This window comes from Chelmon rostratus, chromosome 22 (genome assembly GCF_017976325.1).
Source record: "Chelmon rostratus isolate fCheRos1 chromosome 22, fCheRos1.pri, whole genome shotgun sequence".
Lineage (NCBI taxonomy): Eukaryota > Metazoa > Chordata > Actinopteri > Chaetodontiformes > Chaetodontidae > Chelmon > Chelmon rostratus.
The window spans coordinates 3077887-3222065 of record NC_055679.1 but is presented as its reverse complement, the minus strand read 5'-3'; the positions used below and the strand labels follow the sequence as shown (position 1 = coordinate 3222065).

Genomic DNA, 144179 nt, shown 5'->3' with positions numbered 1-144179 from the left:
TCTTACTTCGGCTGCGTAATCCCTCTGCAGACACTCCGATAGAGCAAATGTCTGGTAGCTTGGCGAAGGCTGCTGTGGGTGTAACTTTGTCACACTGTGGATGCGTATTAATCCCTGCAGATTACAGGCTTTGTGTTCAGTCGCTGCCTGGACTGCTTTATTTTGACATTTTACTGAGTTGAGACTCTGAATAATAAGAAACTGCTGTTTAAACATCATGCATGTCGCTAAGAAATTGCATATTTAAGACCCTTCCACATGGTTCTCAGCTGCAGGCAGCATTCAAACAACTCCCGCTAGGTGTTAACATGTACACATGGGTTTCTTTTATCGAGTTACAATCTGATTAACACAGGTAGGCACATGTATCAAACGCAATAGACACCAAATTTGTTGAGAATGTAAACACTCAACCGGGATTTTAATGAGGTTTGAGGAGGACGGGAACAGTGGAGCTGTGGTGGCAGTGTGCCTGCAGGGCAAACCCAGGCACTGACTGCGTAATGTGCTGCTACTTCATAAATCAACCAGTAATTACAAGCAGATTTTGAGTGCAAATTGATGAAAGACCCAGCACACATTTCCCCTGCGCTCTCTGCACCGCTGCCCTAAACCTCGCTGAGTCTAATCGAAGCTTTCCAAAAGCACACTCCGCACCATTAAATGTGCTTCACCTGTCGCGGTTTTCTTTTGAGGATTATTTGACAGACATCATGTATTAACCGCTGTGGTGACAATTTATCCCAGAAGTTTTCCAACACGTGGACAAACAGGATGCTGAAAGCACAGGTTCTGCCGGTGCTGAATGCAACACTGCTTTTCAAACCTCAGCTCCTGGCCCAAACTCCTCACCCCCTGCAGTTTTTGGAGGCACGCCTGATCAGCTGGTCAGCAACTCAGAACAGTGCTATGATCACTGTCACAGCGCTTTGCTCTCTAAACCAGAAACAGATCAAGTCACCTCTTCATATTAGCTTTAAGCGTGGTGATAAGTTACCTCCTCACTGCATTATGATTGCTACAAAAGAATTGATGTGGGTGGTTATCAAGCTATTAAAGCTGCATTGATAGATTTGTGAGGGTGGTGCAAATAGCTGTAAACACAGCTCTCACATACTATCTCCTAATAAAGTTTACATGCAGTATATGTAGGCAAACAGCTGCCTATTTCCACATCCCAGCAGACATTCATATGATGTTTCTGGCCACCTGATTTGCTTTTACCTTTGTTTTGGTCTCCACCGAGTCCTGAGAAAAATATCTGGCTCTTAACTGCTACTACTACTACTGCTCTTTGCAGCTAAATGCTCACCACCAAATATTCACCTGCTAGTCTCAAACTGTGTCTTTGTGCTGATTGGTGCTGAGCAGGTGGTGTACAGTGGGTGTATCTGAGTTGAGAACAGTGCTGGAAATGACATGTCACAGTGATTTGGAATCTTTGAACTCAAATGAACCGAACCGTTCAAATTAGCCGAGTGATTTGCAATTTCCACCTTTTTTTTTTGGTAGCCTGCTAACTCCTCTCTGTCATGGTGAACAAGATGGAGATCAATAAAGGTCATGAATTCCTTAGTTCCTCTTGTGTTTGTGTATGTTGACACTGAACTCCTCCCGCCTGTCACTTTACATCAAACGCCTGCGAGGGCCCTTCGCCTTTCTTCCTGGCCTCACCCCTCCCACTCTGTCTGATCTGCTGTTTCCACAGTTCAGTCTCTCCCTGCTCCACTGCGTCCATACCTTAAAGATGGAAAACAGCTGCCTGCCTCCTGGATTTCCCAGTATCCCGTTACCTTTGGAAGACTTGCTGGTCTGACGGGCCTCACCTGCAGCTTTACACACTCCGCCGTCTGGACGGAAACAATGACAAAACACAGACAGATCCGCTGCTGTCCAGAGCCTTTGATCCAGAATTTAGCACCTAATGCCTGACACATGCACAAGGTGTGTTCAGTGCACACACAAACACACACACACACACAGAAGCCTACTTTCCAAGTCTCATTAGTTACATGGAGAGCCTCTCTGGAGAATTACGTAGGTCCAGTGATTCATGCGGTCTGGTCTTGTCCCTCTCAGATGATTTACCAACATCACTGTTCAACCTGATAGGCCGGCTGGTTTGAAACCAACCATCAGTGTCGTTTATCTTCTTTATGTAATCCGGAATCATCATCATTACGCAAGATCTGCCGCGTTTAGCCTGACATTCACTGTTTGTCAAGAGGAAAAAAAATTGACGTTTTTCCAGCACCGCCATTTTCTTCATGAATTGTTGCATAATTTGACAAACACATACTCACACACACTCCTCAGTACGGTACTTTTAATGACTTTATTAATTTCCAAACTGATGAGGTCAGGAGAAGGTCACAAACAAACAAAAGGACCATTTACTCTATATTTATATGTTTAATTATAATCAGGATTATGTTTAATTTCATGGCAGTTTGTGGTTGATGATATGTTGGTCCAGGGTCCAGCTGACCATCAGCTGGTGGAGGGAAATGTCTGAATGGTTCCCATGAGTTCAGAAGTACATGAACAACAAGTCAGAAAAAAAAAACATTTTCGTGCACAAACACACGTACCACACCTCATTTTCTCTCCTTTCCTGTTTAAACGTTTTCTTCCACTCACACACACACACACACGTCTTTTCAGCCAGCCTCTGTCCAACATCTGCTTTGGCGAGACATTTAATTTCGCTTGTTACGTCAGCCACACGCTCTGACTTCCAGGAGAAGCCATTAGAAACATGAGGCTGGACGAGCTCTGAGGCTGCGAGACAAAGGAGGCTTTTCACTGCAGCATCAGGGCCCTCCACACCGCCACACCGCCTCCGACTGGAGGCAAACACCGTGTCACTGGTGCAGAAAACACACAGAAATGTACGACTCTGTCAGGACAGTTTAATATAACATAGAAGAGGTGCATATGAAAGCATAGTTTGGGCCAAAAGGTGTTTTTATCCCAGTGAATATGAGATTTTTGACTGTCTGGACTATTTGCATTGTTCTTGTATTGCTCAAATGCTATAAAGGGAGGCTTTTCATTCTGTAACTGTGCTATATTTATTTTCATTGCTGTTCTCCACCCCACTGGCATAATGTATTCCCGAAGGCTGAATATGAGACTAAGTTACTTCTAGTAATTAATGCAACGTTCAAGCACACATGTTCCACCTAAACTGGGAACTTCCCGAGCGGCTGTTAACACAAACTGGCACCGGGCGACACGGCGGAGAAAGACTACGCCGCCTCGGGATGTTGGTAAACACAGACGTGAGAACGGCGGCTTCGTGTTTCCATGCAGAAAGGTGGGCCTGGAGGGACTGACTCACACTGTCAGACAGAGGTAGAGTACAGGTGAATACAGGCAAACAGCAGCGGACGAGTCAGAGAGAGGTTTAGGTCACTGAGATGTGGATTGTGCATCCAATGTTAGCAACGTCTGTTAAAACAGTTTATTATGTGTGCAATCAATAATTCATTTTCTGAGGGAAGACCAAGGATTTTTTTCTTAAAGCTGCAGCAGCCGACATTTCAAAGTACACACTGCAAAACCTTCACGCTCTGCTTTATTCCTCTATGGGTGAATTTCTGCTTTTTTGCTGCTGTTCTATTTTCCTTCTTCACTTTTGCTTTCCCATGCTGTCAAAGTCCCCACAGTCACATTTCTGACATCTCCACACCGGATCAACGATCTGCCCTCCTCTACCCTATCAGCCCATTGCAACCCTCCTCCTCCCCATCACCACCTTGACCTCCAGGATGTCCAGGCAGAGTGAGCTGATTTCAGTTAATAACCTGCCGGCTTTACTCCACCATCACCAGCATTTAGACTCCAGGAGGATCCTGTCCTCCTCCAGCACTGTCACACTTCTATTGATAGCCTTTAACCTTCATCACAACCACCTGCAATCTCTTCCATCAGTGAAAATTTCAGTTGACCCTGTAAACTTTCCGGTCCCACAGAGGAGTGCTTTTACGACTGGGTCCTTGTTTCATGTGTGTTTTGCACACCAGACACATGCAGCATGACCATGTGCAAGTAAATGTGGCAAAGTGCCGACAAAGATTGTGACGATTCAGTCAATGTGAACCTGCAGCAAAATAAAAACGGTGGATATCAGCCTTCCCAGGTATTTGAAATCAGCTCATTTTCTCATTCCACAGGGCCATAAAATGGTAATCCATGATGCATTAGAACAATAACTAGCGGGTCATTTCCCAAACGAATAAAATCACAGCCCAGCCTGTCTGCAGTGGGAGCAGCTGGAGAACATGTCTGGCTTTTGGCTCCAAATCTGTAGCTAAATTCATCTCTAAATTAGAAATGTGCTGTGGAGGATATTTTCTAATGTCATCATAAGATATGAGACACTCCCAGTTTGCTCAAATCATCCAGTTTATGTAGATAATGAAAAGCCTGAACCGAACCCCTGCACACAAACTCCCTCACAAAGGCTGCAGCAGAGGTCAGCTTTCATTATAAGCCTCACAGCATGTTTTTACTGCTGCGTCAGGAGAGAGGCTGCTCCAGGTCGAACTTAATTTACACTGTGTACATCTACAGCGGCAACACCTCTGTGTACAATCCCTCCATCAATTTGTCTGAGTGTATCAACAGCAAGATAAACACAGGCCATAATATTCGCTCTGTCTTACAGTTGTTTGACAGTGTTTTCATTACCGGCAACGGGCAGAAATAAAGAGTCCATCCTGCAGGTTTTATGTGGAGTGATCACAGAGGGCGTTTTGGGAAAGGAGGAGGGGGATCGAACTGGAAGCTGAGGCTGGAAAAAGAGATGGTTGTCGAACAGAGGAGAAAGCGGCGGCTGTGGTGTGGCACGTAACCACCGTACAAGACGAAATGACGTGCGTGTGTGTGTGTGTGTGTGTGTGAGTGTTTGATTTGCCAGATCTGTGGGTCTATTAGCTGCTCTCAGAGGAGCAGGAAACCGAATCTTTTCATGGCTGCTGTAAGTCATTTTACCATGTGGAGCTGCCAGGGCCTTTAAACCTGTCTGCTGCATGCATTAGAAACCAGGTCAAATAAATAACCCCTGAACCAGCGCTGAGTGTGTGTGTGCACGCATGGTTCCCCTGCATAGGAAATGAAAGCCCAATTAAACTGGGCTGTGTCAGGATTATTAGCGCAAACTGTGTTTACACAGGGAGTGCCGGAGAGAAAGGAAAACAGAGAGGAGTGTGAAAAGGAGCTTAGATCAGCAGCGGGGACGCGGTTCAACGAAAACTCCAAGATGTCGTTCATTAGAGGAAGTCCAGAGGAAGCGTCCATGTTTACCAGCACTGGGATGCTCACGATTGCAGAACAGTGTGATAAATCATAGCAGGAAGCTCAGCTACTTTGCTGAGTACAATGTTATCATAATGGATAGAAATTATATATAGAGCTATGACAGTAAGACCCAATAAGACAGTCAAGATAACCTCCCAAAACCTGACACGTGCATGGCAGCTCAGGAGTAGCTTGTTGAGAAGATGAATGAGAGTAGATGTAAATATGTGAGCTGTGAATAACTAACAAGAACAAGACGAGGGGAATAAACCTGCCCGCTGACAGCGAGTGAGAAATAAATCTAACAATCCCGGGCGATGTGTTTGACGGAGTCCAGCATGTAGTTTGGCTCGCGTGCAGGCCCAGTGCTGGCCGCCCGCCCTCCGCCCCCGGCCACCAGGGATCATTTCAACCAACTGTCAGCTGGAGAGCTCAGGCTGCCGCTCCAACCAGCTACTGTCAGACGGCGGCAGGATTCCAGCCAAAAGCGGTCATCGTTCGCGGTGGCGTTGGATCGCCAGGCCGCGCCGACCTCTAACAGCACTTAGAGAGACCTTTGGGGACGGAGTAAAAACACCCCCACACATGCGAGCACACGAGCAGTTACAGTAGCTTGTGCTTCTGCACACATTCAAAAAAAAAAAAAAAAAAAGCCTGTCGGGATTACTCCATCCCGTGATTACAGCTCCGCAGTCTGCCAGAGCGTGTCGGACGCCAGCCATTGTTCAGTGTGGCATGAGCTCCGTCTGTCAGAGCGCCAAACCGCACTAACTTAGGACCTGAGGGAGGACGAGGAGCCGGGGGTGGGGTGGGGTGGGGGCGTTAAACTGTGCTCCATGAAGGAGGATGCAGAGAACAGTGATTGTTAAAGCCAGCCGACTGGGGTTTGGGAGGATTCCTAGACGTTCATCCTGCAGAGCCACATGTGTTTAAGATGACCAGAGAAGAAGAAGAAGAACAGACTGACGAGGTCTGGATCGCAGTTCAGACTGAAGAATAAAAGCAGCTTTCCGACTGCATGTGCTTCCAAATCGCCATGGGATGCTGTTTTTTTTCAGACACGGAAGGGTTTTTTAGAAAAATGTATTCTGGGGTACTTCAGAGCTGCCAACCTCCTCAAAAGAGAGTCTTTTATTTGAACCGAACACATCAAACCCTGCATTAGCGAGACATGTATCGGTTTTGACGTTCTGGGTTTTGATCGTTTACAACAGAGGGAGGGAGGAATGATCGGAAGAAGCAGGGCGATGTCATGTGGGGATAAGTCGAAAAACGAAAAGCGGCTCAAGGCTAGTCTGCTTCTTTAATGACACACGTGTACCATCTTTACGTGTGCGGGGGGGGGTTCTGGGTAGCTGTGGTTCAGAGAGGCCGACGCTCTCACCTCAAAAATCTCAACTGACGCAAGAGCTCACATAGCGAAAACCCAGAGACAATTTGTGTGCTCGTTTGAGTCGAGAGCAAGATTCTGTTTCTGTGTATTATCGTCAGTTCTCCTTCATTTCGTTTCTTTTATGCCCGTTGGAACACATTAACTGACAGCTGAGCAGACACACACAGTTAACAGCATCCAGCAGCTACAGAGTGGGTGGAGACCAAAACAGGGCTACAAGGAGACTGAAGTCCATCATGTGACCAGAAACACGACTTCCTTTGTTTCAAATCATGCTTGCTAATCATTTTGCTGGCTATTTTTATGTATGAAGGCTGTAATATTTTAAAGTATGGATGCACTGACAAATCATTTTTTTTAGTGAAAAAAATGTATCTTGATACACACCATGTGTTTTGTTCTACCTGTTGCATTTTTTAAAATTGTTTTATTATTCTAAGGCAGGCATGTCAAACTCATTCCATAAAGGGCTGCAGGTTTTCGTTCCAACCAAGGAGGAACACAGCTGGCTGGAATCAGTTAATCAGCTGATCTCAGTCTTCAGCTGATAACTAAGTGATCCCTTGATTTTGATTGGTTGGCCTGGTGTGCTCCTCCTTGGTTGGAACAAAAACCTGCAGCCACACGGCCCTTTATGGAATCAGTTTGACATGCCTGTTCTAAGGGAACGAATGAACCAATGAATGCTTGAAATGCAGGACAGAATACATACAAATCTATAACAAAGTGCTTAGTTCTAAGGTAAATTATAGGTGGTTTGTTGTGAATTGGACGAAATCTGCAAACCACTGGTGGCCTATGGGCCTTGACTTGATCATTTTGGTGATCTGCAACATTTCATATTTGCTGAAGAGAAATTATTGTGGTGCACAACCCAGAGAAACCCAAAAAGAGTTGTAATTTTATAAAACTGCAGGTTACTTGAAGGCTATTACAGCCAAAACATGCTAGTTTCTAACATTACAGCGTTGTCTGAAGATCAGCTCCCTGTGCTGTAACCTGCCTCTCCGCTCTGATTTCCATGAGAGAGGCCATTGTTGCCCAGGTATTTTGGCAGGTCACAATCTGTGCAACGACGGACAAATGCTACCCCTGGCTCACCTGCTTCAGCTGCTCACAAAGGGAGGATTTTGTGCGAGGAGCTGAGCTGCCTGCTCGGTTTACAGCCTCCAATGGGAATCAGGAGAGTGAAGCAAGCGAGGGAGCGACCGGGGAGCCGGCATGGAGTCGTGCACCTTATCAGATAAAGCTGTGCTTTCTGCCTGCCAGCTCGTTACACAACTTGCATGAACAGATGCACAAAAACTTGCGCACGCTGATTCCCGCTAGTTTATTCTAAGATGCATCTGGAAACAAGGTGCTGATGTCAAGTATTTTTAAACATCAACACATGTTTATGAGTTGGAATTTTAAATTATCCCCTCTTTTTGTGGGAGGAAATGAACTATAATGATGCTGCAGGTAGTGTGCATATTCTTCCATGTTTCAAGAGCATAAAACCATTTTTTAATTTCGCATCGTTTAAGTTCTCTGTATCTTCTGCAACATTCAGAGGACATGCAGTTATGCTTGAATCCTACTTGGAAACTACTGAGCTCAGCTGATAGCTTCAACTTGGTGGGAGTGGAAGCCAGTTAGCCTAGCTTCCTAGCAATGCTTCCTAGTCTTCGTGCATGTTGTTCTGCTCCTGCACGCTAAACGTCAGCATACAGGAGGAGTCTAGCTTTGAATTAGCTGTTTGTCCTTCATGAGTTTAGAGGCCATGATGGAACACAATGTGAAAACTCAGCAGCAGTTGTCCTGTAACATCACTCTGTGCATCGTCACAATGTACAGATTATAATAAGAAGTCATCGATTAGTATATGGGATGCTCAAATTACAGGTGGGACTAAGCAACAGCTAACAAGTTTGCCCCCTACAGCTGGTTAACTGCATATATCCTGCAGAAAATTATGTTCAAGTAAGTAAAACAAGTTTAAAGTCAGAATGAAACAGAAGTAACCATCTTGAAATGACAACATGAGGTTTGTAGAGTGGAGATGTGTTTGAGAGTTCTTCTTGTCTTCCCAATAGCTGTAAGAAACTGCGCTGTAACCCGAAAAGATCAAAACAAACTTTCAATAATCCGAGAACCAACAGTCAAGAGATAATGCTTTGACTTTTCCCAAACACCTTGACAACACATGCTCAAATGGCCCTGACAGGTAATTATAATCTTTACACTGGAGCACTAGTAAAATAAAAGTACATTGAGCCTTGCTTCTGCTGTATCCTGCTATTATCCCCTCAGTCTTGTTTGGCAGGTGTTACTGTTTCGTGTTAAGGCTAAATCAGAGGTAATTGCCCTTCATTATGTCCCTGTGAATCATGGGAGCCTGGGTGAAGTGATGTGAAGTGTGCGAGCAGAGGGTGGGAGGGTTAAATTTGGGACAACAACCTGTAATGCACCCCTGCAGACTAAATGGAGGCAGCAGTGCCTAGAATACTCGCTCACCCCCACAAATGAGGGGTCATGATCCCTGATGAGTGAACAAAGGCACCGTGTGTGTGTGTGTGTGTATGGACGGGAAGGGGTGAGGGAGTCCATGTGTGCAGTTGGCAGGTTGGCAGGTCAGAGTGTGGAAGGCAGGGGTCACCCGGACCTGCAGAGGAGGCAACTGATCTACTTACAGCGAGGACACACACACACAAACACTTCCTGCAGACAAGAGGAGAAAAAATAGACTGCTGCTTGCAAGGGCACGTGAGAGAGCAAGAATCCCAACAAACACACAATTCAGTGCCGAGCTCGGCCAGATGAGAGGTGCCAAACACATGACATGCTGCAACAAAGGAGGGAGGCAGAGAGAGCAAAACATCACAGAGTGCGAGGATCTGGAAAGACTCAGCGCAGACAGGGCAGCAACACGGCGCTCCGCGAGGAGCCAGGCCCGAGTGTGTAAACATGCCACGGCCCTCTGCGAAGATCGATGCGAACACAAAGCACTGAGAACCCGGCGCTTGTGTGACTCGGTGTTCGGTGAATAAATCAGTTGTGATGCATTTGAATGCCTCTGCCGAAAGAGATTATCTCCCGTTCCATTTTCCAGTTCTCAAGAAGGATCGGAAATGAAATCTTTTAAACCTGTCTGCTTGTGTTAGGCAAGTTCTTCATCCGCAGGGCACCATGTCTAATTACTTCTGCATTCTTCACAGGGAAAAGAACTGTACCATGAGGAAACCTTAAAGACTTCACGCTGTCTAATGGTCTCTAGCAATGCATAGTCGGCTAATAAGGCTAATAAGGTCTATGTTGTTTGTAAAGTTCAGTGACACCTTTCACCTTATACTGCAAATATCCCACATGACGTTCATGTGGCATATGTATTAAACGTTGATTGCTTAATTGTTGAACACAAATTAAAACAAACAGATATAATGAAGGTCCTAAAACTTAGATTCAAGGACCCCTTCCAGACAGGGTCCCAAGATTAGAGAATTAAGCAGAACTCCTCCTCCAGAAGGCCTTTGTTGTGCCAGTTGATGTTATGCTTTAGCAGCATGTTCCCAAACACGTCCAGTTAACTTAGCACAAGCCAGCTGGGACACATTAAGCGTGGAGCTCTTGGGTTCCCTGGAATTCTGGGACCCTCTGCCCACTCGGTAATTAAGCCATGCTTGGCAAAGCTGCCATTTGGCCACGATAGAGGCCTTAAACTAACTATAACCAAAATGAATAGCTAACCATGTAGAAAATGACAACAGATGTGATCAATTTGCGTTGAAAAGAACATCAATTTGCAGTTGCAGTCTTGGGATCGCAACATTGGTCCGATGATCAGTCCGTCCAGCACGCTGGTCCAGAGCCAGCAGCTTCTGTCCAGAGTCCAGAAATCACCTCCTGACCCGTCCTGTTACAGCGGTTACAACTGCAGACTATATGGATAGTTGCAAAAACCCTTTATTATCAATATATTAACACCTGTGACTGAAGACTTGATGAAAGTGAGCGACTTCACTGTCAGTTAGTCACCAGGGAGAGAGATTTTTCACAACCTGGCAACCCAGCGTGATTCTTATTAAGAGCTGTTAAGCAATACTAACAGGTTGCCTGATTTTGACATTAATACTGAACAAATGTCGTGTTCACAGAATAAAGGCTATCGATCATCACCTCATTTTCCCGAGGGAGAGCAGACAAGAGAAAAAATACAAACCAAAGCGATTCAAAGATCAGAGGTCAGTGAGCTAGTTTTCATCACAGCACCTCAATCTGTAGCATTGTAAATAGCATGGCTGACATACCACTCAGATATGATGACAAATGTAGGCCACTAGTGCATTTTTGGGCCTTAAACCTGTTTTTTAGTTTAGCAGCCTCTGGCAGGGCCTCAGCCTTTCACTTTCAGACAGCATTAAGGAAGGAAGGGAGTATTGTGTAGCATGAAACTCGTCTGATTTCTCTGCTAAAAATGTCTGCACTCGTGAAGAATGCCAGACGTTACAGTCGGAGTGAGGGAAAACGAGAGGGCAGTCAGCACAGTCATCGTCTGAGACGTATGAGCGGAGCTTCAACATATGGGCTTTTTGGCAGGGAGGGCAGACAAAGGCTCAGCACATCGCTCAGCCAAATGTGGGCTATTTTCAGGACGGCGTGCAGGAAATTAGGGCGCAAGCTCGAGTGAAGCTGGAGGAGACGCAGACCGGCCAACAGGGCCGTCTGCAGCCTCGGAACCCAAGAAGAAGAGGAAGAAAAGGCAGAAGAAGAAGTAAAAATCGGGCCAAGACCACCGCTGTGCGGAGTCGACTCACTTCAGCTTTTCCTCAGGAAACACAGGAAGGGAGGGAGCGCGCGACGACCCCGAGCTCCGGCCTTTAGATGAAGTGCTAATTGAGACCCCGTGGTGGATGACTGTCAAAAATAGGCCTTCCCTTGTTCCAAACCCCCGCTCAAAGGCTTCCTCATCACATGGTTCAACACAGAGAGTGTGTGTGTGTGTGTGTGTGTGTTCTGTTCAGTGTAAAGGTTATACAACAGCTCTGTAGGTGCAGGAGCCAGGGAGGTTTTTAGAGAGGCTTAGTGAAAAACGCTGAGAGAGCTTTTCCTAAAGCTCTGCGCTGAACTACTTTCAGATTTGGCACTCTTCTCTCGTGTCAGCGTTCTCAGCGCAGGCACGAACCCGGTCACACGCAGCTGAAAACCACTTACGAATGATAACACTCGGGCCCACAGCGCGCAAGAGTTAACATCACAGAAGACGCAAGTACCCACTGGATGGTTTTAGTTTTAGATTTCAGGGGCGTTTGGGCCCAGGGCGGCAAAGTTTTCGAACAAAGTCAGTGTGGCAGAATCTCTGACGACAAAGAAAATCAGTTCCAGTTCCAATCCGCTTTTATACAACCCTCTGTTGGAGTTTAAGCTGCACCATAAGAGGAATGTAACATTGTTGCATACTCAACATCACTAAAAACTGATTGATCAATAGTATATTAATTTCAAAACAGAAAAGTTACACTTCCTAATGCACACATTTTTTGAATTCACTAACATGCTGTGGATCAGATAGGAAGCTTTGTTAACGAGTTAATGATGTGGGCTGGGCTCGGGTTGACTTGCCGTCCGGAGAGGCCCCGTGTTGGAGCATGCCTGGTAGGACGGTCTGTTTCTTCCTGCGCCCTGAGATGCCGAGAAACATCTCGCCGTGCGGTGCGGGTCACTGCAGAGCAGCGCATCAGTTAAAGTGCAGGCCTGTGTTTGACAGCGAGCCTCATTTACAGTTTACAGTGTTTTCACGTGAGCTCCTTGTGTTACAGACTTTGAGGGATTTGAAAGAGCTCATCCTCTCTCCCCTGGCTCTGTTTACAGGAGTGTCATCTGTTTGCAGATGGATCAAACTGAACTCCGGGCTTTAAAAAGCTGCGTGGGTGCTGCTTGGGTGGCTCGTCTACACGGCTGTTTGTGCCTCACGACATGAGAGGCCCACTCTGGGATGAGCTGCAGAGGGGGGGGGGGGGGGGGGGGGGGGAATCACATTTCAGCAATAAAACCTCAGCCACCCCTCACTTTTCCTATTCTTGTCTCATTCTCCATTAGCCCACCCTCCTCTCCCCTTCCTCCTCGTCCTCGGCCTGTGCTCCGTCTTTTGACCCACTTTGACAGAAAATCAAAGGCAGGCTTTGCTGTGTCAACATCACAGGCAGCAGGAGTATCGCTGTTAGGCCGGCTGGGATGGAAAGAATGAGCCAAAACAGATAAAAGCGGGGATCCTGTGTCAGAGCCATTAGGACGACTCTTTGACCAAAGTCTGAATCATGGTTCGCTGAACTCTTGGCCTTGAACACAAAACTGTGAGCAATTTGTAGAGTGATTTGAAGTTTGGATTCTTAACTGGTTCCTCTTTATTGGTCTAGACAGGGGACTATCTCTACAGACGGCTAACACAGAGGCACACAAGTGCTTGAAGGAGGTTAATGGTAAGCCTGCTATAGCTAACGTTCGGTGTTACAGACCAACACATCCACCAAACAGCAGCGGTACTGACCAACTGAACGGATTGCCCCAGAATTAAGGTCTGTGAGTTGGTGCTTTCATCCCGAAGTACATGAACAGTGCGTCACTGTCACAAGTTGGGCTGTTTGTAAAAGATGTTTTCCTCCCATAATGGCTGCATTGTCGTTGCAGTGGGAAATCTCAACACTAATTCCAGTGATTTCCATTTTTAACTGTAAATAAAAGGTCACACGCTCCTCGAAAAACAAGCCAATCCTGTGTTCCCTGAGCCCTTCACAGCTCCGCTGGATGAACTGAAGCACTGAGGCCGGTCAAGATAACAGCAGGAGTGTTTTTCTTAGCTCCTCACACATTTCTGGATACGTGACATCAACAACATGCACTGTGTATAAACATAAAGCAAATGAATTATTCTTCAACTCAGGTTTTCCCCCCCTTGCTGCAGCCCTCCACGTCTGTTTTCCTGCAATGCTCGGGGAGATTGGGGGGGCCTTGCCGTGCAGATCTCCTCTGGATTAGTCAGGAATGCAGCTTCATAAGGGGGCTTCAAAAGCACTTTTTATTTCCAAAGTGCTCGGCCTCTATCAATAGCAGCCCGCTGTGAACCCAGTGCTTAAAAACAAACTGGGCCGCTTTGACTGGGGCTTATCACAGCAGTGGCCCGCTACTGTATGTACAACCCCCCACTGACATCATTTCTTTAAACGCCTCGGGCTAAAACACACACATATTTCCTGCACACACACACACAGACACACACACACACACAAAGAACCATGAATCACATGACATATTCTTGAAATGCTCTTACATTCAGTATTTATTTAGTATTCATTAGTATTTGTTTAAAGCTGGACTGGATTAAATTGTTTTTTAGGTCTGTTACTGTACACACGTGCTCTGTAGATCACTTGCCCTTTAAGAAAATGTACATTCTACAGTTTCATAATGAGGCCTCCTACATTCGCATTCATTTGGCAGAATGGAGGGATGCTTTGATCCAGCCAATCAAATTAGCTTTCCACCGATTAGCTTAGCAACCCACATTAGCTTTCCTGCTAAACTCTCCTTCTTATCTAACTTACACGCATGAACACTAATGTCAGTTTCAGGCGAGGTAGCTAATTAAGCTGTAGCTCATTAAACAGCATGTACTTGTGCGCCTTTCTCTTATTATTTAAAATAATGCACATTAAAATCCACAATCAGAACTGCTTTTACTGTGACAGTGTAATGAGCAGAAGTGTGTCAGTGTTTCACAATTTCCCACTCGTCTCACGTCTTTTAGCATATCTACAGATCTCTAATCCATGGCCTTTATCTGGCCACGCCCACGCTCAGTGATGTCACTGCAGGTGTTCCCCCGTAGTCCAAACACAAAACACCTGTTGTGACCGAAGCGCTGCGCTTCTGAGTCAGCGTGACTCTAGCTGGACCACACGCAATGTGTAGTCAGACGTCGTGAACCGCAGTGAACCAGATAGAAACAAGCTTCAAAACAAGCTTTTACACCGTGGTTCAGACCAAAGAAAACGCCCTGCGATCAGGTCCAACCTGTAGTTCGACACAGTGAGTCATAACGTTGCTCTGGTTTGATCCCCAGAGGAGGGTTGTCTGGGGTATTGCTGTGCAGCACGTGCATTTTTGGAAAATATCAAGGTGAGTCATCTCGTTGGATTTGGGTACAACAACTGGCAAAGAAAAAGTCTGTGTTTTCTTTCCATGAGAACAATGAGCAGCTGTTTGATGGATGAAGTGCTGTTGTTGGTATGAACAGGTTCAGGGCCTGGCTACACAAACATTAAATCTTCAAACAATGAGATGTTGAATCAAAATCAGTTCATTTCAATCAAATCACCACAACCAATGGGCTTCGCTTGCAGAGGTTTTGCATAGAGTTCCATTTTGGTGACATTTGATTTGCAAATTGCAGCCACTTACAGTGTGTTTTGTATGTATGTCCCAAACAGCCTATGTGCCACATACAGGCATTAGCTGCAAGGTAGCTAGCGACACATGCCAACCATGTGTGTGTCTGTGACTGAACTCAACGAAAATGTCTCAGATCACACCTCTCCGTTGACTTTGTATCCGATCGTGCCACCTCTACAATTCAGTCTGAACACGCAGTTATATTGTTTAATGTCAAAAAGAATCGGTTTGCAAGCTTTTCCTGTTTTCAGGTGTTGTTGGTAGCCCATGAAGCCAGGTGTGGAGGTAATAATCCATGCTGGGTTGGAGGGAGAGCAAAGATTTGAACTGAGACAGCCAATCAGAAGGGGCCGTTAGAGGGAAATAAAGATATAAGACGTGGATGTTTCTTAATAAGCTAAATGCCAGCTTTGTATGACGCTTGGATTATGTCCACAGCTCACCCGGGTAGCCTTTCACATCTTGTTGGTCAAAGTAGAGCCAAAGGTTACGGGCTTATGAAACATTGTTACAAGAACAAATGGGTCAGTCGTAACAATCAAGCAAACATTTCACCACATTGTCCTCGATACAGTAGGTCAATAGTAAGCGCTGCTCCCAGGGTTTGACTGCCGTGTTTACCACATTATCTGTGGTGAGACTGTTACATCAGCGGCCCAGGTGCTGCAACTCTCTAATAGCATGCTGACTAGTCGTTAAATGCAATCCCAGACAGCATCTGTCAGTCAAACATAGTGGGCGGGACTGTGACGGTCAGTAGTTTTTTATATTTTTGTAGTTTTTGTGCATGGTGCTCTTTTCCAGAGCTATTCAGCCATGCACTACTCATACTAACCTTTTGTTTTTACTCTGGGAAAACTGGAGATTTCAAACAAAAAACATCCTGTGTTTGAAAAATTAATGTATAAGAAAAATTCAGCGCTTAGAAATGCGACTTATCTACTGATTTCTTAGCAAGTAAACACTCTGTGCGGCGTGTCTCACGGCTCAGCCCTCTGTTGGCTCTGCTGCTGTGAAACCTGTTAGCCTACAGCCCGGTGAGATAAGAGCAGTCAGGTCAGTTTCTGCTTTAGCACCGAAACCTTTTCCTCCTCCTCTCGAGGTAAAAAAAAAAAAACAATCCTGAAAAGCTGCTTCCACCAGCGGCGGACTTTAACATCTCAAGCACAGGCTGTGCACTTGGTTGAACACAGGGCAGAGGCACAGCGGCCTCCAAAGTGACATCTAGTTTCACTGAGAAACAGAGACTTTTTTTTAACTTGCACATAGAAAAGATGTGAGGAAATAACAATATTCAATTGAACTTTCTGAAAATTGCAAATTGAGCTTTTGTAATTGATTGATGCAGTTGGGTTAAATGCAATGAGCAGCAGCAGTGATGCTGAATTGAGTGAAAAGAGCTGAAAAACACTTGCTAGATGCTTCAGACTCGCTTAATAAAAATGAGTTCACTTGCACTGAATATAAGCCTCTGGTCCTGGTTATACAGCCATCAGCTGGAACATTAAAATATGAAAAAGCTGAATTTCTTTATTCTCATCTTCAGTGGAAAAGCATGACGTTGGGCCAACTTGTGCCCACATGAAAGAGCTCTGACAGAGTTTCCAAAACTTGGGAATCCATTACTGAAACTCTTCCTCTAGATGTGACATGAAGGAACTTTTCAAATTCAGGGATCCTGCTTTTTCACTCAAACCCACTGATGGAAACGTGCTTAATTCTCAGTTTAGTGTTTGCAACATTTCACAAGGTACCAGAAAATGTACCTGACAGCTGAAGAGGAGAAACAGGCCAGACGTGGCTTCAAAGAGCTCCTCTGTGCAAATGTAGTTTGCTTTGTGGAGCTTTGGATGCTGGCTTTGCTCAGCGTCACACCCCTCAGTACCCACACACACACACACACAAACACACCCTCCCCAGATTCACTGTAAGAGCTCTGGCAGATCCCCACATGGGAGTGTGGTCCTCCCCTATTGCTGTTTGGATTAGGCCCCCATTACTCTGCAGCTAAGGCTAATATACAGAGCGAGATGGAGCTGCAGTTTACACGAGCTCATGCCTTTCGGCTGATCTAAACCTCGGCCTGCTGGCTCACATGTGAGCGGCACATGAGGTCAAGCAGCTGAAACGCGGCACCCGCAGACGGGCAGCAGGACACCCAAAGGGTCTCGACGTCATCAATGTCCGGATACTCACTGACTCTGCACTTTTTTATCACCTGGTGCTCAACTTACAGAAGGTCAATGAGACTGATCTCTGTCTGTTTTCTGACATATGAGTGGCATGTGGGCCTAAATATGCTTTATAAAACAGGTTGATATAAACGGATGCACAGGTTCATATGGTGTAAAGTTATTAGCTGCTTCCACTATCCAAAAAGCCAAGTTGCAAAATCTTTATCCCTCAGTGTCTCATTGTTGTTGATAGATGCAAACCTACAGATGCTGCCCTTATTTCTGGAGTTGGATCAGTTCTTTATATAAATGGAGTCCACATCCTGACTTGGATATTTTTTGACCGTTTACAGAAGTCTTTCCTTTCATATACAGACTAGACCGATGATGGACGTGGTGTATTAAGCAAAAGCAGCCTCTTCAAGATTGGATGACAACGACTGCTTCCGAGAAGCATTGCATAAGGTGGTTTCTGTAATCCACATGGAGACTCTGCACAGCAAAATGTATCTGCTGCTCTTTGACTAATATTTGTTTGTCACGGCTTGCTGGCAAAGTCGTCAATCACAGGGCCAGCTGGTGAGCTACTGTAGCCGGTCAGCTAGCTGCTAACTTGAGTTATCATCAATAAAAGTGGTTTTGTAACGTTTTGTAACGTTTTATTGACGATAACTTGAGTTATCGTCAATAAAAGTGGTTTTGTAATGTAATGCTGTGCATCACATTACAAAACCTGTAAATATGATCAAATAAGTAAATGAGACGGAACCCATCAGAAAAATGAACACCTGAACGTACATCAGGATGATACGAACTTCAGAAAAAACGTAGACATGCACGTTGATGTTGTACTTTGGCTCATGTCCCATCCGCTAACATGGAGGGGGCGGGATTTATGGCCTCTTCTGCAGTCCGCCACCAGGGGGCGATCAAGATGCTTTGGTTTCACTTTTGAGGAGCTGTCATGTCATCTTGATATACAGTACTGATCTTTATACTGTACTTTGCAATAAATATATATTCAAGACATTCAAAACCTGTGATAAACACATTATTTCACTTACTGGCACCTTTGAGAACTTTAAATAATAATAAATAATAAATTCAATGTCAGGACAACAATTATATATATATATATATATATACACTCACCAGCCACAATATGTATATTGGTGCTATATTGAGTAAGACAATCCAAAACTGTAAATGAAGAATATCAAAACAGAGGTTATAACATCAACATACAGTATGCTCTCATGACTACGCTCATCCACCACTGAAACACAGGCTGCAACCAAACACAATGACCTAACGAGATGTCGGTATTGGACGCTCAGGGTTTGGCAGAGATGACATTTCAAACAGCTTGTGTCTCTGCCAGCTTTCTACCCAGAAGGTGGACGTGTCTGTCTGCGTGTGCTCTACGTGCAGGCAAACACTCCAACTGCACGTAATAGCAGGCTAATCTCTGCCATATCTCCGCACCTGTTGTGTTATACAGCGATATCGCAGGTTGATAGGCCAGGTGAGACTTTTTTTTATTTATTTTTTTTTTTACGGCACCTCGTGGGCAGCTCAGGAGCAGCTGCCAAGATGATTATTTCCTTTCTGTTCCCGCACATAACATCAACAACAGATAAAATCAGGACAGAGAACAGTATGGCGCTATGGGTCTATTAATCTATAGAAAGGTCACGCTCACAGCACCTGTATTGAATATAATGTGGCCAGTTTAACCTTTGAGGGTCCACTGGTTCTCATATTAACTCCCAGTCCCAGCTTTCTGTCCATTGTGTGGTAGTTTATTTAGGAATACGCACCATGTGAGCACAAAGCTGAAATAATGTCATCCAAACTACAATTTGATACAGGGACCCTCCTCAAGATCAGGTAATAAAGCAGGGTCTGCCTTAAGGCTCTCACAATGTCAGTTTATGTCGTGTTTAATGGTGTTTACTCCCAAGCAAATTTTCAGTTAATCACATTAACACAAACCAGTGGATACTCACTGAACCAGCTCTGCCAGTTTAGTAACGTGGCCTTGGAAAGACCAAATTTGGTAATTATGTAGTATTGTAAAGCTAGCAAATAACAAACATCACCTCCAGCACCAAACTGGTCAACCACAGGTAAGGGTCTCAAATTAATGGACAGAAGGCTGGAAACTTCAATTAAATTAGCCAATTTATTGACACATTCAATATTACATAAAACAGATTATAACTACAGGGCAATTTATCGAGCTGGACTGCACTGTCATACACCATCACTCATAGCATGGGATGCAAGGAGATACAATACATTAGGCTAAGATGCAGGACAAGAAGCTCATGGCTGCCAAGCAATTACTTGGTAACAACCTCAGAGACAGGTAATTAGTGGCTCAAAAAAATCAAGATAACAAACCCACAGCAAACAATAATAATCATATGATCACATAAAAAGAATGAATGCCACTGCAAGCTCACACAAGGGACCTTTAAACAGGCTGTCTCTTAGTAGAGGAAAAGGATTGCACATGCCCATAAATGTATTGCACTTCACCTGTAAAACTTATTGCACATTGCCCATGACAGAATCGCACTTAATCACAGATTAATTACCAAAAAATAACATGAACTCAAAGAAGGATAAAAGAAAACAACTGAAAAATGGCCCGTTGATTCAAAAAAAACTCTTAAGGTGGGAAAAGAAAACAGTGACAGACAGTGTTGCGCAGGATGACAGTTCTTTAAGAAAGCATACTAGCAGCCAAACCAGCGGTGTGCGTGATGCTGCAGTGGTCACGAATAAAATCACTCCAGGTTCACTCTGAGTTCTCCCTGAGCTGCTAGAATTTAACGGAAACAATTTAATTTTAGCACGCTTACACGGCATCCAATGTTTAAAGAAAGCTGTGCTCTACAGCGTAGCGTCCGGTCTCGTCCGGGAAGTGTTTGGTCTTCCTCCACGTGTAACCACCACGCTTCCTCCTACAGCAGCCAGGTCACAATCACAGAAAAGGGGGAGCACTCACTTCTGTTGCTCCATAAATAGCCTTCCCCCAATCATGCCATTTTCCCCATTACAATTAGAGCAGCATTTTTTTGACACTTGGCGGCAGCAGAATAAGCAGAAAACACACACACACACCAAAGGAAGAAGAGTTGTTACAGAGCAACATTAGCATTTATTTGGTGGTTCATGTTTCTCGTCACCTGATAAATACAAATCCAAATGTTTGCTCTTCTTTTGGCTCCGTTTTGGTCTCCACCAGCAAAGGAAATATGTACTTGTTTAACTGCTAAATGCTTCATTATGATCACTGGCTAGATGCTAACTTTGCCTGTTTGGTGCTGAGCAATTAGTTTATCAGCCGAGCCATAAAGGTGCTAAACAGCCGTGTAGAGCTTAAGGGAAGTGCGGAGTTGATGGTAATTCTCTGTGGGTTTTTCTCCACAAGTGACACCTTTCAAGCACTTCAACAATCATTAACTTTATCATCATCATCATCATCACAGCCCATTTGGTTAAATGATTGTCCTGTTTGGTCATTATGAGTCACCGTACCTGCTCGGATCCGTTCACGTGGTTTTTCTTCTTATCAAACGTTATTTTACTGACTCACACATGCAGGAATCAGTTTCTGCAATCGCTAATTGTTAATCAGAAACAGGCGTATATAGTTGCAAAATGCATTTACTCAGATCTCTGCTTTGTACACACTCCCCAACTGTTCACATTTCATAGTCCGTTAGAGGGGCGCTGCAGTTTTCAGGCAGCCAGATGTCTCATTTAGACATCAGAATTCTTCAAATGTCTGCAAGGAAACCTGCCGACCTCCTCCTGACCCGGCCCGATTCGTCTCGTTAACTCGCCTTACAAAGCGAGAGGTGACTTTGTGACAGCACAGCAGCTCTTTCTGTTCCCCGGGTTTGACGAATGAGACGGCAAGCGGATGATAAATGCCCCGCTTCCCCCACGCAGAGAGGAGCCACATGTGCATTCAATTCAATCTGCTCACGTGAGCCTCACACAGGAAGAAAAGTGAGCATGTGTGTGTTTGCATAGGCACAAAAGAGCCTTTGTCACCCCGCGGCACCACAGGTGAGTGACATCACCCGTCCCACTGTGGGACTGCAGAGAGTTGGGATTAGAAGTGTGTGTGTGTTGTTTTGTGTGTGTGTGAGCGTCATTCGCTATCATTTTTCCCATGAGAAAAGGGCAAAGACACACTTCCTACATATCTGATACGCTCCCTGGCTATAATCATACCCATTCAGGTCGTGGACGCATGTAAACAAAAGTGACTTCATACATGTTGCAGCCGCAGGTCGGGTTACACACTGCAACTCGAGCTCAAAACACACAGGCACCATTCCAGCAAATACAAGAAGAGAAAAAAAGAAGAATCACACACAGTATGTTTATTGTTGTGAGTTTGAGGTATAATAATGTGACCTGATTCATTTAGCAGCCAGAGTTCAATGCATGTTTTGTGTTGCTTAAATTCAAACTGCTTGCTGGCTTTGGAGCATTTTGCTGATCTGGATGGAAGCAGAAGAATTGTTGTTATTGTTTACTGAGAAAAAAGAAAATCAGTGACAGTGGGACATAAAAACCCACGTGTGAATAATGTACTTCCTCACAATCCGTCCGAATGACACAGAAGTAATCACACACCCCACAGCGGGGTTGCTGGTGTCAGTGTTTGCTCAGTTAAACCCGGGCTTCTGTCCTTCCCGTACATGTGACACCGCGACACGTGTGACTTCACCTATTCAGGTATTGTAACAGGCATGCACCCTCGACGATATTCAGAACGAGGCCGTGTGGACCAATGAGGTAGAGCCGTTTACGCGTTGCTGATCCCCAACAATGGAGATGTTTGCTTTCCCTGGTTGACTTCAGCATGCGTCACTGGTGTGTGTTAGGTGTGTGTTGTGTTCATGTTACCTGTGAACATGAATCTGCATCTCTGGCCTGCAGGTTTGCAAGATCTAGGGTGTTTGCTGAAAGGATTGTTGATGTTTTAAAGGAGAATGGCACCATTTTTTTTTTCAGAATACTGCCGAGGTGACCATGAAAAGCCTGAAATCATCACTGTTGTATGCTGGTGTTTAAAGACCTCCATGACTGCCCCACTGTACTGTGTGTACTGTGTGCACAGTGAGAAGCAGTGATGGACTACTTGCAATGCAATATGAAGCCGTTCGCATAAAATGTTAAGATGATTTCTGGACCGAGTTAACAGAATTTTTAAATGACGTTATTACAAATTCACTTTTGCTTGATCAAAGCTCGCATTCATTCATTTTTCTGTTCCGGCATGTTTAGTGCACCCAACCTTTTTCTCCACCCTTAGCCTAAACTCCCTGTGCTCCTCAACTTGACCTTCATCCCTCAGTGGCATGGTCCTTGTGAGTGTTTGGTAAGCAGACCTGGTGATCCACAGGAAAACCATGATAAGATTTACAGAATAAAAGAATCACAATTATGACATTAAAGAAAGCTTACATGCAAGGTTTCTTCCTTTTTGGAAGCTGTTATTTCGCTGTTCACCACTACTAACCACACTGCTGCTAGTGTAAGGCATGAAAACACCATTTTGCCCATTCCCTGTGGTTTCAAACTATCAACATGAAACACCAAAAGAAACAAGACTAAGGTTTATATGATGATGATGATGATGCTGACGTTTTCATTGCTGCACCTTGCAGTCATGCATGTGAGTCCTCGTGTGCATGCGTGACAGACACACTCATAGAAAAACTGCTTCAGAGCACCACTGCTTGTGCATAGATAACTAATGATATATGTAACTGTAACCTCAGTCAAAGTAAAGACTACTTCAATAGTCCACCTTGCTTTCTTTTCCACGCTGATGAGATAGCATTAGCAAATTTAATGCATATTATTAATGACAATTGTTTTTCTGGCCATTTAGGCAGCAACTGTAAACAGGACGTTGGCTTCTCATAACCTTATAAAGTCATCATGGCAAACACGTTAGCAAACAGTTCTCTGTTTACACATCCAGAACACACAGAGCGACAGCCACTTTTTCTTTAGCTCTGTCTTTGGCCTCCACCAACTCCGGATGAGAAATGAACCAAACCCAGGGTTTGTCGCTACAAACACGTCACATTAAACATAATCTTTAGAGTCACAGTTAATAAAAAACATTAACGACTGCAACTAGTCCAACCTTTGAGCATCACCAGTGTTTGGAATATTTTATTTCAATTGAACCATTTAGTTGGAAACGTGTACCACACTTGGCTTCGCTCCAACAGTACGAAAGACTAATGAGTTTTCCAGCTTGGTCGCTATAATCTGGTGCTGTTTGCCTTGTCAGAGATAACCCGGTGAAAGTATTTACATGACAGTTGTAATGACTGGAATCTTGCCTTCATCGGGTTCCAGTGTAAACGCCGGCATGCACGTGAACAAACTGCACAGCTCCTGTACAGTTCCTCAAAGCTCCTGATGACAGCAGCAGCTGCAGCTCTCCTCCACGACTCCCTGCCGCCCGTAACCCAGCAGGAGTCCCACTGATCCCACATCAAAGGCCATCCAGACTCCCACACTTTAATCCACTGTATGGGATTCTTCGGTGTGACCTCTGCTCGGCCTGCTTTTAAAACCTGCTGTATACATTAAGCCTTTTCAGACATTGTAATGGCTCTAATCGTCGCTTAAGTCCAGACACAAGTGAACATGGAGGCCTGGATCTGCAACAGTAAGTAGGCCACGTCCCATTAGCGCAGACAGATTTCAAGTGCCTCGCCCCAGTTCCCATCTTATTTTTAGATGCTCCTGCGCCTGGTTAGTGGATCGTGTCTTCCATTTTGAGGATAGAACATGCATTAGCAACTTAAATGTTTAGTCGAACACCTCAGCGCAAATCACTCAATGTGACAAAATGTTGAAGAAGTGAGATAACAACTCAAGAGGGTTCAAGCAGAGTGGGTGAGAAATTAGCTTGTAATTGAAGGTTGAACCTACAAAAGCAGATGAATGGAAGGAAAAGCCACTCACCTCTGGTCTGGACCTGCTGGGATGGTTTTATTGATGCCTTCCAGACCTGAAATTCTTGGTTGGCAGCTGTGTACAATCCTCAGCACATTCAGTTCCCAAATGGGTGAGGACAGACCCTTCTCTTCAGGTAATACTGACATGCTTTCTGTATCTATGCAACGGTCGCTCGCTATGTGTGCTGTACTGTGCACACACTGCCAGGTGTCCAGGTTAACAGGCCCTTTAAACTAGTTTTCATGTGGCTTTAGTGCAAGCAAGAGATTTGCATTTGCCCACATGGAGCAATCTGAGGCAAGCAAGGACTGATTTATGTCTCCTCCGTAACAAACAAATGATCAGAATCAGTGCAGCAGACTGAGATCGGCTTGGCGGTCCATGCTGAGATCATCCTAATGACATCGCCAGGGTTATTTTTTCAGATTTGACAAATCTCCTCTAAGGTCAGTGATGACATCATACAACAGTGTTTATAAGCTGCGTAGCACTCTCCATGATGAGTAAACTAAACTTCATGTGTAAAATTGGCGGCCCTTTAAGTTTACATGAAAACAACAGATTTACTGACATCATTTTCCTCGGACGACTGCGAACATGATGTTATCTCAGTTTCACTCAGGTCAACATGCAGCAGTTTATCAGAGGCAAAATGTTGTTGAACTGAGCCAGACAACAATAAACCAGATCACATGTGTCCCTCATCGTGCCGCCTGTGTGTGTGGGCTGTTTTTGTCTTGACAGACGATCGCAGGTGACAAAGACTCCTTCCTTCGTTTCACCCTCATCTCCTTGAAGACTGTACCTATTGTACTTCGTGTGCGCCCAGAGGTCAGAGGGGCTGATGGGTACCTGCAGCGACGTTTGCAGGGACAAAACAGCAGCGGGCCGTTTGTAATGTGGCAGACAGCAGAACGATGGAGGGAGGATAAGAGGCAGGTGCCAGGGAGGGCAGGCACATCCTGCCTGGCGACAGAGCAGCGACACAGCACAACTTGTCCATTTATAAACAATGAACTCATGTAGATTGCCAGCGCGTGGTCATGTGCGTCTTAGGCACCTGTCCTTCGGGACTGCATTGTTCAAAAACATGGTGCTAATAATACAAGCAGACGGCTCTATTGAAAGAACACGTTCTCTGTGTGATGTAACCTGATTTTAAAACAGAGTGCCGCCATTGGTGATGCTAAAATCAGCAGGTGAGGTGTGTGTGCTTTATTTGGAGGAGGTGTATTTCTGCTCCTGTCATGCTGTGCTGAGGGAATGACTCCAAAATAACGTGTTTATGATTGATTATTGGTGCTGACGATAGGAAGCTGCAAATAGATTTGAACTGCAAAACATCAACACCATTTTGTACGACGCAGATGGGGGAAAAAAATGCAAATTTCCCGTATAAAGTCAGTATATTTCTAGAAGAAAAAAAACTCACAATATACTGTGGAAAATATTGCAATATTTTGAGAAAAAAAGTCATGTGATGAAGTCACTGTATTGCAAGAACAAGGCTGCTGGGAGCATAATTTGGCCTATAGATTAGGTAGAGTACATATAAATGTAGTATTCATGCATTACCTGAGAGTTCAGGACTGTCCAGTTAAACAGAAGTTAAATTATCTGTCTCTTCAGCTGCTGAATGCTCCACTGCGTTCCCAGCTAGCTGTTTTCTCTGTCAGCCGGTGATTTACGTTGTGTTTGTCTGAGCTTCTCTGCCGATGAGAGTGGTGAGAGTACATCAAAGTACTGGTGTTGTGAGCTCGAAAACCAAAATCATGAGCTCAAAGACATTAAAGTGCTGTGCAGAAGCCAGGGGAGCTGCAGAGTTGGTGTATTTGATTATTTGCTGCAGGTGTGTCTCTACGAGCACATAAAAATATTGACTGGTGCAGCTTTAAAGAAAGTAAAACTGAAGTTAGCCGTGAGTTCAATCCCCAGCAGCAGAGACGACAATAAAACTAATACTAACGTGAGCAGAGTTCAGTACACAGCGGGCTAAGCACATATTCATCCTCAACTCTTCCTCCTGCTTTGATGAGAGAGCTTGTAATGTGACAGGGTTAGAGCACGATATTGGTTTCCAGGTAATACTCTGAGCTGAAGTTGAATGTTGGGTAACAGTCACTCGCCGTCATCTGCTGCTGATATGATGGAGGCTTCGCCGCCAAAGCAGGCTGTAAACCCTGCGATGAAATTTCATTTTCTCGGGCAACCTGTTCAATTTCGCCACAGCGCGGCAGGTCACCCTGCTTTAAGGAGAGGCCGACCCTGAAGCGGTTTCATCAGTCGGGATTTCAGAGGAGTTCCTCTGACCCAGCGAGGAATAAAGGCCATTTCAGAAGCTTTTCAGCCCTGATCGGAATGAAAAAACAGAAATCCTTTGAAGAAATGCCGAGTTTTAGGAGGGCAAATCACAGGGAAAATGTACAAGGAAAATCTGAGTCATCAGCCAAAAAACGTAATAATCTTACATAGACCTATTTGTGTCAAGGTTTGCCCATACATTACAGATAATACAGAACACCAGTATGTGTGTAATGAGTAACAGATCTTACTGTGTAGCCAAATTCATATCGCAAAATTGCACAACATGACAAAAACGAAGACGACGTGATTTAAAATGCAGCCGTGGTGAGAATGAGAACGTTCCTGCCAGCCGACGGGTGAATGCGTGTTTTCATCCTGCATTGAGGCAGAAAGAGCATAAACAGCGGCTCTACCTGGCAGCCCGGCACGTTGATGTCAGTGTGGTCAAAGAACGGTATGCACGCTGCTCTCTGCCAGAGCTAATCACCAAAAACCACAGCCACCGCTCCGGCAGCGAAACCAGTAAATAACACCAGTATGACGATATGGAACGCTTTCGGTGCTCTCTTCGGTCTCAACCTCAAGTAAAGCCAGTGTTTGGCTTGGTGGTGTTCTGGCTTTCGCTCGCTGCATTTAAGCCTCCCCGGTGTTACAAAAGCCGACTGTGGAGTGACTCATGAGTGGAGGTAAGGAGGGATAAAAACAACACAGCTGCAGAGAGCTCCTGCTTCACCTTGTGACCTCTCAGGCATACAGATGCACTCTAACACACCTGTTCGGACAGGTCGTGGTGCTTAAGAAGCGGCGCTCGGAGCTTGCTTGCTCAGTGGTAACACAGTCTCCTGGTGTGAAGACACTCGGCCTCAGATTCTACTGATGATCTTCTCACGAGTTACATAACTAAACCTAAGACTGATGAAAAGCATGGAAATTAGCGTGATATAAAACCCCAGCTGGATTAAAATGGTGCAGCGGGTTTAAACCAAACAGACAGATGTTATATAAATGTTCAGAACCTTTACATAATGAGGATCATAATGGAAATCACTTTCTTTGTTGACACTCAAGATGCTGGGGTCATTTGCTGAGGAAAAGATGAGCGGTGGAATGCAACTAAGTACACATACTTAAGTAAATATTGTATTTTTTCTGCACTTTAGCTGACAGCTATAGTTGCCTTGGAGTCTTTGTTATTGGCAAAATATTCCTTTACCACGCAGAATTCAAACTGAGCACCCACACAGGGAATTTACAAGAATGGTCATTGGTCAATGGACTGGATTTAAGTATTTTGTCATTTGATTCTTGCTCCCACAGTCCCACACACACACATGCACCCACACAAACCAATGGCAGCGAGTATAGTTTAGGTACCGTCTTAACCGCTGAGAGCTGCCGGGGCTCAGCATCTTGCTCAAGGACACCTCAGTAGGAGGAGCCATTGGTCGAACTGCCAGCCCTGCGATTAATGATGACAGCAGATTAAGAAATGATTGCATGCACTCATTATACAAAACGCAGAAGGCAACAGGCAGTGCCACGAATTTCACTCACGACTTCAGCGATTAATGTCCAGAAACGTTGCTGCTGAGGTAGGTGTGTTCAGCTGTGCCGTAAACACATCACGTTTTATGTTTCTGTTGCTCTTGTAATATATTTCTGTCTTTAATTTTCAGTAAACAGTCGATATCTAACAGGAAATTAGAGGAAAGACAGAGAGGGAGAGAGTTGCATGCAACAGCTCACCTGCCAGACTCAAACCGGGGGCGCCCCAATCACAAGGTCAAGGTCTTAAAACACTGAAGAGAGAACATTCCTGAAGGCGTATCTGCTGAAAGGCATGTTTGCTGCCTTACATATAGGGCCTGTGTTGGTAAAAGGAACCTGGTGTGACCACAGGTATGAACTTGTAAGTCCACAGTTCTCAAAACCAACCAAGTGTCTATATCTTTTGTGATTGTCCACACTCTTGATTTGAAGGGGGGAGACATGTGATCAGTTGTTCAAACAAAGGTAACAGGACAAGCTTTCAGACTGCCTCTGTCCGAAGGCCAAAGAGAGGAAAAGGTTGGAAGTTGTTGTGTGAAGGACAAAACGAAGAGGAAGTTCAAGCATACTTTCACAGCTCTGCACACCACTTTGAATCATTGCATACAGGGATACAGGATTACAGCACCGAGCCAGGAGAGCAGACAGGCGGTCCTGGGCCCCAGACAGCGAGGGGCCCAAAGAGCCCCAGGATCACTGCCTGTCAGTGGCTTTTAGGTGATTTGATTACTTACAAAGCGACTTACATCGCGAATGTACAACTATCCGCCGGACCCTGCACTGTTATGTAATTTTGTGCCCCTGTCTTGTTGAGGGGCACTCTGCGAAACCTCCCTTCAGTGTTCCTCATCCAGGTTAGGAAACACTTTCATTACCTCGTGAAACTGACACAGAACCAGACAGGGGCATATGTCACCTCTGCAGGCCGGTGGGTCCGCCAGCGGCCCAGACGAAGCTTCCTGCCGCCGCAGACCGTCGGAGGGAGCGGCCTCCGCTGACTCAGAGCGCCAGGGGGAAACGAAGCCAGACTTGTGACAGCGGCCCTCTTTCCACCCATCGCACTCCTCCACAAACTTTAATTAAACCCGTCAGAGGAGATAAACTCGCCTGTTGCACAACAGTTACATAAGGTGCACTTTATAGGCAACAAGGGGCAGCAGGAGGTTTAAATTCAAACACGACTCTCATGAGGACTAAAAAAACATGTCTGCGTTAGTTATACTGCTGCTCTGAACTGTACCATAAACTGTCTGCACATGTGTTAATAACCTGGGAATGTGATGTTACTGCACAGGTTCGATTTCCAGCCATTACATTTAACTGCTGCAGTTTGTCTTTTAGTTCAAGGCCAGGCTGGTGGTTTCTCTCCGTTTCCAGTCTTTATGCTACGCTAGGCTAGTCATACTGTGACTCCAGCTCAGCACGTCTTGTTCAACCCTCTGTGGTCCCTGATTCGCCGACCTCCTCCTTCTCCGGTTTCAGCAGCAGACCTCACCGGGTGAAGTCGAGGCGACCTCCACCCAGAGCAGCGTGGGTAAAATAATACCCGAGCCGCCTCGCAGCCCCTTGATCCCGCGGGCCGGTCAGACAGGAAGCGCTTTAATCAAGGCTTCCTGTGCTGCCTTGTTTTGTCTGAGGAGAGGAGGAGAGAGGGAAGAGTAATGCGTCCAGCAGCTGCTGCAGGAGGTTCAGGGTCTTGGCTGAGCGAGAGCTTCAGCAGCTCGTGCGAGAAGCAGATTTAATGAGGTGTGATGGAGTTTTCTACTTTCGCTGCTTAAAACCGGATTAAGATTTTCCTTTTGGTGTTAGTCTGTGGTCATACCACAAAGTGCACAAAGAAATTCATTCCTACATCATCCTGAAATAGATGGTGCTGATTATGAAATGATAGTTGAATGATAATTAACCAGTAACACGTTTATTTATACAGCCCAATGTCCCTAATTATAAATGTGCCTCAAGGGGTTTTAAAATCTGGACAGTATATGACCCTCAATTCAGAAAAACTCCCCAAAAAAGCCTTTAACAGGGAAAAATGAAATTAACACAATAAACCAACATCATAAAATTACAGTTTGGACAATCAGGATGACAGAATTATAGATAAACCCATATGAAGAATATTGATCTGGGAGGATGCTGAGCTGTTGCAGACCTGAGCCACACAGTCTCCTCTCCAGCACGAAGACCTGGAAGCACGTCATTCACACAGATGTGAGACGGGAAACAAAGTCAGAGAGACAGACAGGAGGAGAGGCCGAAACTCCTGCAGGACGATCCAGATCCGAAGCATCTGGAACGAGGCACCGGCAGCCAGCAGAGGCAGAGAGGTCTCTGTTTGGCGTGACCTGGACGTGAGGCAGGTAATGTGACGGAGGACGTTAACCTGCACCGGCCACACTGTGCTCTGCTGCTACGGTTGCAAAGTGAAGGGTCAAATTTATAACATCAAAACTATGGTGTGTTTTGAAAAATAAGCATTAATAAAATGCTTGATGTCCACATACAGTGGAACAGAAAGAGCAAGCCTGCACAAACTGTGTATTCAGCCTCACATCATTTCATTAAAATGAAATTATAATCCCAGTTATATCATGTATTAGGATAGGTCTATATATATTTATGTTTTATTTTAGATTAATCGTTATTTTTTCTTGCTACTTTTTAATATTTCATCTATATGTATTTAAGGCGTCCTGCAAGGTGTGAAGCAACAATGAACAAGGTGAAATTTAGGATGAGAAAAGGAGTTTTAAACTGGGATTTAAAGGCCTCAGCAGAGTCAGACTGGCAGGGGGCATGATGGGAAAAGACCCTTTTTTTTCAGCTCTGCAGACAGACAGGACGCCTGTATTTACAAGACCCTATGTACACCTGTGAAACAGCTAATATGATATGCAAGCTCAGCACTAAGACAGTTAGCGATTGGTCGTCATGAGTATGCATCTGTGTGGCGAACTTCACGAAAACGTAACAAAAGTTGTGGTGACGCTATTCAAATGAAGTGATCTGGGTCTTGGAGAGCGCTGTGACCGGGCCCTGAAGCCTCTGTATAAAACTAATGGGAGGAGAATAACTACGTCATGGATTTCCCCCCATTCGTTCAGTGTTGAGCTGGATCAGAAGAAGTGATGCACACACGCTGAGATCCGGTCGAACGCCCCTAATGACTCTGCATGTGGGCTTTTGGCGTCCATGTTGTGACTGTTCTTTTGGCTTATCTGCAGTTTTGTCTTCAACATCTAACCGCAGTTTAACAACAAGCCCATTATCAGTAATAAATATCTGAACTTGTGGCAAGACGAAGCAGACAATAGACACATTATTGAGTGAGACGTGAGCTCACTGACAGGCACGTTTATCTCCATGAACCGGTTCTCTGACACATGACACTCTGCTTCCTCGGGAGCGTTACAGGGACACTTCAGGTATGCAGAGAGCCGCCGATTCACAGCGTCCTCACAGAAAACACTTGAAACTGGAAGGCTGACGACACATCCACCTCCCTACGTCCACGCAGAGCCCACTTTCAGACAGACAGCAGATATAATTAATAATTCAAACCATTCTAAACAGCTAAATGTCAAAGCTATTCACCAAACACTCAGCTCTCATTTTCAAACCCTGTGTGCCTTCAGTTTATCCTCCACCATGTACATGTGCAACCACTGCATGTGTAATCAACATCAATCAATCTTTGCTCAGCCCAATTAATCTCAGTCAGAGTCAGAATCACACACAACCTCGGTAAGTCGTCATCTTCCACTTTCTCATACAGATCAGGTTCTGTGGCGCGGCCCGGCATGGACGGCTAATGGCTTTTCCATGTTGCATGTTTATGCGAGCCTGGGTGGAGGAGTCCGCCCGCGTTCACACAATGAAGTGTCTCAGTAGCTCTTTCGCTTCCGTGCGCTTCCAGAGAATCACCGTGCTGGGATGCGCAGTTTCAATCAGTTTGATTGACGGATCACGCTATGACACACACTTGTGGTAGCTGGCGCACTGTTACCCCGTCGGCTCCACCCAGGCTCCACCCTGCTGCCCAGAAGGCGTATACGCTGACCGCGTGCTTAATTTTTAACGATCGTGTGCAAAGATTTGTCGATCCTGTTTATCAGCTGGGAGCTGCTGTGTGTGCCAGGCCCTTGCTTTGTCAAGAATCTGCTGACAGGCACCTTCTGCTGGTGTCCCCGTCCTGAAAGCCAGCACTGATCGTCAAAGTTCAGCAGGAGGCACAGTGAGGCAGACATTCAGGACGGAGGCTGTTCTGTTCTCTGTGTGCGAGAAACACGCTGAGAGGCGTTTATCTTATCTGCTGATATGACGGCCGTGGCCTTGTGATGCCTCGTCCTCTTTCTCTGGGTCTCAGCCTAGTTGTGTCTTCATGCGGTTCACAGAGAACACCTCCGCTCGTCCTTCGTCTGTGCTCGCTTTGCAACTGCGACTGTTAATGAAGTCTGTGACCAACAGACACCAGCAGACGCTTGTTATTATTATTTCAGCAGGCTTTTTTTAATGCAGTCTGGTCGACAATAGGTGACTATGTATTAAAGAAGGCTATAAATCTAAGAGCCAAAGCAATAAAAATGTGTCACTCCCCTCATACTTACTACTGCAACCTGATGTGTGACACAGCCTCTGTTTTTCCTGTCAACTGTCCCTGTCCATGACGCACGCCTTGGTTTCGCAGGTCAGAACTGTCCAGCGGCAGTGATTTTAATGTTTATATCCAAGCAGCTGATGACCTTCTGGCTTCTGAGAAAAGCTCCCACAGCAGTGAACTGCTCACATTCCCAGAAATTAGCACATTGAAAATATCAGGCCACCATGACTGTGTTGACACATCACCGAGGTGCAGGTACCGCCTGGGTCTCATGCATTTCACACGATTAGCATATGGAAACGAAGGCCATCTGCCTGCAAAATACTACTGCACCAACCTTCCTACTGCCAGTCAGATTTCCTCTTTAACCATTTCAGCTACTCTGAGAGCTTCAGATCAGTTCAATCCCGTTTTAATTGCTGGATGTTTCACTCCATCGTTCATTACATTCTAACATTTCCGACATGATATTTTCCACAAGTTGCAATCCTTGAGATGCTGTTCATATTTTTGTTGGATATTTTCACTGTCAAAGTTAAGTTTTTACCTATTTTCTTCTGTCAGTTAATATTCATCCCATCTTCATCGACAGTTTTAGATAAACAAAAACAACAGAAAAGCACAGAAAAGACGTTATGATAAGTTATATTGAAAGCCACGTCAAAGCAGGGAATTCTGGTATTCAGCTTTATGTCACAGGTAGTGTTGTTTTTGTTGCAGGTAGATCTGTCTGCAGATCAGTGTTAGAGATATCAGCTGTGTAGCCCTCTATCTGGTTGCAGGCAGTCTTCTGGCACACCTGTGTTGACCTGGATTCTGTTCACCTGACAAGCGTCATGTGAGCTAGAGCAACGCGAGTGCAGGAAGTAACCGATGCCGTTTCAGCAACAGCTAAGTCTAGTTGGGAGTCTAGTTTTACACAATGCATCAGTTTTAGTCCCATTTGAGCCATTTGATTACTTTAGCTTCAGCATGAGGATATTTTAGTCTTGTTTTTGTCAGTGACGTTTAAATCTCATTTGCACGTTTTTATATTGAATTTTCTCAGCACTGATAGAAGCAGCTAAACGAATGAATCTTGTCCGTCATAGTTTTTATTGAAGAAATTAAAGGAATAGTTCAACATTTTGGGATATCTGCCTAAACATAAAGCTACAGGAAGCAGTCAGTTAGCTTAGCTTAGCATAAAAGACATTTATTCATATGAATTGATGTGGGTTATATGTTTCAACAATTCCTGCTGCAGTATTGTCTCCACTGTTATGATAAAAGCCAGAAGTTAATAAGGGAAGTTCAGCTTCAGTTAGCAATTTAAACCTGCAGGCTAACTGGGCAGCAATGGATGAATTTACCAACTATTCTCCTCTTGAATTAATAAGAATGCAGAACGTCCCAGAATGATCCAGACTGGCAACACCCTGGGCTCCACTTGTGCAACACAAGACTGACACCGGGTAAGACTTGCACAACACTGACTGCTGATAAAGTTGAGCAGCAGGCATCATATCTATGTTGAACTGGAGTCACATGTTGTCACAGCAGGGGCAATAAAACAGGAGAGACACAATATCCCATCCCAGCTTAGCACCAACATACCAGCAATCAATAATTATCAGCTCAACAAAAGACCAACACTCTCCCTCCTTGTCTTGACAGGGGCGTCTGCCACTGCTGCAGGGCTGAGCCAGCCCGCCTGGTTCCCACTGCCGCAGATAAAACTAAAAGGGAAAGGGAGATTTCCCGTAGCCTTTCTCACGGCGGTCATATCCACACCGCGGAGGATTGGTTTACAGGGACCCGCCGCTGCAACTCGGCTGCAGCGTCCTGCAGATCAGCTGCACCGATCAATCACCGCTCGATTGCCAGCAGTTAATTCAGAACAAAGGAGAGCAGAGTGGCGAGTCGTGAATGGAGGTCACAGGGGGAAGTAGAGCAAGAGGTACACTTCAGGGCAAGACAGAGACAATAAAACAATCTGACACCCAAACCAGCACCTGCAGATGAAGGCAGAGCGCTTGGCTAATGTTTCGAGGAAAATCACACTAGAGAGAGCCTCTTTCTCTCCTCACACACATTGTAGCCAATAGCTGAATGCAGATGACACTCTTTGACTTTGAAAGCATTCTGGGAAACGTAGGAAATGACTAGTTAAGGGAGAAGAATAGGACAGTAGAGAGAAACCACAACTGCTTTTCCCTTAACATCTGGCACAATATTCGGCTGAATGTGTTCAGACACTGTTAACTGGTCACGTGTATCAGCTGATTAACATCAGCTGCTTCATCAGCTGTTTGGCCATCAGCTGATTGGTGAGGTCCAATCACGGAGAAGCCGTTCTGACTTAACATTTCTCACTATTACTCTGCTGATTACTCTGCCACAAGATTTAATGTTCTTGTGTGTTTAGCGGATAACATTTATTTTTCTTATTAATGCAGTTTTTTTAGGCACATACAGATATAATGTATAATATACAGATGGGTGTAAAATGTGCAAATTCTTGATAGCTTCTGGCTTACTGACACATTTTTCAGATAATCTCACTCATGTTCACCTTGATAAAGAGGCCCCCCTCTGAGCCCAAGCTGCAGACCTGTAAATCACAAACAGGTGATGTAAACCTGCAGCACAGACCGGTCCTTCATGAGAGGGGGTCCTTTTTTTTCCACAGCCCGTTCCCTAAACCAGAATCAGTGCAGCACTGCCAACTTTCTTTCCATGCTGCTGGAAACTGAGAGGAAATGAACAATGACTACCTTATAATAATTAAAGATAATAACATCCATCAACCATGACTTCATCTAACGACCATTTAATGAAAAACAACAGAATGTGTATTGAAGCAATCTGCAAGCAGAGAAATGAAAATTTGAACCTTTCATTGCTGTTCCCTGTTTTAATGAGTCTCCTCCAGGCTCCCATGAAAATAGTTTACCCCCACTGGACACTTTATTAATGAGTCCATACTGTTGTTTAGGGTAGAGGAGAGGTCGCTGTTATTAGACTGATGAGGAATGTGCTCACTTTTTCTTCAATGTTTCCTCTCGATTTTTGCCAAGTTGACTCAATTACAAATGCATTGTGTTATCCAGGTAGTTGCCTGGGACGGATGCTGAGACGAAGAAATTGTTGGGCGTGTGACGTGCGCGTATGCATTGAAAACACAACAAGGATGCTGCTGTTAGCATTACATTTCCAAGCTCTCCTTTGAAAGGGAGTCCTTCAAATTGTCAGATTATTGAGAGATTGAATGTGGAGTTAGTAAAGACTAGCTTCATATTATTGTAATTGATTCTTTTGTTTGTTTCTTGTTTCTTGCTTCGTCTGAGGTCAGAGCTGAGCACATTCAAAGTCTGAACAAGCCGTCGATCTTTCAGACTTTGGAGCAACCTCCTCGAGGAGCTTACATCATCTCAGCCTCTATCAGCTGTCAGTGATTTCCTCCTTTATCAGTGTCAGTACAGCAGCGGCCAAACAATAAAGATTGAGTAGCAGCTGCAGCCTGCAGTGTGGCCACACAGTCAAACTAACACCTCTGTGGCACAGCTAGGTGTTATTGCAGGACTGGATTGTATAGCTGGCATGGGCTTCAGACATATTGAGAAATTGATGGTCACCGATATGTGAAGCATTCAGGAAAACAAAGCTGTAAACAATTTGAGCATGATATCGTTTGAGATTCATCCATGAATCTTCCCCTTTAAGTCATTTCAGTCCATTTCTTCTCCCCGCCAAGCCTTCTGCTCTGCGTTTTGGATACATCTGGTGCAGCAAAGGATGCCTCACATCCTTTCAAGCTCACCTCAGGCTTTTTATCTTCCTCCTGGTGCTTACCTTGTCACCGGCTCTGTCACTTCAGAGAAGTAAGGAAGTAGGTGAGCCTGCTGTGAGACAAAGGAGACATTGTTTAAACTTGTCCCAGAAACATCCAGCGACACAAAAAGAGGCTTGCTGGCTGACATCCAGACAGCCTCGGATCTAAGAGGCAACCTGAGCCAGGTGTGGAGGCACAGTCAGCGGAGGGTTGGTGAGTTCACCTCACACATGCGTTGGACTTCTCAGCGATGTCAGCCTCGGCTGGCTGGAGACCACAGTTCCAGCATCTCTCTCAGGCAGAGAGGTTCTACTGGACACAAGCTTCACACAGATAATAACATGAACCCTCCTACACCTGATAAACACAACGCTCACTGAGCAATTATAACTTGCCCCTGAATTATTAATCAAATGGCACCAAATAGAATCAGAATAAAGCTGGGATCAGAAATGCAGCTCCAGAATTACACCACATCTATATCTGATTAGACAATCTCCTGCCTTGAGTTCAAAAATTCCTACAAAAAGACACCTGATAAAAAACTTCCCCCTGACATCTCTGCTTTCCAGCTCTGCTTTTCATATTAGCCCAGAGCGGCACAGTGGTTATGTATTGACCCATTGGTAAAATACTAAATTATAGCCCTACTTCTCTCTCAGTGGCGTCGCATGTGAAAAATCAGTGAAAGCCGAGTGTCCAAGCCTCTAAACCAGACTAAGAGTCTGCAGCCAGCTAGCAGCTCTGTGCACAGTGGTGCTTTGAGCTAAATGCTAACATCAGCATGCTCCCAGTTACAATGCTAAAATACTAGAACCATTTACCATGCTCATCACCTAAGTGAGTACAGCTGAAGCTGATGGGAGTGGCTTTCAGTTTGCAGGTTTCTGGTCATCATCCAAAACCTGTTACCTCCTTCTACACAAAGAACACATTTTGTCAAACAATGTCGTTACTTTTATCTTTTCATCCTAAAGTGTCTCTTAAAGCTAATTACGCATACATGATGTGGCACAACCTAAAATCTCGACTCACCACTTTGGTCCAAACTTGCACGTTTCAATAATTATCTGAATAATTATCAGGCATCCATGGCCTCCAGAAGAATGCAAATGACTCTGATGAGCCCCTGACTCATCATCTAGCGCCATCATCGCCTCAAACGCTCGTTTTGTCCTTCCAAACACCTGCAAAACCATCCTCATCAGCTTTTGTGTTTAACAATAATTGGCAAATAAGGTAAGATGGAAAATATGGTGAGCATTGCATGTGCTAAACATCAACATGTTTGTATTGTTCCCATGAGCATGTTATATGGTGAGCAGCACACATCTGTAAAACTCTGAAATCTCATCCCTCACTACCAAACTGTCCCAGTTTTCAGCAGTTAAAATGATCATTACAATATTATAGTTTTATATAGACGTCTGTCATGTTCTGTTCTGCTCACTATTACCTAATGCAATATAAAAACATAAACCGTGCATCGCATATCTGAGTACAACAACAATTTGTATCTGTATGTGTCAATGAGTCTTTGTCTAGGCTGTCCCTAGCCAACGAGTCACAGGCTGTGACACTTACCTGTGTAGGTTATGTAATGCAGGTTAAATGCAGTCACACCTGACTGATGTACAGATACAGATGTCCTTGTTTTTCAGATCTAATAGCCACTATCATGTATTTGCTTGAAAGCCTTGTGGGAATGTTTTGTCTTTGTTTGCTGCTGAGCTTTCTGATGTGGCTACACCTTGATTCAGAGCCTGGCTTATTGTTTAGAAGTTACATAACTTTTGTCAGCGATCCGCTGTTGTTGTGTTTCCTTCAGTGCTGTCTGTGTCACTGGAGGGGTGAGAGAGTCCGGCTTTGTTTCTGTTTGCCACCCCAGGCGAGAGGTGTGTTTGTTGGCAGGGATCCGCTTCTGCTGCATTGTGCGCCCCGCACAAAGATGTTCGCTAGCGTGAAGCGGAGCGAAGGAGTGAAGGTGTGAGTAATCCGGCACCGGGGTGAGTAATGGCTTGAATAATGCGGCTCGCTCCCCGAGGTGGTGGAGGAGGTCCAGGTGGCTCTCAGGAGGCTGGAGGAGAGCGCTCCACTCAGCAGTTACTGATGGAGTCATCGGTGACCTCGCTGACTTCCGGGGTGGCTGCTTCCCAACACTGCACTAATGTGTTACGACGTGTTCACACCAAGCATTTACAGAGAAGGTTATTTAAAACCTGAGGCTATTTTACTTTAAGTTTGGTTCATTAGGGCACCTATAGCTCCTGTGGCACTAAATAACTGCACTCCCTCCATCAGGAAAACTGTGGGCTGGTCCACAGTTTACAGACTGAATGATAAGGTCATTTGGCAGATCAGAGTCAGTGGTGTGGTTAGCTAGACTGTATAATATCCAGAGGTGATTAATGTTTGCCACATACATACATGCTGGGAACAGAATAGCAGAACTTTCAAGGGCTCCCTGGTTGCCTGATGGTTAAAGTGCACTCCACACAACAGCATGCACATTGTATAAGTGTGCCTAATAAACTGGTACAATCTGAATTAACTACAGGAAATTACCCAGAAACACAAACTGAATTCTACTAATTGCACTCAGGAAGCCGAGCGTAATGGCAAGACCAAATTGCTGTCTGAGGAGAGCTGGAATCTGATTTGACTCCACCGAATCACCAAAATCTGCATCCTGACAGAGCGAAGAGTCCCGGGAAACTGGCCAATTAACCAGAAACCACAATCCATCAAAGGATCTGTTTACACCACACACAAATAGGCCAAGACCAAAGAAACTAGAGTGCTCCTTCAGACTGTTGTCTGCTGTGGGAGTCAAATGAGACATGAAAAGGACACTTGCCCAGATGCTGCATTATTTGCTGATATTGTGATCACAAAAACTGGACAAGTATGTTGCAAGCTTATTATGAAAATATAATATCGTGAACAAGCTGCAATTCTGTGCAGGAAAGGGACAAGTCCAAGTCAAACACCCAGAGGAACATCACACTGGATAGACTAATTTGAATAGCTCAATAATAAGCTGTGAGAAATCAGCCAGAGGAAAGGTTGCATTTCATGAACACTCAGTAGAGATGTGCATCACATCAAAGCCATACTGGCAAGTGTCTGACTGTGCTGAAAACATCACACTCCATATGTTTTTTCTTCATTTATTTCATGTTTGTAGTCAGATCCCTCACAAATGTGAGTCGGAGCGGATAAAGCACACTGCGGGTGTGACCGGGGCGGAGAGCTCTCGGAGCAGAGGCCTCTCCACCGCACACCAAACTGCTGACCAACATGACTGACGATCATTGTTTTGCTTCTTCCACACGCTCACGCCCAAACCCACAGTCTCTCTCTCTCACACACTCACACACAACACACACACACACACACACACACACACTCACAAGTGACGACAGCAGAGGAAGAAACCACATGTTTTTATGAGGCCAGCAGGTCACGGCCCAGATGCTGAGATCACTGTGGTTACTGATAGAGTCTCACTTCTGACATGTAACTCAATCGTTCAATAGCTGAGAAAATAACAAAGAAATCACACAAAAAATAGAAAAACTACATTTCTGAAGTACAAGCGCATGTTAGTGATCATTACAGGATCCATTTATGACTTTGCGCATGCACACATGCGACCCTTTATTTTCCCTGTTCGTCCCCTCAAAACCCGCCTTGGCCTACACCAATACAACAAAGTGAAAGAGCCTGGCACCTGCCCACCTACGCTGCCAGACATACCTTCCCTCCAAATACTTCCAGTAAAACCCCGACCCGGACCCCTCCACCTGCGACCTCCACCGCGTGACCTGTGCAGCTGCGGCCGGGCAGCCGCGTCCACGCCCTGCGGCCTCATGCGTGGGCGTCACGCAGCCGATCTCTCTGCATCTGTGTTAGCTTCAGACAGATTTTATGAGCATGAGTGATTTACTGTGGGTCTCCAGGTCAGGGACTAGCAGCTTGTTTGGATATTGAGTCTTTCGCTCAAGGACGCTTCAGCAAGCCTCGGCCGTCTGGTGGAGGAATGGTTTCTCCACCAGGCGAAGTTTCGATCCCGCTATGCTGTAGTCCCACTGTGGATGAAAGCAGCCTCTCCTTACTCTGATTAAAAAGAGGACAAACAGAGTCACAACATGGCTGGAGATCAGTTTTTGTATTGTGTAAATTCTGGTTATGAAACATAATAACTACCAGGTAGGACTTTTCCTCTGTCCACACCCTGAGAAGAGAATCAAACCAATTTCACTTCCTGGTGACGGCGGTACGGGACAATGCTGATGGAATGAATTACGGCTGACTTCACAGGCGGAGCGGCTCTCTGACATGAGACGTAGGTTTGCGAGACACGGTGTCTGCAGCCGTTTTCCCTGAATGACAGGCGGTGTTTTATATGTGCACTTCAGGCATTGGGCCAGGGCTCGCAGCAGGGTTCCCACGCTCCTCCGGCAGCCTCCAGTGCACGGCTTTGAACGGCTGCGTTCGAGGCAAAAACGCAGGGCTTGATTTCTCAAAAGAAATGTTGAATTTTTGTTCTGATGGAGCCCCACAACTCAATCAGCATGGCTCAGCTCTGTCACAGCAACAGAACAGAAACAGAACTGACAATAAAGATCTTCCAATCAGCCTCTAGTGACCGAGACCTGACCAGGTCCAAGTTAAGTCTAATTAGGTCATGAGGGGTCCTGCTGTACTGCCTGGGTCTCTGTGTTAATGCATCTAGTCCTGAGTGGATCCAAGTGGACAGACTTGATTGGCTGTCTGTTCAGATCAGGTCTGACTGGTCTCAGGTCTGCCTCAGATGGGCCTCTTTTTTTTGCCTTGTGCAGATTAACTAGTGCGTGTCAGGCTTGGACAGGTTTGCCACAGGTTCCCTTTAGTCTGAGTCTAGCTTAGCCTGAAGACCTCAGACCAGTTTAATCATAGATTTTTACATTGTGTTTGCTTTGTCACATCCCAAAATTTATTTAGAAGTATTTCTGTAATATTCAATATCCAAGAGTAAATAGTGATACTCACATTTAAAATTTTGGGGGAAAAAACATCCTTATTAATAAAGTTCAAATTCAATCCAAGACACAGAGGCAGCCTTTTATGTAACCATCCCACACCTGGTGCTGATCCACAATCAGTGACATCATCAAGGAGCTCTAAGGATGCACCTGAGCTCATCACGATGGCTGAACATCAGAAAACATGAGGAGAATACAACATTTCTCTTCATGTGAACTTCTTGCCGGCAGGAGACACACCTGTGTCGGCCTCCTTGGAACTTGTCGATGATGTCACTGATCAGCGCCAGGTGTGGGATTGTTAGCTTTAGGCTGCGAAAAAGTTCGAGACAGATCATGGTTGTGGTTATAATAATGATAATAACACGGAAAAATGTTTCCCTAACCTTAATCAAGTACTTTGAGCGACCTGAACAGAACCATGAAAACATGAATTTACCTTCCACAAGCAAATATTGTCAAAAAACCGAACAGAATACAAAGATACTGCACCAGCTGACTTCTAGCACTGATTTCCCGTCTACCACAGTGCAAACTGTGTTACAGCTTTGCAGCTTGACCCCATGTGGCTCTGACAGATCTGGCATTTCCTTCTCAAATTGGTCCTTGGCTTGACTTGGACTCCTCTAAGCCAGTCTGGACTACATGGTCTTGCCTGGCTATGTGACATAACGAAGCTGAGACAGGCTCGAAGAGAAAAGAGGGACCCATTCAGACAGAGTATGAGGACACAGAGAGGATTAGCTGTGCCTGCTGTGGGGTCCTCGGAGACATTACGTCCTCAGGTTTAATGGAGGATCTGTGGTCATCGGGGAGGAGAGTACATAGTTTCACTGAAAGGACACCAGCCTGTTTTGATGTTGCGGAGCGGGGCAGCCGTCTGGAAACGGATCACAGAGTTTACGTAACTCCCGGTCACCTCGTTTCACTTCGGATGGGAGGTGAAGTAGACGGGAAGGAGGGATGAGCCTGGTGGTGACAGTGAGGACCAGTGGTTTGACATCCAACCAAATACCTCTATGAGCTCCACCCCGGCTGTGCCGCTGTCGAATTCAGTGTTCAGAAAAAGGGACAAAACACTCGTCTTTCAGGTGGATTTAAATGTTAAGCAGCTGCACCCCATTTAAATAAAGTTCTACTGAAACAACGTTACTGTTGTTCAGTTCAGTGCGCCTGGCTTTAACTTTGTCCACGAGAGGGGCGAAGCACGGTGTGAGCAGACGAGCTGTGGTTGGGGGGCAGAGACTCATGGGACTACAGCAGAACAATGCTCCCCTGGTTCGCTGCTGCTCCACTGTTTTGTCTAACAAGAACACTGTTATGTTGAGCTGAGGAGTGGGATGACGGACAGGAGGAGGGGAGACGGGGCATCCGACGCTTTGGCCTGCTTTCCTCACCACTACGTCACTTTGTTTGAAAATGAATCACTTCAATTACAACACCAGCTGTGGGTGCTGTACATGTACTGCCATTGCCTGTAAAATGAGTTTGACTTTAATTGCTCTTATAGTTTCCATTGAATCTATTCTTACTGCTATTTTATTTACTTAGAGTTATTTATTTTAGTTGCTTTATTCGTATGTACTTGTTTCTGTTCTTGTACTGCTGTAACACCTCGATCAATAAAGGCTTATCTTATCTTAGAAATATGACTCTGTACTGTACTGTATGAGGTCACTTTTGTGAATGTGTGAACTGATGATGAGAACATTTAATGTGAAAACAAAGTCAATCCTGTATTTGACTTTGAGAGCCTAAAAGCTGCTTTCAAACTTAAAGTTTATATATATATATATATATATATATACATATATATATATATATCACAAGAACAACGTTAAACCTCCAGGGCAGGATTTCAGTTGTCATGGATTTGTCTTGCTCAAGTCTACGCTCAGTCCTCTTTCCCTGAACTTCTAACAGCACTTTGGTCAACTGGCAAACACAGGGGTTAAGATCAGGCAGAGGGATCAGTGCTGAACTTAGCTCGTAATTACGATAATCTGCCCCTGTTTTGGTTATAGATCTCGGCCTGCTGGGGGTGGACCACACAGCTTGGAGGAAATGCCTCTGGGGGGTACAATCTGACAGATTTCCTCCCAGGTCAAGTCGCTTAGACGCAGATCTGCGTGGTCTTGGGAGAGGCTCGATATTTCGGATGCGTCTGCAAATTCAGCTTCAGGTTCCCCACCTGTACCTCCCAACGTCCCTTCCCTCGTGACATTTGTCAGGTGGAATGAACTGCATTTCCTAATTCTTTGCTATTGTAGTCTATTTTATTTATGCTACACTAAGTCCGGATTGCTGTTATCCTTTCTTCTGGATGAATGTAAATCTTGCCTTTTCCTTCTTTGATGTATTTCAGTGATGTAACAGTTGAAATGTATTATGCAGCTGCACTCTATGTGACGTCAGCTAACAGCCTAAAATCTAAATGTTACCCGTACAAATGAATGTTATGTTTGGACTCTGCACAAAGGAAGGATATAAAGAAGAAATCAGTAACAATGGCATCAAAAAAGACATCCAAAGGTCAATTTATTGCAGACAAACAGTGCTGGAAAATGAGATCAGATAAGTGCTTCTTGTCAAAACAGTGCTTTAGTGCCGAAATTCTGTGTCTGTCACTCAAAACACAGATAAATCGCTTCCCAAATCCCTCTTTTATGAGGCTGCGTCCTCACAGGCCTCATCTTATATATACAGAGCGCGCTCAGATGCGAACACACGCTCATGCACAGTGTTCTCGGATGCCTTACGTAACATCTCGACGATGTGGTAAAAAGGTACGTTCTCACCTCGATGCTGAGAGTCAAGAGGCATCTGCCGCCAATATGCTCCGCGGCTGTAAACAGCAACCTGTAATTAGATTTTCAAACCGGGTTCGATCAGGCCGTCTGCTTGTTTAATATGTTACATAACGTTAGAGGAATAGGCCAAGTGTGATGTGAGGTGTGGTGTTTATAGAGCAGTTATGTAGCTAATTTCCTGCCTAGACTTCAACGCACAGTGCCCGCCATAGGGGTCTCTCAACCAAAACCATGAAGAGGAAAGACGTGGTTTGAGGGCGTCATGACGTAGCTCAGGATCACGGGAGTTGTCGTTCGCATGAAAATCTGCAAAAAGTTTCACGTTGCGTTCAGTCACGTTCTCCGACTTCCTTCCTCACTCTCTGAAGTGTCATCTGGTGTTTCCCCGGAAGTTCTAGCAACTAGTGAGGGTAAAGAGGATGTGATGCCACTGGCAGACGAGCAAATGAGACCCAGCGTTACCTTGAATAAACGACGAACACTGAAAGTGAGCACGCTTGAAGAATAGTGCACACAGCTACGGTAAAACTGAAGCAAGCTTTTGATAAGTTACATAAGTAACGTACATACGTAAGCCTGTAAAAAAGCAGCGTTATCCTTAGTGTGTGTTAGCATTAGCAAAGCTAAACAAAAAAAAAACATGCTCAGAGGTATCTGCCAACTCGGTTACACAACATCCTTTTGTTTCCCCTGTGGACCCTGCAAACTTTGCCAGGCTAAATAATCCATATAAGGTCATAGTTTTTTTTACTCACACAAACTCAAGTCGCTTTCCAAAAAGATAAGAGACCTCCACCGCTGCCACGCTGGAGAAATCCCAGGACCTGGTGCACTACTGCACAGTTCAGTCGCAGATTCATAACCATAACCATTACCTGGGAATGCTGCTGCTGAAGTCCCGCTGGAGCCATGAAGGAATATTTATGGAAATCATACTGTAGCAGGTCCCGGGCCAGGAAGTTGGCGCAGGGTCTCACATGGAAAATTAACTGTGGCTCCTGATGCAGACATGGAAAATTGCAGGGCCATTTATGGGTTGTGGCGCAGCGAGAAAGGGGCTGCAGAGTAACGAGCCCTTGGCCCAATCAGAGATAATCTGACATTCTCGGATTTCCTCGCGACCGGAGAGCTTGGCCTCTCGGCTAATCTCTTTTCGAACATTTGGAGGCTTGGACGGGGAAGAGAACAGTAAACAATCCGGTGACAGATCTTAAAACACGGCGCTCGGCCGTGGAGCGTTCATACCTGACAGGCTGAGTCAGTCTGGTGAGGCAAGCACGGAGGCTGCCAAGCCGCTATTTTCGACTTTGTCGAATCTGTTAGTGAATGTATGATATGTGGAGCAGATTCCTGTTTGATAGCTCTCGTGACTGAGGGAAAAGTTAATCAAAGCAGAGGCATTCCTCCCAAATATAACCTGCATGTGCTCTAAATCAAAGTAGTATGGAAACATGCATGTTGGGGTATTTGATAACCATCTTGTTGTAAATTGCTGGACCGCTCTTGGCAGGTCATGTGCCCTCAAAGCACTTCTGTTGTCCACTGCGCTTTACCTCACTGTCAGCACGTAGAGAGTGATTACTCACTCCCACAGACCGGGAAAGTCTGGATTTACAGACATCCAAGCAAAACTCCGAGTGGTCACAGTGTCACAGGTCCAAAGCCTCTTCAAAGCGCCTCTTCAAGAGGAAATGAAAGCCCGAATCTCCCTCCAGCAGAGAAAAGCTCGATCCAGGAGCAGCACATGAATATCTCACACACACTCATGCACATTTGTTTCGCATTTTCTTGCAGCTGGGACGCTAGCTCATTCTGCTGCGCACAAAGGCTAGCTTGTTAGCTTTTTAGCCCTCAGGCAAGGTTAGCTGAGTTTAGCTTTCTGTAAAAAGGAAACTTCAGCCATCATAGCAAGCATAGCCTTGTTTGGTCTTTTTAAAGCTGCTTCTTTTTATTGCTCACAGAAGAAAACTCAAGTATCACATTAACCACCTGTAGTTGCATGATGGATCCAAATATGATCCAAAAGTGAAGTGATTCAAGTTACATTTATGGAATAATGCTAAATGCTAAAATGCAGTAAAGGAAGCAGAGAGGGTTTATTGTGTTGCAATGTCAACTACAAAGCAATATCAAGCTAACATGCTAAGTTGCTAACATTAGCTCAAATTAGCCACAATAGGATGGTCATACCAGACCAAAAAAGACTTTAGCAGCAAAACTTTTTCATTTTAAGTGTAGAAATGCGCTGTTTCCTCTTTCAAAAGAAGATAATGAATACATAGTTTCACTTCAGCTTTCTGTAAGCGTGGTCGTTCAGTCCTGAAAGCATTTGAAGTATTTGAGCTGCAGGTCACCAGGTTTCCAACTCCCTCAGAGGTTTTGGACTCATGCAGGAAATAAGCTCTGTGAAGTCTGTCTCAAAGCTGCTTGGTCTCCAACAGTACATGTGTTAATATCTCAGCTTTGAATTTTCACTCCACACAAGATCTCTCATCAGATAGTTTTAATTTCTGCACGGGATAAGAGTTTTTTTGAGCACCTTTGTGGCCTGCAGTCGTGGCCCGATGGCGTGAACGCCCGCTGTATTAACTGCATGCCATAAGACTGCTGTTAAAATAAAGAGTTGTGCAAATTTAAAGCAAGCTCCTGTTGCGACAGACAAAACCTTCAGCCCCGTTTTTTGTTTTGCGTAAAACGCACCTGAGGGAGACTTTTTGGCAAAACGTTTCAGTGAGCCATTAATTGTTGTTCGAGTCTTCTTCTTTCCCACCCTCGCATGTCATCTCCTAAGGCGAAAGGAAATCCATGAGACAAGGTGATGTTTGTCTGAGAGGAGTGCTCTGAGCTGACAGCTCCTTTCGGCAGCATGTGAGTGATGACTGAACAAGTTCCTGGTTTGTCAGGACGAGCACAACAGAGTGTATTTTGACATAAACATGCAGTCGAGGTTTTGACGGAGGGGTGCTGTGAACCCATTTGACCCCCCGATCTTCTGCGATTGCCCCCAGGCGCTGCTTTGCTGGTCAGATTTTGTCTTGGGCTTGTTGCATTATTGGTTGTGGGTGTGGATTTGGCAAACTGATCCTAAAGTTTCATATCCAGGGAGTTTCCAGTGCCCTCTAGCATCTAACCCCCCAGTGATGAAAGAGATGCTGTTGCATGTAAGCGACACAGAAACACCGGAGACACAGAGAAGCTACACAGTTTGTGGGCCTTCACGTGTCTGCATGTTAATCTCACACAATCCCTCTGTTATGTTATCTCCACCCTGTGTGGGGCTGTGTGGCCTTTTTACCATGCATGAGCCACGAGCAAATGAATTCGTCGCCCACGCGGTCCACAAGCGCTGATGGGGGGGCCTTCGAGAAGCCGTGGCGTTCATGAAAAACGCCGCAGCAGGCGTTTTTCAGCGGCTGCTTCACTCGACCACTTGTGTCAGAGCCGTCGTTGCGTGTCGACCTTTTTTTCGTCCATTTCCCTTGCTGGCAAGGTTGGCTATTTTCTGGAAGTTTAGACTGGCCTCTGTCCCAGATAAATTAGCTCCTAAATACCTCTCCAAACGCAAGGCCTTCGTGACAACATGGCAGCACTCGTGTCCCCTTCTAACCCTCAGTAATGGCTCAGCCCAGATAAATGATTTCAGAGTAGTAGTCGACATTTTGGGAAAAACACTTCTGTGCTTTATTGCTGAGAGTTAGATGAGAAGATTGATTCTGCTTGTATGTTCGAGATAATATGAAGCTAGCCAGCAGCTAATTAGCTTATCTTAGCATGAAAACAGCCACTCTGAAGCTCAATAATTAACTTCTTGTGTGTCTTTTAGCTTTGAAAAATGCTTTTAAGGCTTCATTGTGTCTACATAATTTGGTTTGAAAGAGCAGTGAAGGTGGGGAAATAAAATTAAAACTACAGCAATTATTTTTTGAGGCCAACTGGGGTCAACAAAACAAGCCTGAAATAAAGTAGCAACGGCTAATGTGCTAGCAAACGGTTGCCTGTTTACATGTGCAGCAGAAAATAGAGCTGAGTGGTAAATCTCCGTGCGAACGACCCCTGACGCCTCACATACAGTCACGTGACACTTTGATTAGTTCAGCTTTCGTTATCAGTGAACATGGTTGAAAATTCAGAGGACCTGCTAACTTGGAGCAAACTACGGCAGATAAGAATAAAAGGAGGAAAGAGAAAACGGTAAATTCCTTCAGTGAAGCCACATCTGAGAATCACTTACAGCCAACAAAAGGATGTATACTGATCTCAATAGATGAATCAATCAACTTATGACACTTATGAGCACCTATGAGATGATGAACCCAAATGCTGACTTCATTTTGGTGTTGATTTGTCATTCCTGAAACTTATTCCACACTATAGATGTTGGTTTTATTCGTGGAAATGATTTAGCTCCCTTGAATTCTGCCACATTAGCTCATATGCAGAATTGTCAGATGTGAGGTGAGGTCAGAGGTGTCACTTCCACATTCTGGTAAAAGAGAAACTCCCGGACTGAGTCAGACCAGCAAGGGAAGTCGCTGCTTCCCCCGGCTTATCTGATCCCTCGCGATGAGGCTCAGAAGCAGTTTGTAGCTGGCAGGGTGTCGGTGGAGAGTTTTGGTGGAGGGAGACAAGCGTCAAAGGACATGATGGTGACGGATCACCGACAGGAGGCTTGGCTGTCCGTCAATAATTCGGCCTGCAGCTCTGTCGCAGACGAGCCGCTGAGAGAGAAGATTCTGGTACAATGGAGAGGCGGTCCTGATGCATTTCTCGCTCTGGTTTTCGCCAGGTTCTCAGCTGGCTTATTTTGCTTTTTGCGCTTGAAGAGAAATTTATGCCGCTGGTTAAAAGCCGCATGTGTTTGTTACATAAAGTGCAAGATCTCCAAAACAAGGGTTATGTAACAGCAGCTGGTGAAATTAATGGTGTGTGGCGTGCTAAAATCAACCTCAGCCACTTAATTCGCCTGCTCATCAATGCCTCCGACACTCAAACAAACAACCGCTGTCTGGTTTTGGGGATAAAACACAAACAAAAACAAGTTTAGTTGAAACAGGATGAACTCAGTCAATAGTTAAAGGTTTTTAGTGGACTCAACAAAAAAAATCACTGTCTTTTAACCTCAAACTGCAATCACATGAGCAACCTTGTTGAGTTGAGCACATATAAAAACGTAGGATCCTCTGTATGATGCTTCAACAGTAATGGTCCTAATAGGTGAACAGGTAAGTACGATGTCAAAGGTCATGGCTAAGATAAGAGTTGCCATTAAATGTAGCTTTGCTCAAAGTAAACTCTCTGCTTTTCACGCCTCTGTTGGTGTTTTTTTTTTGCTGTCTTCCTGCTCCACTCTTCTTCATCTGTCACATGTGACCAATCATCTGCCTGCATTCCTTGAACTAATGGCTCTGTCTTTCACACCTAATGTTGTGCATCTCAACACCTGCCCAGCACGACTACGGTTTTCAGATCGTTCTAGAGGATTTGTTTTCCACCTGCTTGGATCTTTTTTTTTTTATTTAGCCCGGGACGTGGAAAGTAAACAATTGTATCATCAGACAAGCATCTAAAAAAGACTTGAAATCAGCTCTGGGATAAGGTCAAAGGTCATGAAAAAGATATGGTATTTATATTAGTGCAGGTTTTGTGTTCTCAGCTTCTCTGGTCAGTCGCTGCTGTTTGACTCTCATCGAAGGCCGAGCTATATCGCTGTTAAGGAACTTAGCGGCGCTCGTTTCACTATGATGCTGGTACATGTTCAACTTCCATTAAAGTAAATGGGAGACTGTATGGAGAGCATGAGCGAATGTTTGGAGAATGCTTTCAGTTTCTGAGATGCAGACATGAGGCCATTACTGGATTTTGCCAAGCAGACAAATTAGAAGGGAAGAAAATCTGCCCCGTTCCAGCAAAGACTTAAAGCTTCACCGTTAAAAAGCTCACAGTGATGGCTGAAATAAGGCTCTTTTTTCTTTCTGATGATGATGATTCACTCGACTTTACATTACCCAGCTCCACACAAGTATGGACAGAGCAGGCCTTCCTGTGTTGGATCCTTTAAACCCGATGTGTTTATTAGTATGTTTGAGAGGCTCTTGTGGACCATTTGTCAGGTCTTCCAAATGGAAATCGCTGAGCTGAAAAAGCGGGTTGTTTCCATCAATAAAGACACTCTGTCAACAAATAAGACTGTTCAAACAGGGAGCAGGCAGCTACGTTGCTGATTGCAAAAGCAAATCCTGACTAATACCTACACTGGAAATGTTTCTCTTGGCACCTAAATGGAACTGACTGTTTAGTTAAGAGTTAAGCACAGCCATAAATCAATTGGTATCTTCTTCCTCTGCCTTCATTTGGGGCACTCCTCTATTCAGAGCATTGTGAGTCATATGACCTAGACTGATGAGGACTGCTATCGTGTCTATTTTTCAGTCTATTAAAAGAACATTTATGTAAAACACACTTATTTGCTTACTGGCTGAGAGCCGGATAAGAAGTTCCACTTGTGACCCAACTCTTCAGCTGATTAGCTTAGTTTAGCATAAAAACTGGCAGCTGGTTAGCTTAGTTAAGTATTAAGGCTGCAACAGGGGGAATCAAAACGTACACTGAAGTGCATAAAGGTTTGGCAACTTGCCAATAATGGCATTTCCCAAAATGCTGAGCTTATGCTTTAAGTCAGAGTAAGAAAAATAAAGACATGAAACGAAAAATTCAGTTGCAAATCTTACACAGATCTTTATTGTTCTTTTAATTACATAAAGTTGTGGCAAACAAGTTGCCCTTTTCTCTTTTCTTTTCTCCATCTCAACAACAAAAGCATCCTGTGCACACATACGAAAACCTTCTTCTCTATCTCCCTTCTCCTACTTACTTTGTTCCATCGATTCAACTCACTTGATTTTAACCATCTGTCATCTATCTTATAAGCAAGATGTCACATCAACTTATACAGAAAGTTAATGGAGTTTATCATCTTGCTTTGACAATCTACTTCAGTTCCAAACCATAGCTTTATCCATCTTTGCTCTTTTCTCTTCAGCCTTCAACAACATTCTCTTACTTTCGTCTACCAGTCTTTTACATGTTTAACTGTCCCGTCCCTCAGGACAAGTAAATACGTCCTGCTGCCTCTACTGGTGCAAGCAGTGTCCACAACTAAAGCTCCATGCAAGATGCTACACTGAAAAGTGATGGTTTATTCTGAAAAGTCAGCTTTTTAAAAACCAACATGGCTCAGTTCAAATCTTTGTTTCAAAACAAAACTCCTCATCTCACGATTTTGACATCAGGTGATTTGTTTAACTTCATAGCGATGTCTTTGTTCTAACAGAGAGAAAATGACCTCATCTGTTACCGGATTTAAATTAATGCCTCTGACTGCAATATATGCAAAAAATAAAAGTGTCCCGGTCTTAACATCTGTCATTAAGGAATGTATAAAAATAAGACGTGTCATCTGATTGATCTAAAGATCAGACTTTTACAGAGAAATTTGTAGCCTCGTGTAGTACATCTTGTTTTTTGGTGATTCTCTTCCTTTCTTGCCCGCTAAACATGCTCAAATTTTCAAATAACTTCACCTAAAAGCTAAAACAGTGCTGCTTTATGATACCTAAAAAAATACTAGAATAAATTTTAGAATATAAAAATGTAAATCTTTCATTAGCCCCCCATAAGGTCTAAAATAATGTTTAAATATCAAATTAATAGTAAACAGGATTGAATGCACCACCTCTGTCTTCCAAGAAATCAACGAACCCATGCCACACAGATTCACGTGTGAAATGAGTGTTTGCCTCTCGTGATTCTTCCCTTTCTCGAGCTGGTGGAAGCCGTGCACTTCTCTCCAGAATACTGTGTCTCTGTGGGATGCACTTGGATGGAGGGGTAAGGTAAATAGCTGCCGAAGAGGACAGTAACACAGAACACTGTTGTAATAGTACGCACGCACGCAGACACACATAAATACAAGTCCCACGCTTCTCCACGTTGTTTTCTTAACATTTATGTACAAAAAAAAGTCCACCCAGGAGTCCGTTTTCTCCTTTCACCTCAGATCACACCATAGTCTCTTTTCTCTTCCCTAAAGAATACAGGGACTTCTTGTCCTTTTTGGTTTTGTGTGTTGTGGGCGAGGAGAGTGGCGACGACGATGACGATGACGTCGCAGATGAGGGTGGTGAGCAGGATGAAGGGGGCGTCGTACTGGGGCTGGGTGTGGTGCTGTTGCATGGCGAGTTTGGGGCGGACTGAGAGGTGGGCTGCGGGCAATTCTCGTCCGTTTCTTCCATGTGGACGATGGCAGAGACGGAGGAGGGGCGGCGCTTGAAGCGCGCGTCGCTTGGAGGCGGGGAGGGCGTGGAGGGCTCGCTGAGGGGCCGGTGGACGGAAATGGCACTGCGGAGGCAGTTGAGCCACTGCTGCTTGTGGAAGACGTCGTTGACCTGCAGTGTGTGGGACTGCGCCTGGCTCGGGTCTTGGGAACGCACGCGGAAAATGTTCTTGGCTGTGGAAAAAAAACGGAAAAGTAAAGTTAGCAAATTGATTTATTTGACAGAAGACATTCTATATTCCTACATTAGCAGCTAGAACCTTTAGGACTTTAGTCTCACCTTTGTCTGCGTTGCTGAAAGCGCCTCTGAAGGAGCCACCCATTCTGACGTCTCCATCCTGCAGGTCCTCCAACACGAGATCCTGCACTGGGATTGGCTGCCGGTAAACCTGGAAACAGTGGCGCTCGTTCCTGGTGACGGGGCGGGTCAGAACCAGTAGCTCGGTGAACAGGAACACATGCAGCTTCTGAAAAAGAAAACAAATCAATACAAGAACATGAGACCAGAGGATTTTACATAACCACCAACATGGCTTTCTGGAAGACTTAACTGTTATCAGAGTTCAGATCGTTTGGTTAAATCACTGGGGGGCAGCGAGGCAGGCAGTTACAGCCTGATTGCCTAATATGGGATGTGAAGCTTGTGTCGATGAGAGCGAAGTGTGTTTGTTTTGCTCACCGTGCCACTCTTGTTACGCAGCTCCCCATGACACAGCAGGCTCTTGCACTGCTCGATGCGAGCGTCTCTCTGCCTGTCGTCCAGATACTCCAACTTGTCAATGTAGTACTGGCACTCAGACTCTCCCTTCTTCATGTTGATGTCAGACAGCACACCCTGGATGACGGTAATCTGAACACACAAGGAATCAAAACATTAACTTCAGCCATGTTCAAAGATTACTTAAAAAGATATTGCCACATCTAGTTTTAATCAGATCTGTGTCCTCGACTCACCGCTTCCTCCAGGCTGGCAGCGTCTGGGTGCTCTGCTGGAGTGTGTTTCAGTATCTCTTTGAGCAGCAGTGGGTATTTGACCAGGCGAGAGCGCGGGATGTCCAGGAAGCTCCACAGGTCCAGCTTCCTGCTGAAGGGCGACTCAAGGCAGCGCTGCAGGAAGTCCTGCACCCGCCGGTCCTGCTTCTTCTGGTCCAGCAGCGCCTTGGCTGCCAGCTGGTTGCTGCAGTAGTCCTTGTAGGCGTTAAGCCTGGGCAGCTGGAGGGGGGATGCGACACTTTTACTAACGCTGCCTTCCTTTCTGGAAACCCATTTGAGTTTTGACAGAATCACACAGGTTGAGGTACTCGGTGACATGACACTCACCCAGCTTACGACAATCTGTCCGATCTGGCCCACTGTCCCATCCGGCCCTGTGGCCTTGGAGAGCTGCGCCAGGAGGTCCTCATGCAGAGGGATGTAGGCATCCAGGTTGCCAAAGATGTGAGTGAGCTCCTCCTCAGACATAATGGAGAGCTTCAGCATTGGGTCATGGTACGCCTGTGTACAGGAGCAGAGCCAAACCAGTCAAATAACAACATCCCATCAGGCCAGGCTGGGGTGAATACTAAGAATAGCTTTTGAAGAGCTTTAGGGGTACAAGGGAAAGACAGAGGAATAATTCCTGCCTTTTTATAGTTTCTGGCTTTGCTGTGTGGAAAGCATGCCAGACTTTGATTTAATCTGTTTGCTTTATATGCACTCCCTCTGCCTCAGAGATTTAAAAGTACAAACCTTGCGTGCGAGCTGGAGGTCCTCAATCAGGTCCTGTTCTCCACGAGACAGCTCAAATATGGCCTGAGGAAAGGGGGGAGGGGGAGGCACAAAAAGACATTTTTTTTTAGAAAAGCACATGAATCACAATGTCATTACATTATTGCAACCAACAACCATTAGACTAAATTTAAAACTGCGCTGGTGCCAAATGGCTGAGGTAAACTTTGAAATCTTCTTGGCTGCTCTCTTTTTTGCTCTCTGCATAAAGTTAATGGCTTTTGACAGTTGGCTAAGATGTCTGACATATACAGGATAAGTGGGGAGGTAGGGCATGAGAGCACTGTTTTATTGGCTTTCCAGGTATATGTGAGCTTACACACACTGGGCAATGATCCCTGGATGGCTTTTAGCCCCATTTGGACTTTTTGACACAAATACTACAGCCATGTGTGAAACTTGTCTGGTAGACAGGTATAATCCACCACTGTCTGGATTTCTGGCGAAGGATTTATCTACAACTACACTTTGTCTATGTTCTACAACTTCTATGGTACTTCCAGTGCTGATTCTCACCTCCTGCCGCTTGATCTCTTTGGTGGAGAACGTTCCTTTCTGGTGGATGTCTAGCGTCTCCGACCACAGTGTGCTGTTCCTCCTTTTGGGCGGTGTGGGGGCCGCTGCCTTGCTGCAAGGCTTCTGGGGCACACCCGGCGACTTGCCATCGCCCCGGAACGAGGCCTGCAGGTCGGAAGGAGGAAGCCCCAGATGTCAGACATGTTGCAATTGGAAGCCGAGTTGTGTGGTGCAACAATCAGAACAGCAGAGATGGTCCTTGCTCAGGGTTCCCTTTTTGTGGGATGCCACAGGGGCTTACCTGGATGGTTTGGCCGAAGCGCCGGACGGCCCCATTCTTCACCGGCGAGATGAGGTTGGCTAGCGACGTCACCCTGCCGAGAGGACGGACACGCTTGTTGCTGGGTTCCTGAAATGGAAGGAGAGATTAGTCAGGCAATTTTAGCACAGTTCTCTTCAAAGAAAAGTATGAACTTTTCTTTCTGCGTGCAGCAACACAGAACCAATCGATCGGTCGGTAATGCCAACTGTGACTTTCACAGAGACCTCAGCAGCCAGTCCGGGCTCTCCCTCGTGACTTCCCGATGATACAACACATCAAGTCATGTCATAAATCCTCATTATTGACTCCACTCACTGCTTTGGGGCGAGGAAATAGGAGTAGCTGGAGCCGAGGCTGAGCCGCAGGCAGACAGACTGGCGGACCAGCGGACAGACAGAGATACTGAGGAGAAGGAAGCAGCTCCAGCAGCTGTTGGCTCCATTATGTGAAGATTCTTGAGCCAGGCCAGCCCACTGAGCACAAAGACCCTTTCTGACTGCTGATCTAGAGGGGAAGGGGGTCTGGAGGAATGCCAGGAATGCACGAGACCCTGCTCTCAGCTGTTCAGCACCCCTCCCAGCGCACACTCTGCTGCGATCTGGCCTGACAACAGCTACAACTCCACTTGAGAGTGGATCTGCACCATCACTCAAACAGTGTGAGATAAATACTTCCTGATTGTTCCGGCTCTTGAACTGCCTTTCCCACAGAGACAATACAGCGAGGACAGTGTGGCAGTATGTCAGGACTGTTGAGTAAAACAGACCACCGCTGTGAGTCGGGGAAAGGAGCAGCACTTATAAACAGACAGTGAATCTGCCCCCACTCAAGTGTTTACACAGTGAGGCGTCGCAGGGGGTGCACAGCGCTGTTTATGGCTGCGAGTCGAGACAGGCTCTTCAACAGTCCTCGCGTGAGAGCAGCACTACACCTGGGCCAGGTGAACCCCCCTCCCCCTCACCCAGCCCTGAGGCTGGGCGAAAGGAGAGAACGGTTTGGCCTTGTGCCAACAACAACAGGCCACAGAAATCAAAGAGCTGAAGATCTGAGGTAATGATTTCAGCCTGCAGAGCCTCTTCAAAAACATGACAGGCTGAGACATCCACAGCCATAATTAGCATTTCCAAAGTTTGCACTCCCCTCAACACATTTTTCATTTTAAGAACTTCACACTAATAAGGGTGCTAAACTCAATCACCGCACTGCTAAAAGCTGCTTGTGTTTCCTCCTGACTCAGGCCAAATGGGATTTTGCCTTGGCTCAGCGAATCTGGGAAACAGGGCAGCCATTGAGGCTCCGGGCTCTGCAGACACAGCTGTGGAACAGATCTGCACAGTCTGGTGTGGCCTGTGAGTTGCTGTGGCTGCGGTCGAGTCACGGTCTGCTGTGGTCAGGGCCTCAATGCTGGACAGGACAGCCAGACAGCACGGAGAACTTTGCAAGCCCTCTAGTGGTGGGAGGCTGTAAAGAGATGCCACATGTCAATTGCTTTGACTGTGGTCTGCATGCAGTTTTTTTTTTTTTTTTTTTTTTTTTGACTTGTCGGTTGGGACTAGATTTGTCTGACTCTAATCTGTGACCAATTACTAATAGCAGACAATAAAAAAACTAAATAAATAAAAAGCAAAAGTTACAGGAGGTGGTGGTTTCCAAAGTTGATTTTGGAAACTTATGTGGCCATTGTGCCCTTACTATCCTTTCGGAAGCGGCTACAGAATAACAAAAAGCCACTAGTCCCACTCTCAGCTGTAAAGTGAAACAATGCAGACAGACGGGGAAAGTTGCTATTCCTGGCAGTTTGACCCAGGAACTGCGGCGTTGCAGCAAGTCTGGCTCACTTCAGGAAACCAGACGGATCCGGGGTTTGTGGTGAATCTAAGTATCAGTGGAACAATGACCCTCCAGATATACATACTGTACATGTGCGCTGTGCTCCTTCAACTGCTCATAAACATCAGGAGTTTTATCTAGGGGTCCCAGGAGCTCTTTCCCTGTGCCTTCCCTTTGATGTGACCCCATGAGTGCTGTGAGCTAATACCCCAGATGTGTCCCTGTGATTACACCACAGCTTGAGCTGATAGGAGCTGAGAACAGAACAGCCACGCCACAAGCAAAAGAGTCGAGGTCATCATTAAGTCAGCGCAGGGACAGGAACAATCTGTAAAGCTACAAGGCAGTCTCAGTTGTGCAATTCTGTGAGAACGGGACTCATTTCATGAATGGTCCTTGGACTTCTCCTTTATCAGGCAGTTTACTGTCAATGAAACCTCATCTTCCTGAAATCTCTCCCAAAAGAGAAACACGCGAGCCTCAAAAAGCGGAAGGAAGGAGCTGAAGTGGTGACTTTGACAAGAACAGAGCACACCTGGGTTTCAACACCTGTGTGCTTTTAATTGTGCTTGCAGCTGAAGTGAGTGGAGTGATCTCATGCTGCCGTGTCTGCATCAAAGGCAACCTGGTTTAACTTTAAATATCAGAGGTCAAAAGCAAAGTAATCCTAGACAGGACTGAACCAAAAGGATGCAGGGTTGTTGACTGAGCGTTTGCCCCCTGCCGCTTCACTGTTTGTGGTACTTTGAGTCTCCTGACTGTTCTGATCTCCCCGTTTCGCACCATGGCTAAACTGCCTGCTGGGATGCATATTTAGGAACAGACGGGGAATACACAACACGGGGGGGGGTCAGCTCACTGTTTACAACTTCATAGGTGCAGTGTAATCCAATGATTAACTTTTCCAAGTTAGGCAGTATCTCAAGCATTGTTTAGTGCCCAGGCACAAAGTTCAAAGTCTCATCTTACGAGCACACGCATGAACACCCACAAGCACTGTGTGCCCGAGTGAGATAAAGACAGGGTTAGGCGCTGATTCACTCACAATGACACAAAGATCTGACTTCATCTCACTGAGTTTCAGTCAAACATTTACGGACAGACACAGGTGGGAGCTGAGCAAAGCAGATATATCACCAACCATCGTGTGTGTGTGTGTTCGCATCTCACCTCTGACTCTTTGTTGGCTTGGTTCTGGTAGTCTATCACTTGCAATGTCCGTTTGATAGGCACCAAGCTACCCAGTTCATCGTAAGCCACCATAGCTTTCCGTCAAAACACAATATCCTTTTTTAATCCAGGCGAGTCAGCTCCAAGTAATCCACATCAGAGAAGAAAAAAGTTGATAAAAATCAAGGGTTGCGTGAGAGAACAAAAGAAAATAAATGAAAACACCTCTCCCCTATGTGTCCTCTTCCTCTCTCATGGGACAGGCTCTCTGAACGCTCCCCTCACACACTCTTTCTAAACTTTGGTCTGAGGTGGACTGAGGGAGGGAGGGCTTTATACCGGGAGGAGAGAGCCGGGGGAGGAGCGAGTCTCTGCTCAGCCCTCATGGCTGTAGATGAGGCGTGTATCGGATTTACTGGGAAATGAGAAGAAGCTGCCCGCAGGCTCTGTTGATCCATCCACTCAGAGTGAAAACAGTAGTGAGAATTTTTAAGATCACGGGTAAAGCTTACTGCTAAATAGAACTCTGATGAGGGCAAATGAAAGTTAGAGGCCTGAACCTTGTCTGACATAATGCGGGCTTTTCTCAGAGAACTTGGTTAAGGTTTACAGTAAAGCTTGAATCATGATTTTTTGAGTTCTGTACTAAATTTAATATTCTTCAAAAAGTTACTGCTGTAAGAACTGTAAACTTACCCACAGATTATTATAGGTAGTAGCTGAAACAAGTGAAACAGAAAATCATTTTATCAAGCGAACATTTTCCCAAAGGGGGATTTACTTCTTTTCTCTGTTTATATCTTTGTAGATTGGATATCTTTGGTCTGTGAATCAAACAAAATGAGCAACTTGAAAACTGGCTCAGGGAAAATGTGCTGGGCATTTTCACATTTTCTGACATTTTATTGACTAAACGATTACTTGAAAAAATAAAATAACTGACAGATTTAGAATAATGAAGAAAATTGCTAGTGGCATCCCTGATGACTATAAATGAAAAAATACAACAATACATGAACCCTTTAAAATATTTGTGTACAATACACAAAAACTTCATTTCTAAGTTAGACTAATAGAAATTCCATGAAAGTTCAAAACCCAGTAAAAACACAGCTTCAATTCTAGCTTTTTTACCACAGTACTGTGATCATTAATGAGCATTATTGTCAAGATGACATAAAAGTCAACAGACTAATGCCACTTTCTAAAACTATCAAAAGAAAAACCCCTCAGTCAACCAGGTCTGGTATCAGGTACTAATAAGTTTGAAACTGTTTAATGTACTTCAAATGAACAAACTACAAAGTGATTATTGCTTGGCTATTTTTTGTTACTCAGAGTAGTCTCTGCTTTGTGGAGCAATGCTCTCTGCTTTAATTAAACAGAGCTTTTATCAGTCTTATCAGCTGAACTGGGGGAGGTGATCAATTAGAATATCAATAGCGGGGGCACTGTGACACACACACACAGATGTTTGAACTGAAATCTGTATATTGAATACCACGGGGGGGTGGGGTGCGACTGTCACCCATATGTTGATTGGTCTAATAGGGCAGAAAGGGGCAACATGTCCACCAGTTTCAGTAAAGACAAAGAGGTATTCTGAAACCAAAATCCAACCTGAGGATCTGTTTCATGCATGTGTGCACACTCTCAGGGAAGTTTCACGCAGATGCACAAATGGCTGAAGGACCACCACACCTGAAGCCACAGATTCCACACACCCGTACAGCTGGTACACAAATGCACAGCAAAAAATTGAGGTGTTAGGTCTGATGGAGCGGCTAATGCGGAGGTGCTGCGAGCAGGGCGTCACAATGTGTGCGAGCGTTTTGAGCAAATGGACAAGCCTGTTCATGGCTGTACTTCATCCTCCTGGGTCAACATGGAAGTGTGAAACAGGACACAGGCGTCATGCTGTTGCGGTGTGTGTGTGTGTGTGTGTGTGTGTGTGTGTGTGTGTGTGTGTGTGTGTGTGTGTGGAGGAGGGGGTGACAAAACACAGATGCTGATCGAGGTATATTGAAGTTGACACCTTGTTCTTTGGGTTTGTTGACGGAGCGATCAGGGGGGCTCATCTGCTGCAGACCAACAGAACGCTGAGTCTGGACTAAATCACCCATATGGCCCTAAAACAAAGTGAAGTGGGATCATGAATCAAGTGACTTCAGAAGCTGAACGAAAAAAAAAAAAGATTTGGATTCGGCGTGCGAAATAAGACAGCAGAGTGAAAAACTATGCAGACTGAGGAGTCACAGAAGATCTAATAAAAATGAATCTGTCTGTCTGTCTGTGTGTAGTCTATGCGTGCTGTCTGAAGACGCCGTGTGCAGTCCTGCTGTTACTCACTCTGTGTGAGGAGACCTCGGGCTGAATCAGCAGTATGTCTGGCCCAGCAGCTATAAACACTGAACACAACGTGGCTCGGCCTGCCTGGCCTATTCGCCCCTGGTCACAACGCGCTGCAGCTGGAGCGCGGCCTTGATTTACACTCCAAAACACACACACATATATATGCCAGTCTGCGCTCGGAGTGGCGGAGCAGCATGAGTAATGCAGTGAAGTTTCACCGCTGTCTAACCTATGCCGTGCCAGGGATGGACTCAGCCGTGAGGCCTGAGGGGCTGAGCTCAACTTAACCTCCACATCAGCAGCAGCGAGTACAGGACGCACACAGGCTAATTACAGCTCTGGGCACGGCATTAGGCAGGCAGCTCTGGGCGAAGAAACACAGCTGAGTGCTGACTGACTTAAACCAACAGGATGGCGGTGGAGGCATTGCTGCCCTCTGCTGATGGAGGTCAGCAGCAAGAGCAGCATCTCAGCTTTCTGTGCTGCAACAAATGGCCTCTCACATATGTCACTTAAAAAAAAATACCTTTCTTTTCTAATTTATTCACTTGATGACGATTGATTGCTAAATGTATTGCACTGCTGTTTGCCCGTAAAGTTCAAAACCACCGCCCCTGAGGGTTTAGGAGTATGTATGTGTCTAAAATCAGGCCCCCAGTTTGGGTGTGACTAAGAGATCTTGACTACTATTAGTCTTGAAAGTTTCTGTTCAGACAGCAAGGAACAATAAATACCTCAACTCCTCTGTAGCTACAGTACAATTAAATGAAGATGAAGAGACACAAAAGATGTAGACAGTGATCTAATCACACAACAGCCTGTAGAAACAATAGAAACCACAGTTCTCAAGCCAGACTAACATCCTCAGGTTACTCACATTTTTTTTCTCCTTTTTCTTTTCTTTTTTTTTCAAGTTTTGTGTTGCAAGTGTTCACACACCCACTGCAGTCCTGGTTACTACCAAACACAGCCAGGTTACTAAGACTGAGTAAAACCGCCAACGCTATGTAGGCAGAGCAAACTGATGACAAGTTAATATTAATTTGTCAATAATTGGTTTGGTGGTATTGGCGCGGACACATTTGGACACTTCACACAGGGATGTTGTGTAGTTATGGCACAGGGAGCAGCAGAGGGAGACCTTAGAGAACTGTTGCCAGCAGATAATATGTGTATCTATAGATTCACCCAAAACTGTCTGTGTGTTCTTGCAGAATTAACATGCTGTGTTTTCAGTGACAGGAAAGAGGAAAAAAACTTTCGTTTTCCAGCTCGAAGATTTTCAGGGAATTCAGAATCAAGTTACAGCTCAGAGCACTCAAAACAACACATGCGTCATTTATGCTGAAATTCATATTGTGACAACAATCTTGTTCACAATAAAACACACTCGTGCCTGATCTGAGGTCAGGACCAGGTGTATGGTGGGCAGAGGGAAGCCTTTATTCATCTACTCAATCAACCAAAACTACAAAGGGAGCTGGACAGCCAGTAGACAGGTAGACAGGGTGGGTCTGACAGTTCCACTGAAGAGTTGGGTGATATGACCCCATAAGTATACATAAATCAATCTACAGTTCTGTTTGCATCAATTCAACAAAGTACATTTATCTGTAAGGTTTTAGCCAAAGTACATTCCCATGTCAGTTAGTTATAAATACGCTGCATTTTAGTTACTTAATGTTTGAGAATACGCAGGTTAGTCTTGTGTAATATGGGGCATTATACTGACATTGATTTTTTTCATACTGCCCATATGCTGATTTCTGAGTGGTGGAATTTTTACAGGAAAAATTATGGCCAGTGAGAAAGCATTTAATGATTTTTTCATTTTTCAATTCTGCATTTGCTTGTCTTCCCTGCCGAATCGAAAACACACTGAACTGTGACCCTGAAACTCCAGTATGTACAGAACTGTACAGAATTTTGTGTACTGTCACACCCCAAATCACAGCTAGTTCTGAGGCTATTAGTAAAGCAGCAGAAATTTAATCAACAACTTCTACCTCGATTGATTCATTTCTTCTGTCATTTTTTAAGCAAAAACGCGAAACACTCTCTAGTTCCAGCCTTTCATGTACGAGGATTTGCTGCTTTTCTTTGTCACATTCTAGTAAATGTAATGTCTCTGGTATTTGAACTGTTGCTCAGGCAAAACAACATTTGAAGACATCACCTTTGGCCCTAATCATCACAAATCTAATTAAACTGAAAACAAAACTGCGACACTGAAAAAGAACCATTCCTTACAAATCAGATTTTAATTTAACAATTCTATTCCCGCCCAAGAGCAGCAGTACATCGGCAGCCATATGGTTAAAGAGAGATTTCAACTGCAACTGCCTCTGTATATGAACAGTGTGTGGGGATAAGACTGGGCTGGAAGCGGCTCAATTAGAAAAGAAAATAAAGTCAGTGCAGAACACGGAGCGCTGCTCTGATTTGAATCAAGGAGTGGCCCCCGGGACTCTCTGCAACACTGTTTGAGCTTTGTTTGGCTAAATCAGAGCGACTGATCCAACTGGTTACAGAGGTCCAGGCTGTACGTCTCTGCTAATCCCTCTCATGTGGGCGCAGGACAAAAACAGCCTGCATGGAGACAGGGTAGATGGAGAGGGGCCACAGGTTGATAAGAAACTGTTTGGCCCATTGGTGCTACCCTCAGCACAAGAGGAGTTTTATACCCAAAGAGGAGAAGAAGCAATTAAAAATTAATATCCGACACAAAGCTAGTAAAGTTTGAGACACTTTCGTGAATCGAGTTAACTTTCATTTAGATAAGCTACGTGTTTGATTGGGGAAATGTGCCTGAAGCTAAAGGGTGTTCAGTTATGACAGGCTCATCCTGCGCTGGAACAACACTGACAGATCTTTATGTGTATACACGTAGGTGCGCTCATTTAACACCCACACACCAAATGAGGTATATTTTCCAGCCCTGCCAGTCCTGCCGCTCAGATCTCTAAATCGAAGAACCTGCTTTGGCGTAACTAAGAGCAGACTTCAACAGGCAACGCACCAAACAAACACAGGCTTTATCTAGATGTGTTCCAGTGATAAGCTGAGCCATTTTGATGATATGCTCTGAATAAACAGAAGAAGCACAGACTTCCGATACAGCCAGAGATCAGATACGGCCTCCAGTTTTCAGTTGCTGTTGCCATCAGATCTTAACACACAATAAACTAGAGTAACATGAAACAAAGCTACAGCTGCTTGCATTGGCTCCCAATTCTGTTATCATGTCTTGCATTGAGTTTATAGCCTCAATCACACTTTGTTTGACTTCATTTTGTGAAATAAAACAAATGGTTTATGAGTTGGTTTGATTTGATTTGATTGGGGTTCATAGACACCTCGGGCCTTTGGAGCAGTACAAGACAATGACATAACAAAAACTGATGCAAAACTTTGAAAAGCTGGTGTTCCTGAAACAAAAACGTAGCAAAGCGTTTCTGTTCTGCTGCTCTGCTGCATTCATGAGACTGATGATGTGTTTTACCTTAAAGTCGAAGCTGCAGAGGCTGACTGCATCGCTGTCATCCTTCTCTCTGCGCTTCCGCTTCTGTGGAGAGATGAACACACAGCACGTTAACTGGAATATTCAACATGCATCACTGGAATATGTTGGTACGTCATTAATGATTATTATGATGAAGACTGTGAGAACTCCTGTCAACCATGGACATTGACAGAGGTAGCATGAATCTGGAATACACACAACACAAAGCTCTTTCAGATTTTACTCTCCCAGCTGTCTCTCCACCCTCACTATAGTAGTGATGTAGATTGCAGGGCTCTCTCCCAGACTTTAAATACAAAACCATCACAGATTGGGATTCTCAGGGCAAAAACATCTCAACCTCTTGGGGTCTGACGCATTTCTTTGGAGAGGCCTGTTTGAAGAAAGACTAAAGAGGCCTAACATATGGAAACAACTCACATGTTGCATACATTTTCTCTGCTGTAGTACACATCCTTGTCTGGGGGCCAGTATGAAACTAGCATATAAAGCAATTTATTGCCCCTCCATTCCCTGCTCGTACTGCAGGCCAATTATGCTCATTGCCCCTGTAGCTCTATTGTAAAGCTACAACAGACACTGCTGGAGGTCCCACTGTGAACAGGAAAGGGTTAATTGGGCAGCAGGACACTTTAACACCTGCGTGTGGACTGTCAGTCAGTCAAGCAGGGCGAGTCAGTTAGCAGGTGAGAACAGTAGTCTGGCCTGTTGAGAATGAGGGTTGTTAAAGCCCCGAGGAGTACTGGTGGCCTCTGGGAGCCCCGGGGGTCCGTTACTGCGGTCCATTAACCATGGAGGGCAGACTGCTTCTGGCTGGACACACAGGACGTCAAGACCTGATTGACCAGCGAGGTGAGGACGGCCAAAATGGATACATAATGGTCAGGGGTGGCTGACAATGAATGACTGAGCGGAGTGTTTGTTTGTGTTGGAGTGGGGTGGTGGCGTGGGGCATTTCCTCTCTGGCAGGCTAACCTGTTTGTTTTCCCACACCCGTAAAAATTTAAGGGCTATCAACTCAACAATTTCAGCTCAACTGCTTCAAATATTTCTCCGTGCACTTCAGGTGGCGCTGTGACTTGTTGTCAGCGTAGCCATGAATAGCATGGTTTGTTAAAGTCAGTTGCATCTCAATAGGAGGCTGTGAGCAGAGCTGCAAATAACAAAAGATTGTGTAATTCACTTGGACTCAGCAAACTTTCATTCAGTGCCACAGCTGAGCACAGCAGAGGAATGCCGCTCTCGGTTTTAAAGCTAGCTAAGGAGCGAACCGACAAAATGAATCAGCAACATGTTAAATCAATTGCTGTTTAGCATTTGGCTATTCTGCTTTTCAAAGGACACCTCAAACGGAAGTGATAACACTGTGATAACAGCTATGATTAGACCCTTTTCAGTCAACAGCACGCAGCATTTTTATACACATAAAATATATTTATATGAAGAGTTTGAATTAACCACTTGGAAAGCATAAAACGCCTGCATGTAAAATTAAATGGACACTTCCCATTCCAACGAACACATTAGTGTTTCAGCTTGGTTCAATGTTAATTGTCTGTCGACTTCCTGTGTGATATTATTGTGTCAATGATAACCTCCTTATATATGGAGAGATATGGATAAACTAATCTCTGACAGTGGAGGTTTCCCCAGAGAATGCTGCTGAGATGCCGTAACTCTGAGAATGAACCACATTACATTTTATAATTAACCTACATTATGGGGCAGGCCACTCATGTAGGCCTATAACTTCTTTCATTCCTATTTGGACCCAATAAGGTTTTTTTTCCTCAAGATATCTTCCCTTACATTGATAAGAGCATGAAAAGGGTAGAATCGTGTTTTGTGGCAGTAGTGGAGTATCCCTTTTGTTTTTGCACAAGGTAAGCTTTATGTTTTGTACTTGGCAGAACATTAACCTTTCACACACTGCTGGTTGGACAGTATTTGTGTGTGTGCTGGAGTTATACGTGCGAGAAGGATAACAATCAGACTGGGTTATGAAAACATCATCCGAATAGGGAGACTAAGAACAGCCTGGATAGTGGTGGTGGGTACAGATCAGCAGGTCAGCTGAAATCTGCAGCTCACTGTCCCTGAAGTGTGCGTGAGTGTGAAGTGTGAATGCTCCCTCCAAGTTAAATATTGCCTTTAGCTTGGAGCTTACGCGAGATAAAAACGACACTAGAGTAATCTCTGTGCAAAAACAGACGCAGCGGGGAAAAGGGGAAGAAAATGAGGCGGCCTGTTCCTGCCACCTTTGGAAATCCCTCCGTCAGCAGCTCGCAGATGAAGAAACACCCTCCAAGTAGCGACTTGTTCAAATAGTGGGCCGGGATCAACGTAAATACTCTGACTCAACAAACAACCCCCCCGCCCCCTTTGCCCTTTAAACACACGCTGAGGCTATAGAAACTGCCGTGACCTGGCCAAGTTACTTTGTTACCCACTCTGGAGACACATTTGCATGTTACACAAAAGGACGACGATGTACACAGACAACAGAAACACAAAGTAACAGCGATAATGAACAGCGGCTGATACTTCAGACAAGTTTCAACACTTTCAGACAGAAAATGAGGGGTTTTGCATTTCGGTCTTCAGATACCAGCCCGTTAATAGAGGCTTGTTGTGCCGCCTGCCAGATTCAGACAATATCACAGTTTCATGTTACCATGACACCATGGGTTGGCTATTCAAAGAAAAATCCATCCTTTGACCTGACAAACTTTTCATTCTCACCTAGGCCTGAATTAGATAGGAGCCAAACTAGCCAAGAAGAAGCTTATACAGTTTGATGAAAAGGAAGAAAATATTTACTGTGTAGAAGAGGAGGGGGAAAAAATCAGACAGACAAGACAGACGAATGTCTACAAATCAAACTTCAACATTCAAAGGCTTTAGCAGTGTTGCCTGAACGGTTCAAACTGAATGTGAAAGACATATGTTCTGTGAGAGGGTTGGGGCAGGCTGGGTGTGTTGGTCCTCATGCCTCCTCCCCCACTCGTCATTGTCCTGTTCCACCTCAGTCACATGTAAATGACAGTAAAACCATGAGCTGGTCTGCTGACCGAGTACACATGCAACCAGACCTGGAGCAGAGTCTGGAGTGACTGCAGTCTCTCTCTCTCTCTCTGTGTGTGTGTGTGTGTGTGTGTGCGGTCTATTACTTTGCCGCATAAGCAGATCGGCAGAAAATGAATTTGACGATTAACTATTTTGATAACTGTAAATAAGTGATCAGTGAATACACCAAACAATATCAATTTCAGATTGGGCTATGTGTGCTTCATTCAAATAAGTCTAACAAATTTTTGAACTGGTTCTTTTGAACAAGTGGCCACTCTACAGTCTGCAGACGCTTTAAACACAGTGACAGAGGGAACTGCAGGACTTATTTATGCAGCATACTTCCATTCATAATGCATTTCTGTGGCTGCTAACTGCCGATATTTAGCACTTGGATCTTGTGTCTCCTTTGAAATGAGGTAGAGCTGTTCAAAGTCTGTAATGCATCACAGAGAGCTAGTAAAAACAGGAAAAAAAAAATTCATTTCACCTAACACGTGTTACTAACTATCAAGGGGCATGAATCCCAGACACTGAACAGCTGCAATACAACATCAAAGTGTGACATATCTGCAGAGGGCTGATACAGCTGTACTGGGCTCTCTTGAAATTGAAATGGATGAACGTCCACTGGGGAGCAGCACCTTGGATGCATTATGTGTTACCAAGGGTTCAGTGATATAAATCCTGCTCTCTGCGGAATGCAGAGGAATCTTCAGACAGCCAGCGGTTAAAGAAGTCAGTCTTAGTTTGAATATAAATTGCTGTTGATATGGGCACGGCCTTCCCACAACAATTACTAATGTTTGTGTGAAAAGCCTCGGCAGCTGACAGCCATATTAAATCACATCTGATTAAAGCTGGAATGCTGCTTATCAGACAGGCCACTCTTGAGGGTGACACCTCTGGCCGCCTGAACTTGTTGCTGGAAAAGACGGAATACTCTGAATCTGACTCTTGCTGCTGTTAATTACCTTCACATTCCACCAAACGGCAGTCTGGTCTGATCTGCTCCACCTTGGCATTGGACTGGAAACCTGACTCACATTCTCGCCGTGACAGAAAGCCCCTGGAGGCCTCGTACCTGATGTAGTCTGAGAGAATGGCCCAAGCGCCCGAGGAATGCTCACCTCGCCTGCTTCCAATGTTTGCCTGGGGGACCAACACATTCCCACTAATACCTGGCCCTGCCCCAACCAGGGGTAAAAAGACCCCCCCCCCCCCCATCAACCACTTCAAAGCCCAAATACCTGGCTAAACTTTATTCAAAGTCTTGGCAAAACCTTCAAGCTCAAAGTGGCAGGGTTGAGATAAGAGGGGCAACGAGACAAAGACACTTCCAGGATTCCCGTGCTGCTCGCTGTTTGGTAGATTTATAAATGACAGATTAAATGGAGGAGCGGGGGGGAGTAAATTGGAAGAAAGAGCTAACGAGGTCCACATGGTTTCAGCGGATGAGCTAAGCGTGCCATGTTTGCGAATCAAAGGCAGCAGGCTGGCACAAGATAAAGAGCTGTTGGCCTTCTCTCTCTAACCCTGCTTTTATTCCTCCTCCTTCAGACGAACGATGGATTGTGTTTCAGGCAGCTGTAAACCCTGGAATGCCTCCACACTCGTCATTCTGCTCGCCGTCTAATCTGCTCACTCTCTTCTGTTTCTAATCAGCTCGTCTCATTTAAGGCTGACTGTAAAGCACGAGCGGGTCAGCCTATTAGAGACGGCAGCGCTTTGTAGGCCATTATGTTCCTCTGGTAGGGGGGGATAAGAAATCAGAGCAGGCTGGATTGCCTTTATCCAGCATTTGGTCTCTGGCTACATGAGCAGACCCTGTTCAGCCATGAGGGAGCCACATAACTGCCATCACAGTCCCTCAGTGAGGTATTAGATGAAGATACACGCTCGGTGCCGGGAGCTGCCAAGGGGAAAGCTGGTTTGGAATGCGGCGTTTATAGATTTCACTCCACTGATAGCACTCTAAAACCAAGGTACGAGGATCGAGGCTGGAGATTGCTATGAAGGTCGAGTATAGAGGCCGGGTCCAGGTCTTAAGCAGCTCTAACTGAAACAAGGCCAAGATTCAAGCAGAAATGTTGCAGACAGTCAGACCCTGGGTTTCAAACAGTGCTGCAGCTGTATCTTGGTACCAACAGCCATTGTTAAATTAAACCTCTCTAACCATACCCCAGATACTTATACAAGTAGACTGTCATTCATCAGGCCAGATTTCTCCTTTTCTTTTTTTTTTATAATTGTTTTCCTTTTACTGTACCCTTGACACACTTATACACTGCCAACAAATCCATGCATTTGCACAAAGGCATGCCTATAACCTGAGTGCAACCCCCCACCTATACATTTAACATATTTCAGCCAGATTGTTACCTAATTTTCCTGCATTCTTCTGTCAACATTTGCATACTTGAAGCACTGCGATAGTTTTATTTTCCTTGTTTTGTGTAGCCTCCAGCATACACATGTTCACCGTCACAACTCAAAGCGCCACCGGGGTTAAAATGAGAAACGATGGCAGCACTTCATATCAGCTGTCAATCATGAATATTAACTCTGTGAGTGACTTGATAATAGGCCAAAATATCACTTGGCTGCTGTGTTCTCTGCGCTAGATTGTTTATGAGGGAAAAGAGGCATCTCTCTCTAACACCTCTGTACAACTACAAGTGGACTAAGTGTGACCCCCAACACAATGATGCATCTTCTCTCTGGCTGATCGCGTCACTTCAGTTTCAGGAGTCACATTCTTTAAATTAATATTTCATCCAATCATATCAATGATTAAAGATAATTAACTTCATAGTTTAGGAATTGGACTTTTCCAATTTTTCCAATTTCCATGTATGTGTGTGTATAATAACCAAAACCGTTGTTAAAAATAGTACTTTCTTAAGTTCTACATTTTTCACCCAATGAAAGAAACATAGACAGAGCCAGTGGTACAACAAAAGCAAAAGTCTGTAGTAACACAAATATTGCCAATTGTGAAGAATTGTAATTTCCTTCAAAAAGAAGTGTACTCACGTGTCTTAAAGTTTTTTTGCATTTAGGATAATGCATGTCCAGGAACACGGCCAAAGCGTAAACTAGTGGAAGCAAACAAGACATTTGTCCTCCAGTCTGGACGGTTTATCGGGGTTACAGTGGCTGCGGGCCAGCACGGAGTTGCCTTTCATCGCTGTGACAATGAACAGTGCTACCGTTTCCGAGGCTTTGTTGAAAACTCTGAGGTGAGATTTAAAGCCAAAACACGTCGTCATGACGGGAAGCTGTGCTCTCAGTTTGCACAACAGGAGAGAAGTCAGCCAAAAGCCAGCTTGGAGAAGTGTGCACATGGTAAATGTGTATTAAAAATGCATACATCACGCAAGTAGTGTATATTGTATATAAAGTAAATAAAGCAGGTTTGTAATTTTCTTGCTGCTCAGTGCTTTGTGTCTTAGCTATGGACCACCTCGCTCCCCTCTGCTGTAGGTGATTTTTATTAGATGTAAACTTGCTCGTGTGTCTGCGTCTTCCAGGTGGCCTAACGTGATCTGCAAACTTGAAAATACAGTGTGAGGCCTGTACTCACCAGACTGAAATCCCATTGTGGTACTGGGGTGATGAAGGTGAAGGAGCTTCCTCTTCGCAGGGACCTGAATAACAATACCAGAGGGGAGGGTCACAATTACAACAGAGGTACAATACGTCCTCAGCTACAAAAACCAACATCTGCAAGGCCCTGAACGCCATTACTAAAGATAATCCCTCAAAATCCACCACAAACATGAGTCAACCATGAGAATACTCCACAAGAGTCCACTGTGACCTAAAGTCCCAGCCAAAGAGTGAGTAAAGCTGATGATCTCAGTTCAAAGCATTCATACAGTGATAAGAGGGGAGCCGTGATTCAGGGAGCAGTGGTGTCCTGAGAAAACATCCACCCCCCGTTACCTACCACAGCCTCAGCATGGTGTAGCTGCAGCGATGCCCTCCAACTCAGACCAGGACTGACAAATGAGGATACTCCCAATCAGAGAGGGAAGGACAGCATGACCCCAGTCCACTTCCTCAAAGAGGCCTCATCAACCGCTAAGCTGTCCTTAGACCTAAGACCCCTGTGAGATTTGAAGGAGTCCTTTACCCCACACCTTCCTCCCTCCCAAAGATTTGGACATGGCCCAAATGTCTCTTTTTGTTGGGATTTTCTAACAGGGGACAGCTTTGCCTTTTTTGGGACCCCACAGTGGGACTGTCTGATCTGAACTCCCCGCCCAAAACCAGCCATGCATCCTGTAAATCCTTCTCATGTCAAACAACTTATCTTCAACCTGTGTGATCGTTAAAGTACTGCAACAAGGTTAGGCTGCATCAGGCCACACTGAGGACAGTTACACAACACATCACGCTCAGTGAATAGATGGTTACCCGGCAAGAAGAAAAACATCAAAGCAGCCCTGAAGATCTGTCTTGTACCAACAATAAATTGGATTTTTATCGAAGCACTATTTCACGGTGATGAAACGCTTTCAATGAGAAGTGTGTCTCACGACTGCCGTACAAGGCAGAGTGACTGTGCATCTTATGAAACTCAGTAAATGGATAGCTATGCACTGACTTGACTTACCGGTATGGTTTATGCAGATAAAAACTGAAGCCTCAGCCTCATTAAAAACTGGACAACAATGGTGGGCAGAATTTATGCGCCACTTGTTTTAAAGAACATGAAGAAAAAGCGATGTGTAATAAATGTAAATACCAAAATTGAACTCCTGAGAAAATGCAAACAAAAGATGAAATGTTGAGACATTGTGAAGTATGTTTAAAGGAACTATCACGCAACAATAGTGCATCACACTCAGCAGAACTGACAGCACGATGAATCAAAACCCCCTGCATTGCTCAGCTTCCACAATCCAATCATAAATGGTGTCAGAATAGTTGGTAACATTGAAGATGTATGTCTCGGGGCTTTAGATGGCAGGACCTAAAAAGGCATCAGCATCCGGAGAATGCTGAGCTGCCCAGAAACACTTGTTCTGTGTGTGTCCGGCAAGCGCCGCTTGTAACGCTGAGTCATTCCAGTCATACTGCCGCTCTACTACTGTTGCTCCAGGTGGCCTTAACCCAGTGACACAGCCAACTGTCCATCAACAGCTCAGCTCTGCAGGCAGCTGCAGCACACGCTGCACTCATTCTATCTGCTCCGACACTTAACAAGTGGGCTGGGGATTGAGGTAAAATAATGAATTAATTTGTTTGTTGATCAATAGATATTTTTCAAGCACAAAGGTCAAACATTCTCTGGTTTTAGCTTCTCAAATGTGAGTATTTGCTACTGTTCTCTGTATAATATCATTATAAACTAAGACTGAACCAGTCTTAGTTGATGCTACGCACTTTCACTGTATCAGTGAACATCACTGTATTCACCATTGTTAAGACGAGCTAAGATGTTGATTCAAGATGCCAAAAAAGCTGCATGAGAGTTATTATTTTTAATAACAATCTATGACACTTGTATGACAATAAAAGTCAATTTTACTACTCTCTATCAATCATGTAGCGCTGAAATGATTCATTGATTAGTGGACTGACAGACAGCTAATTGACTCTTGTCAGTTTTAATCAGTTTTAATTAATAGTTTCAGTCATTTTTCAAACAAAAATAGTGACACACTATTGCAGAGGACAAGACATTGTTCCTGCTGGCAAGGTAGTGAGGTGTTTTACAGTTTAGCAACAGCAGCAGCACACACAGAACAGACCTGGACAACTGACATTAACTGTGAATATCCACTATAGCTGACGACAGAGAAAAGCAGCCACCACAGGCCACGCGGTGGCTAACAAGTGATCTCCGGTAAGCTCAGTGGTGAGTAACACTGCTCATAAATCCCCGCAAACCAGAGCTGTTTAACACTACTGTAGTCTGTTAAACGAAGCCGGAGCAGAGGGGTCCTGCGGAGCTCAGAGGGTTGAACCGAGCACCAACACAGACTAATTAACTGCGTTATGTTTGGAGTTCCTGTCGGGACCACCCATGTTAGAGATGTATGCGCTGATGCTACTGTAAGGTGTTCCGGGTAAACACCATGTGTTGTCGAATAACAACAATAGCTAAAGAGAGAAGGAAAATGAGAGGCTTCCTGGGTGTCCTGGAAGCATGTCAGGGGTCAGAGGTCACTGCAGGTGTTGCTCAGACTTAACTGTCACGGGATTAACTTGACACCTGTACAGGGCAGTTTGTCCTGTTGAAGTGTCCTCAAACCCCCATTTGGCCCACAAAATGTCAATCTCTTAACTTGTAGATGACAGATCAGCCCACTAAAAGGGTGATCAGCTGCCCTAACTGTAGTTTGAACAGAGAGAGATCAAAACAGTCAAAAGACTCCATCAGTTTCTGTGACTTCTGACACCTTATGACATAACTTTAAGAGATAAACACTGTCACAACCCTGTGGCGGTGATGCTATTTAATAGTGGGTATTTGTAATTTTGATGGCAGAAGATCTTACGTTCACTCAGCTGTTACGCAACCCCAGTCTCCCCAGATACAAGCCTCAAATGACAGACTAACATATGAGTGTACAGAGCTAAAATAGAAGTGGACAGGGCTGTCATGGGAAAAATCTTGTAGCTTCTCTGTGGTTTGGGTTTTCAGGCTATGACAAATATCTCTGCTGCAAAGACATCAGGGTGTGTTTGTGCTTCTGAAATACTCTGTGACTAAAATCATTGTGGGCGGAAGCTCAATAAAAAAAAAAGATCTATTGACGTGTCTTCCACAGGTGCATGCCCTGTCCTAGTGTCCTTGAGCAAGGCCTTACATGTACAGTCTATTGCAGCGTTTTTAGGCCTTGTCGATTAATGGCCCAAAAAGGAAAAAGTCAAACCCATCTGCGGTATGTCATTTTAACCGTTGCATCTGGTAAGGTTCGTATCGATTAACATAGTAAGCTTTGCAAATTACATATGCAAAAGAAAAAGAAAATGAAATTCATATGGTCTTTAAAACGACTATCTGAGAATTAGGTTATCTAATAGAATTAAATTTTGATTAACCTTTTAGACGCCAAGAAAGTAGGTTGCTACAGCCGGTCTCTGATATGGATTGGTACTGGGCCGCACAGAAAGAAAAAATAATTTCCATTATTTTGTTTTTTCACATAATTTGAAAAACAGGTGGTGCCTGACAGTGCCAGTCTGCAGCCAGGTCCTCTTGACATGATTAAAAAGTGGATTTATGTTCATTATTATTGTTATTATTATTATTAAAGAGAAAATACCACAGTTTTTAATGCCGATCTTATCATTTTATTTTGTTTTTATCTGCTACACCTTTAGACTGGGCCGTGAAAATATTGTCAGACATTAAACTGGGCCATGGTACAGAAAAGGTTGGGGACCACTGGTCTAAACAATCGACTCGTCAGTGCATTTCTGTATTGCAATTTCTTACTGCTTATCGGCTGATGTATACACTGAAACTGATAGTGGTGGAAATGCAATAAACTCATATGGCTGATGTATCATGTCTAGCCAAACCTGTGTTTTTATGTAAGAAAACTCACAGCATATGATAGGAAGTGTCACAGAAGTCTAAAAAACGGTCAGAAGTCTCAGTTAAATTATCAAATTAAAATGATCATTTTCAGTTGTATTTGCGAGCCATGTCATACTATTTAAGACGGGCCATTTCAATGGCATGACGTGAAATCAGCAAGTAAATTCATTTCATTATAGTAATGAAAATAATGAAAGTACCAAGCACATGCATTATGTTGAAGTATTGTAGTCACCATTACTATCTTGATCCAAGTACCAGTCCAATCACTATTGTTCATTTCAATGTCTAACAAGGACAAGAGGATGAGTCCAACACCTACAGAGCATGTTAAGTAGAAATTTACACAAGCTTGCCAATTACACCACTAATGCTTCATTGATCTGTATTGTATCATTGCTTTCAAGATAGTGCAGTATGTAAGAGACTAATGTCAGTTAGTGTACCCTTGTTGTGAGTGCTACCAGAGACATTTACTACTTCAAGGGAGATTCCGAATACTGGCAAGCATGACATGCCTATTACATGTTTGGATTACGTATATTGCTGGAACCCTGTTTGTTTGGAAAACTTCAGTCTCATCTTTTCCTTTAGCACTTATCTATTCTGAAATTCAGTAGAATTAGGATCTTAATAAATTCCAAAGCAACCCCAGTTGCGTCACTCTGTATAAAGCATCACATAGCTACAGAGTTGTCATTGAAACATGATGACGCAGAGAGCATACTGACTGGTTGGCAGAGAGGCGCGTGTGTGCTGGCTGACAGTAAAGTAGAGGCTGCTGTGGGATGGGCAGAGCCTCCAGAGAGTCCTACCGGTTCACAGCATGTTGATGAGAAATGACAAGCATTGGCCCAGGAGCTACAGTACGCTGGGCTACACTCACTGTCTGACAATTGTTACATCATCAGGCCTTCAGCCAAGGTGTAGCCAATTTCTCACACTGGTGGAGAGAGACACGCTGGGAATGTCACAGGAGATGAGAGCCTGCAGCAATTACAAATAACCGCTCTTCCACTCATTGACTCATCATCTCGCTGCTATATCTAAACAACTCTTCTTCTTCTTCTTCTTCTAGAGAGTGGTGCTAGAAACAGAGTAAAAGAGTAAACCACTCCTTCAGCAGCCCCTGCTGAGGACTCTTGTTGAAGACACTCACTAGACTGCAGTTGCAGAATGGCTTCAGTTGTATTTTGTGTCCATGTTAACTGACAAGACAGTCAGCATTACAGGTGTTCAGACTGAAAACAGCACCGTGGTGAAAAAACAGACAGGGGCTGCATTAGTGTGGGCTTAAGACAAATAAATATGATCTAGAACAAGTGAGGCTGGATTTTACCAATCTAGAACGTTATCATGGTGACAGGCTCAAACATCTTGAGGTAAACAGTGAAAAACATGTTGTTTGATTGTGTAAACAGGAACTGTAAGTTTTTATTAATCTTGTACATTCCGTTAACTTACAATACTTATTTCCATTGGCCTTTCTGCACGGCCAAAACAAACCACTCTAACACTGTGCACATTGATCGCGCACTCACAACAGAGGTGCATATACTAATAACAAAGATGGTACTCATACACTTATTAGTTTTGTCTATTGGCAGTTACAAGTGATTTATTCAAACAAAGTGCTATAATTGTGCTATTCTCCTCTGAACAGGAAAAAAGAAAGAAAGAAAGGCAACAAATGCCTTTTCAGCAGTTCTCCATAGCTTCAATTAACATAGCTATTGGCCTTTATTCACAGTTTGTCCTTGGTGGCAAAAGCCCAACAGTATTTCTCATTTGTCTTCCTCCTCTTCCTTAAGGTCCTGGTATTGCTCACACTGGCTCACTGTCACACTGAGATGGCTTACTGGACACTTGAATACAACAGTTGGACAAAAACAAAAATATCGCCTGTTAACAGTTTACGGCTGTTTGGCTGATTTTGAATGAGGAAATATACATGTGTGTTACAGCGTGCTAGGTATGCTGGGGTCTATCTGATCTCTTCTGTCCATGAAGTCCTTTGCAACTGAAATCACCTCAGCGTAGTGAATATATCATGTGATACTCAGACCTACTTGAACTATTTCACTTGTGAGTAAGGTAAAAGAATAAAGGTCCAACTCTGGCCTAGCTGTTGAAATTTTCCATTGAGCCAGCATGTTCAGTCCATTCAACAGCTAAAGTGTGTACGTCAGGACTTTTGTATCCTTCGAAAGAGAAACCAAATCCCTGATTATGCTTTGTAAGCTGGACGGATGAGCAACAACTTAATATCTGAAACATAAATTCTTCAAAAGAACAAGCACTGTTAATAATGGCCAAGAATATCCGGTTGACTTATTACCACTTTTCTGCGCAATTTACAGAGCAGGTACTACTACTGGAGACATCTTAGCTATTGATCAGGTCATAAATATCTATTTCTATAGAAACTGACTCATCCAATGCAGACTTATCGATTGTCGTGCTTCCCATACTGTGAACAGTTATGAAAGCTGATAGCACCTGCGTATCTCATGAATACGTGATTGACATCACTACACACACTTCACACACTGCCTCATCACTACCTCCAGTCAGGGGACAAAGGTCCTTTCTACTCCTGTATCGGCTTTTATGTGTTGAGGGAAGTCTGGCTCATGAGTCAGTGGATTAGCATCCCAGCTAGCCCTGCCCTTGTTTGCTGAAGCTGGCTAACTCTGAAACAGCGGTGGCCCCACCTGCGCCCACGTCCTTCAGTATCTTTACTACTGATACCATGGAAGACTCATACACAGCATTGTCATAATACTAGCAGGTAAAGCAGCAGCTGATAAGAACACCTCACAGGGTGAATATGCACACTACTGTTTTATGAAGTGTTATATGAAACCCCGCCCTAAGAACATTTATTCAACTCCCCGCCCATTCAACGTGAGTTTTTAACCACGATGCTTTACATGGACAATGAACTTACAATGCTGAGTTCACAAGCTTTGAACCAAGCTTGTTTATTTCTGTTGGTTGAATTTTGCACATGCTTGGCAACAAGACCACTCAAAAGAAAAATTCCACTGCCAACATTTAATGCCAGTCTCATTTGGGAAATCAAGCCTCATTTTCTCTCATTCAACGCTTATGTTTTTTTCCATAAACCTTGTTATGGAGGTCAAATATTGGGTGATGTTTTTCCATGTTTGTCTGCAGAGCCTGTTGGGCACTGGGCAGGGCTGCGGCACTTTGGCACACAACATGGAAAGCCTTTCAAAAGAGTCCAATAATAACTGCTCAGGGTTTATTGCACCAAAACATACTGATTATTATTATTGTATATCAGCCAGCAGTCTGACAACTTACCAAATAAACTGTTTGACATATACGACCTCCGGGACACTATTTAAGAACTGGTCACATTTATGGCCAATATATTAAAGACGTTACATACAGAGACAATATGTGTGTGTGTGTGTGTGTGTGTGTGTGTGTGCGTGTGTGTGTGTGTGTGTGTGTGTGTGTGTAGCACTCAATTTTCTGCTCATATCCAAAGTTATACACAGAGAGAAAGGTAGGGTTGGAAAAACACTGTTTAAACACATAATGAATTGTGAATTTTAATGTTCATTCCATAAACAGTGATGCATCAATAAACTGGATAATTGGCCGATATCAGTTTTCAAAAAACAATACTGGACTGTATTGTGATGATTTCATTTTGTGGCTGATAACTGGTAAAGAACAGGTCCACATCTTTTCAAGTCTGTCTGTCACATTTAAAGAGTTAGTGGTCACTGTGAGCAGTCCTCCTCTCAGCATTGGCTGTGAAGTGATCCTGAACTAGCGCAACTCCAATAGAAGAGATGGGGAACAAATCCACAGTTCTGTGGAAGGATGCAACCTAAAGTTGAGCAAAAGCTAATATGAAAGCGGAGTCACATCAAGTGGTTAGCTTCTAAAGTTACAGTCTGTTTAGTAGAAAATGCTGAATTTAATTCGACATGGTTTTCTAGTAGAGTGGTGGGTCAATAACATATAGAAGCACTTTGGGCACATATGGGTTGGCATGTGAGACTTTAAAAAACAGGTGAGCCCATCCTTTAATACAGCTTTTTTATATACATAAAATAATTTATGTACTTTGTAGTTTGTGTGTATGAAACTTGCACACACATTTGTGTTAAGACCTGAAAGCACACACGGCTGTAATGAGCATGACAAAAATCTAGCGGTGCATCTTTACAGAAATGAATAATAAACACAGAGCCAAACCTGCTGAGACAACACAAAAAAAGCAATATGGATAATTCTGCAGAGTCAAACTCAGACCCCCTCAAAGGACTGGTACAACGGCTGACGTAAAAACACCTCTGCAATCCTCAGCCAAACAATTTAGTACTACAGTTCATTAACTTCAAATACTCAAGATTTTACATATGGAATCCAAATTGCTTACACGCAAATAGAAGCAGGCACAGCAACAGGACAGCAAATACAACGGAACGAACAGAGGGTGGCCCACAGCGGCCCTTGGCTGACATCTTGTGGCGTTTTGACACAGTTTACAAACATGTAGACGGAGTTGTGTGTGTTTGCAGTAAATGTTAGTATGCTCGAAATGAGTAGTCACACTCACTTGGATATTCCGAAAGTTACAAACCCTCCGTTTAGAGAAAATACGCTGTTAACGGTAAGCAAAATACTGCGTATAGCTGCAATGCGCGAGGCTAAAGCATGCTAGCCACCGTTACCTCAGCTGTAAATGTTGCCCCGACTAATATAAAAGACTGGTTTGGCACGAACGGTTTTTACTGCTGCTTTTGGCTTTGTTACGGTGCTTTTTGGGAGTTTTGTTTGTTTTGAACAGACATATGTGCTCACCGTCTGAGACTCCTGTTGTTGTTTTCGAGCGGAGACTCTTCTTCGTCACCTGAAAACTTCCGCTTCAAGTTCCTGGAGCTCGCTTGCTTTTTCGGTTTCTCTGAGGTCGAAACGGGAGATTGGACTTCACCGGTTTCACCCATTTGAAATGTCTCAGACCTGCGGTGTTTTAACTACGTGATGCTGAAAGGTTAAACAGAACAATAACAACAAATCCCACTACAAAAGCCTGACGCTCGTGACTGTTTTTTGAATATGGCGGAAATCCAAGAATCGACCAATAAGAGGAGAATAGAGGAAGTCGTTGCTAGGATGTTACGCTAAATGGGCGGGGCCAGAGTAGTTCATGTTCGGTAGTGTCTACGGTGTAACGCAGTCACAGTATTTACGCAGTTTTCCATTTGCTCCATGAAAAATGTATTTCCATACACATATTAAATACACTGCACACAATCCTCGGTGCCTATGGTTTGTTTTAATGATCTAATATCTGCTCATGTCTACATTCACATTTTTATTTCCCTGATATGTGTTCTATTGTTGCTTTTATTTTTTTTTTATCAGTTTTCATTTCTAATTTTACTGTTTGTTTTCAGCTGGAAAGCACTTTAGTCACCTTGAGTGTTGTAAAGTGGTATATAAATAAATTTTGATTGATTGATTGAAAAACAAAGAAAAATATGTTGCTAATCAGACCATGTGGCTAAATAGCACACTGGGTTTAAAACAAACAAAACACATCAACGCAGGAATTGTATTTCCTGAAATGCTTTAATGAAATTCTTATTGCAGCAGGCAGCTTTTTTCAGCTTCTTATTGCAGCAGGCTGCTTTTGTCAGCTGCTGTCTGCTGTTTGATGCATCAAATAGCAGACAGACACAGTTAGAACATGCTGGTGAAAATAAGTGAAAATAAGCAACTGTTTGCTACCAAGTTCTCCATATCAACTTAAAAGGTGCTGGTGTGTGTTCACAGTGTGTTTCTGCCATCTGCAAGCCTTCAGAGAAATGAGTTATTGCAGGTTTAAGTAAGGAATGTCAGTGCTTCTTTCACCACTGAGCACTCGCCTCACTATATGATCCAAGACCTGCCATTTACCCTTAAACTGTAAACATGGTTTTCTTACACTCTGACGGTGGCAGCCTGTAACACGTTAAAAAAATGACTTTTCAAGAAGGTCAAGATGTGTCAAACACCCAATAAAAAGGAGCAAGAGCAGTAAATCTGCAAGGTCAATATTGGCTTATGGCAGATATAATGATATCTGTGTATGCTTAGGTTGATAAGTAACAAGAAATTCCATAACAGAAATGACAAACCAGGTGTGAGATCATCTAGAAACAGTGTCACCGATGCATAGTGTGTCCACCAGGGAGCGCTAGCATCTGGTTTTTAGGGTTACATTTTTTTAATTTGGCACATGGCACGTATTCATTTGGCACTGACACCTCACACCGAGGTCCTGGGTCCGAGTCCCTGTTCTTTCTGTGTGGAGTCTGCATGTTCTCCCTGTGTCTGCATGGGTTCACTCCAGTTTCCTCCCACAGTACAGAGACAAGCAGCTGATTAGAGACTTCAAACTGTCTGTGAAATGATGGTCTCTGTGTATGAAATCATGTACAAATAAATGCAGAAATACTGGCATCCAGCCTAAAAGAACTAAAGTTGGTGGTGCTTGTCTGAGATCTGCCTCCTACTAGCTGCTTCATCTGGGCTATTCTAATCCAGGTAGCCAGATTACACACCTGGCAGCACTTCATTCTCACCTGCCGTGAGGTGATGAAACATCCCGCTGTCCTCACTGTCTTACACCAGCAGGAGGTGGCTGCAGGGGAAGAGCGGGTATGGCGTGTCCATTCTTTTCTCATATCTTTGCAGACCAGTGACCAGCATCGATCATTACCAGTTCAATACATTCCACTAAAACTGGTCCACTTAATGGGCAACAAACACAACTGTCTTTACAGGGGTATGTTATCTAAAAGCCAGTCTTTCAGTTTTGTCTTAAACATGAGTGGGTTAGAAGTCTGCTTCATGTTATTAGGAACCATTTTCCAACCCCGGGCTCCCAAGTATCTGAAAGAACTTTAACCTGTCTGCCTACTGATTAGCACCAGCATCAGATTTGCTATGCTGGACCATAATGTTGTGCCTGTGAGCTTCTCTGACCTGCAGGAAGAAGTTCTATAAGTAATTTGGGATAACACCATTTACAGTTTTTTGAACTTTAACTGTGTCACTTTGGACTCCACATGGAGGCAGTTTAAACCTCACTAACTGGTTCCTCTCTCTATGTTCTCATGGATTGAAACCAAAAAGCAGTCTGATCTATTTTGGTAGACCTGAAGACATATTAGTGTCTATGACGCCTCAGTGTCTTAATCTGTTTTCCTGTTGTCTTATTTAGGCTTTCGTACGTATACAGATATTTTGCAAAATGAGCATTTTCCCTTACGTTGCTCCCCTCGTTCACAGGTAAACTGCATTTTAGGTTTTATGGTTAATGGTAAACTGGTTAATTTACGTTTGGTTAGCACTGATAGCTCGTGTGTCAGAAAGGTGAAACACTGAGTTGCTATAGTTTGTGTTTTTAAGTTACTTCTGCCAAAGGGAAAAAAAGCTCCCTCAGCATTTTTACATGAAGGGGAAAATCTTAGTTTAAAAAAAGTATCCGTATATACGTGTGATCAAGAATTAAAACTAAGTCATTGCAACAAGGTACATTGTATTGCTACAGAGAAAGAACCTCAGTCTTATTATCTGAATATAATCTAAAAGATGGAACTACAGGTGGCTACTGATCGCTCATGAAACAGAGTTTGATTCTACATTTATATTTTCTGCTCTGGTTTTCAGTTGCATCATGACTGAACTTCAGAAGCAAACAAACAAACAAAAAACAGCAGTGGAGAAAGTTGTTTGATTTCCAGGTTGGGACTCTTCAATTCATACTTGAAAGTCGGTTTTTATGGTGCAGGATAATAAAATACAATATAAACAAAAGCAACTTTCCTCTGTCAATGACAGCTTTTCTTTTGTAGTTTAAGAATTGTTGAACTGCAAATGGCCAGTAGCTGATCCAGTGGGTTGCTGGTTATACACGAGTGACCGCCTTAGTCGAATGAATAGTCGGCTTCTTATTTCCCACTGCCAGTGTTGGCTTATCATTGGCCAGATCAGTAGTTGCTTTAGGGAGGACACAGCCTTCACTGACTTCTCAGTCTTAATTTTGTCCGCTATCCTGCACCATAAGTTTTTACACCGGTTAACTGATTGCTTGGATCCGCCTCTTGCAAACAAAAACATAAAAAACAAAAGCAAGTTTTATGTAACATATTTAATGAGCTACAGGAAATACAAACACATGGAAACTGCAAATCCTGCATTATTATGCTAATTGTATGCATTTTAAAAGGCCTTTGTGGAACAACTCAGTAACCTTAAAGGGGTATTCTGTGACTTCTGTCAGCCTCTAGTGGTGGACAGTTGGAAGTGCAGCAACATCGACTGGTTGCGGAAGTATAAATGACATAAATAATAAACTCTCTTTTTCAAAAGGTACAAGCAATAGGTTTATTAGAGCTGAGATTAAGTAGCTGTCCATGAATCCAAGAGTAAACTTCAAACTCCGGATTGACCTCTTCCAGCTTGGCTCAGGAAACAAAGAGCCAGTAGTTACTCTCTTCTGTTTGTCCTGTGTTTTGCTGAAGACTCACAAATGAATTGATCCACAGTTTTATAACCGATTTCAAATGGTGCTAGAAGGCTGCAGCGGGCTCTAAGCACCAGAGGAAATCAGTTATCTTTTAGTGGGGAAAGAGGAGGAGGAGGAAGGGATGTCCTGTGCTTGTCCTCCTGAGGCTCACTCACTGCCGGAGCTGTCCTCCTGTCCCCAAGAACACTGATTTCAAATGGTGCTAGACAACGGGAACACACATCTAAACCACCACGTGAAACCAGCTTCTGGGGGAAGACGTGTTTGGTGTTGGATCACAGCTGCAGCGGTGAGATGAACCGACGGCAGGGAGTTTAATGACATTAAGGGTTTGTTCGCTTCTTTGGGATGGCATGCAGTTGAACACTCACTAAACCTTGACAAAGTCTTCATTTGACAGCACAAAGTGTCACCATTCTCAATACAAAACAGAGGCTCCCCTTGGCACGTTAATCGAGCCTACTATTTACAAGGTCAATAACAAATTTTAACTCATAAAACTCATAAAACACTCAATAATACAATTAACATTACTATCATAACTACTAGTGCTGCTACTATTTCTAATAAAAGCTGTTAAAAGCATAACACAATAATGACAGCAATGCAACCACAATAAGGACGGCATTAAAAAAAGCCATTCAGCCATGCCTCAGAGACACACACAACACCACTAGCAGTCAAGTTAGTTCAGTCATACTTGTTTCGACTGATCCTCCCTGCAGTGCGTCCATGTGCCAATCTGTCAGTTGACGAGCTGCTCCGTCAGAGGAGGAGAAATCTGACGGTGCTTCTTATTTCGAGAAAGTCTGTCTTAAGCATGAATGTAGTTGTCATGGCAGCGCAGTGACATGGACGGCTGGTACGTGAAAATTCCCCTCCAGCAGCAGAGAGGAATTCAAACAGAAGAGAGATCACAACAAACAAGGCTGACAGCACATGACAGCAACGCTTGTATTAGGGGAAATTCATAGTGGGTGCTGCCAGCTACACACTGACGCACAGTGTTCTTTTACATATTCAGTATATAATGATGTGTACCTCGCTCTAGCCTCACTGCCACAGATCCTGCAGGGAAGAAGACAGAAGAATTACATGACAACAGAGTTGAAAGGCCCTGTGGATGAATGAATGTATGCGTATACACGCATTAGTATTCATGAGTGTGCTGTGCACACCCCTTAACTCCAACAATAGCTTATTTAACATCCCCTGAGCTAAAGCTATGCGACACTGAATGCAACTGATTCTACCTGTCCTGCAGGTATGGATGGACATGCCACACCTTTCCCTTGCCTTTCCCTCGACATTCCCACATATGTATCTGGAGATGACACTTTTAAACCCTTTTTCTTCATAGACACATCTGATTTCTCCAATATAATCAAGAAAAAGTAGACGCTTTGCTCTGAAGGCGAAGTTGGTAAAACCTGCTCCATTTAGTTGTTGCTGGTACGCCTCTTCTGGCTTTCTGTGCTCCCTTTCCAGAAGAGGCCAGTCGGACACCATGCAAGACTTGGGTTATCTTCTTACCATGAGATGAATTTGCATTCAGATCTCACTGTACAGATGAGCTGAATGAATGTTTGAATATGTCAGTGTTTCGTAAATGTATACGTCCAAGTTCCAAGTATCAAATACAAGATAATACATTATTAAAATAATGAACAAATGTTTCTTCGCTGCACACCTGGTGCTACGTCATTGGCTGATATCTGTTTCAGACAGTAAACTGTGGCAAAATCTGCTCAAAAAACTTCAACCATTCCTGTCACAATCTCATCGTAGCTGCACAGCACAGGGTTAACAATGCTAACATCGGCCAATTTACCACCAAAATTGTTTTTTGAAATAACTGGTCTTTGATTTCACACAAAGGCAGCTTGTTAAGTTTATTTAGTTTACTCCATGAGTTGGTTGAAAACGCCATCTCCACCTGACTTGTATTAAAACAAGAATCCTGTAATAGGGGCTTGATGGCTTCATACATGATACTGTGCTAAAAGACTGAAGCTAAGTAAGCTAACACGATAAGCTAGGCTAAAATTGTCAGCATCAATACCAATACCAATCTTTGCATGCTGCCGAGCCTGACCCTATCTACGGTAAATAAACAGCATTGTTGTTGTACTGCGGCGTGGCGCTAGTTTTTTTTAAGAATGATAAGGAAGAATATGAGATCAGACTGTTGTTTCATTCCAATGTCATTCTGTTTGACTGCTTAGCTTACATACAGTAGCCTACATGGTATTTTCAAACCACATATTATCCTACTAGAGAACTAATTTCCACACAGTGGGGAAATACTACACAGTGGATCTGGTAGTCGTGAAATGTAACCTGTAAACCCACAAAATAATGTAGTTAGCTGAAGCTAACTCTTGACCTTTGAGGTAACGCTAGGCTAGTTGCTAGTGAGCCAAAACTGCAGCAAATGTTAGAGCAGACAAACGGCCTAACACACGTTTGCTCCGCTGTTTATGAATGATCAGTGATCTGGCTCTCAGACATATTTTGGTCGGCTGTGTTTCAGTTTGATCCGTTCCGCAGTTTGATTTCCCACATGACTGCTGTCAAAAGGTTAATAAACTGTGGTGAGTTTGTTTTAATATTGCTGGAGGAGTATTATACGTGACAGAGAGCTGGCTTTTGCTGCAGAGCAGGCGGACAACATTGTCCGCATCTTCCAGCCACATGTGGCTCCACATTTTATTTCCTTACTTTCAGTTCCTAAACAGCACGCAAAGCAATGCGGCCTTTCTCGCTTTTGTAAACATTATCATTTAAATCATCTTTATCGGGATTTTGACAGCCTATGATGATCTATTGTGAATATAAAAGTTGCAGGTTATGAACGAGCAGAGACGCAGATTAACACGTGATCTGGTGTATCACATTGAAATGACTCTGATTCATCCGGTAGAAACAGGAAAATGATGAGTCTGTTTGCACTGGGGGCACATCGTACCATCCAGCTGGCATTTTCTCACCACTCGCTTGACAAAAAAAATCTGATTCGAAACCTCGTCACCCGATTAAATGGCTTGTTCAAGCTGCTGCATTGTTTTGCGGCGCTCACGCCTCTGTTCCCTCTGTGACATACGAGCATAGGAGCACCTCCAGGTACAGGAATGCCCAAACAGTGTGTGTGTGTGCATGGTGTCTCGTGTCACAGCACAAAGACCTCCGTAGGCAGCCATTTGTGGGAACCGGCGCCCAGCAATTATGTAACCGGCCAGGTCGCCATGACAACAAGGCTACAGTAAATGCTGCATTGTCCCAGTGGCTCTTACAGGTGTTTGGAAGATGAGTGTCAGATGACCCGTGATGACAGAGGTGTTAGAACTGGCACGTCCAGGTTGGAGCGTTACTTGGGGTTTCATGACACCCTGCTTTGGGTTCAGGAGGGTGGGGGCAGTGGAGGCAGAGCAAGCTGGACACTTCATCGCTAAACTAATCAAGCAGATACGAACTCATGCTGAGATGCGCTTCAATTGATGACACAATATTTTGTCATGCTGTCACATGTGGTTTAACACATCCTGTAATTCAGCTGGCTGGCACAAGAGGGCGACAAAACATCTAGAAGCTCCCACGGCACCCTGCAAGATAAGTAACTATGGCTGCTTGTGTTTTCACATGGGGGAAGCTCTCATCTCTCCTGCCCTTAGCTTAAGGAGGTCAAAGGTCAGTTGTACAGCAGCAGCACTGCTAGCACAGATACAACCCAGCGCCGGTCATCAGGGGACGACTGCACATCACAGCAAATAGAGGCGGGAATGTGAAGCGAAGATGTCACACAAATGATGGGATCTCACTTCAAAGTATAACAACAAAGGTGTCATTTCCACTAAAGATGGTGGGGAGCTGCTGTCTCCAGCCACCGCAGTCCGGATGAGCCAGTGGGATGTTAAAGTAAAAAACACGTCACACACACATTCTGCAAAGATAGGGAAACGAGAAAATTAGGGCATGAGAGCAGATATGATGCTCTATCCTAAAGGCAGTGGAAAACATGTGACAGCTGTCCCTCTGGTTCTCACTGTAAGCAGAGACTCAGGCCTGCAGTGTAGCTTCACACCACGATTAACCAGAGAAGTACAGAGACTTCTAATGAAAAATGACCAGGTGAAGTGTCAGTTTCACCTCTCTCCCTTTCTCTCTTGATTAACCAAACCTGCACACTTTCAATTCTGCTTCTTTCTACTCCTCTCCCCTTCCTCCTCTCTCTTTATGGCCCGACTCGCCAAAAGCCGAGGCCGAGTCTGACCCGCATCCATCCTGCATGGAGGGATGGATGCCTCTCTGCTGAGGCGCCGCCGTCCCTAAAGGATCTGTGCACACCCCCGTCTAAAAGGAGAAGTGATCAGCATGAGTTCAAAGGATTTAAAAGAGTCTTGAACTAAAAGAAGATGGAAACAGTAGAGGCTTACGCAAACCCCGGACCAACACCAGCCCCCTGCAGTATGAATGCAGGAGTGAGTGAGACACACACACACACACACACACACACACCCCTCCTTTTTCGCTCTCTGGGGAGAAAGGGTTCCTTGTGGAGGTGAGGCGAGTGCTCTCACTCTGGCTTCCTGTTCCATTCTCTCCCAGGATGTGACACATAGAGACAGAGGCTCACACACACACACACACACACAGAGCTGGCATGAATGGCAGGCCATGGCTCCCACGGGTGACGGTGATGTCATCCTCCCTGTCGCTCCATCCGCCTGTCCACGCTGCCTCTGTGCCTGGAAGGAGAGAGGTAGAAATGACGTTAAATGATGACGATTGCAAGTTTATATAAGAATTTTTTTTTTTGTCTCTTGTTTGCAGTTTTGCTGAGTCATGGTGCAATACTCCACTGTGCTGATAATTGGGCTCCTTTCATAACAAGTCTATTTTCTGGGGTCAGAGATGTGTCCTTTACTGAATCATCGTTTTATCCTGTAAGCTACAGAGTTCATGTGCACTACAGTTAACCCTGAGGAACGAATGGATACGTGAATGAATAAATGGATGCAGGGACGGGAAGGCGAGCGTAGGAGGGGGAGCAGCAGCATTAATCCAATAGATGCACAGGATGTTCACGCCATTTAGCAACAACTATTAGTCACACCGCAGCACCACTGTCTGAACCACCTGCCACAGGCCGCATCATCACACACCTTCAGGTGAGAAATAGAGAGCGATTTGCATTCAAGAGAGTGTGTGTGGGGGTGAATCACCGGTAAAAATGGACATTCTGTTGTCCAGGCATGACAAGCCTCACTGAAGAACACGACGGCTTTGTCAGTGTGCTTGTTAAAGCCTCGTCACCGCACAATTGCGGCGGTTTTGACAGTTTGAAAAGAGTACAGCAACATTCTGGGCCCTCTTTGCGCACTGAGGTGACGCATGGGGCATCCGCGTGCACCTGCACTATAAAAAAATCACCACAATAAAAGCAGCTTTATGACGTACTGCGTCATGGCTTTTCACTGGAACGATACGCATACGTGTGCGATACATGTGTTCTGATTAGCTGAAGAAAGGGATGCACCAACCTTTGTACCGCCTGCCTCACATGAACTTTGACCTATGGAAATAATGGTATAAGGAAGGAAGAATCGCACTGCACTGCAAAAATGCATCTTACAAAGCGATTTTAGCTGCTGTTTCCAAGAATGAACCCTCAAGCTCAACTGTACAGCAAGCGCTGTCTGACTTTTTCAGGGCGGCAGAAGCAGACTTCGGCCTTCTAGTGCTTCAGCAGTCTCTTAGCTTTATATAAATGTCATATTTATCTCTGAAGAGCTAAAGCACTGAGGATTTCAAGTCGGTTCAAAATTTCCCAGCTCTTTGAAAACCATAAATGAGGGGGTCGTGGTCATGATTAGCCGCGGTCGTGGTTATAAGTCGCCCCTCGCCCAGATTTTAGGTGAACTGAAACCAATCTTCATCCTTCATGCGTGCTTTCACTTTTATTCACTCATTTGGTCCAAATTTTAATTACCAAAAGGAAGAAATGTAAGTTTCATTTATTACTCATGCAGTGACACCTAAGGCTTTCTGAGGGAAAGCTAGTTAGCCTTGCTTGCTAGCCTCTACTTTCATGTTGTTCATAGCGTGCTGGGAACGGCACATAACCAATGCCGTGTGGGCAAAATGGGGAAAAAGACGTCTTGTATCAGTGTTTGTAGTCTTAACCTCAGAGGGCTTTGACATGCTCAGCAGTGCACCACAGAAGCTGACAGCTCACTCTTTGCAGTGCCGGGCCCTCAGATGTCAGTCAACTGCCGCGATGGGATTTTTCCACAAATACATCCAACAATGTCTTTCTCCCCATTTGAAAACTGGAAAATATGAACAAACACCACAGCATCATTATCATTTACTTGTCTACTGTTGCTACTATAACTGCTGCGATCGCTGTGTTGGGGTTGGCGTCTAAACCGTGTCTGAGACGGGCTAAATTTTGTCAGAAGAAATGCAGCTCCACAGTGAACCAATAGGCATCAATCTAAAACCATGTAATTATACGTTTCGAGGCCCCTTTGCTAAGTAGGCTACATGCTTTGGTGCACATGAGGAAAAACGGACTGTTGCATCTCATTGCACAAGGTTTGAGAAAAATCTACCAAGCATTCAACATGATGCACAACAAAAACAAAACCAGTTAGCGTGACATTCCCAAGCTTGTTCATGTTTCATGTATCAACACAAGACATCTGAGAACATCAACCACTATTTCATAAGGTTTTGTCCCAAGGAAATCCACCTGCGGAGGGTTTTGTAGTCAGTTAATATAGATAATTAGGTTTGGAGGAAATTATAGAGGCAGTTGGACCTGTAATCACATGTTTGCCTTTGATTTCTAGAGAGTAAAATGAGAGAAAAATTAAACTATTTCTCATGAACTGGACATCCCTGGCACCGACGTCTTGAATAGCTATCATCTTTGTTGGCAGTGAATATCACATAACCTGTATTGCTTAAAGGAGGTATGCACAGTAGTGCTTGGGAATGAAACCCTTTAATTGTTCCTGTAAGAGAGAGGAAAGACTTTGTTGCATGTGCAGTATTAAAAACCATTAAACTGCTCCTCCTGCAGGGAGCCTGCCTGACACCTCAGGGCCACCAACCTGATACTGATCCTCCCTTCCCGTCAAGAAACCTCCGCCCCGCGAGCCATCTTATTGTTCACATGCATCTGTTCCAGGAAAATTAGAGCGGCTCGACACCGACATGGAGAAGCGGAGATGATAGACTGCAGACGGTGAATCACAGAGCAGTCATAGCATCCTCTAGCAATTCCATGAACAACACTACTATACTGTGGTCAAGGAGGATTTCTTTCCTTTCACTTCCTGGGATTGGAGAGTGAAAGTTGGCACAAGCCCGACCATTCACCATTGGGAAAGAAGCCACAGCATATAGGTGTCTGCAAGTGGGGGAGAGTGTGTGGTTGCTCGAGTTAACTCAAATTGTTATCTGACTTGAAATGCCTGTTCTGCTCTTTGAATCAATGGGTTCTTTCACTAAATGATAACGTCCCCCAGGAACCAGTGCTGGCCTCCTACGAGACTACTGTGTTGGCGTTAGGGCTTCAGCAAAAAGCAAAACGAAAACACACTGAGTCACGTGTGGTCTATTAAATCTGTATTCCTAATAGATTACATTGTAGCATTAATGTTGTAATTCTACTCTTTACCTTGCAAATTCCTTTTCTGTAAGGAACTTAAAGCCACAAAGAGCAAACATGAGAGGGAATTTTAGACCTGCTCTGTGTCTGCTAGGTGTGTAAATAGACAACTAATTTGCCATAACAACTTTCTAGGGTGATAATATGTCAGTTTTGTTTTTACTTTTTGTTTTGCTTCCCCAAATTTGCCAAAGAAAATCAATAAATGCTGCTTTAAGCTAGTGGCCGTGGCCTAGAGGTTGGAGAAGTGGCTTGTGACCGGTTCAATTCCCCCACTGGACTGTCCCAGTTTGGGATCAATTAAGTAAATAAAAATGATAATAATTTGAAAGATGCAACAATCACATAAAATTCTACATATAGGGGGCTTTAAAATAGTTGTAATGCGACCCCTCGTCGTAAAGGCAATCAATCAGTTCCATATTGTAGCATCAAAACCGAGTACCAAAAAGCATCACACATCCAAAACTAAATCAAACCGTGACAAACAATCTGAAGTCTTCCAGCGAGCGTAACGGCTCGTCTCGGGGTACAGTTTGTCTTGGCCGCAGTTTGTTATCCCACCCTGCGTTTGGCTATAGAGCTTTTCATTACTGTTAACCGATGTCTGGATTTATGGATAAATGTCAGGCTCTGAGACAGACCACCACTGTGGCGGCATTACCATAAAGCAGCTCATGCTGTAGTGGTGCGTATAGCCTCGGGTTCCTGTGTGTTCATGTGCGTCAGTGGTGCGGTTCAGGTGGAGGTCGTGCAGAGTAAAAGCCCAGAGGGAGGCGGGCCTGAGCCCCAGTGCGCAGCGTTATGCTAATGGAAGCGTTGCCGACGGTGGCAGCGGAGAGCATCAATCTCAACTAAGGAGCATGACGATACTTAAGTCAGCGAGGCGGCTAAGCTTCACAGTGCCTCACACACACTCAATACAGCTGACATACAGCTGACAAAGATAGTGCACAGTCAGAGGCATACTTAGTTTACCGTGGCCATTCTGCATTTCACGCCATTTTTTCAGCAGTTTTTCCTCACCCACAATTCATGGCATGGTTTCAAACCTACTGCAGTTTATAATTAACTGCTGTCGCGGAAAACAAAGGCGCCCCAGATGACATGAATGTGACATTTCAGCGCGTAAGACGGCATGTTAGTTAAGCCTCATTTCCTGGAGGAGACTTCCATTTGCTTCTCTGAATGTCGACTGATTGACAGCAGCGAATGCGTAACACGGCGGTGATAGGAAAACATTTTACTCAGGCACAATGAGACAAGTATGAAACGCAAACTCCAAGCCAAATGAGTGTGATGCTTGACTGTCTCACAGGGTGGAAGCTGGTGATGATCCCCTGCCATACATCCAGCAGACATGATGAGTTCCTTATGTCCACACAACGTTCACTATCAACACAAGTACAAAACGGCCAAACTGAACAAACAAATAGAAACCCATATCATGTATTTAACTGCTTCACTGGGGGAATCAGATGATAAAGCCACTGCCAACTACCTGTCCTGCACCAAACATCAGGCAGACAAACTTAGCAACAGGCTGGTGAACATAATGGAGCATCTAGTAGCTGTGGAGTCAGGTATATTTCTAAGATGTTAAGGTGTCAAGCTAAAAGGAGGGTGGATATCGACTTACATTCATCAGGTGTACACAACTCCAAATCAGTGGGTTTGTTGACTCAAAATGGGCATACAGTGTTGATTTTGTCATTCTTGGAGACTTACTGGCAGTGGGGCTACAAAGGTACAAAGTTTGTCTTGAGGATGGCACTTGATTGAAGGCCAGCTGGCCATTGAAATCAAAAGGATTTATCCTCTTTGGAGCATGAATGTGCTAAGAAATCTTGAGACCATTAATATCCACAGCAAAATCTGTGGAAACCCAGCCCTTATATAAGGTTTGAGAGTACTGTATGGAGTGCTGAGGTTAAAATGGGGTTAGAGGAAGCTTTGAACTGATGTTGGCACTAGATATGACGTAGAAGCCACCCAAGTCTGCAGGAATCATATTCCGGGGACATTGAATATATAAATCAAAGTTCATGGCAATGTGGTCTGTAGCAGTGCTTTTGACTCAAGTTGAATGAACCAAAGTTCCTGAATGCAGAACATTGCCAGGTCCTACTACAAGTGAGGCAACAGATGAATGGCATTAAAATGTCAGCATGTAGAAGAATGGGTTAAAGGCAGACAACCTACACAGCTGGCACAAATTAACAGCCAAAGCAAACAGTGATATTATCCTTTGAGTAAACACTATAGTGCTCATAGGCCATCAATATTCCTTTGTAAAAAAAAAAAAAAAAAAGTCAGCATCATAGGACAAGCCTCAAGAGTTCCTGCTTCTAGAACACAAGTGAGGCTGACGTATTTTCCCTCACCCTATTTTCCATCCTGGAAAGGAGAGAGGACAAAACAAAACCCTTCCTTCTGGAGAATTTCAAACATCTGGCTTTGTTTGGGCTCAGTTCCGGGAACGGATCACAACTGCTGTCCACTCCCAGCACTGCGGCGGCCGGCCTGGCCGAGAGGCCTTCCTCCCTGGACGCAGATAAACAATCTTAACAGGCCAATTTGAAGCAGGGGTAAAAATAGCAGCATGTTGCTGCTCGTGGTTTTGAAGTTAACTGGAAAACAGGCCCTAAGGAGAGGAGGGGGGGGGGGCAGGGAAAGCATTTCACCTCTTACTCAATGGGGAGGGGAGATGTAAAAAGTGCAGGCCTCAAATCAGACTGATGGATGGATGGATGGATGGGGTGGTGTGATATGGGATGACCATGGTGGAGGTTAGATGGGTATGTCATCGTGACAACAGTCTGAGCCACTCAAACCGGAAAACAGACTGATGTCAGAGAGGGAGAGAGGGAGAGAGGGAGTGAGAGACAGAGAGACAGAGAGAGAACAGATGAAGACAGATGGGGGAAACGGGTCATGACATAATCCTGACACATCAGCCACTTACAGTAAAGCAAGATATTTAGTCATTCCTTTGCCAATAACAGCACCTACTCATGCCCCAACCTCTTATCAGCTCAAACACACACACACACACGCACACATGTCACGCACATACACACACAAGCACACACATACACACTTAAAACACCCCTGAGACCTCTCTGGATTACACTGCAGTTGTTTTTGAGTCTGACACACTTCTCCTAAAGCCCACTAAGCAGTGACTCAGAAAACACTCTCTCGCGCACACACACACACACACACACACACATACACACACAGTTCAATTACAAAGAGCAGCCTTTACCGGTGATGTGGTGCCAAAAGCACCTCGTCACGTAACTCAAACACTCTGGCCTTGCTGCCAGGCAGACACACAGCAGCCGTGTGATGAATGCATTCAGCCTGCATGCACACACACACACACACACACACACACACACACACACACACACACACACACACACACACACACACACTCTTAGAGTTAGTCAGCAAAAGCACTAACCACATGCCAAATTGTAAATCTTCAACTTCCCCCTCTGCTTCCCTGTTGGCTCAGTGCCAAGACAGCTTCTCAAAATGAGCAGCATGTTACAGTAAGAGCCGTTACGTTCCTGGAATGCCCTGTCTGCCGACACATCACGATGAGTCTACAAAAATCTCCCCATCCGAAACAAATATCCCCCCGATTCCAAATAGACCTCCTAGCATCTGATCGTGCTGCGGGCGTGTGGGTGTTGTAGGCGAATTGACTCGGACTGAAAGATTCACGTCATGGTCTGCTGGCAAGAGCGTAAACAGTCTGTGTGCAAATAAAGAGTCCTCTTTCAAAAATCTGCTGGCAGCAGTTCAGCGTTCAATATCTCTGTTATGGAGACTCTGATCCGTGAATGTGTCATTATTTGTATTCACTACGGATCGCCATTTGGTGTCGAGCCTGATGTTTTATTTAAACTGCTCAATTTTCCAACTCACGCAGCTTGTAAACACTGGTGAGCCGTCATTGGATGGAGCGTCTGACAGGTCGGGCCACGCCCTTTTAAAATCACCTTTCCTGGTGTTCATACAAGTTAAGGAAAGATGGAGGAGCAGCACAATCAGGCCAAACTGCTGAGACTTGCTTTGCTTTGTTTAGTCTTGTTTTGTTCTTCATGCATGAGGAGCTGTCGGCTTTTAGATGCCATCTTCTGTTTTTGCATGTTGGAGTGGCTTCCTGTGGTGTTTTTTTTTTTTCGGGATTATCTGTTCACGTGATAAACAGTGAACCGTTAAAGCAGCGAATACCTGAAAGAGCCAAGACAGAAAAGCTCAACCTTTCTGATAAAACCACTCCCTACTTGTTTGCTGTGAAACATCTCAAAGTAAGCATCAGTCATCATCATCCCAGTTTGTTATTTGGTTCTCATTCTCGTAGATTCTGCCATCGTGTCTATCACCACGTCTGGGATCATGGCGGCACCGCTGCATTAACTCCAATGAGGCAAGAAACACGAGCCAAACAGATTCTAAACAAGCTAGAAGTTTCTCCTCATTAACTAAACCACTTCGTTTGGAGGTAAAACTCAAACTGAGAGCTTCTTAGGTGGTTGAAAGGTGGACAAAGATCCATTATAAACTGATTTCATCGTTCATGTTTGTTTCTCCTCCAAAGAAGCTGATGCAATCTGGAGGTTTTGTTTACAACCTGTCCGACTGACTGCTCTTGTTTCATGCCCCATCTGACTTCTTCTTAGCAATGTGACCGCAGACTGCTCACTCAGCATTTGGCGTTGACCAGAACTATGAAAATAAGACCCAGGTTGCGTGGAACCAGAATTTATCTTTCAGAACAGATGAAGAGGAGAGTCTTGGTAGCCGATTGGTTAAAGCGCATTCAGCATTGCTGAATAGTTGCAACTGTCGCTGGCTGGCAGAGACCTTCGTTGGATGTCACACCGTTCTCCTTCCCTGTTTCCCCGTGTTTCCTGTCCGCCTCTTCACCCGTCACTATTTGCCTGATTAAAGGCAAATGCCCCCCCTCCAGGAAAGAGCTACACATGAGCATTACATTTAGTCCAGTTTGGAGTAAACACACCCAAGTGATGTACAGTCCCTAACAACCACCAATAGCATGTAGATGTTACCAAAACTACCCTTGAGGCTAAGCCTTCTTTTACAGACAGTGGGTCAAATCAGTATGTGTTATGAGAAAAATGTCGTAGTGTCGAACCCACTGAGAATTATGACCTGACCACAGTTCCCCTCAGCTCAACACAACATTTTAGGATCTTTTAGCTAATTGTTTTGGTTAATCACTTGGTTTTGGTTCAGTCAATGTTCTTGTCAACCACATTTCCAATGAAGCTGTTTGCAGGCGAAAAGCTCTGATAAACCTGCTGCCCACTACCCACTCAGACTGGAGTAACGACTGGCTGGTGAACAGAGCGGAGCTTTTAGCAGCTATGGAGCCTGATATTTCCCTCAGGAGTTGGTGGAGACCGAAAACAGGGTTGAAAGGTGGGCGAACAGAAACGTGGCTCCAAATGAAGGCTAACGTTAAAATATGTCTGCTGAACTCGCAAAAGATTGTTTGCTAACACATTAGCCACACAACAAAGCTTGTTCCACTGCTTCAAAGTGGTCGAAAAATATATATATCGTAACTAAAGCTGAATCACAGTTGTATCGTCTGCAGTGGGATTTGTTTTACTTCATCAAATTTCAGCACCCTTCAGCATGAATGCATAAGCTCGGCATATCTCCCCCTCAGCCCTTCTCCTCAGGAGTGGCGGTTTCCGTCAAAGTTGAGCAGCGTTTGTTCAGTAACAGCGAACCACTCCCAGGTGCACCAATGCCAACTTTGTCCTCTAACAATCAATGACCGAGCAGGAGCGTAGCATTCCCGAGCCGTTCCGCTCTGAAAGAAAATCAATAACGACAGGATGTCCTGCATGCCTATGTCAGAATCTATCATTCCAATCACGGCAGGTTGCAATACCAGATCACTGGATAGAAAAGATATCAATCGGGCCACAGAGAGGGTTCAATTTCAAAGGCCTCCACACCTTAAAAAAGCACCGACACCTACATGTGAGCAGCATTTGGGACATGTTCATTAATAATTAACATCCACAAACTGCAGCTGGAACTCCTGCAAAAAACAGCCTCTACTTTAAAGTCTTTCCGATCAAATACAAGCTGTCAGATACTGAGCCTGATCGGAGGAATTATAAAGCGGTGAAGAATCGTGAATGAGCAGAATATTTTCGTACTGTCCAACCAGCATTTGGCTCAGTGATCATCGACTGGAAGTCAAACATGTGAGCCCTGGCATTTTAATAATTACAAAACCAGTGAGTGAACACAAAGCACAGGACACGCAGGGATACGTTAGTACGAGCAAAACACATTGTAAAACCAGTCATGTACGTTTTGATCTCCATCAAAAGGAGATGTGTCAGCAGATTTGGGAAAGCCGTGGGCTTATTTACTTCACTACCTTGTTTCCTTCTTGCAAAGTCATCGTCACCTGAATTGAGACCGCTTAAACAGGTGGGTCTTGGTTGGGCTCCAATCAAAATCTGGCAACACCAGAAGGATTTCTACCCATTAGTCACTGATTATTACCTGTTACCTGTCCACATGACAATTTGCTCGATTCGTTTGTAATGAAGCAGCATAAACACAACATGGACCAAATCTATAAGGCAACAATGAATTTTTTTCCTTTGGTTTGGACCAACTGAACTAAACAATGTCAGACTACTTCCCAATGTGGCCTGATGACCTTTTCTTCCTGCAGATTTAAGTGGTGTCGGAGACGTGGTAACTGGATACTGAATGAAAGAAACTGCTGGCAGGCGGCACCTTAAGTGACATCATACAGTTCTCGTGGCTGCATCACAATGCCTCCTTGTTCTCACTCCAAAAACTCTGCATCTCGTGTGTCTTTATAGCCTCGCTGTAATCGGACGGCCTCGCCTCGGCGGACGCATGATGAACTCAGGTGTACATGAAAAGCTGTGAACGTAGCTGGGAGAAGTACTTTCTCACTGCTGCCTGAAGTGGCCACACTTGTCAGAAAGGTATAGAAAATGTCAGACGCAGCCTCCCTCCAGCTTTGACGCTGGGAATGTTTCAGACACCGTTAGACAATCTGACAAGCACTTCACAAGATCAGCTGCCATGTCCCGCATTTCAAAGCACTCGACAACCGACAGACACGGCGCAAGTACACGATGTATATCCAACTTGCTGAGTCATGCAACGTAAAGTCAACAGAACACACACACCCCCTGACACGCTAACGTCATCCACTTGGCTGTCAGTCCATTTCACCCTCTCATGACATGCCCTCACACTGCAGACACATGCACCCAGCATCGCAAACTGTGTCAGACGTCACAGCTGTGTGTTCGATTTAAGACACGAGGGCGTGGAACTAGACACAAGGCCTTGTTGTGCAACGCGGAAACAAGAACTGTGGGTTTGCTAAGCCATGTCACCTCGTGACTCCCTGCCTCGGCTTGGCTGTGGAAACAATGGCAACGTGGCCGTGATGACAGAGTGATCGGCGCAAAGGGACGTCATCAACAGCCGGCTCAGTTCCAGACAGAGTGGACATAATCCTTCATTCAACTGAACAACGTCTGAGGCAGATTAAGACCTGAGAACTCGAAACAAAGAGTGCTGGATCTATAAAGGGCTACATTAGCTACATTTAGACATAGCTCAGTGTCATCACTGTAAAGAAATGAAACCACAGTAGAAAAGAGGTGTCAGTAGGTATTTCTAAAAGTAGGGTCTACTTTCCAATCAAACCTATTGATTATTAGCACCCCTACTTCTTCACTCAGTGTTTTCAGTTTGTCTGAGAAACGAGTGTCCAGCTGCAGCGAGGGCCACCAAGTCAACATACTATCTGGGCTTAATTACAAATTCCCATTGGGACCCAGGCAGTCAAAAAGAATAGAGGCACTACTCCTCCTCCCCCAAGTCTTGTTGATTTGTACTATTTTAACTGATTTTGTTTGTCGATTCAACCTAAATAAAGGTTGAATATACACAGCAGCCTTTCTGCTTTGGTCTTGTTTTTGTTCTGCATGGATGGAGAAAAGCAGATAATATATCTGTTAGGTGGCCCTGCCTTAGGATTTTAACGTACGCTGTCTAACCCTAATTCTACTTTGGTTCCCATTCTGTCGCAAATGGACTTTTCCACTCATAAATTCAGCCTGACTGAATTCGAGCCACTCGTATCCAGCCAGTAGAGTGGGAGAGAGACAGATCGAGTGGGACCGAGCTCTCGTTCAGGAAGTGATGATGATCTTTTTATATAATTATATATCCTGCCCACATTGTTTCCAGTTCTGCCGGCTTTATGCCAGAGCGTGCCGATACGTCTTGCATTGCCATTCCTGTCTGACTGCAGCATAACCAGCTCGCTAAAGGATAAAGAATCAGCACTGGAAGAGCTGATGTTCTGTCAAACAGACTGCTCTGAGGCTGGATTTTACTGTGATGTTTCCTCTATTTCTTCTCACAAAGAACTGAGAAAAGTTGATGAAAACCACCACCACGACCACACAGCTCATGCTCCTGTGCTTCCACTGAGAGCTGCCGAGTCACGGGCTCTCTCGCAGCACGTTAACGCCCACCGCAGCACACGAACACACCCCGCCGTGACACGGGCTCTCCGCCGCAACTTCCAACTAAAACAAAGCGCTCGGCGCGACCGCTGCCAGCTCCCGCCCCGGCAGGAAATGATGCGAATTGGGCTCGCGTCACAGCTCTGGCCTCTGAGGGCGCTCCTGTGGCGCCCATTAATGCTCAGGTGTCAGCTGTTGCTGGGGTTGGATGAGAGTGTGTATCTCGACTCTGATTTCGTACTGAACGGGTTAAAGAAAAGAATTAGGGTTGGGCAATTAGGTGAATGCATCAGGGATCAGTGATGAGCTCAATCAATTGCCAGTGGAAATTCCCTTGTTAATTGTTTGGTAAATGAAAGGACAATATCGGTGTTTCGGTCCAAGTTTCAGTCCAGTCATCTGACACCCAAGAAAAGTCTCTGCCTGGAAATTATCGCCTGAGTTGTCTGACTTATTGTGTGTGTTGGGTTAGATGTTAGACAGGACAGAGGCAGACATGCATAGGGTCTAACTCTATATGGCACTGGCATTATCATTTAAATTACCTCGATGTGTAGGAAATATAAAATGAGCCCAGAGAAGGGCCCTGAAATGTGGAGAACACTGAAGTGTTCTCAGTCGAGCGCCTTTGGGTGTCTGCTTCTTACAATGACAGCGACAGCCACTCTATAATACAAGTTTAAAGCAAAATTGCCAATTTATTGTGCATGTTAAAGCTCCTCAAGTTGCCACCATATTTATCTGTCTTCTGTTGATGAGATGACTGAAGATGAGCAGGAAACGACTTAGGAAATGACTTCATTTGAAGGCCACTAAACGCTGACTTCAAATAAATGAATAGATAAACAGAGAGAAATTAAAAATACATTGCACTGATTGGGGGGAAAAAACTTTTCAATACATTTCATCCATAAGAATGATGTGCGTCTTGCTGGCAACACATTGTAATTATAGCTCCATGAAGACGATGTTATGGCTTAATTAAAGGTATCCCTTTTTCAGCCTATCACATTCAGCCGTGGTGGATGCTACTTGGCCCTCTCATCTCGGCACAGCTACAACTCCTCAGCCTCCGTCCTGTTTGTTATAAAAAATTATATAATCCACCAAACTGATGCCAAATCACTTCAGCCCACATACATGCCATAGGATCAAAAGCAGCCACGCCCCATTTGTGGTAATGCTTTAGATTAAAGCCTCTAAGTCACAGTGTAATTATATTTTGCATGTGAGGAACCATATGTATATACACTGCTCACTGGTACAAACAAATGTAGGCACGGTAAGGAAAGGAAAGAAGGTTAGGGAATAAGGTGTTAACGAGTTTGTGCTTAAGAGAAGAGATTTTTTTTAATAGTGAGGCAGTTATTGAACAATCACAGGCTGTTGAACCTGCGACGTACTTAATCCATGTTGAAGCAGCACTTTTTTTTGCCATCGGAAGGCAGCGAAACAAGCTGAAAACAAACCTGACGTAACCGTGAGCGACCACCTCCCACATTACACACAGGCACCATCGGCACGACACAAATATTGATCAGCGCAGCACACGAAATGTTCTGCATCACAAAGAAAGGAGGCCACTGTGTGCAGGATTCTTCCAACTCTGATGGCCCATGCATGCAGCAGTTTCACTCAGTATCAGACATTAATGTGGCCTATTGGACAAAGGTTATAAAAAGGTATAAAAGGTCAGTTTTGGTCATAAATACAGACCAAAACTCCACAGTGCAGGTCGTAATATAAAGTGTCAAGCATATCTGACAGCTCTGAGCATGCATGTGTCATCAGGTAGGTGGATTGCTGCATGAATTTGGTTAATATCAGGCTGTTAGAGTCTGTGTAAGCACGTTCTGTGATTGCTGCTGTGTTAACCTGCCTCCCCCCTGTCCTCCAGCTTCATCTCCTAGTGGAAAAACACACCAGGAGATGTTTCGCTCCCTACCGGCGCTTGGCATCTGGTCAAAACTCCCAGGCTTTCACCTTTCCTCTCACTCTCTCTCTCTCTCTCTCTCACACACACACACACACCACCTCTGCCTGTCTGACAACCTCTCTCTGCCTGTCTACCATTATTGAGACACGGCAGGCTAATTGTTTGTGGCAGGAGGTCTGGTTCAGAGCCCGCTGGATCCTGTTACCTTCCACTGACGCGAGTTCATGTGGGAAAGCACACAGGTAGGTAAACAAAACCCAGGCGGGTGGTGCATGGGCCAGTCGTGAGCACTCATACACACACCCACACACACCCACTTGCATATGCACTCCTGTAAACAAGCCCAACATTGCCAGCATCAGATATACATTACATAAACCCATAAAGATAAGAGTTATTCCTGTCGTCCATTTCACTCACCGTCTCCTGTGCCATGGTGTGTGTAGGTTAAAGTCTGTTTGCCTCTGCCTGCTTGTCCTCTCCTCCTGTCTCCTCCCAGTTTTCCCTCATGACTAACACTCGCGAGCAAAACCTTCCTTTTCTTCAAAATTTGGCCACAGCATCCGTTTCATCAGAGGAATGTTTCCCCCTCTGCTGTCACTTCACCCCATCTTACACCATGCTGGAACTGAGCGGTGGTGGTTCCTGTCTCTCGCTGTGCCCTGACACTCTCCTCTCTGTCTCTTCGTGCATGTGTCTGTGTGTCTGCGTGTGTGTGTGTGTGTGTCCTGTCCTACAAAACAAAGTGGGTGTGTCTCTGTGAAACAAGCCAAAAAATGTGAGTAAAGAGGAGGAAGCACACACCCACGTGCGAGCGGGCTATTGATCAGCTCTGTTGCATGTGTGTGTGAGTCTAGGTGTGACTGTATATGTGTGTGTGTGTGCGGTGTCCTGGGAGTGTGTGTGTTTTTCGCCCACTTTCCCTCTTTCTGTTTCTCTGTCAGCATTTCCTTGACTCCAGGACGCACACTGTGCGTGCACCCAAATCAACGGAGTGTGTTCGATGTGTGGTTGTGTGTGTGTGTGTGATGCGAGTGCCAGGCAGCTGGACAGGGTCCCAGCCACGCCAGAAGGATGGCAGGGAAACCCGGGAGAAAGTACAATGCCAGCCATTTCACACAATTTGACTGTACGTGGAATTGAACCGACAACCCTGGCACTGCTGGTGCCTTTCTCCGCCCTTTGTGCCTGACAGCAGGACCACACACCAACCGTCTCCGCTCTGTAGTCAAATAAGAAGAAGAAAAAAACATCCCTCCGGGCTCTAAATTGCGCTCCGTTAGCCTCCAACATATGAACTGAATGGTAAACAGCAGGAGAATGAGAGTAGCTGAGGGACTCTATAAAAAGAGCCCCCGTCTCCATGGCGATGCCAGAGGCAAAGAGCGGTTCTGTCCGAGTGGCCGCGCTTCCCGCCGATGCCAACCCCCCCCTCTCCTGCCGCCACCGCCTCCTCTCTGTACACACAAGGCATTGTGGGAAAGCAAACGCGTTTCACACGCCCTCCCTGCGAGGTGCCGGACCTGAACGCGGCCACGCTCCACGCAGACCAGACCCACAATCAGAAGAAGAAGTGAACACTCTCTTGACTTTGACACCACCCACTGATCAGAGGTCAGGGTCAGCACACCTGTACGCCTGTCTTTATCCTTTCCCTCGAAAATCTGTTACTTTGTCTGTAAAACATTCATCGTGACACATGTTGCTGAGAGTTAAGTTCCTTTCACACACGCTGTGAGATAAAAGCAAAGCTCTCTTCACCGGGGATAGCCCCTGCTGATATCTCCAACCCTCAACCCTCACACTGACTGGAGAGCAGACTCGTAGGAAAACTACCTTTCATTGTGTTTTTGGGCGGACGATCCTTTTAACCAACCACGGCGATCCGTCCGTGGCGTGTAGCGGAGGTATCTGGGTCACGGCAGTAAACATAAATACAGCTGCTCGGAGAAGGTGAGAGCAGGAGAACAGGAGCTGTGTCTCCAATTAGAGAGCATGATCCATGGCCTCAAACACACACACACGCACACACACAGAGCTGGGTCAAACCTTTATGAGTTTGTGTGTGTGTGTGTGTGTGTGTGTGTGTGTGTGTGTGTGTGTGTGTAAAAGAGAGAGAGACTGCATGACCTGAGTGATGAGCAGGTTTCTCGCTAATGAGGCCGAACTCTAGTTTACCCCCCGCAGAGATTCACCTTCTGACAGAATGGGGCCCCTGTTTACACACACACACACACACACGAATGCGTGTGTGCCAGAGTGAGGACTTTTTTGGAAAGTGAGGCCGGTCTTCACAACCCACAAGTGGGCTGTTTGAAAGTTAAGACTTGGTTTTAAGGATTAGGTTAGAACTAGGTTTAGGTCAGGGTTAGGGGTTTCGTCGTCATGATTAAGGTTAGAAGTGTAGGCGTGTGTGTGTGTGCGAGTGGAGATAAAGCTTTTATGAATGTGATGTTGTTGCAGTGCGGGGCAAAGGTACAGCGGTGCCACACCCAGCCCTCCCAGCCATTCACAAATCCTGGTCAGATTCCCAGTAAAACGCAGGGCTGCAAAGTGCTGAGTCAACAGAGTGTGTGTGTGTGTGTGTGTGTGTGTGAGACAGAGAGACAGGGAGCAGAGATAAATCATTTATCAGCATTTAAAACGGCGAAACTCTGGAGCGAAATCAGTTCATTTCAATGGGCGTTAAATCCAAGTTCAAGTTTCCTCAGGAATCATGCTACAGCACCTTTTTAGTTTGCTTCCTCCACTAGCTTGCCTGAATAGAAAACATCCTCACTAAATCCTCACTGTAGCCCGGAGGACCGACACAAAGTGTACAACACACACACACACACGTCAACACTCACGTGAGAAAATGCTGGAAGGTGCCTGCTGTGTCTGCGGTCCACTCAGAGACAGACAGAAAGCTCCAACTCAAGGGTTCCTCAGTCAATCCCCTTCCCTTCAACACACAGTATCTCTGAGCCCGTCACACAGCCACGGAAACTAGTGTGTGTGTGAGTGTGAGTGTGTTGCACCATCACTCACACTGCATGACGCCGTTAAAAGTGTCGTCATACCAACGCTGACTCAACCGGCGGGGAACAGACCCCCACCCCTCATCTCTCTAATCTATTTATCTGTGGTTGAAACTTAAGAGGAAAGTGTGTTTTCAGAAAGTGTGTGTGTGTGTGTGTGTGTGTGAGAGAGACTTCCAAATTAGTTGTTGGTGAACACACACTTCACCACTTCAGTCTCAAAACCACATAACACAACATGAAAACACAAACAAAGCATAAAACTCATGCCTGTGGTTCACCCTCACATTGCTGCTTGCTGAGTGTGTGTGGTGCGTGTGTGTGTGTGTGTGTGTGTGTGTGTGTGTGTGTGTGTGTGGGTGGGTGGGAGTGTCTGTGTGTGTGTTTGACAGGTGCTCGTTCACAATAGGAAGTGAGTAACAGATCAGGACTTCTGAGTGGTGCCTTCAGATTCAATGGTGGGAAACCACTAAGGGGCAATTTGAGTATACACACACACACACACACACACACCAAACCACACAGTCATCATGCGTCACAGCTAACCCCTCGTGTGTATCTATGTGTGTGTGTTCTGCCATCCCTGTGCTTATCGTGACCCTTCACCTCATTCTACACGAGTCCATCCAGGTCCCAGGTAAGCTGCCGTCCACAGTATTGTTCTTCCTGCTTCTATCCCTTCCTTCTTGTGTGTGTGTGTGTGTGTGTGTGTGTGGTGGTAGTGGTGGTTGGGGGGGTGAGCAGATTGACGTGTCAGTTGCAGATGTGAAAATCACCCACATGTTCCCAGTGGATTGTTCGCTTTGCGTCGTGACTCATTAGATTCTGTGTATTGGTTTGCCTTTCCCAGAACTTCCATGTAATTTTGCATCAGCGCAGCGTTTGCTGAGGCCGTGCTCGAACGAGGATGTTCCAACTCGACCCCGACCTGCAGACGCTGCCGTCACTCAGACATGCTCACGCCTGCAGGGCCCCCTGACCGCTGACGTCGCATCATCGACGTTCAGGTCAAACTTGTATTTTACATCTTTGTAAAAAGTTTTATAATGCAATTCTATGGTGTTAAACAGTCCCTGAACGCACCACATTGTTTTCAAACGGCAGACCTGGGCCCACCACCACCCACTCACCCACCCATCCACCACTGCAGCGGCTGCAGTGCTTTCATTGACGATAAGTGGGCTTTAAAACATTCGATCTGTATGCGTGTATTTGTGGGTTTGCTGTCACTTCTAGTGCGTAACGCCTGACACGACAGAGGTCACTGGATTGACACACGTCACTTGTAGGGTGTGACAGTTGTATTTGTCGGTCTGTATTGTTTGTGCTGATTGTTGGAAAAATGTTTCTGCTGCCCTCTTGGCCAGGTCACTCAACACAAGAGATTTTGATCTCAGAGCTGCACAAATCACACTCATATAGGAGAAACAAACCTTGGCTACTGCAGCTAAGCTATCCATATTTCAGTTTTAAAGTGGGGAAATAGCACATGCTTCCTGTTTTCTCTTCAAATTAAAACTGAATCCATAAGCAGTAAAATTTGATGCACTCAGGGGGCTTTCAGCTACACTCTTATTTGACCTCTAGCTCAGGTGGCTAACGTTAGCTGACATTAACTGGTATAACTGAGTCAACTCACTGATTTTAGGATTGTTTTGAACTTGTGTTACTGTCATAATATATTTTTACCATTATCCTGTCATTGTATTTTGTTGCTGCAATCACGATTATTCAGTAAATTACTTGATGCTTGTGTTCTTCAGGTGCTTAATATAGTTGATATATGCTAACATATTAGCATGTACGACTGTTTGATTGAACATTTAATGGATAACTTGACAGTGACAACTTAGCCTACCACTTCCTTTCTCTTTATCGCTCCATTTCAAAGGAAACGCCTACCAAAAGTGACCTCAAACACCACACAATAGGCTCGATTCTTCTCATTTCCTCCTCTCACTCATCTCCCTCCGTTTATCTCTCGACCTTTTTCATCCTCCCATCCTGCTCGAGCGCCTGCCAGCATGCATCACCGTCAGGTGACCGCGGGCAGCGAATACACACGGCTGCACACCCCGATGAAGCTGTAAAGACCACGCAATGTGCCGTGGAGGCAAAGTTCACAGCGAGAGGGAGTGGCACGGTGTGTGAGGACAGTGCGCGCGCACACACGTGCGCACACACACACACACACACACACACAACCTTTCACAACAGGTAAGATCACGCTTTTCGCCCACACACACATTCTTCTCGTTCCACAGTCAGGTAAACAATTTGGTTCAGAGGGGAGAAGCACAAAGAGGCATTAGCCACACACACACACACACACACACAGCATCTTCAACTTGAACCCCACATTCTTTGCGTTCAAAAATCCGGATTTCCGTGACTTAAGATTCCTTGCAGATTCATCACTTGCTCCCTTATTTAAAGCATATATATATATATATATATATATATATATATATATATATATATATATATATATATACATACACACACACACACACACACACACAAGGAGAGAGATTCAGACCTTTTTGCTGGTAGTGCGTCATTCCAGTCCTGCTAATTTGAAGCCCATAGGCATCTGCAGCATACATTAACTCTGAGTGATGCCTATGAGAGAGAGAGAGAGAGAGAGACATCATGGTTACATAACATGTCCCTGTGAGATGGACAGCATCTCCTCACCGCCTGCCCTTGGTGATCAACGGCCCGCAAGCCTCGCAGCCCCGGAGGAAAAAAATAAGATATGGAGAGACATTACATAAATGCCATTCAGCATAAATAAGCGCACGCGAGGACGGAGCTGAAGCCGTGGATTGCACACACGTGGCTGCTGTAAACTCATTAACAGAACAATCCACCTGCGTCTCTCCTCAGATCTCTGGTCCCACAGCGATCCTCACGATCCACGAACGATGCATCATACAAGAATGTGATCACCGGCTCTCACCTGCAAAGCCCCCGCTGCCACCGCAGCCGCCGCTGTTGCTCATCAGTTGTTTAGGATGAGAGCACGCTGAAGATGGAGATGTCAGGAGATAAAGCGTGACTCACAGCGCAGTGTTTTGTTGATGTTGAACTCTGAACAGCCTGGAGGGCCAGACTGAGCTGGCAGGCTGGAATCTATTTCCAGTGTATAGAGAACGTGTTTGATCATTTCGAAACTTCTAGCTGGAGAAACAGCAAGGGTAAGCAAGATTTTTAACGTGTAAAACTGAAGTGATGGCATCCCATGGCCTCGTGATTCCTGCAAACACATGAAATCGCACTGTGACTGCTCCTGGAGGACGGCGCCATCGGGCCAGAATTTTTAACTTGTGCAAAAGAAATTGCTAACAATAACAGACAGATCGCCATTAGATGCTAGAGATGAGCCTTTTAGTATTTTAGACACCTGATGAAGCTGAAATGTCAACTATGTGTACACGATGCCACTTTGACAAGGGGGAGAAAGCCCATCTGGCTTTTAGGAAACGTTAAAGTCAAATAAAGATTGTGATTGTGAGGCAAGAGGGCGTACTGTATTACTTGATAATATGATTTTTCTCTGTCCCGCAACATTTAATGTACAGTATCAATGGCTGCAGTGTGCGCCAGGTTTTTAAACAGAGAATGAAGGGTTGAATAGAAAATAAGTAATCTAGTATGCATGAATTTGTTGGAAGCGTACAAATTGCTCATAAAATCAGAGCTGTGACTATCCATTATTTTCATTATCAGCTGATTAGCTTGTTTTTTCAATTAATCAGTTAATCATTTGGCCTGCAAAATGTCAGAAAATTGTGAAAAATGCTTATCTGGATTTTTTGAAAGCCCAAAGTGACATTTTACGATGTCTTTGTTTTGTTGTTGACGAAGAAATGCAGCAAATCTTCACAAAAACTGAATCCTGCTTGAAAATGGTTTGAAACAATTACTCATTCATTAATGTAGTTGCACATAGTTGGGAAGACATTTATTTAAAAATTAATAGTCAAAACTGAAGCTGCAGAGGCACAGATATTCTTATTTTTAGTATGGGCCAAGCTCAAAAGACCGTATCCTACATTTCCCATGATTCAACTCAAACTGAATCTTCTTTCAGGCCTTTCCTGCCTGAAAAACAAGTTCAAGTTTAGATTAAAGTTTCTATTATATGAAAAGTTATTTTCTCAAACTTGACAAAGTGTTTCTTGAACAGCAGTAAGGCAGCATGTAAAATCACTGGCCCCAGGAGTTTGGAAATGTGGGATCCTGAAAGTCAGATCTGAGGGCAAAACATGCACCTGACTGTGTAAAGCTGCATCACTGCAGCGTGCTCACACACAGGTAGACAGAGACATCTGGTCCCGGATCAGTGATGAACTCACGCGACGGCTCAACGTCAGCTTCGTCAAACCTGCCTAACACTCCCGCTCCTCCCTTGTGGTGCATAATGTGGCCAAAGAACATGACACCGATGCAGCCCGGCTCATGGACTTGTGATGCCCTGAATTAGCGTGTGTGCAGTCGTATCAATATCAAGTTGTTGCATATGTCAGTCGCATGCTCAGTACATGAAATGCAATGCCTGGTCATATCAAGTGACAAGCTGCCGATGGATGAAATTACATTTAACTTCTGCTCTCAGTGCAGCTGCAGGCAGTAGCCTCCCTTCTGGACGTAGCAGCAGGATTATACTGTTTCCTTCGTTATATAAATCACTCATTACCTGCAACACCCTCCTTCACATTCATACCAGTGCACCTGCAGCCTACTACCAGTGGCAAATAGGGGTTAAAGCTGCACTAGGTGAGACTTTTCTATACGTAGTTTCTCATTTTAAGAGTAAATGCAGACTGCAGTTACCTCTTATTGACACTAGAGGCTGCTAATGTGAAAACTTGCTTCATGCAGTTTTAAGTGCTTTGCTAATAAGCGCTTTCGATTTCCTTTCACCTCCTTGATTTGATTGGAACTCGAACCGCAAACTTTCAACTCACAACGCCACTTCCAGCCTACCATCACACCACACTAATATATCTCCGAAAACTAGGCTGCCAGCCTTTTTATGGCCATATGTCAACATAATGGTGATCTGCTGGGTAATTTGTGGAAAGACCTCAAAGGCCTGAGGAGTGTTTTGTATGCAGTTCCCCTCCGCAGTGCAATCTGAGCAGCAGGGCTTAGAGGAATTGCAGTAAGCGCTGTTTGAGCTTCTGTATAATGAAAATACAGTGTGTGTGTGTGTTCACACACACCAGTCAGAGCGGTAGAATACACACAAGCTATGACCAAGCGGAGATCAAACTGTATCCACGAGCAACGTTGTGCCGCCACTGTATGTTTCTGGACTGAATGTAAAACTTCACATTAGCATTATTAAGAAAATACTCTTTGTTGCAGGTAGTTGCAAGGCCAACTTACTTTCCAAATTATTAAAAATAAATGAGTTTTAAAGTGTTTTTTCCCTTTATACAACAAATCACAACATGTGTGTTTTTGTAATAGACACCAGGCCGCCATAATTTTTCAGTTTTTAAAGTCTCTATTTCAGCCTCACTGTCTAACCAGTGTAAATCACACTGTGGGGTATTGACAGACTGGATTTTAATGTCAATGTAAAGTCACCCACCTCTGCCCACTGCTGGCTGCTGGTTTCCCACACGGAGTGGAGGAACCTGCAGCGTGGGACTGACAGACAGTGAAGGGAGGCCGGGCCAGCAGACAGCAGGCAGACCCTGGATACAGAGTGACACAATGGTAGGGCTGTTCCCGTTGCCCTTGGACTCAGAGACATTTATCCACCGGGTTTGACGGACGACGACTACAACCAGGAGAGAGAGCGCGTCTCATTGGCCGAGGGAAGCGCCACAGCTCGAGTGGCTCTAAAGCATTAATGCAATGTAACAACTGTAGCCTTAACATGACCGCAGCAAGGAGGGCGACGGCGGCATGCTACTGGCCGGAGGGAAACGTCAGTCACCAGCGACGCAAAATAAGGCACCACAGTTTCCTTAATGATGTAACCGCAGCACTATGACAAAGCTCCTTTTCTGCCAAACACCTCAGCAGTGTGTGTATGTATGCGTGCGTGTGTGTGTGTGTGTATGCGTGCGTGTGTGTATATCTGTGTGTGTAGTTTAATCTCAGGGCACTGGTTTTGCTGCATCCAGCGGGCCGTACATCGTGTTCCTGAGCGGCGTCTGACAGCGGCCCTGCATGCTGCCAAAGAATGTGTTTCCTGGCATTGGACCGAACCTCTGACTGCCCTACACACACACACACACACACAGGTCTGTTTTCCTCTATCAAACACTTACACACACACACACACATTGGCATCTTCTTGGTGTCCCTGCCTTTTCACCTTTCATTTTATTTGTTTTGGTGAGAGAACAACAGCGCCTTGGTATGTGATACACAGACCAAAAACAATCCTCCCTCAAAAACGAATCCGTTCCAGTTATTCATGATGTTCAGTATGTTTCAGTATAAACCTGCGTCATCAACTTCTATTCCCCTAGTGTGCTTCCTACAATACCCAGACAGCATTTCAAAGCTTTTCCCTGAGGGACTGACTGAATGGCACCCACGCCAATTGAGGGTTGAAGCCGACCGGAAATGTCTGCAGATGCATTTCCTCTAATGGCCACTAGGTGCTGGCTTCAGAAAACACTTCAACTGCATTGAAGTGACTGGGAAAACACCTAAGTCAAAGCAAGCTTTCCACAAGTAGTTATGGTTTCGAGAGCTAATTTCACTTCTGATGTGTGCTGTGAAGGTGGTTTAACTTTTACTAAAGAAGATTCTTGCTTTAAGGTCCAGTAAAATGACCGCCTTTAGCATCGGACATGTAATAAGAAATTTGGTCAAATCATCTTCTTTTTTGGAAAACGGTACTTTTGCAGCGGTTGCTGCAGCGATGCAGCAGTGCCCTGTGGGGTTCAGTCAGCATACTGTGACATCACTGTTGGGTGTGGTGCAGCAGACTTTGAACCAAAGGGCGCTTTAATGGGAGGTATGTTAGGGGACTCTCAGCCTATCGCACTCCATCGTGGTTGCCACTCTCTCATTCCCCCTCATCTACATCCAGGCTCCAACTTCCTGCCCAAATTTGGGTTTTCTGGCTTGAAAACATCCCTTCGCAAATCCACAGTGACGTCACATATACACGGTCCACAGATACTGTGCTCTTGATGAACATGACGCTATGAAGAACATCTATTATAATCAACAATCAATAGAAAATCCTGCAAGAAATAACATACTGGTAATTGGCATTCTGGTAATGCTTTAAGTCTCATCAAAATCAAGAATGCTTTGATTCAAAGTCTAATGAGTAATATTTGAATGACAAAAATAAAAGTCCCATTTGAAGGGGATTTTCTGGACTAAATCAAGAATTTAAGATGCAGAGAAAGATGAAGACTGTTTCCATTAAACTGTCACGCCATGCTTTGATATTGTGGTCAGCTGACACACAGTCTCTCTCTCTATTTGTCTTCTAGGTGCTCTGCCATTTTCACAATGACACGAGTGTCTTGACTGATTGAGTGCAGCCCTGGGTTGTGTGGGTGCATGTGTGTTTTCAGGCGTGTTCTGCCGGCAGAAGATGCCTGTGAAAGGTCCAGTCAATGAACACGTGGTGGTTACATTGTAACTCACAGGTGAAAACCCCAGAGTAGGCAGTTGATACTGATCTGTTACCTCACTGCAACAGTTGAGTCATTACAGAACAGATGAACTCTGACACTCATTAGAGTAGTTCATTTACGGCTGACGGACTGCTGGAATGACTGTGAATGTTCTTCTTAATATTAGGTGCTAAACTACCCAGCGATATCTCCACCTCAGGTTTGACACTCCATGCAGGGTCGCTTTTGCATTTGAAGATGGAGCTGTGGGAGATACGTACAAATTTGTGTTTTCTAATGGAAATATAAATCATCAATACTTTGTATTTCTGGAATAGAACATAAGTGTATGCCATGCTGAAATTGACATTTCTTGCTAGCTTTCTAGTTGCTGGTGACAGTTATTGGGACCTAAAAATGAGACTATGAGCCAGAGAAGGTTGAGAAACCTGCTCCTAACCCCAACAATTGCCTAACTCTTAACTTTAATGATGAGCTACAGCAATTTCGCAGAGCTTGTTGGGAGCTATACGCAGCCTTCGGGGCAAAAACTACCCTGTTTGGTATTAACTGGGATGAGTGCTGCAACAGATTTTGTTCTTAATCCACAAAGGCGGAAGAATAGCAATAGAAGCTTTGCAGTACTTTGCACTGTGATGTATTACCTTTAAACAGATACAGTATTTCTTTTGGATCTGTAGTGTAATCAGCTGCAGGCGATGGCAACTGATAGAAGTAGATCATTAAAAAAATGACTTAGTGGCCAATTATGAATGAGGTAGAAAGAGTTGGAGTGAAAACTACTCAGGTTATAGTGCTGAAGGACTGAAACTCCACTGAGGACTAATTTAAGAACGAGTATTTTTTCTTGTTTCTTAGCTGGTCACCTTTCAGGAGAAAACAAGCTTCATATCAAACTCAAATGGAAATTTCTTTCGATTTAGTATAACGGCCTGTACTATTAACTATTCGTAAAGTAGTGGATTACAAGCCCAACAGCCAGCCTTTACTTTATAATGACATTGCGTTTTTAACAACACAGGTGGCGCTCCAGCCCCGCTGCACCTCTGCTAAACAGGCAGCATGTCCGGTCCCTTGGAGCTCCAGAAATCAAGCAAAGGTTGTAATATACTGTGCTCCCAGAAAGTACTGAATTTGTGCCCTTACAAAAGCATAAAAAAGCCACTCATTTACATTAACGACAATACTTTCAGTTTGTTACTTTTCAGACATGTTAAATGCATAAAGCAGATGCAACCACCATCAGCTGACAAGAAGTGCTGTATATGGCAACTTCCTTCATGTTGCAGTGTATTCAAAAGTGTAAAAGCAATATGCTGTTATGAGCTGTATGAGGTCCCCTGCATCACAGTGTTGGCAATAAGTGGACGAACCCTGCAAATAACAGGCCTGCCATTAAAACACGACATGCTGCACCTTGACATGTGAACGGGATTCTTGAGATGACTTCTAGACATGAAAAGAGTTCAAAATCTGCCAAACCAGCAAAATTGATCCGCGAGGACACATCGTCCAAACACACGTGCGCACTTTGACCTGGAAAACCTGCTCCCATCTCTCCCAGTCGCAGCGGCCTGAGAGGGGCAGAAAAACACACTCCAGCAGCAGAAAAGACACTTTGATCTTTAAATAACAGCAAAAAAACAGCCACCGGGCGGACAAAACAACCTCCATGATCTCAACGTACTCACGGCTGTGTTTTTACCCAGCATGCCGCAGACGGGGAGAAAGCAGTGGGAATAAATACTCTATCAGCGTGCCATGTTCCCCCTGTTTTCCCCAGTCTCCTCGTTTTTTATTCTCCCCTCCTCGCTGCTTTTGACATCACAGTCGTGCTCGCTCTGCCTTGTGCAACCATGAATGAAAAGAGGAACATGACTCACAGATCGCAGTCCCACTCACAGACCACAGACACACACGCAGTTCTAAGTAACCCAACGTGCTTACGTATATGTGTGTATATATATATATATATATGCATATCATATATACGTGTGTGTGTGTGTCTACGTGGGGTGTTCCTTTGAAGCGTGGCGCTCACCTGGTTGACTGGATGAGTCATAGCAACGAGGCAGAGGAAGATGGTAGATCTGAGGGCAGGGCCTTAACCTCACATGTACACAGTCATACACACATATTTAAAAACTAGACCAGTGTACGCAGGAGAGCGCAGATCTCCGCCAGGTGTGTTAGAGGGCATGTGGGTCAGGTGCAGGTAGTACAGGGCAGGCTGTGTGTCCAGTGTGCATGCATGAGAATAAAGGAATGAAGGTTGTAAAACACCAGTGATGTCAAAGTGAAAATGCCAACAAAAGATCGTCATGAGTGGAAACAAGACTGCAAACTGCAGCAGTTGTTAATCACTTGCAGCCTCTGCCAGCCAGGTAAGAGGAGTGAGGAGTCAGCAGTCAGTGACGGTACGAAACAGAGCACTCTATAAAATAGTTGTTTCAAAAATTGTGACTCACCGCAACCACGAGAGTCCTTGAGCACACAGCCATGAATGCACACAGAAAATATTTGGCTGATGGGTCCAGTAGTATGCAAGTGGTCCCCACCAGTCTTAGGCCCGGCGGAGATAATAAACAGATAGATGGAGAGAAAATGAAATTACCTGTACTGTTCTGGCTGATTGACATCACTTCAAACTCCATTGATGCATAAAAAAAGGCTTAATTACAAAGAGAAGTCAAGTTTGGAAGGGAAGATCAGTCAACACTATCTGAACTTGAGATGGTCACAAGCTTAGTCACAGTTTCTTCTCTGAGTAACAACTTAGAGCATCCTCCAGAAAAGAGTCATAGTGGCAGCTCTTTTGGGCTCAGGAGAGCCAATGAGCAGCAGACAGGGTGGAGTCTCAGTGAGCTGTCAGTCTTGCTATTGGTAAAATGTCAGTCATACTACCCAACGTGTTCTTGAAGGAGGATGGTGCATTCTGGTATCATTACAGCGAGCAGCTCAACAGGAGGTCACACAGCAGCTCAGGGGTGAAACCAGAGGGGCTGCCGTTGCACTCCTGGGTCACCTGTCACTACATTTGGGTCTCAAGTGGCTCAAGCACAAAAAAATGGATGTGTTTGTATTGCTGATCTCCTTTTAACAGGAGACTGCTGGACAGATGGACAGGAGAGAGAGACCCCAGGATCATCAGGGCGCCATGAGACGAGACGAGAGAACAACTCCATGTACTCATGAACCTACAGGGACACACTTTGTCCACATTTGTCTATTACTGGAAGAAAAGGACCATGTAGGTGGTTTGGCAAGTTGTAGCACATTAACTAGATATTTAAAGGGCTGCTACAAATTTCCCTAAAATTCCAAAGCAGACTTCCTGTCAGCAATTAGTTTCACTTTTGTTCAATACGCCACCATGATCAGCTTCAGGCTGAAACATGCTTCTTTGAACAGCATGCACATGAACATCAAAGTGTGCACATGCGTTCTTCTAAACCTTGTGGAACCTGCCAATCAGCTTGCTTAGCGGGCGTGGGTGTACAAATTTAGCAGTTCCTCTGCGAAAATAAATCCAGCCAAATTTGCATTGTCTGACAATGTGGTAGCGAGCAGTGACTGTTTAGAGAACTTCAGTTTCAAGGAAGCTCTGGCATCAAAGGTTAGAGAGCTGCATGCCAGTGTGGGTCAGGACATGAAACCAAGACAAGCAATGAGCCACTGTGGACACCATAACAGAAGAACTTAGTTGTTTCTTGTATTAAAAGTTGCTTTTTAATTTGCCATTTGAATTTCACACAGGCCCTTGAATGCAGCAGAGTTTTATCAATACAGTTCCTCCCACTCAAAACTTTTGATAAGGTTCCCATTAAGGGGCAAGGCAGTGATTGAATATTGCACTTCCATAAAGTTGAGGGATTCATTAGAGACCGATCTTTAAAAAGCAGAGGCAGAGATATCCTGACATTTAGTCTTTACAGATGGTCAAACTCCAAAAACACTGGATCCAAATGATCCCATGACCGATCTCAATATCTTATTGGACTTCCCTGTCCTCTAAATGCCATCCTTTCAAACTCCACACCTCCAGTTTGTAACGCAGGTTACGCAAGTTGAGATAATCCTGATGACATCTCAACATCATCAAAGTTATTCTTCAGATCTTAAGAGGCTCTTCCAGAGTCCCAAAAGTCTTTTCACAGGTTGAGTAGTGCTCCTCACGACGAGTAAAAAGAAGCAGAAACCTAAAATCAGTGGAGTGCCCCTTTAAATTTGATCATCAAACAATAGTGACTAAGATTATACAGCATGGGACAGTTTACAGTTCAAAAATAAACCCTGTACAGTAATTATGACACTGTTTCTAAATGACATATTTTTGTCATTTGCTACTTACATGCCCAACATAGACATAGCATTGTTGCCATAGTAACAACTACATTTACAAATGGACTACTGAACACAGTGAACTCTCACACACAAACGGTTTTCAAATTAAAGGGTCTCAAAAGGGTGAGAATGGCCTTTAAAGTTCCTAATATGCAACTTAAATCAAAAATGATGGCGCTAAACCATTTTCTATGGTGCTGCCAAATTCCATGTTGCTCAGATGCTTTGAGGGAGAGCACGAGGAGAAAACACTGGCACCACGTACCTCGCATCAACGGTCGCTAAGGGTGTGCTCGCCGTCATAACCAACCTAGCAGTCCACGTCAAAGCAGCGGTCATATCACGATCGCTGTATGACTCGTGGAAGGCCTGATTTGTCTGATCGCTTACACCAACAGGAAGTGAGATGCTGAAGAAGAGAAAAGAGCTGACAGGAAATGGTCTGAGGTTTGTCAGTTGTTGATACACATCTCCAAACAGACTCCATTTTTCTGTCTCCTGATCAACTTCCTCTGTCCATCATTCGTCAAAGACATGAATCACAACGCTCTCTCTCCCTGATTCCCCTCTTCTAGATCTTATTCTTCTCCGCCCTCAATTAGTCCTAATCAAAAAAACATGTTCGTCTCCATCTTGACTTCTCGCCACTTCTCTCTTCAGTGGATATCATTGTTGCCAGGGCGCGATGGGCGTGGATCCTTACCCGTCTTTCTCTTGTTTGTGGGTAATGACGGTTATCAAGCAACTGAAGCTTGGCCTAATGTTGCAGTGGCAAAGGTGGAGGAAGTATTCAGATCTTTTACCTAAGCAACAGCGCTTATACCATACTGCAAAAATACTCCATTATAAATCCTGGACTGAAAATGTTACTTCACTGAAAGTGTTTGAGCACTAAATCAGAGGGCAACGACCTCCTCAGTGTGGCTGGTTGAGGCGGCAGGTATGGACAATCAGGCTCCAGAGGAGAGATCTTTGCTTTACAGCTGCTTTTTTATTGAGCTGCAGCACATTCAGTGTACACAGGTAGTCTTTAGCTGTGTTTGTATTTGTGTTAAAAAAAAGAATACTCCCAGGAATGTCAATATAAGCCACAATATAATGAAAGGCAAACTAAGACATGTACTAATCAAACAGTAATCTCCAAAACATGACATTACTTAACTGAGGGTTACTATAATAACTAACATCACACAATATCACAATATTAACCTTATCTGCTGTTCGAACCGGCATGAATCATTCACTAGCGATTAAGGTAATTCAGGTGATATATCGCAAACACAGAAGTGGATTCGCATTCCATATACTTACACTACAAACGTAAACTTCTAATCACGGCTACATAAATGACAGACAGTGAAATGAACTGCGCAGGTATATTAGAGGAGTTCTGGAAATCAGGCAAGTGAAAGAATTAACGAATGAGCCACGAGGAAAAAGAATGCACAAACAGTAAACCAATCGGAAAGGAGCAATAGTCCGTTTTCCCTCTGAGCAGTGCCATGCAGAGGGTGTGGTCAGGCTTTCTAACAAGTACAATCAGGAAAATATATTCAAAGCATTAAGAGTAAAAGTACTCAGTGTAGAATTAAGTCCCCTGAGACTGTTACACTATTATATATGATATCGTTAGATTATTATTACTCATTCATTAATGTCAAGGCAGGTTTTTACCTTTGTAATCGGTTCAGGTGGAGCTAATTTTGTTTTGAATGGGACTGCAGCTGCTGATTATTCTCCCCATTAATAGATGGGCTGTTTGATTTGTAAAAATTCAGACAGTCCAAAGCAAATCTTCACATTCGTGACACAGTCTTTGCATGAAAAATGATTCTCAAAATAGCTGCCAACGAGTTTTCTGTCAATCGTCTGTCAAACTCGTTGATTAGTCGTCCCAATTATTTCAGCAGCACAAATCTTAAATAGTAAACTAGTAAATAAAGCTATCAAATATCTGTAGCTGGAAGCCTGTGGTTTGTTGGTGAAGTGTATCAGCTACACTGCAGTTAGCAGTCAGCTAACAAACAGTAGTAACTGTCTCACAGGGACTGCTCTCAGGCAGGTTGAATGTACTGTAGATCTGCATTCAGGTCATCTCTCTTTGTTTTCTGTACTCACACCCCCTCAGTCTGGATTTAGGCCTTGCATAGTACCATTTCTGCAACGTCCCTGGTTTTAAATGACGTTGCACTTGCTCTGGATAAGTCAGAGCAAAAAGTCTTCTGCTGCTCTGTTTTTACGGTTGCTTAAAGCATTAAATACTGTTGACCACTCCTTACTTTTAGGAGAACATTCCTGTATTAGTTTGGATTCTGTCAGGTGCTAATGGTTTGAAAACTACCTTTACTTTCAATCACATTGTGTAAAACTGACTGATTCTGATATCTTTAATATTACTAAAGGTGCTCCACAAGGTTCAGTGTTAGGTCCAACGTTGTTCTCAATTTACATAAATGGCTTCCAGCATCCCTGGTCTGGACAGCCATCCCTTGCATTCAGCCACTTTTAAACCTGCACTAATCAAATCTTCTAAACTTGACACGGCAAATGCATCAGCAAAAAGTTCACACATCTAAAGTGCAGAAGCATTTATTTGGAGTCATGTCTCATGAACATTCACTTTCTTTTAGCTCTGTTTTGGCCTCCACCAACTCCTCATGAAAATATTATAGCTTTTTAGCTGCTAAAAAAGGATGCGCTGCCAAAGTATGTGACGTAAAAGATTTATTTTTCATTATTTTTTTCACTGATAAAGGGCTAACTAAATATTTTGTTCAAGCAGAAAGGCTCAGACTTAACAACTATGACATATGTAGAAAAAATACAAGTACTGTATTGTACTGAACGGTACTGGTATTGGAAAAAATCTGAAATTGATTGAATCACCATTCATGATAACTCGAGTTGGAGATCATATCACCAGAAAATGTACTCAAAAATGACTTGACTACATTTTGTTAAAATCCCAGCCCACTGACACCTTAGCACCCACTCTGCTCCTCTTTTCCAATTCCTAACATTTCATGATATTGACGTTTGTTAACATGTATGTTTCATTTAGAGTTCCAGGTCAGAGCAGGAAATGTACCGGATCATGTCTTATTTTTTCACTAATTCATAGATGCACTGTTACTCAAGCAGACATATGTTTTATTTTGTGAGTACTGTTTCAATAAGCATGTCTTGTGTTTTCTGCTGTTCCAGCACACTATTTGATTAAAACTTTTCCACCTGTGTGATGTTTGTAGATTCTAAATCCACTGACTTGACAGATCGCAACAATCTCAATTCTCGCTGAGTGAAATAAAACCGGCCTGAAACCATGCTGTACACTGAAAAACCAGAGCTCATTTACATATTAAAAGAGGACAGATTACCAACAAAGGCCTTTTGGTGACACATTAAAAGGGAGAGGGAGTGATAATGAGGGCTTATTATTGACACATCAAGGGTCAGGTACTTTTCTCTCTCTGCAGCAGCGAGCAGAGAGCCAGATGTGAGCTCTGTTAGTGTGGTTTAACCAGGAGGTACCAGCTCGCAGAGGTGACTGTGGGCTTCTGAGGACGGGTTTCTAACTGACGACGACAGACACCTTCATATCAAAACATTTTATAATATCAAAACAAAGGCTTATTGTTCCAGCACTCATCTCCCACAGGCCATTACAAGGTGGAGTTTTGTGTTAGCTTGTGAAACAAGCTACTTCAGCGAGAACGTTCCAGTGCAACAGGAGGACATCAGTGCGATTGTTCAAGTTAATTCAATTGAAAAGATTCAAAATTTTAAAATAAAGTACACAAATAAAGACTAAATCAGCTCATTGGCCCCACATTGCAAATAGCTCCCATTTTGGCCTGTTTACAACTCTCAGTTTTTCAAAATGTGCACTCCCTGGTGAATCTGATTTCATGTGTGGCTAAGTATGCCACTCCAGCAAAAAAATGTATTCAACAAATTTGCCAGCACTTAATAAAGTACGAGTACAGCAAGAGCAACTCTTTCAAACATGGACGCAGGCTTAGTTTCAGGGGGCAGTGGAGCTCAATGAATCAACCAGAGAAAAGGAGTGAAAATGGCATTTCTAGGTATTTAATTCAGTTTAAAGGTATTTGATTTGTCTGTATAAATCTGGCAAATATTGCATTTTGATGAAACTGTTTACACAGCTTAAAGGATAACTTTTGTTTTTTACAACCTGGACTTTATTTGTAGCATTAAATACGACCATTTAGACACCCAGACAACTTTGGTGGCATTTGGAGTCGTTTTGAAGAAATTAGCTCCAGAGGAGCGGCGCGTATATCCGTATAATGCGAGTAATCGGGGGACCCGTGCGTAGCCTCTATAAACGCATAATCTGCGGCGAAACTCGTTCATATTCCAATATTTTGTTATGATATGCTGGTGCTATTCCCCTCTGAGCCCGTGGTGGCATGTTTTCAACATCCGGCGTCTCTAGACAACTACCTCTGACGCAGATGATGTCATTTTCGAGCGCCGCGCGCTGCGAGCAACCAGCCACAACACGGCTAACTCTGCGGCGGTCGGCTAGTTTAGCTGTAGTTTGCGACTGTTATTTTTCACAAAATGGATGAATATTTTTCCGACTCTGAGGTGGTGGACGATGACTTTGTTTACGATGGACGTCCTCACCGTTTTGAGCCAGAGTACACGGACGAGTACCTCGGTGAAAGGACTGATTGGTTGATAGATAAGGTCATTTTTCTATGGTGATCAGGTGGGTCTATTATTTTGTCCTCCACATTTATTGAGGGTAGGCAAAATAACAGAAACACCTCTCTGTATGATGCAAGCTGAATCAACACCTCTCCGAACACCTCTTCATGGAGGGAGGATTTACCGCAGCACTGCTGTATTAGACTGCATTAGGTTTAGCCAGGTGTACCTAATAAACTGGCAGCTGAGTGTAATTGCACTTACCGACACGTAAAAATGCAGATTATAGTCTTTTTTTAACATGCAGAGGAGGTAGCAGCAGTTTCTTCAGCCCTCTCTGCAAACCTACCTCCAAAGCTCAGTATGCTCAAATAAATTCTTCTCAATTAGATTATTGTAATACATTGTTAGGACAAAAAAAAAAAACCTTTACACCTTCAGCTGGTACGAAACACAGCTGCTCAGCTTTTAAAGCATACTAGACAAACTCATATGGACCTGTTTTAGCCTCTCTTCCCTGGTTACCAGCTGATTTCAAGATTTTACTGATCACATTTAACTGATAGCTGTTCCCAAGACCCGGCTCAGGAATCAGAGGTGACCTGAGGCCCCTCAGCTCTGGAGCTCCCTGACTGAGGACCTGGCTGAATCAGTGACATCTTTTTAATCGCCTCTAGAAAGAAGGCATTTTTAATAACTACCACCACTCAGTTTTATTTCTAACATGTCTTATCTGTATCTTATCGTTGTTGTTGTTCTCATATTTATTGTTAGTTATTTTCTTGCCTCATCCTGAAATGTTTTATAATGCTGTCTCAATCATGGAAAGCACTTTATAGCTTTGTTTTGAAAAGTGCTGTATAATTGAATAAAATTATTATTACCTACCGAAATATAGTCTGAGAGGCAAAACCCAGGGCAAAAAAAACTAATAGTAATTCTAAGCACATGGTAGACGTCTGTTAAATCACAAAAAATACCTTTCAAGATATAATTGTGAATTTGTTTGCACAGAAATTGCAAAGTGACCAAACAGTAATTTCAATGATTTATATATCAACGTTTCTCTCAACTGCATGTTATACCTGCAGCATGGGAAGCACTAGCCAGCCACAACAGCCCGGCAAGCCAGCTAACTGCCGGTCAGGAAGTTATCTAGCTCCATCACTAAGCAGATGAAAGGTGACACGGTTGACATCTCAGTTTCAAGAGACGTTTTGGTGCGTCTACCAGTGTAATGTCTGACCACGCTGCCTCTGTGGAGCAGTTTCGTTCCAGCAGAGTAAGGCTGGGACTCACATGTCAACGACGAGTCATGTCAAAATTAGAAGTTTCCACTAATCATGACCATTCAGTTGAAATGGGTTCGTTTTTCTCTGAAATTTCACTCCTATACATGCTGGTCTGACTGGATCCCAGTGTTGATGGACAGTAAAAGGACATATTTCATATGTCCCGTCGACAGCGGAAATGATGTCCTTGCTTTGACAGCAAAAAGCATAAACGTAATTAGATTCCTGACGTGAACAGAGCATTTCATTTCTGCCTGTTAAAACGCTGTGCATGGTTACATTTAAATATCGGCTGTCGGTAAATCTCCTGACTTCACTGCAGAAGAAATCCCGGCTCTCTGACAGCCTGTGCAGAACTCCCACAAATATGCCGAGGGTTTCCTAGGAAACCCAGACATCTGCAGAAGTTTCCCTTTAATCAACCCTTTCAATCCAATCACCAGAAATTCACTCGAGCGCCCATCATAGAAAGCCCTGCCTTCTTCCTGGAGGGTTGCCATGTTTGTTTGGTGAGCAGGCATCCTGGCCACTCGTGTGTCCGTCCTGTTTACAACTGCTGATCCTGCAACTGATTATTCATAAGCAGAAAACTGTATGAGAAGAAAATCTCCTCGTGTTCCTATCAAATGAATCCACAGCGAATTATGAAACAGCAAGAGACATTATGAATACTTAAAGAAAGGGAAACATAGCAAGACGGAGGCAGGCAGGCCCTGTTGACAACACGTGCGATACAGTCGTGAGCCCGAGAGATGATGGAGCCTCGCCTGGGAGCGGGGTGGAGGCGGATCAGTCGGGTAGACGGCGAGCCAGATAAAGTTACCTGTTCTCCTCTGACAGGAACACACTCAAAGGCCTTCGCATCCGTATGACTTGTGCACAGCCACCAACAAATCTTCTCCAGCCTTGGAAGTTTGAAAAGAGAGAAGGCTGCTTTTTACGTATGCGGTGCTTTCATGAAACAACTGCGACTTCAAGCGCGGTTAGGACAAACAAAAGAACTCCCACGCAGGTACATAAATACACAAAGCCGTCCCCTTGGACTAATGCACAGAAACTGTTGCCTTGACACTTCTGATATTTCACTCCGCTGTATGATTCAGTCGGAGGCTCACTGCGCAATGTTCTTATATATACACTTTATACTGTATTTCAAGGCTTTCAGCTGAACTTTCAATAAGTGATGGTTCTGCGTCTCAGTAAGCGCTGCAGCTCTTGTGCGACCTGTGAAAATACACTCACAGCTTTTATTAACGCGTTCATTAGTCATAACATGAGGAACTCAGAGGACAAAACTTCTTTCACACCAAGTACAACCAGCGCTATAGATCCAATCCGATCATGTGTAAAGTTTTCATTCATTATTGATATGCACATTCTGTCTGAACATATTTCGGCCAAAGCTGACACACGCAAGTGCAAAATGACGGAGCACAATAAGAGCTCCAAGCAAACGAACACCCCATAAAAATACCCTTAATTATTTCATAATCTATACAAACAGCCTTTAGTATAATTTCTCTTTAATGTCTGTCATTAGCAAACTTCAAATGTTCCTTAATTTGCAAGATTACGGGACAAGCCGACCCTAAATCTAAATAAACCCCTTCAATGAGGTAATTAAAACCATGAATCATTCATTTCAACAGCAGGCTGAGAAGAAGAAGCAACACTTGGTCTTTTCAGGATTAGACTTCGATGTGTGTTTACCTTAAAGGTGTGCTCCACTGATTTTCTATTGCATTTCCATGAAGTTGGGGGCTCATCCTGAATTGTAGTCCATAGAAAGACTCAAATTACGAAAACACTGGATCCTGTATTTCCCATAATGCAACTAGCATATTTCAGCAGACTGTCCAGGCTTTCTGATTGTTTTTCCAACCTTTGGAAAGCTCCTTCAGGAGTCACACATGATATTGTGCAACTGCACTCGCAATTAAGAGCAAACATCAACTCCATGTGTACAACCGCTGGACAAATCAACTGAAAATAATACACACAGGACAAATTTTTTAAAAGATGCCACACTGAAATAAAAGTTCCTTAATATAAAACTTTTAAGAAGCTTTAAAAATACATTTTCTTGTCCAGTGACTGTGAGGTAAAACTTTCAGTGACCACTGTAATTTCAGCTTTCATAATTGAGATTGGTCAAAGTAGAGGGGATAAAGGCCTGGTTAAAGGAAGCAATATACAAAAAAGCTCCTGCATTGGATTCAAATATCAGTCCACTGAGCCAAAAAGACACCCTGGACCTCCAGTATAACCTCGATCCCAGCACTGTCTCTGTAATCACTCGGCCATCCGGACGACGGGCCCCGTCGTCACAGATTCTCCCAAATGGGAAAACAACATAAATTAGAGGCTTAACGGATCATATAAGCAAAAACAATTTCCAGCAGTCTTGAAAATCAACAGAGCGAGATGGTCCATCAGTCAAGTTTCTGTTTTCTCATTATTTCATCGTGCCTCGCTTGAGTGTTTTCATATCAGTGCTGCATTACATTTCGCTCTACTTCCTGTCAATCACCTGACACCCGCAGGAAGAAATGAAAGTCTTCCTCAGGATATAATACACGGCAAAATGATTTCAAATATTCACAATGTTTGGACTTAGATCAAATAATGCTTCGAGGTACACGTCAGGTCTAACAGAAATGAAATTGGGGTTTTTTTTCTGCTACAACTGAAATTGCAGTTTCACATGCAATGACTATCTCTGCTTTTCTGAAAGAAAAAAATCAGTAAGAGAAACAGAGAGAGGAGTTCTTTGCTCACAGCCAATCAAAGAAGCTCATTTATAAAGCTGCACTAATCAATAGGCCTATCCTCGACAGTAACAATGGCTCAAATGGCTGTGTCTAATGTGAAAAGGGTTGCTTAAAGAACCCACAGAGAATTATCACCAGCTCTGCAGTTCCGCTGTGCTCTATGCACTGTTCTTTTTTTCTGCATCTCATCAACCCCGTTGCCAGCCACATTAGGAAGCTGCAAACTCTGATAACTGGCTGTGCACTACCTGTCCAGCACCAAACTGCAGACAAACACAGCTAGCAACCAGCTGGTGAGGTAAAGAGACACTGTTTTCCCTCGGGAGCCGGTGGACAGCGAAGTAGCTAAGAGGAGGATGAGTGCTGGACAGTCTCCAGGCGAACTCCCAATGAATGACATGACATATGTTGCTCATAACCACCGGATGTGTAAATAGGCGACTGTTTGCTGACAAGTTCAGCATATCACCTTATCAGGTCATGATATGTCAGTGCTGTGTTCACAACTTGTTTCTACTGCCCCCAAGTGGCCAACAAATCAGCTGCTGCAGGATGAAAAAGTAAACCTGTCTGTTTGTGACAGATCTCAGTCGGCTCATGTACAGGGCTGTATTTGCCATGTACATTTTACAGGTGCTTAGCATGCATACAGTGTCTGTGGACAGAGGGGGCCAAGGGCAGAGCGACTCTCATAAAACTCAAGGGCAGTGAATGCAACACGTGTAAAACAGGAAAGCCATTCCTCCCTCCAAACGAGCCTCGATGTCCTGCCCCCTCTCTCCCCGTCCAACTCTTCTCTCTCTCTCTTAGTTTAAGGCATGTTTACATTTTGTATAGGAGAAAACAGACAGAGAGACAATAAAACCCACTTTATTAGGAAATTGCTCCTGTGTGCTTCACCCGCGCCTGACCCCCCCCCCCCCCCCCCCCCCCCCCCCCAGTTGCTATGGAAACACGCCATGAGAAGCAGTGCTTCTGCCTCTCTGAGTGGAATGAGTCACCGACAAAACCTGTAGATCCAGGCCAATCAGAAGCTGCCAGGAGGACCGACGGCCAAATCAGAGCCAGCAGTGTGGCGAGATCAGCAAGATAGAGACGACCACGGCGAAACTTTCGCTTTTTATTTGACTAATGACTTCCAGTTAAGTGTGGAGCCAGTTTCACTTTTCCTCTACTTTTTAGTCACCGTTTTCTCTCGAGTTTCTACTCATATCACACCATCCTGACTCCGTGTCACCATGACTCAGGTCAAATGGTCCTGGCAGCAGTTGTCGTTACAGCTCACAGGTCACTGCCACCTCTAATTCTCTGCAATGAGGAAGTGATACGACAATGAGTAGCTCTCAGCCGCACGGTGCCCGGGGCACATCAAACGCCGCCGCGGCAAGAAAAGTGCTTTCACATGAAACACATTTGCGTGTCAAACACATTAATTCATCCTGAGCTGAACTCTGAGGTGTCATGCTGTTGTTGAATGCCACAGGCCTGAGAAGCTGGTCATTTTCTTTGGTTTCTAGATATGCAGATGACAAAACGTTTGTCAGTGCCTTCCAAAATGTGCTCATGGTTACAGTTTGGTGAAGTTTAAAATAACTTTAAGATAAGGGAAAGACGGTGGTTATGAGTAAGAAATCAACAAAATCCAACAAGACATGTCAGCTACTTTTTTAATATAATGTCTACTTCTAATTTTAGCACTAATACAACATTTAAAATCCACTGTTTTGCACAGAACAGTCAAGATCAAGATGTTAGCAGCAGGGTGGAGGGATGCAGCTTTAAAGAAGCCACAGAGCCACACTCTTCCAAACCACAAGATATGACTACAGTGCATTACAACTTCTTGTTTTGCAGCTTGGCCCAGCTACTGGTGGCGATAACTTTGCAGCAAAGTAATTGCTGCGATCTTGGAATGCAAATAGATCACTGGAAATAGAAGGATCACAAGTGTAGTTACATGATGGAGACTGGCTGTAAACAAGCCAAAAGGTTAGCCAGATTAGCAGCACCGCAGTTCGATTAAAACGCTGACATCTACATGCTAACGTGCTCACAATGGCATTGCTATCATGCTGTTTATGTTCAACCATGACGCCTTTGTTTAGCATTTTAATTTTACAAACTAACACATGAACAACTGAGGCTGCTGGGAATTATTTGTTCATCACCCAATGCACTGGGTTGATCAAAATTTGTCTGATTTTTAACTCTTTTCAGCCTTTGTGCCAACAAAAATGCAGCAACATTAAAGAATAACAGAACGCAAGAAGTGATAAACTGCCGTACTGATTTTAGTGCAATTCTCAGCACAAAAATGAGGCCCTGAAATAGACATGTGGTCTGTGAGACCCCAACTTCAACTTTACTGATCCTGATTATTGCAGCTGAGGAATGATTACCATTCAGGCAAAGTGGGCGACCGGCCCCCAGCCACAGACCCACAAGCTCTCCAAAAGCCCGAGGTTAATGTTTGGCAGTTATACTTGCATATAACCACGATTCAAACTTGCGGTTATATGGACCACTACAGTACAAAATGAACTGAAAAGACAGGGGCTTTATGTAGAAGAGGGCCCACGTGTGAAAGTTTTTATATCTTTAATATTTCATTTGATTGTCATGGCTGGTATGAGCGAGGCAACAGTGGCAGGACCCACACTCTGATGACAGAGGTAGAGCTGATGCAGTTAAAAGATTTATTTACAACAGAAGCATATATGAAGCTTACAGGGCCATACGCTGGCAAGGCTCCAAACAAGAGAGGTCCAAAGCAGGCAAAGAAATCCTTCAAGGAGCAGGCAGGAATCCAAAGTCCAAATAATCACGCAGAAGGCAGGTACAGACGACAGGCATGAAATCAACGGCATGAAACAGTGGAGCTACACTGCACGATCAGGCGGCGAGTGACTGGAAAAGGGCCGGTTAAGTACTGCGGGGCTGACGAGGGAGAGTGGAAACAGGTGATCAGGTGTGTGGGGAAGGTCAGGTGACTGGGACTGAAGGGAAAGGAGTTATTGTAGGGCAGGGGGGAGTGGCTGGAGAACATCAGCGGATATCTGGTGGACAGGAAGGGAAAGGCAATGAATGTGTTTGAGGAAGTGGTTATGTGGCTGGAGAGAGGGACAGAGATTGCCACATTCAATTCCTTAAGTATGCATTGAATCAATTTGAACCAAACTTAGGGTACAAGGGAGGATGGGAGGGTCGAGGGCCCCTAATCAGCACACCCCTTTTTCCCAGGGCCCCCTTGTGGGTGAACTCAGCCCTGATTACAGGTGACTCCTGCTCATGACATCACTATGAGGGAAATATTAAAATGGGAAGAGTAATCTCAGGCAATACTGTGAGGGAATGGTAGCTCCCACACGATATGCAGTAAGCGCTCTGGATTTATCGAGGCCGGTTTGAGAGCGTAAGCAGAACCTGCAGACAGGATGGAAGCAGTGCAGGTCGTAAAGATAAGACCGCTTCGAATAACGGCTTTTACTGCCCCGCTGCACAGTCCGATACTGTATACCCAGCTCCTCCTCTGGGGCCGGGAGAGTTCTGAAGAAAAGGACGTGCTTACTGCAGGTGCTGCACGCACACACACACACACACACACGCACACACACACACACACACACACAAGCATCATCCACTTATGTAAATACACTCCCAGCCTTTCCTGAGTAAACACTTATGCAGCACAAGCAAAAATCTAATCTCTCATCTTCTTCCCCCTTTTTCCCGAGCACATGCAAACACGCACTTTTAGGCCTAACATCCTTCGGCATCACAGATTTTAACCGTCTTAAGAGAAAATGCTCCCCTTGGATCGGCAGAGTGGAGTGTTTATGTATTGTTCACATTTCTCCCTCATAAATATGAAATTAGCTCAATTAGGTTGGAGCGCGCTGCGTGGGACCGCTCCTTGACATGGCTCTAATTGAAATGAACAGCGGCTTGGCCTCCCCTGCTGAGGCCCGCCTAATGCCATTAGAGGGGATCTGAGGGCACGGCTCCGTGTGTGTGCGCTTCATTTGACACTCCCACACACATCCACCACGCCGTTTAATCATACACTAATCCCCATTCATACCTCCAACAACAGCAAGGACACTTATTGAATGAAACAGTGCAGAGGCCGCACATGCACTCGCGCTGTGCAGCAGAAGCTGCAAAAAAGTTAAATAGGAAGGAAAGAGCGAGCCGTGTTCTATCAGCACAGGAGACAACACCCTACCCATCATGCATCACACATTTAACACATCATTCGACGGAGCCATAATGAATACGTTTTTTGTAACTTGCACACTGTTCCCATCTAGTGGAAATTAAACAGACTGCAGTAAGGTAAACTGACACACACACACACACACACATGCAGATGTATTTATGCCCCCCAGTGCAATCAGTGTTAACACTATCAATAATGCACTTGCACGCAGGCTAGTAAGACCTGAAAGCTGCATGTTTTGTGCCCAGGGGGCAGCCACAGAGATACACACATACGCATGCACACACATGCCACAAGCTCCGCTGTTATGTAACCAATAGCCACGTGTTGCCGTGGGAACGGGGAAGGAGCGGGGGGGCGGGGGAGCAGACGGAGACAGAGAGGGAGAGAGAGGCTAAGAGGACAAGCATCAAATCAATAAGATGACACTGCAAGACTTTGGTAACAAAGTGAGGCCGCCCACTCCTCCCAGCACCTTCTAAAATCGCACACAGGTGTGTGCACACACACCGAAACACACCTCACACTTGGCTGAGGTGGTTCAGGCAACGCTGGAGGGGCATGACAGCGACAGCAAGGCTGGTAATTTCCTTCTCCCACGTGGAAACAAACAGGAGAAATAGAGGCTGACTAATACTGGATCAGCCAGCATTTTGCAACGTGAACAAACAATTTCGACAGGATCGTTCAGAGCTACATTAATCTATATGTTTTTTACATTATTGAGGTACTAAATGACTACGAGCAACGAGAAAGTTCGTCACTTGTTGTGACGAACGCAGAAAGAAATTATCACCCGACGCAGTTCCCCCGATTCTATGGAGCATTAGCATCTTTCAGCACACTCAGGGTTGATTCTCACAGCTCTCATCAGCTTTGTTACCTCAGTAACAGGCAGAGCGCTCACTGCACACTTCCTGCCCAGCACCAAATGGCAGCTGACAAACTAGCTGATGACGCTCGTGGAGGAAGGAGGAAGGTGTTTTCTCTATTAATTGGAGGAGACCAAAACAGAGCTCCAAATGAATGCTAATGCTGCTCTGTATCTGATAGATCTGTAAATAGGCAACTGTTTGCCAGCACATATATATAACAATTTCATAATTTTGCATCAACTTATCTGGTCGTTCAGATTATTTAGCCTATATCCGAGCTGAGATGGCACTAGATTAGGTGAACAAATTATGTAATGATGCGACTGTTCCCAAATTTCCTCAAACGTGTATTTGCCATTTTGGTGGAGCAGCTTCTTATTTATTGGTTGACAATATTGCAGATTTCAACGCATTAAATCTAAAATGCTTAACGTTTAGAAAGCATGTTTGTGTGCGGCGTAATCTAGTGAGTGTGGGCTGTGTGAACAGAGCTGCTCTCTGCTCCTGTGTGTCTGCTTCTTTGGCACAAGGGTTCTTGAGTTGGTGTGTGTGTGTGAGTGTGTGTTACAGAGGCAACGGCAGTCCGTGGAGTCTAAACTGGAAGTGCTTCGTTGCGAAATGCTTTGTTATTCCAGAACTGTCCGCAGACAACTGCACTCTCGATACCGTTTCACATCTTACATCTGGACAAAATGCAAGAAAACGCAATCAAAATACCCCGTGTGACAGACAAGAGCTGGTCTGGCCTGTTAAAGCAGCAGAACTGTCTCCTCTCTATTGTTCCGCATGTAGGAAAGGGCAGCAGAACCTTTTTTTTCTGGGAAAGTCGTGCTCTGCTGTTACATCAGGGAGAGGCAGAGGAAAGGCTATAAACGGCAAGTGTTCCAGGTCCATTTTCAACAATCTAGGCCAGTCACTCTGACGTAAACGCCAGTGAGGAAGAGGAGAGCTGTTGCATCGCTCACCGCCGCGCAGAAGTAGATGTGGTCGGCGACGGATGAACAAGTGCATGTGTGCATGTTTGTGTGTACGACACAAGCACCACAATGTCAGCAGCCTAGCCAAGCCCATATCTAGAGGCTTTCTGAGAAATCAGAGCCTTCTGTGGGCTGTTTTTGTGAACTCGCCGGAACCCGAGATCTTGCATGATCTCCACGTAACCCAGGCGCTTCCTCCCGCAGAGTGAACTGGTATGGCCGGTCTATTTGGTCCCAGTCGCTGGGGAAACTGGTGCCGTGGAGAGAGCCCCCCACCCCCCTCCTCCTGTGCTGGACAAAGACAGATGACAGACCAAAGAAACTCTCCCAGAAACGGATGCACACACAGACAGGAATAAATCCACAAGCAAATACAGCCGTGTCAGTAGCAGGGGTAGCATCGATTGGTTTGCCTGTCTTTTCTGCTCTCCGTCTTACTCTCTATTCACCTCTCCGACCTCACAACTGTTTCTCTAACCCTCCCTGCCTCTTTGCATTCGCCCCCAACCCCACCATCTCTCTCACTCGCTTCAGGGCCGGTGTCGCCATCCCTTCGGTTGCCTTGGGAATGTATCTCACTTAAGTGGGCTTGTAGGGTGATGGGTGTGAGAGAGTGTCAAGGGAAGAGGAGGAGGAGGAGGAGGAGGTGGTGGTGAGAGCAAGCCAGGCGGCGAACAGATGACGGGACCGGTCGGAGTTTTGCTGCCACAGGCTGCCGCAACACCGAGGGCCAGGCTGAACTTCCTGTGGCCCTCGCGACCTCAGATAAGAGCTGGACGCCGGCCCACTGCGCGGAGAAATTCCCCGCCTCCGCTGACCTTCAGCGCTGGTTAAAGCGGTTAAGGGAAAGGTCAGTGCGGTCAATGGAAATGAGCACTTCCCCTTTTCAGCAGTGTGGTTTTGGGTGTCATGCACAGACGTCAAGCAGCATGGGACGCATGACGCACGCCAAGCGCTCTCTCTCCCTCTGTCTCTCTTCCCATCTGTGGCTGAACAAGACACTGGAGAATGGCTAACATAGCAGCAGTGGTTCATGTGACACTCCCCTGTGCTTTTGGCCTACTTAGTGGAGCTATAGCAGCCTGCACCTCCCCTAAAACTGCTTAACTAACTCCTCCCCACTGATCCAGCTGTCAAAAACCAACCTCACCAGCTACCACTCTGACATCTTTTCTTTCCATTTCTAATATCCACTAGTTCCTCATTTAAATGCCTCCTTAGCCTCCGAAGTACCCAATCCATTGTGCATCCTTACAAAGTCTCTCCGAGCGGCCAGGCATTCGTCAAGCCCGCAGAATTATAACCACAAGCAGGATAACGTCAAATTCATTTTCCATTCATGCCCCACGATTCTCCTGAGTCAGCGGCTTTGAAGGCATCATCATTAGGCAGCTCACTGGGTGGAATGGAACAACAAGCAGGAAACAACGAGCGCGTCTCTGGTGTGGTACAATGAGTGGTACAATACAGTCATAAAGTCAGCCCTGACTCAGTAATGTCAAACAGCAATATCTAAAGTTCGCTGACATCAGCTAAAACGAACTAATGGTCATACCAGACCAAGTACGGCTGTGACAGCAAAACTCCCGAGTGTGCTGAATTAAGCAAGGGTGCATTTTCTTTCTGAAGAATTTAACTTTTCATTTGTAAGAGGAAGGCGGTGTTTCTTTCTTTCTTTAAATGTTCCACAGTGCAGCTTTAAATTGGGATAAAGAGCAAGAGATTCAAGGATGGTGTCAGAATACAGAAGAATACTCCAAGCAAAGTTTTGGAGAATAAAGAATAAAACCTCTAAAATATTTTTGATGTAGTTCTTATCTCATGTGACACTACAGCGTGAAAAAAGGTGGCGTCTTCTTTTGAAGAAACTTTAATTCACACGAAGATGAAAGTGTTATTTCTTCTTTCAAAAGCTACAAGGGACAAATTCGCTTTTGCACCTGTTTTCCAGGTGCAGTCTGCCACAAACGTGCTGCATTCATGACGCGATGCAGCAGGCCGGAGTCGCAACTCGCGTGTCTCAAGGTGCGACTCTCTTCTTGCTGGGGAGGATCGCACAAATAAAAGCAGAAGAGACGTAACAGAGGCGATCATGTATCCTGCTGGATTTACTGAAGTCACTCTATTCACCTGCTGCTTTCTTTCTCTTCACTGGCTGAGAAGTCTTGTGTATAGTTTGTCTGTTTTTCTCAGGTGGATCTCATAGAAATCTGCTGAACTGCACCTATGAGCCATCCCTCACCGGCAGTGTGCGTCTGCAGGGCAGTACCCGGATCAGTCCAGGACCTGACACCATAATGAGCAGCTGTCTTAGCAAATAAGGTGCTGAATACACACAGATTGCAGCCATAAAACTCAATGAAAGCCACATCACACACTCAGTCTCTGTGAGTAAATCCTGCGTGTTGAGAACGGTTAAACAAGCTTCTCTCCAGCGAACCTGACTGTTTATTCCCTCCTGAACCACTCCTTTGCAGTTTTGTGTTCTCCAACTAACCTTCCATCAAAATATCCTCTGGAAACATTTTAATCTGACCCTCTTCTCCAGCCATCCCCTCTCAAACCGTGTCTCAAACTACGGAGCAAATCAGGGATACTCTTACCTCCCCTACTCCTCAAAATAACTCTATCCAATTATCTCAGCTCCGTCAAGTTCCTCAAGTAGGCTATCTTATCCGACTAACTCCTCTCAAACTTCTGTCTACTCCAACTCCCCTAAAACTCTCTCTTCTGGGACCGCTGCATCTACTTTCAACTGTGTCTGATTCCCCATTCAAATATTTCCATTGCTCCCGACTGTCTCTGCTCCAACCTCTTTTTCCTTTTAACTACATCTTACACAGATCTCCTCAAACAAACGCCTGCAGCTACATCCTTTTCAGGCCGTACCACAGCGTACGTCTGCAGGAGTCGGCGAGAATCTGCTCCTGTGAACACTTCCTGGTGGCACGGCTCCCTCGGTCATGCTCTGCAATGCGAACGCCTCGTTCTGAACACGAATCAAAGCAAACAAGTGGAGTGTGTGTGTGTGTGTGTGTTTTATGTGTGCGTGAAGTGGGGAGGGCGCCGAGGGAGAAAACACTTCCTTGTAGTCTCTTCCAGCTAAACCACATCTACAAACCCCACGACCATCACTTTTTCTTCACTCCCTTACATTTCTGTGTTTATACCTCGCCCCTGCAGCCCGTTTTTCCTCCCCATCTTATGGTTTAATTGCCGTGACCAGCAGACATATGGCCGGTGGGCTGTTGCCAGAAAATGTTCCATCTTTGTTAAAATCGGGCCCGACGCTCCGACAGTACAGCAGCTCTAGCAAATGAGGGGAAATAGAGGAAAGTAACAAAACATGCAAAGTAAGTTAAGGCTAAATTCTGTAATCCTCCCTTCTTTTTTCCGAAATCTCATTATATCAGCACCCTCTCGCTCGCTTCCCTCCCTCATCTCCTCTTTAATAAAGACGTGGGAGGTTTTCTCCTCCATTACCCATGCCCTGCTGAGGCTTCATTTCACGTCCTCCCCAGGCCAGTTGCGTGCCAAGCCGCTCAGAGCCAGGCCAGACTCTCCCTGCCAAACTCAACCCTCCATCCTGCAGGCTCGGGGGTTAGGGTTAACAATGCAATCTGCTGCTCACCTCTGACCAGACCGGCCCCGTTCGCAGAGCTGAATACAGGTAAAGACTCCAGAAGCGTATATACCGCAGGAAGGAAACTAAAGTGATGTCGTGGTTAATAAAAAGGGGACAGTCCGTGTTGTCCAGTCATGGATGGGGAGCATCCATCCATTCAACTGGCCATTTGAAATTTGGTATTAATATTCATAACACCCAGAGCAGGATTCCACATAGGTTTGGTGATCCCTTAAAGTTTTGTCTACCACCACTAACAGGTCAAAGATTCTCCTCGGTCCAGGACAACCTGTCTTGAACTAACTGTCTTAACTAAATGTCCAGATTTAATGAAATTTGCTCTGGATATTCAGGATCCTCAAAGGATGAATAGTACTGACTTAAAATGAACTTCGGGCAGACTGCCATGAAATGTCAGGGGACAATTCTCGCTCCTCAGGGGATAAACCCTCCGTGAGCCTTACTATAGCGTAGCAGGCCAAAATATCCAAAGATATCTCATGATCTAGCATATTTTCATCACAAAAGACATTTAAGCTCCAGCGAGAGTGAATAATTTATTTTTTTCTCTTATACCACGCGCACTAAAGATGGATAAAAGATGCAGTATATCAAAATTTCATATGCACTCTGGTGTAAAATTTACTGAGTGCAGTCATGCTCCCCAGACAGAACGCTGTATGTAAACTTTGGTCATACTATATTGTATCTCCATGATTTTTACTTAGCACATTCATGCTCCAAGGAGGATAAAGGCTTTTGATTTCAATCAACCTGCAGCCTTTGCTCTGGCAACACCCTCAAAACAAAGGTTGACATTTGTGCCTCAATACTGCTGAGGCTCTAAGAATAGCCGGAGAGTAACTGTGTTCGTTTCCCTCTTTCGGGTGTCATGAACTCTGCAGCCTCCTGAGAACACTAGCAGGGCTTTTCCAGTAAGCAGCCGCAGAAGAGTCCAATTTCAGTGATATTAATGTCATGGAGAAGGTGAGCGCACTCTAAATCTAATCGTTGAGTAATCTGAATTTCTGCAGATTTCCCCTTCACCACTTCCCTGCATAACACGTTCTGTCAGACGGCTCATTGGGCCTCTCACGAGCTGCTTCGAGAACCGTCTTCTCGTGTCCACTTTCCGTCCCTCAGGAGGAACAGCGTTTGCTGGGGAAATATTTGAGGAGTGTCCATTACTGAAGCTGTTTTGAAAGTCGACTGACAGCCAAGGAAGTCTGCTCCAATCTGAGAGGGCGACCGGCCAGGGAGAAGATGACGGTGGACAGCGTCCAGGGCGGCTGGCTCAGAGCTGGAACGGGCTCGGCTCTGGACAAACAAAAGCCTGTGTCACTACCTTTATAGTGAGCGGAGGGTAAACACATTTCATAATCAAATGCGCAGTTGCCCAACCTACGCGGACACTGACTCATTTTTACTGCATGTTTGCGTTTGTTTACGGCGGAGCCGGCTGCAGAGGCAGGGGCGACGATCCTGCAGTCGACAGCAGTAATGAAGAAAGTGATCACTCATTAGTTTCTTTGTTCTCGTCCGACTCTTTTATGTGTCTGTGGTTTTCCTGCCCCGTACCCTCTTTTCTCTCTCTCTCTCTCTCTCTCTCTCTCTCTCCCTCTGCAGCGGTGTAATGTCTGCAGCTCTCGCCCCTCCGCTGCCTCCTGCGTCACTTCCCTTCCTGGTCGGCTGTCATGTAAACACAAGCACACCCTCCGCTCGCAGGCGTGCTCTCACATACAGGCTCAAACACACTCACACAAAAACACACATACACCCAGTCACATGGGAGCTGCTAATTATGACCACATAAACCCAGCGGAAATACAACTTTCACAGCTGGCTGTTTGAGCAAACGCTCACATCGAGGCACATAATTCACAGCCAGAAAAACGCACCATTTACTTCAATTATTCAGCGGACGCACACCAGAGAGGGGAAAAAAAAAAAAAGAAAAGTAATGGGCTCATTTCTCAGATTAGCCTCTGATGGTGGGGCTACAAATAGCAAAGATTTTTCTGTAGCAGTGCTGGAGAGGAGAAAGGACTGAGAGCCAGGGGTAGAGATTCAGCGAGGATGATGGAGGGAGGAAGCTCTAGCTGCATAAATTGGGAAGAAGGGAGGAATGGTTCGGTCACAGCGCCGGCCATTTGCACGAGGCGGCGGAGGAAACGATGAAAACAACGCGCGCTCATTTCTGTCCGGGTGCAACAGATCTATTTGTTGAGACAGGGCGAGCGTAAACATCTGACAGACGTCATGCATAGTCTGTGACGCAGATGGGGAAAGTCTGTCCTCGCTGAGCACATGCGTGCACCCACAAAAACAGCCGCAGATAAACAGGAACACACACGAGCAGGCAGGCCACGTTATCCCCGCTAGACTCCTCTGACACACTCCAGCCATTTCAAGCATGTCGCTAATCTGAGGTTCAGGCTCATTGGTTGAATTCTGCGCGCATAGGTTTGCCAAGTAATGCTGTCAGGGGCGGAAATGACAGCTTAGAGCCCTGAAAGTTCGCTTCAAAAGGCTGATGGATTTGTTCTCGGCTAATAAGGCCAAACACAGCGGGATTAATGCCGGTTAATGGTTAATACTGCAGGATTATTGCAAATTTCATTATCATACAAGCTGCTGGAGGACAGCAAAGCTCGTTTTCCACCCTGCTCGTGCCTGTCAGGGCACGGCTGTTGGTTTGTTTGGCGGGGAGCGCATTTGTTAGGTCGGTTAAAAAAACAAACAGGACGCAGGGGTAGAAGTGTGAATTCACCTTCACGTTTCTCCTGAAGCAGGAACCAGCAAAAACATGAAACAAGTCAAGTGCTGACACTGCCATCAGCTGCCTGAACTTCATCTCATTCTTGGTGTAATCCACACTGAGAAACGCTGCTTCATAATGCATTACAGAGTCACTGTTTGGCTGTTACATAATGTCTGTCCTAGATTCTAAAGCTCATAAACCTACTACATGTTTCTCCATACAGAAGTGCATTCAATTTAATGCACAGATTCCCCTCAATGCTGTGCGAGCAGCAGCATTAGGCGAGGAAGCTGCTGGCCTTTCTGCTGATTTCATAAGATGATAGCGAGTAACTCAAAATTGGATTTGATTCTCAACAGCTCTCAGGTTTAGACATGAGCCTCGACAGAAGCAGCTGTGTGTTCCTTCTGTTTCTGATTGGCTGCAACAGATCACTACTTTCATCATCCGTTCATCTTCTGATTATTTTGCAATAAATGGAAGCAAGTCTTGCTAATCTTCTTGTATTATCAATTGATGAAACAGCTACATGTAATGTGCTACCTTTGCCATAGCTGCTAGTGACAAACCCACGGAGAGTCAACTGCCTCTGACTTCAGATCAGCTGTGTGGAGCATTTTAGCTCATTGTTTTTGTTTTTAACCATACTCACTGCAGTCTGCCAGCACCGACCGGCAGACAGACAGATTTAGCAACTAGCAGGTGAAGCTGGTGGAGCGTTTAGCTTTAGATGTTCTTCTCAGGAGTCAAAAACAGAGCTAATAGCGTGGGAAAACGATACCTGAAACCAAATGTTACTCACTAATACATAAAAGAGAGGAAAGCAACGAGTCCTCACATTAGAAGCTAAAACTAAACAACACTTAAAAACTAATTGATTATTACAATTTCCAGCTAATTTTCTGGAAATAGACTAATTGATTAATTGGCTACTCCAGTGGTTCGGTGTGGAGTAGTGAATGTGTGGTTCATCTTCATCTATCTTGGAGGATGAAGGATGAAGATCACCCTGATTCCTACACGACTGAAGATGATTCGATGTTGGATGTTGCTACGAGGGGAATGAAAGGTTGTTAAAATGAACCGCTTGGGTCAATAAGGCAATGACAAGCAATGAGCTTCATCGTGCCATCATATCACTTTTAATAGCACATGCTGTAAATGTAAGTCATAAAGAAACCATTTTCAACAGCCGGCTCTAATGGTTTCCTCTCCACCACTTTTGCTGCTGATCAGCCACATTTCTAGATATCTGCCAGCCTTTCACATCAACTGGTGCTTCCTCCAGTTGGCCCAGTCTGAGAGTCAGCCTGTGCTGCTTGGAAGCGTCTCCGGAAGAGCCACTTTGCATTACCACGGTGAATTATCCCCCCCCCCACACCCTCCGCTGCTGCTGCTGCTGCCTGAGACCGAACCTGCGGCCAACATTAGAGCCTGTGTGAACTCTCTGTGTCACATCCACACAGATGTGACTGCCCTGTTATGAATCAGCAAAATGTTGACTGGTGCGTGTGTTGCGCGTGTGTTTGCGCAATAGCCGGAGCAGCAGGCAGGTGGTTGTCTTGTTTTCCTTGCTGGCGAGTATTGAAACGGCGCCTCACAGGCACGTTTCCAAACATCCCGCAGGAAAATTGGATGGCTTGATTAAACAAATGAAAGCTACACGCTTCATATATTTCGCTCCCAGGCAGAAACCTTTAACGCGCAGTCATAGTTTAGAAACATCAAGTAAGGGGATTTATTAATATTAATGGCACCTAATTACTCAACTTGTTTTAGAGACCATGAGTGCGTCTCTCGGACTTGCTCGTCGTCGTTAACGTGCTGAACTTGCTGTCATGGTCACGGAGAATCGTGAAGAAGTTGGCTCGCTCCCGCAGCTGGACGCGGAGCTTCGGGGCCGGGCTTGTACGAGAGGGGCGGGATGTTTCCAGTCAAGCCTGGAGCGCCGTACTGGACCCCAAAACACTGTTTTCAAGCCCCAGCGCCGGGCCTTATTCCCACTTGTTTACTTCAACTCCAATTTCTATGTGCGCAACACCACCTGGAATGCGGACACGGGCGAGCACGAGAGTGCGAGAAGACGCACATGGCACATGATAAAAAAAAAAAAGAAAAGAAAAAGAACAATCTCCACTGCAGGAATGCTGCGCTTTTCTTCAACAAACACACTTTGCCCAAAGCGGAGAGATGCGGCTCCTCACACTACATTATAGCGCACAACACACTAACGCAGCCGCAAGCGCGCAAACGCACCTGCGGCTGCAACCAGAGCCGATCTCACATCAGCTGAGCTATTAGAAATAACTTCACTCACGCTGGAAGGCGCTCCTCTTGTGCTCCGGGACCGAGCCCAATTTTCCTCCTCTTTTAAAGTGCGTGTCATAGCTGGCAGGTGCAACTGCGAATAGAGAGGTCCCGTCCGATGAGGCGCAGTGTGTACGGCTCGGCCCGCCCCGGCCAGAACCGGCTCTGCTCGGCTCGGCTCGCCTCGGCCGCGCTGCCCCTCTCCCCGCGGGCTGCTGGCCGTCGGCAGATGACTGCGTACGATTTCGGCCCCCTTCTCCATCAGCCTGGAGCTCAGCGCACTCTGCCTCTGTGTTCCTGCCTTTTCATTATATCATGTCCATGTGACACGCTCAGGCCTCTGTCAATGGAAACTTAAAGGGACCTCCCACGTGATGGCGCTCCGTGCGCGCTCACGGCCGCCAGTGCGCGTCCCGGGGAATGGATGAATAGATGCTGCGCCCCTTATAAAAGTAAACCAGCAGGCCGTGAACCACCAACACCGTGTTTTTACCGTGTTTATACCGGAAGGATGAGGATGATGATGAAGACAACTGTTAGTTGTGATGATGATGATGTGATTATGAAGATAACTGTTAGTGACTGTGATGATGAAGATAGCTGTTAGTTGTTGTGATGATGATGATGGTGATGATGATGATGATGATGAAGATAACTGTTAGTGACTTTGATGATGAAGATAAATGTTAGTGACCGTGATGATGAAGATAGCTGTTAGTTGTTGTTGTTGTGATGAATATAACATGTTGATTATGATGGTGGTGGTGGTGGTGATGATGAAGATAGCTGTTAGTTGCTGTGATGATGATGATGATGATGAAGATAAATGTTAGTGACTTTGATGATGAAGATAAATGTTAGTGACAGTGATGATGAAGATAGCTGTTAGTTGTTGTTGTTGTGATGAATATAACATGTTGATTATGATGGTGGTGGTGATGATGATGAAGATAGCTGTTAGTTGCTAAGATGATGATGATAACAGCTATTAGTTTTTATGTGATGATGATGGTGATGATGATGATGAAGACAACTGTTAGTGACTGTGATGATGACGATAACGCTTAGTGGTTGCGAAGAAGATGATATTAGTAGGTGTACTGGTGTTGTCAATGATGAAGATTAGGCTATCATGATGCCTCTCTGTTGGCTAATTTGTTCAGAATGAGGTCATGCTGTGTGTGACATCATTGTATGATAACTACTATGGGGAAACACAGCTGATCTCATATCAGAGACAGACAGACAGACAGACAGACAGAGCCTTCACCCCCCAGTCTGCTATTATTAGTCTACAGGAGACATCCTCCCATGTCTCACTACACTTCATGTGTTTGTGCTCTGTATTTTAGGTGTCAGAGGCGTTTTCCTTGTTCACTGTTTCCTCTTGTTTACATTCACGCCTTCTCCTCCAGAAGATGCCCTGTGTGTCCATGACGCCTCATAGACATGCACATTACATTTCCTGCCTCATAAAAAGACGTTGCTTATTGCTTTAAAAACTATTAAACACTCTGGAGAACAGCCAGGGGTGATACTAAATCTAAAGTAAGGTGCTGGAGTGCTAAACAAGCCTAGAAGGCCCTGTGAGCTTGTGTAGACATCACCACACAGCAGAGGAGGAAGTTAACGGGCCTACCAGGCATGTTAGCTACTATAGGATGTTATAACCCTTATATGTAGCTGTGTGCATTGATGTCTGTTTCATATTACTGTTAGTAGTCACCAAAGTCAGAACTGTTCTAATCTGTAACATACCGATGTTTAGCATATGACATATGACATTTAGCTTATTATCACGCTATGTTAACAGTAATTCCATGTACAGCTGTGGCTCACTGGAGTTTGTTCATTCATTTTAAAGATATTCTGTCATGAACTTAACAGTTAGAGCCACTCTAATAAACATTTTATATTTACATTGGATCTTTAAAGATCACACTAAAATCTAATCTCTGCTTAAAAAGACACTAAACCATGTTCGGATTTGCATTATAGGACGTAGCGACACTTTCCAGTGTTACTCAATAATAAAACCATTCTCACTTGTATCCTCAGTGTCTGCGTTGACATCCATACAAATGAATGTTGACCAGTGGCCTTCCATCTGCAGTAAGTGGAGGCAAGGCTCTGCCAAGCACTGGATGTGCACTTAGAGGAAACACCATTATCATTCACTTCACGTCATCAAGCCTGGAAGACGTCCACTTGCAGATGATTCATCGAAAAAGTTCATTAGAATTTTACAAAAATGTACATGCTGGGTGATATCAGGCTGCCTCTGTGTCACTTTGCACACCCTGCCTTCTAGGTGCCTTCCCTACTAATCTTTATTTTAATCTAATGCATTGTTGTGCCCATAAACCATAATTTTCACAATTTTCTTGAATGCTACTGTTTCCAACACAAACTACTTTGTGTCACCTCCTTGATACTAGCGCAGCGAAGTGCCTAACAGCTTACAATAATTTCTAGAAAATGCCTGAAACCAGAGAAACTGCAATTATCTCAGCCCAGTGGGTATTTTATTTGAGAGGAAACTCATTTGAGAGCTGAACGTCCCTTAACATAAGCCAAAAGATACAAACTATTTAAACTGCCATGAGGACAGAAACACATACATACAGACACTAATGTAATCAATGAAATTCAGGAACTAATTTGACTTGATTTTGTCCTCAGGGTGATGGAGGGGCTCGCTGGCAGACTGGACCGTGTGAACATACCAGAGGTCTGGGGGTCTCTGAGGCTTGCGGACCCCCTGTGGTTTGAATTAGAGGGGATTACAACTCTCACCAACAAAAGACACCTCTCCGCTTCCCCCGCCTACTTTTTTGTGCTATCTGCTCCCCTGACTCGGCGACACTGCCAAATAGAGGTGGCTCCTATTCTGCTGCCAACCCACTGCGAGGCTGTGAAACAGACGTCATCACACGCTTGTATATCATACAAATAAGATTTAGATTACTATTATTATTATTATTATTATGGATTACATTCATTTTCATCATTGGTTAATGTCTTTTTATGAATTAATCTTGTCTACAAAATGTCAGATACGACAGATGTCCATCACATTGGTTACTAATTAGTTATCAGAGCCCAAAGTCATGTCTGCAAATTGACCATGAGGTCCAGTTATTAGCTGCTTTGAGGCTTTTAATCATATATTATGTACATATTGTGCAATAGTACATATTTTTGACATTTTTTTTATGTTTTTGTATATTTTCTTCTACTGTGCAATACCAATATCAATGTATTTATTACCTATTTAGATAGATAGATAGATAGATAGATAGATAGATAGATAGATAGATAGATACTTAAATTATCTCCAAAGAGATATTTGCAAATTTGCAAATATTTATTAAAATTTTTGATACTCTTGTGGCAGCAGTATTCTCACATATAATGTACATATAAGTAGTTGTTTGTTCTATTTTCTGTTCTGTGTACATTTTCTATTGACTATTTTGATCCTCCAGTATGAGATTAATAAAGTGTTATTTTTTCTGATCTGATCTAATCTTATCACCTGATTTTCCTTAACCAATGGAGATCATGTGATATGACTGAAAGTTATAGAACAGCTAGTAAATGGACCTTGTGATGAAAATGTTTTGTTTCCACGGTAAACAATTAACTTTCTCAAAGAAGTAGTAGTAGTAGAAGGAAAGAAGAGCAAGTGTTTCCTAACTTATAATAACTATTTATCATCATCATTACTGATTAGTTAATCAATTATTTGATAGATTCTTGCTTTTTCAGCACTAACTGACACATTGGGGATTGTAACAATTAACATCCTGTCTATCAGGGTATCACTGTTTATCAGTTCCCAAACAAAATGCATATTGCCTCTTGCCTTATCACCATGATACAGAGGAATCCATTTACAAAGTTAAATAAATAAGCAAATTACATACACAATAAAGAATGTAATAGTTAATTTTGCTCTTGAATTTAAAAGTAAATACACTCCATCAGATTAAGCTGAACCAAATGTGCACAACAGTGTCACAGGTGAAATTTGGACAGTGTTAAAATGACTAAAT

At 44.6% G+C, this 144179-nt stretch overlaps 2 protein-coding genes across 2 annotated transcripts; both read right to left on the bottom strand.

Moving 5' to 3' along the window:
• Positions 1 to 51131: 51131 nt before the first annotated feature.
• net1 (neuroepithelial cell transforming 1) lies at positions 51132 to 58667 on the bottom strand. Its single transcript, XM_041963889.1, has 9 exons — positions 58353 to 58667; positions 55332 to 55439; positions 55031 to 55195; positions 54476 to 54538; positions 54068 to 54241; positions 53702 to 53959; positions 53427 to 53597; positions 53028 to 53214; positions 51132 to 52921 (listed from the first exon to the last, which is right to left on the bottom strand). Exons 1-9 carry the CDS (start codon positions 58443 to 58445, stop codon positions 52473 to 52475), a joined length of 1668 nt encoding a protein of 555 aa, XP_041819823.1. The 5' UTR covers positions 58446 to 58667; the 3' UTR covers positions 51132 to 52472.
• A 4590-nt stretch (positions 58668 to 63257) lies between these two features.
• On the bottom strand, positions 63258 to 79929 carry LOC121626060 (neuroepithelial cell-transforming gene 1 protein-like). The gene is made up of 4 exons (XM_041964418.1): positions 79706 to 79929; positions 70883 to 70946; positions 64207 to 64269; positions 63258 to 63293 (listed from the first exon to the last, which is right to left on the bottom strand). Exons 1-4 carry the CDS (start codon positions 79846 to 79848, stop codon positions 63258 to 63260), a joined length of 306 nt encoding a protein of 101 aa, XP_041820352.1. The 5' UTR covers positions 79849 to 79929.
• Between the last annotated feature and the right edge of the window lie 64250 nt (positions 79930 to 144179).

Excerpts from the sequence above, each read along its gene's own strand:
- net1 (XM_041963889.1), bottom strand. The coding sequence starts at position 58,445 with ATGGTGGCTTACGATGAACTGGGTAGCTTGGTGCCTATCAAACGGACA. Across the intron at positions 54,242-54,475 it reads ACCTCCAGCTCGCACGCAAG|GCGTACCATGACCCAATGCT; the intron begins GTTTGTACTTTT and ends TCCTGTACACAG. Across the intron at positions 52,922-53,027 it reads TTTCAGCAACGCAGACAAAG|CCAAGAACATTTTCCGCGTG; the intron begins GTGAGACTAAAG and ends TTTTTTCCACAG.
- LOC121626060 (XM_041964418.1), bottom strand. The coding sequence starts at position 79,848 with ATGGGTGAAACCGGTGAAGTCCAATCTCCCGTTTCGACCTCAGAGAAA. Across the intron at positions 70,947-79,705 it reads AACAACAGGAGTCTCAGACG|GTCCCTGCGAAGAGGAAGCT; the intron begins GTGAGCACATAT and ends ATTGTTATTCAG. Across the intron at positions 64,270-70,882 it reads CACAATGGGATTTCAGTCTG|AAGCGGAAGCGCAGAGAGAA; the intron begins GTGAGTACAGGC and ends ATCTCTCCACAG.